Source organism: Dermacentor andersoni, chromosome 1 (genome assembly GCF_023375885.2).
Source record: "Dermacentor andersoni chromosome 1, qqDerAnde1_hic_scaffold, whole genome shotgun sequence".
Taxonomy (NCBI): Eukaryota; Metazoa; Arthropoda; class Arachnida; order Ixodida; family Ixodidae; genus Dermacentor; species Dermacentor andersoni.
This window is the reverse complement of record NC_092814.1, coordinates 121,578,839-121,723,017: the sequence shown is the minus strand read 5'-3', so window position 1 is coordinate 121,723,017 and position 144,179 is coordinate 121,578,839. Positions and strand designations below refer to the sequence as shown.

The following is a 144,179-nucleotide window of genomic DNA, read 5'->3' as shown; positions in this document are numbered from 1 at the left end:
TGGAGGTCTCTCGGCTCAACCGTTCGCGCCGTCGTGTGGGGGGGTTGGCGATGCGTCACTGCACTCGGTTCAGCAGGTCTCTCGGCTCAACCATTCGCGCCGTCGTGGGCTCATGCTCCGCCGTCCCGTGACCTTCATCCCGTGACCTTCATCCCGTGACCTTCCCTTTTGGACCGCGACGCCGAGAGTATAAGAGCAGCTGCCCCCGGACGCCAGGAGAGAGGCTCCGATTTGTACTGTTGAGTTACGTGCTCTCCCGTCTCTCCACTTCGGTCGACCTGACCGGCCGCTCTTTTGCTATGTTAGAATAAACAAGTTGTTCTGTTACCAGTCTTCTCTTGCTTTGCCGGGACCTCCAGATGCTTCCAGTGCCCCAGGCCGCCAGGCCAACGCTACCCTTGGGGCTTGCGACCCATTGGCAATAACGGGCGTCAGCACCGAGACCCCAACAACTCGTGCCAGCGGTGCGATTACAACATCTGGTTGCCAGCGGTGAGATCGCGACAACGGAGGCCAGCAGCGAAGAGATGCGGTTGACTGTATGCTGAGCAGCTCAACGACCATCCGGGAGCAGTGCAACGAGCCCTGTGTGACGACTGGTTGCCTGCAGCGGAACGACTGCGCTGAAGTATTGGCTGCGAGGTTTGGTGAGTGCGGGACTTTCTTCTTCTGAGTTTTGCCAGGCTTTTGTTAGTGTTAGAAACAGAGCTGGTAATTGTGGTTGTCGTTGCTACCGGGTTAGTTTGCGGCAAGACAATAGTAGGCAGTAGAGAAAGCAGCATTCAGAGCAGCCATGGATTTGAAGTCGTTGCGCAAACCGAAATTGCTGGAGCTTGCGAGAGAGTTGGGTCTGGATGTCTCAGACAAACTCAGAAAACCAGAACTGCTAAGGGCTATTCTTGAGTTAGAAGCTGAGGATGACGAGCTGTCGGAATGCCTTGAGACCATTGAGGAGAGGGAGACGGCAAAAAGACAGGAGCGTGAACTTAAAGAACAGAAAGAGAAAGATGAGCGTGAACGAAAAGAACAGAAAGAGAAAGATGAGCGTGAACGAATAGAACAGAAAGAAAAAGAAGAGCGTGAACACGCTTTGGAAATGAAGCGTCTCGAGTTAGAGATGGAACGCGCTCGTAATGGAAGTCAGGCACACGGTGCAGGAGAACGAGTATTGTTCAAAATGACTGACCTGATGCGGCCGTTTAAGCTTGGAGAGGACATTGGTTTGTTCCTGGTTAACTTTGAGCGAACGTGCGAGAAGCAGGGGTTCTCTCGGGAAACGTGGCCACAGCGCTTGCTCACTTTGCTACCCGGCGAGGCGGCCGACGTAGTCGCTCGCTTGGAGAGAGAGGAGGCAGAGGATTTCGACAAAGTGAAATCGAGTCTGTTAAAAAAGTACCGGCTGTCAGCGGAGGCGTTCTGTCGGAAGTTTCGGGAAAATGAGAAAGGCAGAAGTGAGTCATATACAGAGTTTGCGTACAGGCTTATGTCAAACATGCAGGAGTGGCTCAAAGAAGAGAAAGCGTTTGGTGACCACGAGAAAGTTCTGCAGTGTTTCGGGCTAGAACAGTTTTATAGTCGGTTACCTGAGAACGTGCGGTACTGGGTCTTGGATAGGCCAGACGTTAGTACGGTGGCTAGAGCCGCTGAGTTAGCCGAGGAGTTTGTGACGCGTCGGGCTCGTGGAGCTAAGGACGGTCAAAAGGGTGAATTTGGCTCCAAGTTTGAGAGGCCAAAGTTCACGCCCATGAGAGCAAAGGGGGACACACGTAGTTCGGATGCGAGTGAAAGCAGTCCGACCGAACGTAAGGAGACGGCGGCAACCGAAGCCGAACGCAGAAAGCGGTTCGAGACGAGGCAAGCGCGCGTTTGTTATACGTGCCAGAAGCCGGGTCACTTTTCGGCACAGTGTCCAGAAACAAAAACACAAGTCGTGTTTTTGTCTATATGCAGCACTGACGAGAACATGAAGCTTCTCGAGCCTTACATGCGAGAACTCCTCGTGAACGGGAAAGAGTGCCGAGTGCTTCGCGATTCCGCAGCTACAATGGATGTAGTTCACCCCTCTTACGTAGAACCCGATATGTTCACGGGCGAGTGCGCATGGATCAAGCAAGCAGTGGAAGCTCATAGCGTGTGTCTGCCGGTAGCAAAAGTGCTTATTGAAGGACCTTTCGGAGCACTTGAGACGGAGGCCGCAGTGTCATCTATGCTGCCCCCCCAGTACCCGTACCTATTTTCGAACAGGTCCGATCACCTCCTGCGCGAGAAGGGGCTTTTGTTTGGTGAGGCTAGCGTTCAGGCCTTAACCAGATCGAAGGTTCGGGAGCTCGCTGCAAAGGCGGTAGTTGCGGGGCCGACGTTGTTGAACGATGAGAAAGGGTCAGAGGCGCAGCAAGCTGGTATTCAGAGCATGCCCGAACGGGATAAAATTGAGCCTGTAGCGTTAAAGGCACCAGATACTGGAGAGGAAATTCCCGATGCGGGAAAGTTAGAAGAGCTTCCGGTCGAGCTTCCGGGACTAGGCTCAGTGACGAACAGGAAAGACACCGATCAAGTCATTAGTGACTTAATAAGTAAATCATCGCTGTCGCCTGAGCAGAAAACCGAACTACACCAGCTCTTACAAGAGTTTCAAGGTCTGTTCTCTGAGAGGCCTGGTAGGACTTCTGTCCTTACTCATGACATAGAACTTACCTCCCCAGAGCCAGTACGATCCAAGGCGTACCGGGTGTCACCCCGCCAGAGCGATATTATGGAGGCTGAGGTAAAGAAAATGCTACAGCTCGGTGTTATTGAAGCGGGTGAGAGTGATTATACCTCCCCTTTGATTTTAGTTGAGGTACCGGGCAAGGAACCTCGTCCTTGCGTCGACTACCGGAGGCTTAATTCCATCACTAAGGATCAAATTTATCCGATCCCTAACATCGAGGAGCGCCTTGAGAGAGTGAGTAGCGCTCAGTTTATTTCCACCCTAGATCTTGTCAGGGGTTATTGGCAGGTTCCACTTACAGAAGAGGCTAGTAGGTATGCGGCGTTCATTTCACCAATGGGGACATTCCGTCCTAAAGTTTTGAGTTTTGGTTTGAAGAACGCGCCATACTGCTTTTCAAGCCTCATGGATAAAGTGTTGCGGGGACAGCAAGAATTCGCTTTACCGTATCTAGACGACGTAGCGATATTCTCCGCATCCTGGCCTGAGCATATGGCGCACTTGCGGGCAGTGCTAACCCGCCTGCGCGATGCGGGCTTGACAGTCAAGGCTCCCAAGTGCCAGTTAGCACAGGCCGAGGTTGTCTACCTCGGACACGTGATTGGTCGGGGTCGTCGCCGCCCCTCTGAAATAAAGGTGGCCGCTGTGCGAGACTTCCCGCAACCGCGCACGAAGACCGATATTCGGTCGTTCTTAGGTGTCGCCGGCTACTATCAGAGGTACATCCCCAGGTACTCTGATATCGCGGCTCCCTTGACGGATGCTCTGAGAAAGACAGAGCCGCAAACAGTCGTCTGGGATGAGACGAAGGAAAGAGCTTTTAGCGCCCTAAAGAGCGCCCTAACAAGCCAGCCTGTGCTACGATCGCCCGACTACACAAAAGGGTTCGTTGTTCAGTGTGATGCTAGTGAGCGAGGCATGGGCGTTGTACTGTGCCAACGGGAAAATGGAGAAGTAGAACACCCCGTCCTGTATGCTAGTCGTAAGCTGACGAGTCGTGAGCAGGCGTATAGCGCCACCGAGAAAGAGTGTGCGTGTATCGTGTGGGCCGTTCAGAAATTGTCATGTTACCTAGCTGGCTCGAGGTTTATCATTGAAACGGATCACTGCCCTCTCCAATGGCTGCAGACCATCTCTCCCAAAAATGGCCGCCTCCTGCGCTGGAGCCTCGCTTTGCAACAATTTTCCTTTGAGGTACGTTACAAAAAGGGGAGTCTCAACGGTAACACCGATGGCTTAAGTCGAAGCCCCTAACGTGGGAATCAGCCTCAAAATTGCTTGTTACTGATGTTTTTCTTCCTGAGGCAGGATTTTTAACCTATTGCTTTCGTGTAGTGTTTCAAAGTGATGATGTGCTTTCTAGTGCAATTTTTCCGATTTGTGGACGCGTTCTGAGTGCTGCTAAACTACTGTAAGGAACTAGGCAGCAGTATAAAAGGGGGAAGAGCCTGGCAGGGCTTAGTGAGGGTTGTGCCGTGCTTGCTGACTGAGCGGTTGACTTTCGGCGTAGTTCTAACGCTTGCCGGAAACGAGAACAAAAATGTCAACTCTCCCGAAGTCACTTTGCAGTGTCCTGTGTGCACCTGAACGTGAGAACGAGGCCTTCTCTGTGCGCTGCGCTCAAGAAACGCCAAAGGACGCCCGACTTCGGTTATGAGCATCATCGAGCGACATCCCTCCGGACAGCGGATGCAGTCCCCTGACCATCGGGATCTCCTTCCCCCGGCGGGGCGGTCTGTTACGTTTCGCCTACAACGCGCGGTAATGCCGGCGCGGATGCAACGGACGCCGGGGCTTTGTTCAAAGCGGCGGACATTTTGGCCCGTCCGACGCCGCCGCAACGCCTACCCGCCAAGCATGTCCAGGCGTGTTTCAGTGCCACGTGTCTTCGTGTGTGCGTGTGTGTGTGTGTGCCCTCGCTTGTCAAAGCGCGGCAGCCGGGGAGCGGAGTTTCCCGAATGAGGAGCCTGGAGGTCTCTCGGCTCAACCGTTCGCGCCGTCGTGTGGGGGGGTTGGCGATGCGTCACTGCACTCGGTTCAGCAGGTCTCTCGGCTCAACCGTTCGCGCCGTCGTGGGCTCATGCTCCGCCGTCCCGTGACCTTCATCCCGTGACCTTCATCCCGTGACCTTCCCTTTTGGACCGCGACGCCGAGAGTATAAGAGCAGCTGCCCCCGGACGCCAGGAGAGAGGCTCCGATTTGTACTGTTGAGTTACGTGCTCTCCCGTCTCTCCACTTCGGTCGACCTGACCGGCCGCTCTTTTGCTATGTTAGAATAAACAAGTTGTTCTGTTACCAGTCTTCTCTTGCTTTGCCGGGACCTCCAGATGCTTCCAGTGCCCCAGGCCGCCAGGCCAACGCTACCCTTGGGGCTTGCGACCCATTGGCAATAACGGGCGTCAGCACCGAGACCCCAACAACTCGTGCCAGCGGTGCGATTACAACACTACCCTGTGCACGGGTGAGATGGTAAAGGGAATCAAAGTGATAGAAAGAAGCATGAAATAAAGTAAAATAAAAAGAAAAGAAATAACTGCACAGGAGCATGATGTAGCGCACAACTGTCAAGGTTTGCCAGGAACAGGGCATTCGGTGCAGAGTTCAAGCATCATTCGCACAGATGCGGCACACGACTTTCCCTCAAGAAATCTTAAAACGTGAGTTGTGGTAGCTTTTTTCGAATAGAAGATGCGAGGGCTCCACTTACCTACGTTGGGCTCCAGGACAGGTGACGATCTATTATTACTTCCAGAAAGTTGTGGGTCTTCTAATAACTAATTATGTATCTGTGTGCTTGGTGGCCATGTAGACCAAAATAACTGCCGTCAAATTGTTCGCTCAATTCACTCATTAAGTACGCGGATTGCTAATCGCGGTCGGCGGCCCGCTGTGATGTAAATTGGGTGGCGTGTAAAATGAATATTCGCCATACTGTGCGATAAAACGACCGGCGCCTCGCCCTTGCTGCAGAATGTATTAGAGAGTTCTATGCAACCAAAGCTACGGGATGCAAACCGCCGAGTTTACAAAAGAACCACCCCCTCACACTTCTCAAAGCGAGACACCTTTGCCCATACGTGGGCTGCATGTCCCTGTGGATTTAGATAGGCGTTCGGCCCTTGCTTCATAGAAAACGAATCACACTTCGTTACTCGTACACCGTGGACGTGGGAAGCACAACCGCCCTCTTCAACAACTGACAGCAGCGCCGCGGAGCTACCGGCATATATGGCCGGGCCGGTCCAAGAAAGGTCCACCGCTGGGAATGGATATGTTGACTTCGCATTAACAGCCGTAATTTGGCTTTTAAAAAGCTAGGGGCAAAGGCTTTCTTATTTGCCCTCGTAAACGACCATTTTACTGGATTCGCCGAACGTTGATGAATTCGTAGCCAGATAGCGTAACGTAACTCGATAAGTTCGTTCGGAAAACGGTTTTTGAAACGTACTACTGACGTAGGAACGACATACGAGACCTGACGCCTCTAGTATTGGCACTTCGATGAACTTTTGAATGCTGTTCGAAATGCGCACATACGCAATTACCCAAGAAAGTGGGCGGCAAGATGGCCCCGCGGTAGCTTAGGTAATGTACGCGTAATGCGTAATAAAGCTACGTTTTCGTCCTCTCATTTCTCTTTACCTCATTATTTCTATATTTCAATGAGACTAAACAAATAATTTCCCCTATGCTTTCACTGGCTTCGTTGAGTGTTTCTTTGTATGGTTGTGGCTAACGAAAAATCTAGCCCCTCGGATCCCATTATCCTTCTGCGTTCAACGGCAGGGTGACGATTGTCGCCCGTCCGATACAAAAGCCTCGCTCGACCCATTCGCCCAGTTAGAAAGCCAGCGCGTGCGACATGGAAGCCACAGGCTTGAACAGTTCCTCACATTCTCCTTTTTTTCACAGTTCCTCACATCACCTCTCGAGTTTCGCGCAGCCGGTTGCGTCTGTAGTTGCGTCAGTTGCGTCGGCAAACAGCGCTGCGGCAAAGTTCCCTTGAAGGGATGTGAGCCGTGTCGTTCTGTACGAAGTCATTACATTGCGATGTGCCGTTAACTCTTTCGTTACCGCGGGAAAATGATCGGTCGTCAGAATTCTGGGGTTTTATGAGAGACGCCGGGTGGGGAGGCGGGGGGGGGGGGGAGGAGATGAGGTTATAATAACACACATAAATACTCAAGAGCGTGGACGCTGGAACAACCGCCGCCACAGCACAATTGCATCGCATGCGTAATGCGAAGGTTGTACCGGGTTCGGCTGGCACCGGCGGCAAGACGTCTTTCGGTCCACTTTCATTACCCTTTAATTAAAAATTTCCAAACTTCGTTAAAAACGACAGATAACTTCACCTATGGTTTCCTTAGCTTCATTACCTATTGTGTTCATATGGTTGCGTGTATATACCGGGGGTTTCGGCGAACACTATCAAAATGTTTTAAAGGTTGCCTGTGGCAGATAGCACAATTCTCATTCATGAACTGGTCTCCTCGAAGCGGCGGACACTACTTGCAGAAAAAAATTGAAATGCATAACCGACTAATTAACAGAAAACAACTAATTAATTTTAACTATGAATGAATAAATGTTTTATGTTTAATGTTTAATGGCGCAAGGGCCAGGTATGGCCAAAGAGCGCCATGCTAGTATTAATGAGTTCGCAGTGGACTGATAGGGGCTGTGAAGTTAATGTGACGTGGCTGTAAAGGGGCCCAGAAGTGTTGGTGTAAATTGCATAATATCTACGCATAATAAAATTATGGCAATGATTATTGACGTGTACTATGAACACTAAAACGCATTGGGAAACAGTAATGCAATATACAAAATATGTGAAATGCTAAAATTGCCTAGAGCACTGCTGCCTCGCCAGAGCCCTTGAAACACAAAGGCCTAGAGGCATGTGCTACACGAAACAACTATCACAGCGGCATCCTCTGAACAGAGAAGGCGCTACGAATGTATGGGGCTAATAACATGTAACACAACATCCTTCAGGAAACCTAGGACTGCGTTGGTGTCAAAGAGCGGTTCTGGGCCGAGTAACACTACAGGATGAAGCGGGATGTGCTGCCGGTATGCTAAGGGAAAATGTTTCTTTCTCTCAGATTCGGCTTCCCGACACTCCAGGAGGACGTGGAGGACGGTCATCCTCTCCCCACATCTACCATAGGTTGGAGGCACGTTTCCAGGGAGTAAAACGTTATGGGTGCCAAATATGTGTCCTATTCTTATACGACAGAATATGACATCTGTTCGGCGTGATTTTGTTGCAGAAGGCCAAGAACCTAATTGTGGTTTTATTACGTGCAGCTTATTGTTTCCAAGTCCCACAAGCGTTGCCAGTAGTTTCGCAGTTTCCTTCGTAAGAAGGGCTTCAGATCTGTGACAGGGACTGGAGCGGTAGGATTAACAGCATGCGATGCAATTGATGTGGCCATCTGGCCCGCTAGAACGTTACCCTCGATGCCCCTATGGCCAGGCACCCATCATATAATCACATGCTGGTTAGATATATACGCCTTACAAAGGGCAGAATAGAGTTAATTAATTACTGGATTTTCGTGCTTACAAAATGACGTCAAGGCCTTCACAACACTTAGGGAGTCCGTATTATAAATGATTTTTGGATTTTCGATTTCCTTATATGCTTCACAGCCGACAATAGTGTGTAAGCCTCAGCCGTTAAGATGCTTGTTTCAGGGTGCAGTACACCGGATTCTGAGAAGGATGGACCAATGGCTGCGTAAGACACCCCGGCATGCGACTTAGAAGCGTCTGTGTAGAACTCTGGCCACGAGTACTTGTACTGGAGCTCTAAGAAATGCATTTCAATATGTGTCTCTGGCGCTTGTTTAGCGATCCCTGCAAAGGACGTGTCACACTCCATCAGCTGCCACTGCCATGGCGGTAACAGTTCCGCTAGAGCTATAAGACAGTGTTCAAGCACCGTACACCCATTCCCTCACTAAGGTTCCTTACACGCAAAGAGAAACGGCCTTCTCGCTGCAGGTCGGTTATTGAAGAGTATGGCAGCGGTCATATCGTTTATGCATGAATAAGAGGGATGTTCGCGGTTTGAATTTAGTTTGAGGAAATATGTAAAACTGCTATATGATCTCTGAAAATGGAGTGACCATACATTTGCTTCTGCATAAAGGCTTTGTACGGGGCTTGTCCTGAAGGCCCCGGTCGCGAGGCGGATTCCTAAATGATGGACAGGATCCAACATCTGTAAAGCACTTGGTGTAGCGGACTGATATACAATAGCGCCGTAGTCAAGACGTGAGCCGACAAGACACCTATACAAGTTCAAAAGACATTTCCTGTCACTGCCCCATGTTGTGCTTGATAGAAGTTTCAATAAGTTCATTGTTTTAAGGCACTTCGCCTTCAAGAATTTAATATGCGGGATGAATGTCAGTTTCGAGTCCAATATGATGCCGAGAAACTTGTGCTCAGCACTTACAGGTAATCTGATACCAGAGAGCTCAATAGCAGGACATGGTACTATTCCTGTCTTATTCGTGAAAAGAACGCATGTTCTTTTCTATGAGCTCAACCTGAAGCCGTTTTCTTCAGCCCATTTTGCCACTTTATATAAGGCATGCTGGACATGTCGCTCGCAGATAGTTAAGTTGCATGATTTAAAAACAAGCTGCACATCATCTACATATACAGAGTGTAGCATCGTTCGTGGGATAGCCATGCCCTAAGAATTCATTTTCACAATAAAGAGTGTGCAGCTTAGCACACCACCTTGTGGAATACCAGTTTCCTGGGTGAAAGACCTTGACAAGGCATGGCCCACCCTTACACGAAATGTGTGGTTAGAAAGGTAACTTTCGACGATACTCAACATACAGCCGCGGATACCCATAGTGGAAAGGTCTCGGATAATACCAAATCGCCATGTGGTGTCATGTGCTTTCTCCAAATCAAGAAATACGGAGAGAGAAAACTGTTTGTGTGTGAAGGCATCCCTTATATTTGCCTCAATACGGACAAGGTGGTCTGCGGTCGACCTGCCTTCTCTGAAACCACACTGGTAAGGATCTAGTAGTCCGTTGCTCTCAAGGAGATGGTTTAGGCGCCGGTTTATCATCTTTTCAAAGAGCTTGCAGAGACAGCTTGTCAAAGCGATGGGTCTGTAACTACCCGTCCTTACCTTGTTTGAGTATGGGTATTATTATAGCTTCTTTCCAAGAAGATGGAACATACCCAGCGGCCCAGATGACATTAAAAAGGGAGTGGAGTGTCGTCTGTGTTTCAGTGTGGAGGTACTTGATCATTTCATATATGATACGGTCACCACCTGGTGCTGAGCTGTTGCAACAAGCAAGAGAACTTTTAAGCTCAGCTAAAGTGAACGGGCGGTTGTAATCTTCATTTCGGGCACATTTCCGATCAAGGGGCTGTCGCTCTGCGCGTTGTTTGAACCTCAGAAATGATTGTGTGTAATGAGATGCACTGGAAATATATTCAGTGTTCACCTAGACAGTCTGCCTGACCTTCCAGGCCACCTGCTTGGTTACTACTAAGGACACGGGGTTAGTCTCTCGGCCTTTTAGTTTATTCACCATATTCCACAACTTCGCCTCGTCTTTGTAAGAATTTATGCCAGATATGAACCGCTCCCAGCTCTCTCTCTCTTTGCACGTCGACGTGTTCTCCTGCCATGTGATTTGACCTGTTTGAAATTAATAAGGTTTTCAATTGCGAAACAATCCCCAAGCCTTGTTTTGGTTTTTGCGCGCTTTCCGACATTCATAATTCCACCATGGGATTAATTTTAACTAGTTGCCTTATGGCCCATATTGCAATTTACAAATTTTAGCCGTGGAGTTCACAAGGCAGATCCACTTGGAACGAATTCTCAGGAGGACACCAGTTTCGAGACATTCATTCCTGAACTTTGAGGATAGGTGCATTGTCGTTCCAGTTATTTTGGTGCTTGAAATAGTTCGGGAATTAATATCTCGAAACTGGTGTCATCCAGAGAATTTGTTCCAAGCGGATCCGCCTTCCGAGCTCCACGGCTAGAATTCCTAAATTGCAATATGGGCCATAATGTAATTAGTTAAAACTTAATTAGTGAATTATTGTTAATTAGTCGACTACGCACTTCAATTTTTTGTGTAAGTAATGTCCGCCTCTTCGAGTACACCAGCTAATGAACGAGAATTATGCTATCTGCCAGACGCAACCTTTCAGAATTTTTGAAGGTGTTCGCTGAAACACCCGTATATTGTACCGAAGATCATTATGCATCATCCCGCGCTAAGAAGGAATCACTTAACTTATCGAACACCAGTTGAACCTTGGCCCAATGTTTTTCTTTCCACCACCGATGAATCCCACGAATTTATGCTAGCATTACCGACTCGCCGAGAGAAATATTTTTGAACGCTAAACTGAGTATTTACATTTATCAGTGATAGGAGCATCGCCACTTACATACAGAGGTCTTAAACATATTTACAGAATGACACCAGTTCGGAGATCTGCCACCAAACTCGCCGTAAAAATGCACTGTTATTTCACAGACTTACTAAACAAAACGCTCTTTATCCAATGACGCACAAAAGTACATGGTATGCCCATATACGTATTTTGTCCCACACTTTGGAAAATAATATCTCGAAACTTTTGTCATCTTGAAGATTCATTTCAACTGCATACGTCTTGCAAAGTCATTGGCTACAATTCATAAATTGCAATATGTGCCGTAAAGTAACTAATTAACAAAGTGCTTAGTGAATTTTCTTTAATTAGTAGAATATGTGTTTCGATTTCCCGTTGTTGGAACCTCGGCGCTGACGCCCGTTGTTGCAAATGGGTCGCAAGCCCCAAGGGTAGCGTTGGCCTGGCGGCCTGGGGCACAACTGGAAGCATCCGAAGGTTCCGGCAAAGCATGAGTCGACTGGTAACAGAACAACTTGTTTATTCTAGCATCGCAAAAGAGCGGGCGGTCAGGTCGACCGAAGTGGAGACGGGAGAGCACGTAACTCAACGGAAGAAATCGGAGCCTCTCTCTTGGGGTCCGGGGGCAGCTGCTCTTATAGTCTCGGAGTCGAGGGGAAGAAGGAACGCCTCGTCAGAGGCGCACGTGATGCGCGGCACGGACAGGCTGAGAGACACGTTGGGACGAGTGTAGTGACGCATCCGCCGGGCCGGCGCCGGTCAGACCTCCTCGCTTCACACTTGGGGAGCTCCTCTCCCCGGCTGCCGCGCTTTGACAAGCGTGGGCACCAACATGCACACACACACACACGCACACTTGAAGACACGTGGCATTGAAACATGCCTGGACGCGCTTGGCGGGGAGGCGTATCGGCGGCGCTGAACGGGCCAAAATGTCCGCCGCTTTGAACGAAGCCCCGGCGTCCGTTGCATCCGCGCCGGCTATACCGCGCGTCGTAGGCGAAACGTAACATCGTGCTAGTAATGTCCGCCTCTCCGAATAATCCAGCTCAAGGACAAGAATTATGCTATCTGCCACAGGCGATTTCCAAAAATTCCGCACAACTTAAAAACGATCACCCTCGCATATATGTAACTGCAAAGTGTACAGTCAGTATATGCGGTGCAGTGCATACGCGCTCCGCAAGACGTTGCCGGTTCAGCAGCTCAACACTGTGCGAGATAATCTTGTAGCTGCAATACGGGTGGATGACGTGTTTAGACGTTACATCTTCATAATTTTATATTTTGCGATAAGAATTTGGATGTCGTATATCGGGGTTGGAATTAGCATTTCGGCGAATGCTGCCACAGCAAAGCGGATTGACGCAGTGCGACACGAAGCTCACACATATGGCTGTCCCAGTCGTAACAATTTGCATCCACGTCACCGTGGACGCATTTGTCTCGCAAACCATACTTATTTCAAGGGAATTTTCCACGTCTCAATAATTTCTCTCGTCGTATTCGAGTGCTGATTGCCGTGTTATCGTTTGTTAACGAAGCTTTCCCTCAAGTCTAAATATTTTAAGGCAGTTTGTCGTGTGCGTATCATGGCCACGCACGCTTATATCGCCTTCCGTTTCTCTACCACGGGTGCGCTTTAAAACCACGGCGCTGCAATGTTGCTTCAGAGACTTTCCTTTCCTTCCTTGAGCGCATATTCCCCCTCATATTCTGAAAGGCTCATCTTTTAAAAGAAAGTATGCCTTCCAACCACTATCGCGGACAACATCAGTCCCTTTCCACGCAAGTATGATGCTCGCAGCAGGAGCTATATGGCGCTTGAAAGTAACCTGGGGCCTGACGAACCAACCGACTGAGCTATTTTTCCGGGCAACATCCAAGGGTCACGAGTTCAAATCAACTGTTCTCTTTCTTTTTTTCCCCCTTTTGTTTTTTTTATGTCTTTTCGCTTATTTTATCACTGTACGGGAACCCTCCTAAAAAAAAATTATACATATCCTCAATTATGTATGGCCACACATGTGCAGGTCATAAATACCAGGTGCCATCCGTGCGGTATAACCGAGCTCAGATTGGTCCACCTCGACTGATCAAATAAGGCACCACTGTAGGTTAAATGAGGCGTACAACTCCTGCGGGACCCGCCGTGGTTACTCAGTGGCTATGGTGTTAGACTGCTGAGCACGAGGTCGCGGGATCGTATCCCGGCCACGGCGGCCGCATTTCGATGGGGGCGAAATGCGAAAACACCCGTGTACTTAGATTTAGGTGCACGTTAAAGAACCCCAGGTGGTCGAAATTTCCGGAGTCCTCCACTACGGCGTGCCTCATAATCAGAAAGTGGTTTTGTCACGTAAAATCCCACAATTTATTTTTAAATTTAACTCCTGCGGGGACGGTACAGTATCCGCCTCCCGTGCAAGAGGACCGTGATTCAAATCCCGGGCCGCACAATTCTCCACCGGAAAATACCAGAAAAAAAAAACAACCGTGTGTTGAGAAAATTGCACAAACAGGCCTGGAGTGCGGCCTGATCCCGGTGACCAGAAACGGTAACGCACTCTCTCACCAGAGCAGGATTGGCCACCCTGGTGCAGTACTTGGCCACAACCTCCTATATGAACACAACAATCAAACCCCGGCCCTCAGTCCCCAGCAGCTGCGAAGCAACTGACCACGGCGGCGGTCAGATCTGTGACGCAGCAGAGGGTGCTAAGAATACCTGGCTCCGGACAGGTCGCCATTGGAATCTGAACCTGGCAACGTTTAACGTTAGAACGTTATCTACTGAGGCGAGTCTAGCAGTGTTATTGGAGGAATTAGAGGGTAGTAAATGGGATATAATAGGGCTCAGTGAGGTTAGGAGGACAAAACAAGCATATACAGTGCTAAAAAGCGGGCACGTACTGTGCTACCGGGGCTTAGCGGAGAGACGAGAACCAGGAGTCGGATTCCTGATTAATAAGGAAATAGCTGGTAACATACAGGAATTCTATAGCTTTAACGAGAGGGTGGCAGGTCTTGTTGTGAAACTTAATAAGAGGTACGAATTGAAGGTAGTACAAGTCTACGCCCCTACATCCAATCATGATGACCAGGAAGTCGAAAGCTTTTATGAAGACGTGGAATCGGCGGTGGGTAAAGTCAAAACAAAATACACTATACTGATGGGCGACTTCAATGCCAGGGTAGGCAAGAAGCAGGCTGGAGACAAGTCAGTGGAGGGATATGGCATAGGCTCTAGGAACAGCAGAGGAGAGTTATTAGTAGAGTTTGCAGAACAGAATAATATGCGGATAATGAATACCTTTTTCCGCAAGCGGGTTAGCCGAAAGTGGACGTGGAGGAGCCCGAATGGTGAGACTAGAAATGAAACCGACTTCATACTCTGCGCGAACCCTGGCATCATACAAGATGTAGACGTGCTCGGCAAGGTGCGCTGCAGTGACCATAGGATGGTAAGAACTCGAATTAGCCTTGACTTGAGGAGGGAACGGAAGAAACTGGTACATAAGAAGCCAATCAATGAGTTAGCGGTAAGAGGGAAACTAGAGGAATTCCGGATCAAGCTACAGAACAGGTATTCGGCTCTAACCCAGGAAGAGGACCATAGTGTTGAAGCAATGAACGACAATCTTATGGGCATCATTAAGGAGTGCGCAATAGAAGTCGGTGGTAACGCCGTTAGACAGGAAACCAGTAAGCTATCGCAGGAGACGAAAGATCTGATCAAGAAACGCCAATGTATGAAAGCCTCTAACCCTACAGCTAGAATAGAACTGGCAGAACTTTCTAAGTTAATCAACAAGCGTAAGACAGCGGACATAAGGAACTATAATATGGATAGAATTGAACAGGCTCTCAGGAACGGAGGAAGCCTAAAAGCAGTGAAGAAGAAACTAGGAATAGGCAAGAATCAGATGTGTGCGTTGAGAGACAAAGCCGGCAATATCGTTACTAATATGGATGAGATAGTTCAAGTGGCTGAAGAGTTTTATAGAGATTTATACAGTACCAGTAACACCCACGACGATAAGGTGAGACAGAATAGCCTAGAGGAACTTGAAATCCCACAAGTAACGCCGGAAGAGCTAAAGAACGCCTTGGGAGCTATGCAAAGGGGGAAGGCAGCTGGGGAGGATCAGGTAACAGCAGATTTGTTGAAGGATGGTGGGCAGATTGTTCTAGAAAAACTGGCCACCCTGTATACGCAATGCCTCATGACTTCGAGCGTACCGGAATCTTGGAAGAACGCTAACATTATCCTAATCCATAAGAAAGGGGACGAAAGACTTGAAAAATTATAGACCGATCAGCTTACTGTCCGTTGCCTACAAAGTATTTAGTAAGGTAATCACAAATAGAATCAGGAATACCTTAAACTTCTGTCAACCAAAGGACCAGGCAGGATTCCGTAAAGGCTACTCAACAATAGAGCATATTCACACTATCAATAAGGTGATAGAGAAATGTGCGGAATATAACCAACCCTTATATATAGCCTTCATTGATTACGAAAAAGCGTTTGATTCAGTCGAAACCTCAGCAGTCATGAATGCATTACGGAATCAGGGTGTAAATGAGTCATATGTAAAGATACTGGAAGATATCTATAGAGGCTCCACAGCTACCGTAGTCCTCCACAAAGAAAGCAACAAAATCCCGATAAAGAAAGGCGTCAGACAGGGAGATACGATCTCTCCAATGCTATTCACAGCATGTTTACAGGAGGTATTCAGAGACCTGGAGTGGGAAGAATTGGGGATAAAAGTTGATGGAGAATACCTTAGCAACTTGCGATTCGCTGATGATATTGCCTTGCTTAGTAACTCATGAGACCAATTGCAATGAATGCTCACTGACCTGGAGAGGCAAAGCAGAAGGGTGGGTCTGAAAATTAATCTACAGAAAACTAAAATAATGTTTAACAGTCTCGGAAGAGAACAGCAGTTTACGATAGGTAGCGAGGCACTGGAGGTGGTAAGGGAATACATCTACTTAGGGCAGGTAGTGACCACGGATCCGGATCATGAGACTGAAATAACCAGAAGAATAAGAATAGGCTGAGGTGCGTTTGGCAGGCATTCTCAAATCATGAACAGCAGGTTGCCACTATCCCTCAAGAGGAAAGTGTATAACAGCCGTGTCTTACCAGTACTCACGTACGGGGCAGAAACCTGGAGGCTTACGAAAAGGGTTCTACTTAAATTGAGGACGACGCAACGAGCTATCGAAAGAAAAACGATAGGTGTAACGTTAAGGGATAAGAAAAGAGCAGATTGGGTGAAGGAACAAACACGAGTTAATGACATCTTAGTTGAAATCAAGAAAAAAAAATGGGCATGGGCTGGACATGTAATGAGGAGGGAAGATAACCGATGGTCATTAAGGGTTACGGACTGGATTCCAAGGGAAGGGAAGCGTAGTAGGGGGCGGCAGAAAGTTAGGTGGGCGGATGACATTCAGACGTTTGCAGGGACAACATGGCCACAATTAGTACATGACCGGGGTAGTTGGAAAAGTATGGGAGAGGCCTTTGCACTGCAGTGGGCGTAACTAGGCTGATGATGATGATGATGATGAACCGTGACAGCGTGCAATCAAACAGTGTACGCGCCAAATGCAGTGTTGCAGTAGCCGCTATATCTGTGTGCCATAAAGGTTTACAGCGCGAATGGCGTAATTTTAGCCTCATAAGCAGTGGCGCAGCAAGGGGATGGAGCTGTCGAAACTGAAGCCTCATCACTGAGGGAGACAAATGTGGTCATGCCCTATGTAAACGGCACAATTGTTCCCTTCACTTTACACCTCACAGTCCAAGACAACGATGGCGCGACAGGTTCCATTTCTGGGCAGTGACCTCATTTGCGACGAAAAACACACGCACTTAAACGATAAAACAAATTATTCCATAGAATAACCCAGATTTATGCATCACTGCATCCTTCTTCTATAAACAGTTGATTTAGCCCATATAATGTCACTAATGGCAACTACAGAAATTAAACTAATGGTAACAAAACACTTCATTCACCAAGTATGTACTTCCGCAGAACTTCGGTGGCTTACCAATACAGCCACATCTTATGGTTTAACGAAAATCACATGGTTGACAGTCACACCGGAGTTTTACATTGCACTGAAAGGTATATGAACCCGTGCACCTAACACGGAAGTTTCAGCTCTGCGTACTTTAAGCATAGATCAGCAAAATAATCGGAACTCACTCAGACTCACTCACAAAATATATATATTTTTCTGAGGGCTCACTCGGACACAGTCTCGCCAAATTCAATTCAGTTAGGCACACTCAGACTCAGACTCACCAGAATTCTACTCAGCCGAGCTCACTCAGACTCATCAAAATTCCACTCATCGGGCTCAGGCGGCGCACACCGCCTATAGACCGTTTACAGCACGTAATCTCGGCGCCATTGAGCCATAAGTTTGAGCGCCTTCTGGCTTCCCCTTCCCGATAGCGGACGACGCGCTGAGTAAATGCAGAAAAGTGCTGTTCTCGCTGTCTGGATGAATTATTGTTCGCCTGTATGCAACGCTTTCATTTGAAAGCGTTGCATACGACAAAGGACAAAGGCATGCAAACGACAAAGGATGCAGGCCCAAAATGGCCACGTCGCAAACCGTTGCACCCAGCGGGAGTCCACGGTGATTTGGAAAATGCGCATTACTTTTTAGCACACTGTCGAGTATCCAGAAGGCGCGATAACAGGCAGTCAGAGCTGTGCTCTGGAAAATGGTGCCTGGTAATATGCCAGGGAACGTGAAACAAACAAACAAACAAACAAACAAACAAACAAAGCAAAACAAAAAGGCTGACGACTGCAGTGATTCTTTTGGCTCTGAACTCGTTTACAGCGACAGCAGGATTCTCCTTGAAGACTATACCATATTAATTTTGCTTGCCTTCTTTTTCCTCAAATAATTGCGCTCGCTCACTACGGGGGACAGGGTGAAAATTTTGTACTTGCTTTACTCGAATTATTAATAGGCAGCAGGACCCTGAGATAAGAGGCCACAAAGCGTGTTTGTTCTTGTGGGAAGTAGTAGTACATAGCATTATTTGGTACGTCGTTATGACTTCAAAACTATACTGTTGTTTTTTGTTGTTGTTAGACACGAATTTGCAAGTAGTAAACAATTATAGAGAAAGCGTTTCATTCACTGGAATCGGAGGAACGAAACGGATCAGTTCATGCCACTCCAGGAATGGGAATGGTTCAATTCTGACCATTACGAGGACTTAACAGGAGTGGAATTTCGGGGATCTCCACTCTCTCCAATGCCGTACGAATGGAACGGAGGGCTCCACTCCGCAACTCTGACGGGGACACTTCTGGCTAATTTCCGTCGACAGCGCCGTATAGAGTCTTCTCCAAGTCCCAGCAACAATGAAACACGTTGCGCTTTATCGAGGATCCAGATGCTGAGTAACCACAATCTTGTGCACAAGATGCCCATACGTTACAACACCGCCCTAACACCCGGCGCGCACATCGAGTGAACTGGTTACCTACATGTCTTTACAGTTCTTTTTCATCCTCGAACCAGTTTTTAGTGTCGCTTCTGATGTCTTCACACCAAAAACGAGGGACGATGACATAAGCGTGTCTACCGGAGGAGGGGGGGGGCAAAGTATGTCATTTGCTCCCCCCCCCACACACACTTTTAAAGAGGGCACTGGCACTTTCGGCTGCAAGCTGGAAAGTCCATTAAAAAACAGCTGAAGCTAAATTTTCTTTCTTACTAGAGTGACAACATAAGTAATGCTTTTCTTTACTACGTATATCCTTGCTTGAACAACGACGGTTTTGTGCCTCCTCGGGACGCCCTGTAGCGGACGACACGCGGGATTCTCCATACACGCTCGCGCTGCGGATAGCGTGTGGCGCTGCGCAGTTGCCGCCCTAATACATTGTCAGCTTGCGCAACTTGCATCATGTCCAGTTTTTTTTGGGGGGGGACCGCTATATCCGTATTTTAAAGCACAATCAGCTTGTTAGATTTAATCTCCAGGTGAGCGGGAGGTCCGGATAAAGTATTATAATCAGCCGCGCCCAACGACTGGTGTGCCTTACGGCATGAATTCGTTGGATTATCAACTGCTAGAACAATTTGATATCTGTCCGTTGCAGCGTTGCGGTCTCAGTATGTTATCACAATCAGAAATCTAATCAAACTTCTTACAGGTATACCTGCCGAATTTCATTGTGTAATCACGACTTATCATAGATATGCTCGTGAAAATGACCTTGGTCGAACTCGCAGAGCTATTTGAATAATAATAGAACACTGACTTTTTCTAAAGACGTGTCACTTCTGACGGACGATCTCATTTTCAGGCTGTTTCTAATTAGGAGCTACACTATTACTTGTTTCCTGGCAGGACACAGCAGATATTGCGAAATTTGAAAAAAATGAGGGCCATTTTTTGGTGATGTTGGAGGTTGAGGACGATCCCACCGCTGACATCCAGTTGTTGGATCGGAAGGACAATCCCAATTGCTGTCCCCCAGATTTTTGGATCTTGCCGTTGGGTGTGGGAGTTGGCCGAGGTAGAGGAGGACTTAGAGATGAAAACTGGAGGTTTATTTACATTATTTACAGTGAGAGTACAAAGAAATTAACAGTCATAAAGTCATTACGGGCCGGCAGCAACTCGTACGCTGCGGCCCGTGGCAAGAAGCTCGAAAGAGATGAATGAAGGAATGCGCTCTTGCTGCTCCCGGTCTCTGGCTTTTAACCCCTTCGGTGTCTCGAAGTCACGTCCCGTTCGGCCAATCAGCGAGCCCGCTCAGGTGGCGTCATTTTCGGCCAATCGGCGAGCCCGCTCAGGTGGCGTCATTTTCGGCCAATGGTAGGCGCCCGCGCGATTGTGTCACACCCGGCGCACAGGGTCGCTCCTTGGGCCCCAATTGTCCGAGAGCTTACTTCTCTCTGCGGTATTGCCTTCCCGGTTTGCAACTGCCTTCACAAAGGCGGATGGGGGGATTGCTGCCAGGGCTTCACGGTGCATTACAGCCGTCTTGCCTCGGGACCCACGTTACCTGGAACAGTGCCAGGCTCTCGCTACACTTTCGGGAAGAGTCAAGCAGTGAATAGCTCCACCTGCGGCGCACGAGGTGGGGGACGCCAACTCGTTTGCACGTGCCGCGCCTCGGGAACGGGGTAGATCTGCTTCTGCGTTCCTTACTTAGGTGTGGCGCGATTCGATGTGGTCTGGTGAACTCGAAGGAGGCTCAGGAAAAGGTCCCGTATCTAACAGCTCCTCCTCGCCCCGGAAGTTCGGAATGGCCGGTGAAATCAATTCGCTGGCCATGAGGAACGCTGAAAGAACATGTAGGGTACTGGTGTCGAGCCTCGTGTGACCAAATTCGGGATCCTGGGCCCTGGAGAACGTACGTCAAACAAACAAAACAACATAACGCTGCACCACGTGTAAGCGCAGGCTCTTCACCCCTGACTCGCCAGGCTATTACTAGGTCAAAATGAACCCTGATCTTTTATTTCCCCAATTTTGATAAAGCAGTTCCAACCACCTTTCTAAACTGCTATCCATTTCTCCCTGAATGCCGACAAGGCCAGAGTGACATTGTTGTCGCAAAACAAAGGGCCGTTGTCGTTGCAAACAAAAAATGAAAACAGCCGAACATAACCTAAGTGGCCTAACTACACGAACAGCATGTTTCCAAACTATCGCAGTGGCGCACTTATCGCACGTATTGGGGCCACTGAACAGTCCGATCAACTTTACAAGTACATAATCACAAGCGCGCTAGCTTTGTGGTCCCTATTCCGAACACGTACTTGCGTCGTACGCAAACGTTTCATTATGCTTACTCACGTTTCTTCCTTTAGTCCCTACAGGACACGTAACTTAAACGAACAATTAAACTTGCGGGACTTACGCACTCCGCAAAACCCTTAAAAAATGCGTCTTTTAATAACTTGTTCCATGCACGCTAACCAGATAAGTCAGAACCGGCTGCCTTAAACACACACGAGCAACCAATTCATAAATCTGCTTCCTTCCGTCCACGCAGGACACGCTCTAATGGAACTAAGAACGCTTCTCAGTGCAAATGATGCACTAACTGAAAATCTACGCGCTTAACCTTAGAAAATTCAAGAACACTTATAAAAAAAAGAAGGTCAACTAATACTCACGCGCGTTACCATAGGCCTCACACCGATAACCTTGACCTTCAGGTTACGCACACACACAGAAAATGAACGCCTATCTACTCATTAATGGACACCTCGCGAAACTACAGGTTTACATAAAACGCGTCTTTCAACTCTCGGAGCTTCTCAAACAAAACATAAAGAAAGCTCATACCTTACTTATTCAAAGAAATTATAGTCCCTAATCGCGAGAAGTTTCAAAATGATCAAAAATAAAACAAAATAACACGTTTTACCTCTACGGAAGCTCTCTTGGCCTCTCGTTCCAAACATTTACAACTGACTCATACTTTGAGCCGTACTCGGGGTGGTCGCGGTTCGAAAGCTATTGTGGCTACCCAGGTACAACAAAAGGGCTGACGCACTATCAGCTCCTTCAAGACGTTACAGTCTCCTGCCAATCTGCGTCCTGGCGCCAGGCTTTCATCACGAACTCGACTTACCGCGTCGCGACCCCCTATCACCTCGTCTCGTCCTGCCACCTTTTGCTCCTTCGCACTACACGCTGCACTTCGAAAAGAACGACGGAACGACGAGGAACATAACTGCCCCGTGCCCTTTTTCCGCGTCCGTGCAGAACATGCTTCTCGGTCACTTTTTGACCGGTGGCCCAAACGTGCTTGATGCGCACATGTCCACGACGATCGCACCTTTCTTTTCTTCGCGCCCTGCCTTTTTGCGCCTGTCGCCGTCTTGGGTTTCGCTACATTAGCCACCGCATTCCGATCTTTACGGCGCTTCTTCCTGCGGCGCTTTCTCTTGGAATTCCCTTTCATGCCGTCCTCTAGCGCCTCGTGCTGGCCGTTACACATTTCGTCGGCCCGGATCGGTCTCCTACCCGCACAGTCTGAATGATTAATAACTAAATCATCGCTCTCTTGGCAACCTAGACTGGCGGAGAGCTGCACCGATCCCTGAACCATGCAGTTTTCTTCCCTTGAGCTACGCAGCTCGCAATCCTGCGTACTGCCCTCAACTGCATCGTCCAGCTGGCACTGCGCTTCGGCACGCAGATATGACCTGACATGGGTGCTCGCGTCTGTCGGGTCAACACTACTCTGTGCTTCGTTAACTACCTCGCTAATGTTACATGCGACGCACACGCGTGGTGACTGTGCCAATTCATTCACAGCTGGCCTAGCTGTCTCTACAGTGCTCTGTTGGCACAGCACCTCGTCGCTCTCACTGCGGCCTTTAACGGCCTCTGTTGCCACTACGGCATCGTAAGCAGCTAGCCCTTTCCGTTCGCCCATGAATGGGCCGCTAATCTCACAGGCACTACTTTTCTTGTCGGCTTTTGGTGAAAATCCGCTACATACTTCCTCATTCTTTTGTTCTGTACTACCTACAGAATTTTCAGACAGCCGTTGTCTCTGTGCCTTTAACTGCTCAAAATATTGTAGCTGTTTGATCAATGCTGCCTTCTCTCTCTCGTACTTTTGCTCACGCTCACGCTTACATTCTTGATACTCACGTTCACGTTCATTCTCACGTTCTTGACGCCCACGCTGACGTTCTTGACGCTCACACCTAAGAGTAAGTTCTTGAAGCTCACGCTTCCGTTCATTCTCGCGTTCTTGACACGCTCACTCTTACGTTCACGACGCTCACGCTCACGTTCACAACGCTCACACTCCCGTGGTTCTTGTATCACCTCCCAAGCAATCTCAATGCTTTCATCATCATTGCCACTATCTTGAATCGCCTTTATGATAGCTGGCTTTTTCATCTGTTCGTCCGCCTCAACTCCCAAATCGTCGCACACCAACAAGTCTAACCTCGTCAACCTTCCAAGATCCATGGCAGCTGCCCCGACTGGTGGTTAGAACTGTTTTCCTTAATTAATTTGTGCAAACACACAATATGCAACAAATTCCCGATTCCTAGAACTATCAAAATAAACTCATTTGAAGTCTGGCGAATCAAAAGGGAAAAAAACCACACGCTCACTTACGGTTGCAGCACCCTGCCATCTGGTTCATCAGTCCGCTCTTCCCGGTTCCTCAGGACTCTCTGGGTCGAAGGCTCGCTCTTCTTCGCTGTTCCCAGTTCCTCAGGACTACATTGGACGAAGGCTCTTTTTCGCTGTTCCGGGTTCCTCAGGACTCTCTGGGTCGAAGGCTCTTTCTTCTTCGTTGTTCCCAGTTCCTTAGGACTTCTCTGGACGAAGGTTCATCCGTAGCGCTACCACCAGTTGTTGGATCTCTTTGGACGAAGGTTCATCCCTAGCGCTGCCACCAGTTGTTGCATTTGGAGACGATCCCACTGCTGACATCTAGTTGTTGGATCTGAAGGACAATCCCAATTGCTGTCCTCCACATTTTTGGATCTTGCCGTTGGGTGCGGGAGTTGGCCGAGGTTGAGGAGGACTTAGAGATGAAAACTGGAGGTTTATTTACATTATTTACAGTGAGAGTACAAAGAAATTAACAGTCATAAAGTCATTACGAGCCGGCAGCAACTCGGACGCTGCGGCCCGTGGCAAGAAGCTCGAAAGAGATGAATGAAGGAATGCTCCCTTGCTGCTCCCGGTCTCTGGCTTTTAACCCCTTCGGTGTCTCGGAGTCACGTCCCGTTCGGCCAATCGGCGAGCCCGCTCAGGTGGCGTCATTTTCGGCCAATGGTAGGCGCCCGTGCGATTGTGTCACACCCGGCGCACAGGGTCGCTCCTTGGGCCCCAATTGTCCGAGGGCTTACTTTGCGGTATTGCCTTCCCGGTCTGCAACTGCCTTCACAAAGGCGGATGGGGGGATTGCTGCCAGGGCTTCACGGTGCATTACAACCGCCTTGCCTCGGGACCCATGTTACCTAGAACAGTGCCAGGCTCTCGCTACACTTTCGGGAAGAGTCAAGCAGTGAATAGCTCCACCTGCGGCGCACGAGGTGGGGGACGCCAACTCGTTTGCACGTGCCGCCCCTCGGGAACGGGGTAGATCTGCTTCTGCGTTCCTTACTTAGGTGTGGCGCGATTCGATGTGGTCTGGTGAACTCGAAGGAGGCTCAGGAAAAGGTCCCGTATCTAACAGTGATGTGTACCGGAATTTTGCACTGAGTAGTTTTCTTAGGTACTCTGAAAACAGTAACTGAGTGGTCAGTTTAACCCAATTTTTATGCGTTATACACGGCATTTGGTTCTTTTCCCCGCTATCAGCGGTAAAATATGCGGGGCACGGTGTTTACATTTATTCGACGTACGAAACAATGTTCCGAGTGATTAGCGATATATGCTTACTCTGTGTAGGTTCATTACAGCCCTTGTAGAAAGTTAGTAATTGAAGCGTTCCAAGGTGTCATACTACCGCTAATCTGTATGTTTCCTAGACTCCTAAAACAACACACGAGATACGGACGTGAAGTTTCGTGAAAATAGGAAAATGTCAAGCGTTCCGAAACTTTCACTTTTCTGCTTTATATGCAAGTGTCGCCGATAATCACTAAACCCTCGTTTTTTTCATGTATTTTCGTGAAATACCTTCAGTAACGAATTACGATCGACTGTCGATAAATGTGTGAAATTGACATAATTTTATCCCAAGGTGCAGGAGACTCCATATAGAAAGCAAGTCAAGGTGGGAGAATGACTCTGTGCATTTTATAGTGACCCATCATAATTACATAGTAATGAAACATTTATTTACTGCGCAGTCCGTCATGCTACGTTTCTTCATTAACTATATTGAATCATCCGCTTGAATTACATGCGCAGGCTAATTATTGGGAACAAGCATTACAAGGGAAGGAATAATCTTTCGCGATCACTACCGAAACGTCCCCCTTTAAACGTCCCGTCAAAGACGGTACTGCCTTCATGAAAGCGGTCGTGTGAAGCGACACAATTCACTCAGAAATGAAATGGGCGTACTTTAAGAATGCAGAATGTTCAATTCACTAAAATCTTAATGTTCATTGTCTATTCCTTGCAACCACTGCACAGTAACAGCAAAAATAAGTCACGTTCACAAACGTGTACGCCGTGACTGAAAGGGATATTACGAGATTCGTAGTTTGTTTCTCCGGTGTCCTCTGTGAGCTAAACAAGGCATCTTGTTTATAACTAAGGAAAGTTAGGGGCATGGTATGGATAAGGTGTAGGCAATGTTCTAAATGGGTGGGTGAAATGCGCATTTTCCAGTAGAATACGTATGCAAGTGGTAGCGTTATTAGTCTGTTTTACGAGCGGTGTAAGACTTAGACGGCTGCGCTGGCATAATTACAACTAGTGAGGTCAAATTTTGCGAAAATAAGGGGAACAATACACAAAGTTTATGTGCGATGGTAAATACGCGTAGATCAAATACAGCCTTTAAAAAATTGTAAGCAAGTGTTCGAAAGTATCACGATACTGCTATGAGCTAGGTTTCCCAGTGTCCCAAGAGAACTCTGCGTTTCAGATATTTTATACCCTTTTTTTATTTATTCAATACTGCCGGCCACCTTTTGGTAGCCAAGGCAGGAGTGGGTACATGACGTTTTACATATTAATGATCCATCAAGAAAACAACAACAGTAACAACTACAACAGAGAACCACATAGGCACACAGTAAGGTTACTGCGAAGCACATCAGGAACAAACAAAACAAGACGCAAACGCGTTACACTCAAATCCGAAAAAAAGCATAAAAAAACCGAGCACACAAAGCTTATTGGCTAGAATTGACTGCTGAAAAAAATGCATCGGGTGATGATAAGGTAGCCACATCGTAGGGTAACTTGTTCCAATCTGCTATCATTCTTGGAAAGAAGGACAGCTTGTATGTGTTGGTTCTGCACTGAGGCATCATAATTGTTTTGTCGTGTTTGTGCCGAGTCTGTCGGGTACTGTTGTACTGCATGTAAGTATGGAATTCTATTTTGGTAGGATTATTAAAGATTGCAAAGAACATATTCAGACGGTGCATTTTTCGACGAGATTCCAAGGTGGGAAGACCGGAGCGGCTAAGAAGATCAGATATCGATACCTGTCTTCCGTAGGCGTGGTGTATAAATCGCAGTGCTTTTCTCTGAACCCGCTCAATACTTTTTACATTCGTTTTAGGTTGCGGATCCCAGATCACGTCAGCATATTCCAGTAGGGGACGCACGAGCGAAGTATAAGCTACAAGTTTTGTTTTAGTGGTTGCATGTTTTAACCGGTGTCTTATTAGCCATAGTCTTTTGGATGCTACTGAAACTACGTTTTTAATGTGGGGGCTCCAACTGAGGTTCGAGATTATCGTTGCGCCAAGATACTTAAATTGCTCCACTGGTTCGAGAGAAGCACTATTAATTTTGTAAGAATACTTCAGTGGATCTTTCTTTCGGGTTAAGGTCATTTGTTTGCATTTCGTGACATTTAATGTCATTGACCAGTTTTGGCACCAATTACTAACAGCACAGAAGTAGTTATTTAGAATTAGCTGGTCACCTTCGGTAAGAATTGTATGATAAATTACGCAGTCATCTGCAAAAAAAAAAAACGGGCCCGCACAGGAGAGTCAAGCTTTAGGTCATTTAAATATATAAGAAAAAGAAGTGGCCCAAGGACTGAGCCCTGTGGCGCTCCTGAAAATACTGGAACGATGGGTGAACTTGAACTGGATATCTGGACGTATAGTTGCCGGTGAGACAAGTATGAATCAAGCCACTGTAAAATTTGTTGATTCTGCAAGATGTGTCTCAGGTTTAGCAAAAGTTTACTATGCAGTACGCGGTCGAAGGTTTTTTTTCAAACTCCAGAAAAATGGCATCTATTTGTCCTGCTTTGTCAAGGGCTTTGCAGAAATCATTGGTAGTGTGAATTATGTGTGTCACAGTAGATAACCCGCGACGAAATCCATGCTGAGCTTCGGAGAAAAAATCATGGTCTTCCAAGGATGAGGCGATGTGTTTAAAAGCAAAGTGTTCCATCACTTTACCTGCAGTGCGCAACAAGCTAATTGGCCTGTAATTAGCAACATGGAACTTGGTACCAGATTTGTGCACAGGAATAACCTGAGCCAGTTTCCAATCACTGGAGACGTCACGTTCTCGTAGACTAGTACGGAAAATAATAAAGAGGAATTTCGCACACCATTCCACGTATCTGGAAAGAAACGTGTTCGGAATATCATCTGGTCCAGATGATTTCTTTGTATTCAGGTGTAAAAGGGCGGAAAAAATGCCTTCTTCGCTTATGCTAAGATCAGGTACCTGGAAGCTTCTTGATCTGAAATCGGTAGCCGGACCACCACCACGCAGGAACACAGAAGAAAAGTAGTCGTTGAATGTTGCCGCTATTTGTTGTCTGTCACTAATGCCCACGTCGTGTATTGTCAACTTATTTATTGGGTCCTTTTTTTTTTAGTTAGATGAGTCCAGAATTTTCGCGGGTCATTAATGAGGAAGTTGTACAGTTTTACATTAATGAATTGGAATTTTGATTGCTTTATTTTATTTCTTAGCTCTCTACGAAGTGACACCACAGTACTGCGAGCAACCCTCGAAATGTTACGGGAAAGTTTGCTTACGCGGCGTTTTAGGTGAATTATTTCTCGTGTAATCCATGGACTGTGGCTATCAATTTTCTTTTTCCTGAGCGGGACGTACTGATGAATACACTTATGTACCGTACTTTTAAAATCCAACCGCAATTCATTCGGACTTGTGTGGCCTTCACTGTACCTTGCAAAAAAATGGTCGTATTCTTGAAGGAAAGGCAGCATATTCAAGGAATAGAATTGAAGGCAGCACTTTGAAGGAATAAGCAGCATATTAAGTACAATGTGTCGCGTAGTTTTAACCTTTCTGGCTTATTTACAGGCGTAACGAATAATTATTGAACCCTCATCTTTTTTTCTGCTTACTTTTTCATGCGTGCTATATTAGTTTCGTCTGGTGTCCTCACTAAACTAAAGGAGGCAGCTTCCTTATGTCTGGTGACTGTAAGGACAAGTTAATGGGCGATGTGCAGGCGAAATTCAAAATAGATGGGTAACTGGGGCTTTCGCAATAAATTACTTATGCAAGCACTCTAGAGTGTTATGAGCGTGTCTAACAAGCGGAAAAGAATTGAGCCCGCTGTCCTGGCAGAACTATAAAAGCCGCCAAGACCAAATTTAGCAAAAATAGGTGGTACACTGTGGAAACTCTGTGCGAAGTTAAATGCGGTTCAATCAAACAGCCTTTGTAAACAATTTCTTATTCAAGTGCAAGAGCGTGTGATATGCGTGGCCGCTATCAGCTATGCTTCCTAGTGTCCCGACATAGCTGTAGTTTACAACAGGTTTATATGTTCTAGGAAGGGAAGGGGGAAATGATAACTGCAATGTGCGATAAAATTTTTATATTCCTGGTCCGGTTAGAAGCGTTGCAAATAATTAATGCGCCGTAGTTTTTCTTTCCTTATTTTCAGGCGTCATAACACGTTCCGTCTTAATTTCCGCGATGTTCTCGGTGAACTAAAAATTTCGTCTCTATTTGGCGAAAATAAAGGGCGCATTATGAGCAATATGTAGGTAAACTTCGAAAACAGGGCAGTAATTATGACATTTGTAGTAAATTACGCATGTAAGCTATCCGGAGCTTTATGAACGTGATTTGCGAACAAAGAATTTGTTCCATTACCCTGGAAGAACTGCGAACTCAACAGATATCATATCTAGCGGCAATAGAGTGGCGGGGGGGGGGGGGGGGAGGCATTATAAAGCAATAAAGCATTGCATACCCGCCTCATCAGTTGTAGTGGTGGTTCTCAACAGACTCGCAGGGCCGGGATGGCGAGTCGCAGGGCCGGGGTGGCCAGTCAATTTTTTTGTGTGAATATAGCAAGTTCTTTAAGTTGATTGTACGTCGTTGCGTATAACCTTGACAATACCATTACCTTAACTAGCGATGCATTTATGCTGTAGACTTAAACAGCAACGTCAATTCAAATTCCTTGCAGCAAATGTGCATTTCTTAGCGTGCGCTGTACTGCTGCTAGTGGGCAGGATCCGGGACCACTGTTGGACACTCATTGCCTTTTGTCCCTGTATCATCTTGAGATTGTATATAGTTGCAAGAGATAACTGCAAATTCAGATCACTTTTCAGGGCGACCATGGATAGGTCCCTGTCTGTTAAATATGAATATAACTGACAGAAGCATTTCCAGACCATTTCACTTATTGTAATAGTAATTGGCAATATATATATATATATATATATATATATATATATATATATATATATATATATATATATATATATATATATATATATATATATATACATATATACAGAGAGAGAGAACGAGAGATCAGAACGTCTGCTGTTTGCCCCCCTCCCCCCCCCCCCCCCCCCCCCCAGTTTAGAAATAGTTGGTACGCCACTGGACGATGACTGACGAGATTTTTTTAAAGGCAATTGTTAGTGCACATAAGTAATGTATGAAGGGCTGCAGAGGACGCACTGGAAGTTCCAGGCCAGCTCGTTCTCTTTACCGTATCTATACAATGTTAATAAAAGTTCAGAGGAAAATAGCGTAGGAGTAATCGATAACTTTTTTGGGTAATTCTTCAATTATTTTCGTGGGGCTGTAATCGGTTACTGTAATCAATTACATTCCTCAATGAAGTAATTTTAATTGTATTCTGTTACTTTTTTTCTGTAACGTGTACAAGTCTGGTGCAAGAGACGTACTCGGCGGTGGAACTGGCAGAGCTGTGTCAGATGTTACCACGGCATTTCTTGCATGTTCTATGTACATTTATCGGGACCGCATAAAGATGTTGCTGGGTCAAATTGTATAGCCGCTGTGCACGTGCCCTGCTTCGTGTATCACATTATGTCCGCAAATTAACACACCTCGTTCTACCTTTATATAAAAGCCAGAATTGACGCAACGATCTCGGAACCAAAGTGATTCCTCAGCATTTTCCTGTTCTCTGCTAGCACCAACCATGCAATCACTTAGGACAGGTGAATTGAGTCACGTGCGTATAGTAGACTTCATCCGAGCAGCCTATAGCATGCCACACTGCGTATGCAATGGCCTGCACGATGCATGCAAATAGCGAGGTTTGCCCACAGTGTGTTCCACCACTCGCACTAAGCGCAGAGCGAGTTATACATACTGAATACCACGGCTGTTTTCATTAAACGTTGCCAATTATCTTAGGGCGAAAGCATGCTATGCTATATCGACAAATGTGTGTGCTCGTGATTCACGTTGAAAGCAAAAATTATTTTATATTTACGTAAAACCGGAGCAACGTAGGCGACTGTGCGAAGAAAAGGGTGAACCTTACTATTAGCTAGCTGCACATCAATTTAGTTCAAGTGCATTAACAACAAGGAAAAACAAACACGAAATCATGTAAGTTCTCTCACGTTGCCAAATTCGTCATCTGGCTGAAAATTCCGTGAGCACAGAATCATCGCCGCCGTTACGAGCTTGCTCATCTGCAGTTTCTGGGCGCTAAGCTGCTTCCTCTCACCTTGCTGGCACTTGGGAAACAATAGAATGATAACTCACGGCTCGTCCATCTTGTGGACAGCAAGCAATAAAATGCTATCGAAATGCTGCTCGCACGACTTCAAAAGAGAGCTTGACAAGCGACTTATCTACGCAGCAGTATAGCTGTGGTTGCGGAATTCGCTCGTGCGGTTCCCGGATAAAGTGTACTTCGCGGCACACTTTCTTTCTCAATGGCGGTGCGGCGTCCGTTTCGTGAAAATCCGAGCATCGCGAAAGTCAGTCAGTTTCCTGAATGCCAAGATATTTACTGAGCGAGACGCGCATGTTGAGCCCACCTTCCGGAAGCCCACGGATTCAAACATGGTAGCATTAACTGGTCAGCAGTAGAGGCAAGTAACAGACGTTTAGAGTATTCGTGGAAGAAAGCAGGAAAGAGACTGATAGAACCGGAGTCATAGCAAGCGTAGGTAACGATACAATATAGCGACATAGGTTTTAAATTATGGGGTTTTACGTGCCAAAACCACTTTCTGATTATGAGGCACGCCGTAGTGGAGGACTCCGGAAACTTCGACCACCCGGGGTCCTTTAACGTGCACCTAAATCTAAGTACACGGGTGTTTTCGCATTTCGCCCCCATCGAAATGCGGCCGCCGTGGCCGGGATTCGATCCCGCGACGTCGTGCTCAGCAGCCTAACACCATAGCCACTGAGCAACCACGGCGGGTAAACGGCAGAGGTTTTAAATACGAAAGATGGAGATCAGATAGACAAAAGACTAGATGGCGATATGTGAAGTAAAATCTGATTAAACCAAGCAGGCTTCATGACTGTCGCCACCCCGTTTCAAAAGGGATGCACATAAGCATAATCATCTGTCCAAGTGCGATAAAATCCTATCGCGCACCAAAACCGCCGTACGCTGTAGGTGGGAGGTGAGGATGGTGTAAGGTCCCTCTTTGAGGGACTTTAGGATGGTGGCTTGTTGCGCGCCGTTTTCCCGCTCGCCCGTGCAGTGCTGCGCGCGAGATGATGTGGCGGGAGTGAGCGCGCGCGGTACCGTAATCAAGCGCGCGCCAAGAGGGGTATTGCGAAAGGGCAGGTGTGCGTGCGTCTCTTCGAGCCCGACAGCTGCTGCGAATGCGCGGCTTAGCGCGACTCCAAGCGCCCTATTTTAGAGGTGATCTGCGGCGGGTGCCAATGCTGGGCGAGCCGAGATGTCTGGTGGCTTCATGTGCGCTGTGTTCTCGTGCGCCCAGTGTTGGTGGTCCACAGCACGCAGCGTTTGCTCCTCGCTGCCGGCGTTCTCCATCACGCCAGCGTTGCGGCAGCGATCGAGTGTCCGCGGTATTCGTGTGAGATCTGTTCATGTTTGCCTGTGCGTGCGTGACGCGGCGCTTGTTAATTTATTAGTGAGCGAATACTTACTGCAATTTACACGGCCGATAAAAGTACGACCTTTATACTGCATGTAGTTCTATAATACTTTGCTATCGCTATCAATGCTTCGCCTTTCGCGCTAAACTGCTACTTTTTTAGATAATGCTGGCTTAACACGTTAACTTGAGCGAAGCGCTGTTTGCGTTTCACACCAAGCCAACGACCGGTAGTGTTGTGAATATGCATCTATAGGCAAACAAACGCTATCAGTAGTTGCAGCAAAAGACGCAATTAGCGAGTCACCGCTTAGGACGTTGTCAGCGCGGATGCGCGAGGGTTTCCAAATTATCAAAAATTTCACGAGTACATAAAGAGTATCTTAAACATATCGAGACCATGAAATCCGCTCGTTTTTCAGTGTTGTCATTTGATGTAGTACAAAGAAAACGGTGATATGCAGAATTGGGTTATGAAAAGATGGTGTCATATGGCCCCTTCAAAATTTTATTCCAACCTATAGCTGCTTCCGTAAAAACTATGCGTTTTCTAGGTATAGCAAGTTTGCATTTCAGCCTTCTTTTAGTGAAGCCTACCCACGTTGCACACATATTAAGCAGTAAGTTTAATAAGGTACAGATGCACGTTAATGCACAAATAAAAACAAAGAAAACAGTAGCAGTTAGCGTCCGAAAGGCGAAGCATTGACAGCGAGAGAATTACCGAAAATTCGCAGTTTTATTCCGCATATTTCAAAGATTCTACTCCCTCGAGGGCCGAGCAGGCGGCCATAGCTCTCGCCCTCCTGGACGATAGCAGATCACAAATCTACACAGACTCTAGATCGGCTGCTAGGGCCTTTGCTTCTGGCTCCATTTCCGTCGAAGCCTCTAAAACTCTCGGCAATAACATTATATCCCCGCACACCATTACTTGGTTTCCGGCACATCTCGATTCTCAGCTGGGTTCCCTCACCAACCTCAATGATACAGCTGGGAGGACGCAGGTCTGCAGGATGGGTACGGGGAACTTAAAAGACATTTTATTCACCTTTAACGACGTCACCAAGCACTATCAAATGGGCAGGCGGGCTGCCCCCCCCCCACCACGGTAAGCTCTCCAGGTCTCAGGCAATCACACTTAGAATGTTGCAGACTAGGTCATATCCCAGTTTAGCTTTCCTCAGCATTATTACTCCTGACGCCTTCGAGTCTACCTGCCCGGACTGCGGGTCGGTTAGCAGCTTAGATCACATGCTTGGGCGGTGCCCCTCGTTACGGGGGCCCAGTAAAGTCACCGAGGAGGAGTTGAGCCCTGCCACCAAGAGTTCCGAGCTTCTCCCACAACTCCGGGCTGTCCAGAGAGCCCATGATGCGGCGGTGAGGCTAGGACTCCCCGTCCCGACACGGGAGCGGCCCGCGGTGCTGCTCTAAGGGCGGCGCTTCTCAGGACCTCATTAAAGTTCTCTCTCTCTCTGTCTGTCTGTGTATGCCTGTCTGTCACTTCACCATTTTATCTGTGCCACATCTCTAAACCCCAGAATTACACGACCTCTAACGCTTGGCGCGCGGGAAGACGGTGGACATCAGAGTTATAGGCTCCCTAGCCTAACTCTAGCGCACATCAAGCCGCCATCGTACTCGGCCCCGCAGCATACGGCGCACGGGCTAATAATTTTCCTCGCACTTGGACTTTGTTTGCAATATCTTGGAGACTGCACAAATTCGCCTGTAGTGTCCGCATTATTGCAATCGCAATAAAAACGAAAAATCAAGAGATACAAGATATAGAGGATGTCAGAAAAATGCATTAGCTGTGCTGTCAGCTCAGCAACTTTTGGACACTCACACTGGGAAACGTCCGATTCATGCCACCAAACATGCTCAGGAACAATAAGTCAGCAAAGTATGATAGTTTTCCAGCTTTGCTAGCTTTCCGCCCCCCCCCCCCCCCCCACATCAGCACAGCCCTAACCTAAAGAATGGCTATGGGAGTCATTTAGCTGGACACTGTAACAAGTGTCAATGCACCCCCATATTTGAAAAGACAAAATTCACAGGGAAAGGAAAGGGTAAGAAGGAAAGGGAAATAGTAGAGGCCTTTCATATAAGAAAGGAAGGAGATAAATGTATAAGCACTCCCTCTCTTACCTTGTCGGAAAAAGAAATCACATTTTTGGAAGAAAGATTAAAATGTTGATTTGCAGATGTTTTTACGACTGATGTGCGCATGCCTACGCTGAAAAATGTATAAATGTCCGGTGAATTTCAAATAAACTTCCAATTGGCAGTCAGCGCTTGTCTGTGGTATTTGTTTCCTTGTGTCCTCGTCTTTTTCGCGCTGTTTCACCTCAGTTCTATGGGGAAGGAGGGTGCCTCTCTGGGAGGCGCACCGATGCCTCGCGGGATCGGGACCGAGACTTGGAGCGGGTCCGGAACTTGCGACGGGATCTCGAACGGTTCTCCGACCGGTCTTGTCTTGTCTTCGTTGGGGCGCGCGACGTTCGGGTCTCCGCTTATCTGTGGTAGTGGTCGGGTCGCTGGGGGGTTGGAGTTCACGCTGCTCTTTCTCGAAAGCTTTCCGCACCCAAGCTTTGTTCAGTGTCTGCCTAGCACGCCGCGGGCAGTTTGGATCCGCTGTAGGGTGGAGGGGCTTTACGTCACAGGATCTGCAGTGTGGGGTGTACGGATGTGACGGGGTCGGGTTGTCAGTCCCGCACGTCACGCAAATGACCACGTGCGACGTAGGACAGTAATCAGCCCAATGGCCGAGCTTGTGACATATCTTGCAGACCAGTTGGCGGGGTCGATGGGGGTAGCAGCGGAGTTCTGCACCATAGAAACGCACGTAGCGGGGCACTTTAAGTCCTTCAAATGTTACCAACACAACGTTGGTTTGACTCATCATTCGTGCTTGAAGTATTTGAAGTATTTGAGTTCCAGGAGCCAAAAGCTCATCCACTAGCTTGGAAGACGGTGTACCGGGCAAAAGACAAATATGTTGCGATGGGATAGACCCGCTGACCAAGGTTCAGCTCCCTCACCTTGTACAATGCGTGGGCTACGTGTGACTGGGGTGTGCTGATGATTGCCAAGTTCTGCTGAGGTCGCAGTCGGAATATGATGTCCTGACGATCGTCGGTGGTCAAGCCGGCTGCACTCCATAGAGCACTGGCGAGTTCTGGGCGCGTCCACTTATCGAGGCAAAGTCCTCCGTGAGGCCGCAGAATTATCTTTTCGTCGTGCAAAGGAAGTTGAGGCAGGTTCTGATTCCGACTGCGCTTGCGTACGGTAGGCTGGGAGGCGTCCGGAATGCCCAAGATGTTCTCGGAGGGTTGCGTCTTAGCGTGCGTTTGACGGATGCGTCGCTTATGTATGACTGTCTTCCGACAGCCACCAGTGTCGTCGTAAATGTTCGGAGTAGCATCTTCCTCCATCCTTTCCCCGGTCGGAGTGTCTACCTCTCGTTGTTGGGAGAGAAAATTGGCGACGATGGGATCGGCGGCCACTCCCGCGGTATCCACCTCGGGCGTCTTTGTTGTTGTCGAGGAACGCGCGGCGGCGTTCTCCGTCGCCGATTGCGTCTTCTGCTCGTTGGAAAATGACGTTGCGGTAGATAAATGCACCATCGAAACAGAGCGGTGAATTGACCGAAGGCCCTTTGCACGTCCGTTTAGAACATGGGCCTCGGAAGAGCTGGTCGCTTGGCGCTCTTGGTTCATGGTGTAGAAAACACGCCAAGGCACCAATGGCCCCGGCAGGGGCAGCCGCGTTGGAACTGCTTCAGAGCTGCAGAGGCGCGGGGAGCGGCAAAAAAGTCCCGGGAAGAAAAGGCGGTCGGTGGGAAACGGCGAGAAAGCCGCTTCCCGTACGACTCCCGGCGAAAGCGGCCCGGGCAAGGGCGGTCGGTGAAGGTCGCGTAGTCTCGGTGGTTGCGGAGCGCGCCGACGACACGTCCGTTCACTTCGGCCGACTGATTGGAACTCCGCTTCGTGCGAATGAACCGTGCGCGTGGACCGTGGCGAAGCGAGCAGCCGCGGCTCTAGTCATCGGCTTCACAGTGCGTCAGCATCTTTGGCGGTACAACACGGAAAGGAAGCGCCGTCGTCCCTAAGCGATAGGCCCGACCAGAGTCCTTCACAAAGCATTGAAGGACTATGGCTCAACGCACGGTTGGGAGCGCAGTCATGTGGTTTTATTTCATATTTCGCGGGCTTTCTTTAAACGTCGGGAAAAAAAGAAAAAAGAAACGCCACGCAGCATGTACGCGGTCACAAGAAATTGAATCGGTCGCTTCTGAACCCCCTCTACAACGCAACGAAATGCACTTGGCCCTAAAGTTATACTTTGACATAATTCATCTTAGTTAACTAAGCGGAATATAAAAAAACACTCCAAGGAACGCCACATGACGGCAAACCATATGCCGTTGGTTTCATTCAGCTGTGGCTAGCCACTTTTCTTAAATCCTTGGTTCAAGTTACATGAAACACCCCGTATATTTATGACCTCTGCATGCAAGTGGCAACGTTTCCATACCTAATACATGTTGTAAATTATTGTGCATTTTTTTTCGTGAGTCATTAGCATTGCCAACTGGAAAGTTAAGCAATACTGAGACACGTATCATTCACGTGCCATTGATAAAAGACTGTGTTCAAGGGGTCACTGAAGGCAGGAGGTGTTTTTTCCGGGTCGGGAAAGCACGCAAAGCATTTTGAAGCGAGGCACACATACAGCAGCATATTCATTCTCTAGGTATAGGCTATCCATACCATTAGAAATCATTGTTAGTTGGCTACTTCCTTCTCTTTAAAATCTTTAAAGATATAGGTTTCGTCCTCTGTATACATTTAATTAAAATGTGTCTGTACATGGAGTTTACAGTGGAAATCAAAAAAGATGTGGAAGTGAAACAATATGGATGAGGCAGCCGCTGCTGGTGCTTGTAATGTGCTTGTCCTCCTATTGCCGGCATTTGCAGAAATAAACAGAAAATATAAATTAAATGCCGTGTACGTCCGCGCCAACAATGATGCAGTATGCATTTAGCCACACTAAGAATTTTTATGAGCGCTTTGCGGGGCAAAGCGGGGCAAAGACTCGCTCAAACGTACTAGGTGGGTTACAAGAGTCTGGGAAGCCTGAAGTCCCAGACGGTTATTCAGCTCCGTAGAACACTTTTCTTCGATGCTGGCTGGGGGCCTCCCAGGCACAGTCGAAGACATTTTCTGTGCGTCACTTCTAAGCGCTCGTACCAACTATATGAGAACGGCATCAGATCAGATAGGTGTAGGCATAACAGAAGCGCCAAAAATCACACACACACAAAAGAAAGGAACACCGACAGACACAGACAGTGTTCCTTTCTTTTGTGTGTTTTTTTGCGCTGCTGTTATGCCTGCAATAAGTGACCAACTCACATAAGAAGTCGTTTTACTGACAGATAGGTGTAGGTCACAGGCCGCGCTCACATTTTTATGCAGCACTGAACATGCTACGAGTCTTAGGATTAAGCTGCTTGAGACAACAGGAAAAGGTGGACCCGCCCTGTAAACTCTAAGATATCACACGCAACTTAAAGGTACCACGACTGCCAAGAGCTGCATTCCATCTGCAGAAGCCGTCACTAGCTCTGGAACATTTGAACACAACTTACCCGAATCACCTCCGAGTATACACAGATGGCTCTTTAAAAGTAGACGAAAGACCGCTGCGCAGCTGCACTATTTATTCCCTCTCCGAGATACGTGTGGTCTGGCCACCTGGACTGTATAGCCTCATCAACAGTTGTGGAAGGTGTGGCTATAGCTACTGCTTTGCGCAAGCTAAAGTCTTTGCCTCCACAAAATGTGGTTCTCCTTATGGATTAAAAGGCTGCGTTGCAACAACTCTAACGTGGCCTACCGTCCATCAAGTGCCTGCGCAAATCACTAGCCCTCGTAAAAGAACTCAACAACAAAGGCTTCACAGTAAAGTTTCAGTGGATTCACTCCCACATTCGTATTACTGGCAACAAAATAGTTTATGCTCTTGCATACGCTATCATCCTACCAAAGGCCCCAAACAGTAATAAAGTTAAAAAATCTGACGTATGAAATCGCTTTGGCTCACTTTGGGTTCCACCACATATGCCCTGCGTAACCAAGAGATTTCGTCGAGAGGAAGCCTCATTTCTATATCAAATAAGGACAGGATTAGGGGTGTATCAATCCTCCGAACTGTATGGCATGTGAGGAGACAGGAGACAATGAACACTTTCTGTGGTCGTGCCTGAAATTCCATGATGAAAAGGGCGCTCTCCTGGAATATATACAAGAATAGGACCGTCCGCATGCGTGTCTGCAGCACCTTGTGTTTCCTGAAGGAACAGTTATAGCCCACAAAGAAATCTCACATCTCCTTATCACATTTTTTAGAGACTGCTTTGACGGACATGTTGTGAAACACCGCAGTGATATTCTAAGTGGCACTCAGGCGGAGAAATTGCCGGCCTTGATCGTCAGGCTAAACCCGATCACTGCTACAACTCGTCACCACTACCGCAATAAAAGTTTAGGTGAAAAGGTAGAGACAACTCAAAAGAAACCCCAAATTATGTGGGTAACAGAACTCTGGTAATGATACTTTTGGGGGGTTGGGGGTGGAATGTTGGCTACGGCATCACCGGGGAGGGCTCTGCCCCCCCCCCCCTCCTGTAGTCAGCGCCTATGTTTATACAGACACTCAGGAGCATTTTCGCCGTGTTGGAGGCCACATAATTTGCTGCGGTTGCACAGGAAAGAATGCGAGGGTGAGCCGAGGCGGCTGGTGGCTTGATGCGCGCCCAATGTTTGTCATGTGATCGAGTGTGTTGGAGGTTGCGTAATCTTCAAGTTTCTGAGCCTGCGTGCTGCAGGTCACCTGAACTGCTGCAGGTGCCAAGGTAGGCAAGCCAAGATGGTAGCAGCTTCATGCGCACTGTTTTCCTGCATGCCCAGTGTTGCAGGTGACGTGATCGGGCCCACACTGCCCGGGGGGCCAGGCGAATACGCAGCCTGATCTGCTGAAGGCGCCTGGGCGACGGGCAAGCGTGAACCAAGAAGGTTGGTGGCTTCATGCGCGCTGTCTTCCTGCATGCCCAATGTTGGAGGCAACGTGATCGAGCCATGTTCGTACACTGCCCACATAGTCGGGCGAATAAGCAGCCCTTGCGCCATGTCTGGAGGTCGCGTGATCTCCTGAGGGTGCCACAGCGACAGGCGAGCATCAATTGCGAGCCCAGAAGGCTAGTGGCTTCGTGCGTGCCGTCTTCTCATAAGCTCAGTGTTAGAGGTCAGGTGACTTGCTGAGTCTTGGAGATGCGGAACCAGTGATGCCAAGTCTAGGAATTTATCCATAGATCCAGGCATTTTGAAATCAAATGGGGCATTTGGAGTCTTTATGGCTATATCTGGGTATCTTTAAAAAGATGCACAGAGCAGCTTTGATCTACTTCCTAACGATGGACTCGTACACCTGGGGCCTTATTTTGTAATAATTCAGTTCACTTCCCACTATTCTTACCCTTTGTTGTTGGCTGGGATGCCATCATTATTGTTTGAATCAGCCACTTGGCGTGACAGATATCAGACTGTTACAAAATAAGGCTGCTGCAATCGGGTAGATGTTAATACCAGCTGCATTAGGAAGTGAAAACAGCTAGCGACTGGTTTCCATTTTGCTTCTGTATCTCGCTGAACACTCGTTCATGGTAATCTACAAAGTATATTTTGCCCTGTTGGAAAGGAACTGCTCTTTAGAAGTTCAGCAGCATGCCAAACAAAGAACGGTATCAGTGAATACACATCATAACCTATGGCCTCTCAAAAAGCTTAAAGGATTTTCGTGTTGAATGGTGCCAGAAAAAGTACTTTGTTAAGCTGAAATCAATGCAAAGTAATGGGCTGTTGAGAAATTCTCCGCAGCAGTCAATTCACTGTTCAGGAAGAAAACTCACAAATCTTGTACATGCATTTCATAACTAAGGATGCTGCATCATAACTGGGGAAACCTGAATACATGTCAGTCCTTCTTAAGAGCCTTGATTTAAAATGGAAATTACAATATGCACCCTCTTGGCAAAATTGAAGATAACAATAATTAGTGGCCACCATTTGAAGTATGTGAGCAATGAAATGTAGTCAGAAAGTTGGAATTAATTTGTAATGGCTTTTGCAGCATTATGAGAAAATATAAGGTCTATATAAGGTATATAAATATTAGTGCATGCCGTGTTTTAGAGCACTTGTCCTCGCTTTCTGCGTTAGTAAAGCCATTAGGATGCAAGTAATAGATTGCATTGTCATCTCATGAAAAATATCTAAAGCTAGGGATTTTCTAGCAAACTAGGAATTCTTGAGCGGTTATTTGAGGGATATCTTGGCACATGGGGTTGGCTTCACTGTGCAGCACAGCTGAAATAGCAAAGGAAGTGTCAGCATGGAATGTTTGTTTTGGGACAAGCATGTGCACTCCCCACTGCAGGTACACATCATGGCAGTGTTGTGACGACAAGTTCTTGTTTAAGTCCTCGGCGACTGGTGTACTAGTCTTAATACTCTGCTGTCCCTATAAACACTTTGCTTTTTAAGAGAAAGTGACTTTCTTGCACACCATTTTCAGACACTGGTGTTGGTACAGTGAAGTTTTCACAAAAGCTATTCAATAATGTCCCTACGAAAACCGTCCTTCCTGCAGTGCCAGTGAATTCAGCTGTATACTGTTAGTGCCATGTATGAGCTCCATTAGGTAGGGCACTTTTTTTTTTCAGGATAGACATTACATGTGAACTGTCCTTATCTTGGTAGCCCAGTGGCTATGGTCACTGGGCTACCAAGATAAGGACAGTAGAATGACTTCAAAGGGTAATTTATGCGCATGTCACTAGTTATCAAAAATGATCAAATAAGAGAATGTTAAAAAATAAAAGCTTTTTTGTCTATATATTAAGACAAGGATTTGTCAGTTACATGTTAAAGTTGTCGGGGAAAAAATGCTCATAATGTAGAAACTTCCACTTGGGCCCATGTTCAGTTGATTAAATGTGACCTGGTTCGAACAAAATATAGGAAATGGGTGCATTGTCATTAATTTAACACCAACTGTTTCACATGATTTCTGTGCTAACCCAGTGTACGTAATACACTTGTGGTTCTTGTAATGGGTGATGAAATTTGATTGATGAATTGTTAATTTTACACTGCTGTACACTAAGGAACATAGAGACACTGACTTTTCGTATGCACCTAAATGGTGACATAGTGAAAACAAAATTTTTAATTACATCTGAATTTAAGCTACCATGCAAACTGTATAATACTTGTACTTTATCCATTTCAATTTGTTAGCTTGAATACTTCAAAGAACAAAACAAAGATAACATATGGGTGCTTTCATTGTTTATGTACACATATTTACAACAGGCATAACAAGGAGAACCACACAAATGCTTGGCTGTTCATGAAATGGGGCACTGATAAATTACACTGTGCTAGCTATGAGCACAATTAACAATAAAATTAAGGCCAACAACGCTGAGCAGAAAGGGCATGCTGAATAAACATCACATGACTGGCCACTTATCCTTAGGAACACCAAATGAATGCCAAACTATTCAAGTGCTATTTAAACAGCTAATGTCATTTGGTGTTCCTGAGGATACATGCTATTTGGTTTGAATATTCCAACACCCAAGTCTGCTCAAGCAGGACGAGTGGAGCCATGAGGTGGACTGCCAGACTCCTGGAACTTGCAGCTTAGCAGTTGCAAGCAACCTTCCGTGGCCCACCTCATTCCTCCCTGGGACCAAGGTTGATGAAGCAGTTGTCGAATCTCAGTTCATTCAACACTGTCAGGGCTCCAAATCCTCTTCAGTTTCATTTTGTTCAATATCTGCAGCACTAAGTACTTCTGTACTGGCAAGAATGTGGATCTGTGGGTCTCGTTCCATTTGTGCAAGCTGTTCAGCAGTAGCCTGCACAACCTGGATGTCCCCATGCTCGGTGCGGATGATCTGTGTGGGAGATTAGTAGCAAGCAATGCTGTTTGCAATGCAGGTACAGCTGAAATGTTCCCACGCTAACATGTAATATTTCACTGGTTTTGGCATTTCTGCCATAATTCATCAATTATGTCCCATTGAGATTAAAGAAAGGAAACCTACTAAACACATAAGAACAAATTAATGAGTGCTCCCATTTGTAAAACAACTTATGGGCAACAAATCATTAACTGAACAGACCCAAAATTATTTACACGGAGTTCATTGCTGTTGGTTTTCTTATTTTCCTGAAATTTGGCCTACCTTTCCAGATTTTTATTTCTACTTGAAAAAGACTTTATTTTGTGAATATATTTTTCTAGATGACCTTTCACTGTCTTTTTTCAGTTGGTAATATTTTACATTGAGCTTAGTCTTTATTTTTATCTTGCTCACTAATTTTGTTGACATTGAAACACACTGCATGACTGCACACCATGCTCCTCAACGCTGTAGTTGAATCCGACACACAGAATAACAAAGCTTTAGAGAAACAGTCTATATAGCAAGGACACAGTGCCATATAGCAATGTGCCCTTGCTAGAGTGCTGTACAGTGCAGGAATTAAGTCAATGAATGCATTTTATTGTCAAAAACAAATAGAATTACACTTTATTAATAACATTATGAAGGTAAAAAGAACCTACAAATAATACAAAAGAAAAAGAAATGGTAGGTATGACCCCATGTTACCACCACTAAACTTGCCAAGTTCACCTGCTGCAGCGACTGCAGTGCAAAGACTGCCAGAACCTGGGCCAAGGCTCCCCTGAACCTCTATTCAGCCCCTCTCCACTCTCCGTTTTCGGTGTCGCAGCAGCAGGCAAAATGGGGGCAAATAAGAAAAAAAAAGTGAGGACTGGTTGGGTGGCAGGCTGAAGTGTGACCTTGACCTTGTAGCTGTGTGGCAATCCGTGTTTTAGCTGCTTGGTAAATTGGCTTTCACTAGCTTTTTTCTATTAAAACCGAATTCCTGGAAAATAACATACCCTTTTTTTGTTTGCCGGCTTAAACAAATAAACAAAGAATACTAAACCGTATTTACACAAAGTGTAATGAGCTTTTGTGGAGTCTGTAAGTTATGCTTAAAAGCAACAGCTCTTGGCGAGTGTAGCTACAGGCGTGCTTTGGAATTTCGGCTTCACCGTGCAGTTCTCAAGAGACAACATTCTACTGCGTACACTGGGGAAGCGGGAGCAAGTTGGCATGGTCCTTCAGCCCTTTCTCCCTGTCTTCATCATGCAAATTCGAAATGAAGGTGTTAAATTCATGATGTCTATGCTGCGCAGCCCTGCGAATACAAGTGGCACAAAATGCTAACGATCCTCACCTGTGGCTGTAAGCTGGCGATATCACGCAGAGCATCTTCAGAGAGAAGTGCTAGCTGCTCAGCAGGGTCCTCCGCTGACTGTGAAGAATTTGAACCTGTGGTGGGGTATACTCCCCTGTAATACAAAACGAAAGTGCAATTTGACAGTGAAACACAACATTCTGGTTCAGCTCTTGTATTATGCTCAACAACAATGAGCCAGAGGCCACACACAAAAATGAGAACAATGGAAACACATACTTGCAAAGCAAATGAAGGAAAGTAGTTTTGGCTTTCCACTTATACCAAGAATTAACTTATACTGACAACAATAGTTAAAAAGGGCTGCATAGTATAATGAACATTTCTGCTCCAAACAAACCTCATTAAAAATAGGTCAGAATGTACCAAATGTTGCATAAATAAGGGAGCCCAAGCATTTGATGGCTCTTTCAGCTAAACTGCTCATTTATTCACACTCCAATTTCACACAAAGGAGGAAAGGGTCGTATTTTGTGCTCTATTATTTTGCTTACAACCATGCATGGTCACAGTATTTGTCTGCTTCAATCAACGTAGATCAGAAATGCCGGTTATCTGCAGCCTTACCAGATGGAAAATGCAGACTTTCACAACAGAAGGAATGATGACATCATCTCTCACCAGCAGGGCGAATCTGCTATTCGCATTGTTTCATCTCTGCAGCAGGCACTTTGTACTCCTACACAGATGTTGCTACCATTCCTCTCAGTGAAGAAATTACTTTTTTGGTCCAGCACAGCAATAGACAGCTTGCACAAGTGATTTGTACCAAACATGAGACAAGTACTGCAGCTAAGCAAGGTATTAGTAAACAAAATGCACTGTGAAATGCCACTTCAGTTAGAAATTTTATCAGGAACAAGCAAGCAGTACAGTCAAAATATCCATTTTAATTGGGCTCTCTCACCGACACAGCATTTGGTATTAGCAGCAGTGGCATCACGAGTAGACGTTCCATTAGGAACCTGCCACAGTATGCCAGTGGCTATTGAGTTATGCTGCTGAGCTCGAGGTTGTGGGTTTGATCTCGTCTGCAGCAGCCACATTTCGATAGGGGTGAAATGCAAAAATGCTTGTGGCACTTAGATTTAGGTGCATTTTAAAGAAACCCAGGTGGTCAAAATTAATGTGGAATCCACAAATACAGCATGCTTCACATTCAGATAAGTGGTTTTGGCGCATAAAACTCCAGAATTTAATTATTTTTTCCTTCTTTTTTACTCTGTTAGGATTGGAGGGCTGGTAACTGTAGTTCCCTTGTCCAATTACCCACTAAGCTCTTCTCACATCCTTGACAAACAATTTTATGCCACCCTTATACCAGAAAGGAACCAGTAAATCAACAGCATTGAAATGGAAAACATGTGCATAACGTGATCTTTAAATGAGTTTCATGCAAATACGGAAACTCTTAAGCTCCACGTAAATCTATCAGACTACAGTGGTTCATAAGATCAAAAGACAGGGCTGAATTTCACTGAAACTTTCTTCCCCAGATGTGCAGCACTCACAGAATGAAAGGCGACAGGGAGCGTTTAGTAGAACCCTGCATATGTGTAAAGTACTCGGGATGACCATGTCATGTTGCTAGGAATCTGGTTACCAAAGGTTACACAGACTCCGATCTAAGTGTACGCACCAAAATTACGTTGATGTGACACGAACTGCAGCCAGTGGAAACGAAAGCATGCACATAACTTACCCCTAAATTTTCGCATTTAATTCTGTCAGCACTGTACAACTTGCACGAGATGTGCAGCACCCTTTAAAAAACAGTGTATAGAGCCAAAGTTCTCAAATGCAGAAGTTAGTAGAGCCTCACTGCCAGTCTTCAAACTGTCTTTAAAAAATTATAACTACTCCATACTCTAATGTGGGTCTCCTCCAGCAGAACAATGCTACTGGTGAGACTCTTTATAAAGATTGTGTAGGCTATACGCTACACAATTTTTACATCCCTTGTTTTCAGACAAGTAGGCTTGTGAATGCAAGTGATGCAGTGCTGTAAGGAAAACCAGGTATACCATATTTACTGCAACGAGTCATAAGTTTTCCTGCTATGAAGAAGTTCATCACAGAAGCACTAGCATGCATTCTTCTCATTTATTCAAGGTTGAAGGCTTCATATCCAATACAATGACAATACCACTACATAAAGTGGCTTTAATAGAATGAAATGTCAATGTTAATTTAACCACCACCTTTTTCTTCCTTATCCCAGACCCTGAGCATTGAAGACAATGCCCAGAATTAATGCATGTTTAGAAATTTCTTCATGGGGAATCATCAGAAGACCAGCGGGTGCCTATAATTGGTTATAATGATCTCCATTAATTCATAAATGCAAAATTTTTACATACAATCTGTTTGTACTCATATTGCTAGGTTGATAATTTGCTATGGAAAAGGATTTAAAGGAATGCAAGAGACGACATCACACTTTGATTATTAGTGTTTAAAAATTTGGAACTAGACTACCTATGCATTATTTAGCAGGTTTTGCACTCAATAGACGATATGCAAAAGCCCGTAAGCAGGCTTTTGTGTTCCTGCTAGTAGTGCGTTTCAAGCTGAGACGCATGTTTTGAAACCTTGAATGGATGGGGCCAGGAATAATGTCACTGACCTGCATGTTGATACTTCAATTAGGATTCTAGCCCAAGGTCTGCCAAATTGGTTGCATCACAGAAGGTGCGTGAAGAAGCGCACTTGCAGGCTATTATCTATAAGTGCATGTTTCTTAAAAAATGCAGCTTGGAAAGAAAAAATCCTGTTTGTACCTCCCCATATTTTGGATAATGTAACAATACAAGGCAATTGTGAATGAAGTGCAGATGTCATTTATTATGATATGTGCCACTACAGTCTACTTGATGCCATCAGCTTGGCTCGGCACCATAACATTGGCTTAGCTACATAAGGTAACCCAGGACGAAGGTAGACGAGAAAACACCTGCAAGCAAAGCACTTCGACTCATGGCTCTTTCTTTGAGAAAAGCCTCTCCAGAGCAAACAGGAGGCCACTGTTGATGATGAAGTGTTTCTGCATGTCCAGGAAGACAGCAGGTCAAAAACTAGTTTGGTTTAATGCGTACGAATGCAATTTCCATGTGCATCTCTCCACAGTAGGGCTCATTACACAGTTTCAAATTTACTTGCGGGCTTGGGATTGATGCGTCATTCAGTGTATGGATCATGCACCATGGGAGACTGTACTGAGAGGAGCCCAGGCAGAGCTTTGCATGAAGGCTTTGTTCAGCTTGCTATTTGACAGGACTGGTGTCGCAATCTACTTATTCCTTCTTCCTTATACAAAGACTCACAGATACAAATATGACATATTTGTACCACAAACATCGAATGGTGTCTGATTGTGGTGAATTTCAGCACAATCAACATAAGTATGAGGGTATTAACAAACCACACACATGTTAACACTGTCTTATGGCTCACAGCAGTTCATGCCGGTGCCGGTGAAGTTGCTAGCTACCTCATCTCTTTCTGTATTTTAACACAAACAACAACTCTGGACCCCAGCAGAATTGTGCATTAGTGACCTATATAGCATGGTCCAAGATATACATTTAAAATTAATATTCGCTTCAGTGTCCCTTTAAGCATTTCAAGATAATGTTTTATGGCACTGAATTATGTGAAAAAATAAAAATCGCAGTTTCGCCCGAAAGGCAAAGCATCGATTGTGATAGCAAATTAGTAGACAGCTATAGGAAGCAAGGAGCTTTATCGGTCATATAAACTTGGAAACATGCGCTTACTAACTAAATTAAGAAGCGTAGTGTCAGCGCAGAAGCAAACATGAGCCCACCACACTCGATGGGCACGGACACGCACTGTCAGAATGCTGGTGTGAGCAAGTGCGGCTGCAGCAGCGAAAGAAGTGGCCTTCGTGCTGTCTACTGCTTCAACGCAAGAGCAGCGAGAATACACGCGCACAAAGATACAAGCTGCCTTCAGATCCCTCTCAAGATACGGCATGCGCGACCGTGTAAAGTATGCACTTGTTGGTAGAGTTGAAGCCAACAACCATTCCCCTCACTCTCGGCTGCCTCCCTGCTTTCCTCCCTATCGTGCACGAGATTGTCAGTTCCCTTTGCGCCTGGTCGTAAAATAAGCAGTTGCTGCCGGAGCACGTGCCAAAACTACAATATGATTACGAAGCATGCTGTAGTGGGGGACTCCAGATTAATTTTGACTACCTGGAGTTCTTTAGCGTGCACCCAATGCATGGTACAAGGGTGTTCTTGCATTTCACCCTCATCAAAATGCGGGGATTGTGGCAAGATTTGATCCAATAACCTCGGGCTTAGCAGCACCACACCAAAGCCACTACACCACCGTGGCAGGTACGGGTAGATAATTGTATTTAGCAGTGCATGCAGTCACCAAACTATGCTATTCGCGAAAGGCAAAAGTGATCTCCACACAGGTTTGTCAAGTGAATGAAGCATGCATAGTTTAGGGTAAAGTAGACAAACCATCTTACTCAGTCATTAATGTGAATGTATTGAACCATAAAGGCTTAGGAGTTCATGGCATTTGTATACAGTGGCAGCAAAATATACATAAATGACCATGCTCTGAGCCATGTCAACAAAGTAAACTTGTGATAAGCAAGATTTCCATCAGGACATTTCCATAAATGAAGAGGTACTACCTGTCACGAAATGCCTTGACTGAAAGCGACATTCCTCTATTTTTGCGCCTGAAAGCTGTGCGGCATTTGGAGTCCATATTTTGTTTGATACGATGCCAGTCATGGTCACTGATGGAGAAGTGGTGTACTAGATGACCTGCAAGAGCCATTAGGCAATTCTTTCACTATAACGGCATTTAAATCAAGAAAAAGAAGGTCTTCACCCAGAAGTAAAGACAGGGCTGGTATAATGTAGCGGTTCTATTCACTTAATTCTTTGCCACTCTTATCATCCACCGTTCAGGGCAGTCTGATCCTTGTTATAATGCAGATTGAGCACCGCTCTGACCACAGACGAAGTGCAACAAAGAATGGCATTGGAATATCATAGTTACAATATTCCAGCCCAGAGTATCTCTTCACAATGCCATAAGACAAACTGCAACAGTTGAAAGTTCAACGACAACATATTGCCCTTTAACCGACCTACAGATACTGGCAAGCTAGGACTGTATTAGCAAATGCATCTAGAAGAGAAAATGTATAAGAAAGGCGTGCAAAGTACTTCATTTTATTAGCCCCTTCCTTCCTTTTCCTTGCAGTAAATCAGACCACTTATGAGTCATGTCAGTATTCTACAGCTTTGCACCAATAAAAGAAAGCTTCACCACAAAGCCAATTCCGATTTCCCTATTCAAATACATGCGCAATGCAGAAATGCTCCCAGTAAACAACTGCTGAACTTATTTGAATAAAACTTGTTGCATTTAAGAGAGAAAGCTGAATTTAGAACTTCAATTTTTAAAAACAAAAATTGCTGAACATCGGTCAAGTTAAAAAAAATTGAAGCACGAAGTTTACAAATCTGCAACTCTGCATTAAAGACAGATATCGGAAGTTTTGCAAACTGCATCTGTTGGAGCATCTGAAGCAGACAAATGTGATATGTAAACGAATTCACAGCTAATGTGTAATTGTTTCTATATTTACGAGTTTTGTAAAAGTCCTATTCACAAATTAGTGGTACATTTCAGAGCAACGTATAACACATCACTTTTGTCCACTTTAGAAGTCCCTCTCTCTCTCAAGAGAGAGAGAGAGATATGCAGTGTACAGAATTGTGATATCGTGTTATATTGCCGGGTTAGAGTTGTAGACTTCATACTTCAGCTTTGTTAAATATTGCTGTATAACTTTTTTTTTATTTTTTTAATTTGGTGGCCTAAATAAAATGTTTACTCTCCAAGTAAGCAGACTAACTTTTTGTTTAAGAGCAACAAACCTCTTCAAATATGGTGCACTCGGAGCTAAGGAAAACAATTTCTCTGTTTCCATGTATTTAGATGCATTCAGAAGCTCCTGAGGTAAAGCTTCCTCTTCATGTTTAGATTTTGACAAACCTGACATGAACAAACTAACAAGGTCACTGTATGTAAACATCAACACACAAACTAAGCACTTATGTCTACAAAATCGACTTTCACTTCAGTACATCATTTTAATATATAATTCTGAGCTCATCCACTCTTAAGATTGCTTGAAAGTAGCTGCCACTAGTCATAGGTGGGCACAGAATGCACATAAAGCTCTATCAAGGAAGAATCCAGACAGCAAACACCTACATTTTATTGCGAAGATGCGAAGTGGGTCCAGTTGTCGTTTTCCATGACGCCCAGTGCCAGAAATGTTTGAGCTAGCCTGCACCTCCCGGTCAAAAAGAAAGTCAAGTAGTGTTAAGGCCATCTTTTCTGGGGTGGTGCAGGTGCGGTTGAGCATCTCCAAATCCCTGCACACAAAAAAATTTGCACTGGAAATGCTGCAATGTGAGTATGGTTAGGTGAGACCACAATGCACAAACACACTCACTGAAAAAAGAGGCGCACACAATGTGTGCTGAAAAGAATGCAAGCAACATAATTTTTAATGTTACTGACATTAATACCAGAATGTGCCTTGCCTACACCAAAATATCAGGCACACTCTGTCTAGTTTTATGACTAACCAACCTAGTTAGAGGAAACCAAACACTGAAACTTCAGCACAAGTGCCTCTTTTTCAGAGCAATGTTATTACCACCGAATTATCTCATGCATTGGAAATTATGGAGAACAAAAATGGATTTTGAGTTCACTGCACAAATATATACTATAGTGTTTTAACAATGCAAGGTGATCAGTAACAGTGATAGTTAACTATATGTAACTACTTGAATCAGAGGATAGCTACCAAATGAGCAAGTGAATATGAGCAGAAACTTATTCTGTGGTCCTCAGGAAACAAGGTACATGCTACTATTACATTTTGCCTTGTTGACCACCCACCAAATGATACAAGCCAGGTTTTCTGAAGCACAAAGACAAACTAGAAGGGGAAGTGGCACAAAGCATGCAGGCACTGTAAGCACGCTAATAAGAACGAGCATATACTGATATATATCACCTGTTACTCTGATAATGTTCGTAACGTAGATTAGAAATAGCATAAGTGCAACAGTTTTGACAGAAGCACTTCCCCAAGAAAAAAACAGATAATTGCAAGGCCTTTGATACTGCTAAGCACTTTTATGTTGAGAAACATGCCACACACTATAACAAACAGGGTGAACATGTACATCTGAGGGCAAAAGTAAGCAGACCAAAAGAGCAGTGGGAGAGGGAAATATTCCAGCTGAATCTGTCTCACAATGACTGTCGACATTGATGTGATTTGCATTCAAGCGATGTAGCAACACACTATATTGCTGAAGACACCTTTACTTAGAATCTGTAGTGGCCATTTTGAGATTCCCATTGGTTCAGCTACATGCAACATACACTGTGTCTGAGATTGGCCCACTTTGCTATGGCACTCATTTGTCAAGGTCGGCCATGACCATGGCCGACCTTGACATCATACGACAACTGTATGATGACGATGAAATGGCGAAAAAGTAATAACGTCAATAGAAGGACGAAGGTGGTGTGACGATAATGGCATGACAACAACGAAATGACGATTCTGAAATGACAATGGTATAACAATGACAGCGTGACGATGACAGCATGAGGACAATGGGATGACGACAGGGTGATTTCACGAGAGATCAACACAGGTCCGAAAATTCACATATTATATTCCCCTGAATATTGTATATTTTAAGCGCATATCACTCGGTAGCACGAAAGTGAACTTGGCTTCTTTGCCAAACGGATACTTGAGGAGGAAAAAAATAACGGGATTCTTCACCAAACGGATACATTAGGAAGAAAAAAATACCGGGATTCTTCAGTGTGGAGGCACATGCAACAATGTGCAACAATGTTTGCAAATTTGCAACAATGTGAAATAGAAAATATTATGGCTACAAAGAAGACATTTTTTGTGCAAAATGTATATGTAAAGAAAAGCCATCCAGCATTGTTTGATGTTCCTGTGCAAAACAGAAGCATTATAGAAAAATTCCTTAATTTGATACACTTTTCAAAAGTTGCGATCTTTACAAATGTTTATCTACTAAACCAATGCATGTGGACTTTTGAAATTTGGTGGGCTGTGAGACCTTAACCTGTTCAATAATTTTCTTAAATATCGTTGCTGCATCACAAATTATCATTTCTACAATTCACCTCAAATGTGAAGCTTTCACGAAAATGAACACTATTTGAAAATGAAAATAAAAAACATCCATTGCTAATTTTTCTCAAAATCTCGTAAACAGCTGTTCAGACTCTGGAAAAAGAACATTAAAAAACATGTTGCATTATTTTGTTTGTAACGATAATATAGGTGGTAGGGAACCAAGCCAGCCCTTTTCCATTACGTCAAAGAAATAGTATTCATCATCATCAATTAACCCTTAGAAGGCCTCTTTCAGGGTATTACATAATCGCAAATTAGCACTCTTTTCTTTAAATTTAATCTCGCCATCTTTCATACAAATCCGTCACTAATATTCTAACTACTTATGTCCCATATTTAACATGACTATAATGCCTGTAACATTTATGCCAAGAACGAAGAATGTCGTTCTTGGCACAGTGCTAAGCACGCTATTCACTTTGTGAAAACGCTGCCGCCAGTCGACGCTTCCGGTGCTAGTCGCGCGATATCGCGAAAATAAATACGGCCCAAGTTTGTCAACGCGTGTTGCTGCGCACACATACACTGCCCTTGGCCTAGACATTCCATGGCCATTAAAATTAAATTAAATTATGGACTTTTACATGCCAAAACCACAATATGATTATGAGGCACGCTGTAGTGGGGTGCTCCGGAAATTTCGACCACTTTAACGTGCACCTAAATCTAAGTACGCGAATGCTTTTGCATTTCACCCCCATCGAAATGCGGCCGCTGTGGCCAGGTTTCGATCCCACGACCTAGTGCTTAGCAGCCCAACACCATAGCCACTAAGCAACCATGCCGGGTATTCGATGGCCATGATTTTCTAGCGTGCCTTTTCACACATTTTGCGTTTTGTCAGTGGTCAGAGCAATGCTCCGTACGCGTTATTAATGGGATCCACCGGCCATGGACAGTGGATATTAAAGGGACACTAAAGGTTAATATTAAGTCAACGTGGACTGTTGAAATACCATCTCAGAAACCTCGAAACGCTTGATTCATGCGAAGAAAATACTTATTTTAAGAGAAAATGCGTTCTGAAGCGTCCGCGTACTTTTAGCACAGTTCAAATCGCCCGCCCTCCGATCGAGGAGTGGTGACATCATGGTCTCATAGTGACGTTGCGCCGTCAGTGAGTAAAACGGCGCCCGCAGACGGCGCTACGGCTTTTCTGCGCAAAACGCAAACGCGCGGCCAGAAACAGCCAAGACGGAGCCGACAGCAGCTCGAAAGTGGAAGGGAAAACGCGCGACGATAAGCTGGTTCTTTATTTTATGACGCCAACTTTGAAGCTCGTTGCAATGGACGACCCTGACAACACATTGGCTCGTGATGCTGGGCTCGACTTCAGCGATTTAAGCACTGATGAACGTGACCTGCTGCTGAGGGCTCGCGGTGCCGGCGTCGTTGCGTACAACTACGACGGCAACTGTATGTCATGGCCGTACATATTCGCACATTTGTAGCTTTTCCTTCGTGACAACGAAATGCTGCACTCACCGCCCTGTCTTTGACCTGCAGTTGTTCTTGCGCTTCGGAGAATGCAGGCAAGACCGACGGAACAGCGCTACGGGAAAGCATTGCTTTGAAAGGCACTCCACACGACTTCAGTAAGTCAGCATTGAACTCGTAATCATCTGGACGAAAGTGCAACGAGCACACTATGCGATTTTTCGGCTCTTTGCCAACGCGCTGTGGCAGAGGTACAGCACTTAACCACTTCGAACGGAGAGGTTCACTCGTTGGCACACAGTGATAAGTAACGTTGGATTCGCCGCTGCAACTGCCCTTGGCCAAGTTCCGCGGACCGTTCCCGCATCCCACGACATCACATGGACGTGGCATTCTCGCTGCTTGTTCGAAATGCAAGTTTCTCGAGCCAGCAGAACCAGTGCAGCATGACGCGATAACAAAACAACTGAAACTCCAAAGCGCGCGTGGTGCAGAGTCGAGCGAAAATGAAACCTTTCGACTACCCATACTACTGAAGGGTAACATCAAAATGTTATTTTTTTTCTTAGAATCGAACAGAAGTAGACAAATAGCATTTTCTTCCATCTTATAACTTAATGAAATGATCTTTTTAATACGACGAGTAGTTGAGTACTAGTGACATAAATTATGATGAGGAGTGCCTTCGTTATCGGGCTAGTACCGGAATGTCGCTGGGGGGTCTCAAATCGTGTCATGCATTTACCTCAATTTTTCGGTTACTAAAGCTCTGTTTGCGATTACAGTAGAACCTCGTTAATTCGAAGTCTGTCGGACCGCAAAAAATCATCGAATTAACCGGGTTTTCGAATTATCAAAAATGGACAAAAAACGACAAATAAATGTACGAAATGTGGCTGTATCAACACTGCTCCTCTATTTCGCCTGAAAAACGGTCACTTGAAGTACCGTATTTACATTATTGTAAGGTGACTCTAATGTAAGTCGACCCCCCGATATCGCGTGACAGAAAAAAAAAAAAAAAAAAGACCATACTTGAGGGCCCATTCGATAACGAAAATTTATTAGTAGCTGACATGGTCACTGGACTACTCATCTTCACTAGTGCTGCCATCGTCATCGTTGCTACAGTCCCACAGCGCGTCGTCGTCCCACGAAATTCCACATTTGGCAAACGACCGCACCACGACATCTTGTGGAACAGCAGCCCACGCCGAATGTACCCAACGACACGCAGTCATCAGGGAGGCTCTTTTGACAGGTCCGGTTGGCGTAATTTCGCGGTCTTCTGCTGCCAGCCACTCGTACTCACAGTGGAGCAGCTCCTTAAAAGGCGAAGATCCCCCCCCCCTCCCCACTTCAGATTTTCAAATTAAAAAAAAGTGGTCAACTTACAATCGCGTAAATATGGTACTCATCGATGCGTGACTGCTTGGCACTGTAGTTAGCCGCACCATAGGCTGCATCCTCCAGTCTGCTTACAGTGAGCAGCAATTCACTGTTACCACCGCTACACTCCACAAAACTGCGCACGTTAACCGGAAACAGAAAGTTGATTTAAAGTGCCGCCTGGCTGCCACTCTGGCAACTATACTGGCCTCAGAGATTGGCACATTTTTTTTTTGCGGATTACAGAGGCCATGGTCTAAACTGCCGTATTATCTGGGTATGGGCACGCTGGCTGTTCAAATTATCCAGCAAAATTTGCATGCAAACTGTTGGGACCACCGAAAACCTTCGAATTACGCGGGATTTCGAATAAACCGAGTTCGAATTAACGAGGTTTTACTGAGTATTGACGCCTTAGACGTTCTAGAGCATTGCTTTATCACTTTAACTTGACTTCTTAGTAACCTTTAGTGTCCCTTTAAGAGTGGCATAGAATCGAGCAGAAGGCATCACTGCAAAGTAGCGGCCTATATCTCGACCATCGTCAGGCTGTTGCTACAGATAGACAAAAGCAGAGTCAATGTGTGCACATGATTCTTGTTGGTGACTACAAGATTGACTAGGCTTTGATAGTTGCAGTTTCACGGAGCGCCGGCAACATGACCGACAACCATGGCGGCGACGTCTGAAAACGAAAATATTGCTACTTCTGTTTGACTCATGGCCATATTATATATGCGCACGGTCATGCAGTTGGAGACTGAATTATCGCACGACACACTGTAAGGTGTCCAAAATTTCCATTTCGTTAAGTCTATGGGGCTAGTGGTAGTTCCATGGAGCTGTCCGAATAAACAAGCATGTCCGAATTACCGGTGTCCTAATAATCAGTCGTTGATTGTGTTTGGTTCTTAAAATATTTTTGTGTAAGTGTCCTCATTTCTAGTTTATAACAGGTAGAAAATGATCACTTATGCCCATGTCTTTTTAAAATTTTCTCTTTCAATTCCCATTTTCTACACTTGAACGCCTCTGTTCTTGTTTGCGTTTACAATGTTGTGTTTGCTGTTGTATTTTTTAATTTATCAAACGCGTTTATGTATTCCTCCTTTTGTATTCTCTTTATATGTAACATCAATGCGAAACAGAGAGAGAAGGAGAGTAAAACCTCACTATATGCACCTATTTAAAACATACTAACGGTTAAAATGCAGTCATGGCGAAACCCCGACCCTACGAGTAATGTACATTGGTCGAACACTTCAGCCATAGTGGGTTGTAATATGTCTGCCGTTTAGTACATACACTGAACTCTCTGTAAACAGAACCTCAAGAGACCAGGGAAATTGGTTCCGTTTATCAGGAGTTCCATTTACTATGAGATATTGCAGAGAGCATTGCATGTGTGGAATCACCAAGCACAGTTAACAACAGCAAAGGGATTTTATTTGTACGACCCTTCCATTGATCCACTTCATCATTTCTAACTCCTGGGTATGGCTCTTAAGCCATACCCATCTATTCGCTCATGTCTAAAATCAGCAATGCGCCAGAAGAAGAAAAGTTTGCCACAGATGCCCCCCCCCCTTGAACAAGTGACCGTGGGTCATACGGAGGTGTTGAGAGTGGGAGCTGGTTTGATCCTTGCGACAGGATTCAAATAGGACTGTGTCTTCAAGCCCATTGCGCAGGATCGTGAAAGGGTGTTCAGAACCTTTGATGACGGGAAAAGGATCGTCATAGTGCAGCTGAAGAGAACGACGAGGCGTGTCGACACAAACAAAAACGTATGAGGATATTTGCAGGCTTGCGGGGAGAGAAATGTGCGTGTATTCATGTGAGCAGAGATTGGCGATGGATGCAAGATATGCATTAAAATGCGTAGACGCTGGACGAAAGAAGATGGATCCGAAATATTCAGCATAGATACGGGGTTGACGATGCCACCGGGCAAACGGAGGGTGCAACCATAAGCCATCTCAGCTACAGAGCAGGCGAGTTCTGGTCGGAGTGTTGACTGAAGGGCGAGCAGCACGATTGGAAAATACGATACCCAATCCTCCGCATGAGACTGAGAGACGAGTGCAGCTTTCAAGTGTCGATGTAGCCTCTCGACGATGCTGTTGGATTCAGGATGGTAAGCAATTGTGCGAATGCATGCACAACCCAGAAGGGATGCTACAGATGTGAAAAGTGCTGACTCAAACTGTCTGTCGTCAACGTTGATGGCACACCAAAACGGTTAATCGACATAGACAGAAATGTATGAGCAAATGTCTCCGCCGTTATGTCAGGCATTGGAGCTGCTTCAGGTTACCGTGTGTACTTATCAATACACGTAAGCAAATACGTATAACCATGGCATGGTGGCAAAGTTTGTGGGGATTGCGTAGCCCATTTCGTTGCAGCGCCATAGCGCAGCACGTTTTGGGCATAGGAGCCGCAGCGCGGCGAGGTCGCTTTCGAACTTCGCGCGCGCGGTCCATCGCTTTCCCTCTCTCTTGTTCCTCCGAGGGCACCGAACGGCAGCGGGACCGTAAAACACTTGCTGCTGTCCGCCCCCGAACGGTCCAGGGGTTCACCCGATTGGTCTGTTTGGGTGGGAACCCGCGTTCCCTCTCCCCTGGCGACTCAAGTCGACCGAGGAGCGGCAACGCGGGGAGAAGCTCTCGGACAGCGAAACGGTGCGTACTGACTTCCCATTCTCCCGGTCATCCCTTTGGTTGGCCGGTCTCGCCGAAGGTCCTCGACCCGAGGCGGTTGCGTACCTATTCGCTGCTCCTGTTCTGAAGGCTACGCCGAAGAGACGCGGCTCACTTGACGTGCGCGGTCGTACTGCGCCGAGTCGCCCTCGGAGGCTACCCCGAGCTGAAAGAACGTTGCCCTGGTAGCACGGTCGTTGGGAGCCATCCTCCCGTATAGCGGCGTGCTACCGCGTTTTGAGATAACTGAGTGTCACCCCTTGACTTGCGGGAGCTTCGGCTCGCGAGCCCCGCGCCGATACGGGTGTAGCAGATATCCCGAACGCCAAGGTGGTCGTATATTAAACGCCTTCCTTGTACTCTGGGCCTTCTCCTTGCGGCGCTCTGTTTCGCTCCCAGAGGAGACCGAACGAGCGCCCGCTTAGGGAAACGCTACACACGCGGCTGAGCTGATCGTCCCCCTCTGAGGGGCTCGGATCCTCGGACCCGCGCGGTGGTCTAGGTGACTCCCGGCGGAGCACCGCTATATATGCTGGAGACCACAAAGTGGCGCCCAACGTGGGGCCAAGGGCTCATTAAGCCTTTGGCCGCTTGATAGCCGAGCCAGAACGCTTTAACGATTAGGCTCGCCGCGTCAGGTCTGGTAGTAAGAGTGGCCCTTTTGCTGCTTTCCACTATCGGACGACCCTCTGCTAAGTACCGAACTAGCGTCCACTTCGGGCACACGAAACACACGCAGCTGAGCGTATCGTTCCTGCGGGATCAGATCCTCGGCGTGCGTGGTGGTCTATAGGTGGACCCTTAAGGAACACCACGTGAGAGAGACCACGAAGTGTCGCCTGCAACACACGCGGCTGAGCGTATCGGTCCCTTTGGGCTCGGATCCTCGGCATGCGTGGTGGTCTAGGTGGTTCCCATAGGAACACCACGTGAGAGAGATCACAAAGTGGCGCATAAGTTCGTTTGCTGGCAGAATCATTCTCGCGCACGCTCGCTGCAGCCCCCATTGGTGTGGAAAAGACAGCGTGGTGCTACGCTATCGCTTCCACTGGAGCGGACGTAGCACGTTTGTGAACGGAGCTTTGCTTCCCCCAAATTGTGCATGTTGGTACAACTGCCCTAACGGCACCCTGCGGAGCTAACAGCAGTTCGTCGCCACCTTGTAGCATTGGCTACAGCATATTGCTGAGTTAGTCGCCTTTGCGATTTGACTCGTAGTGTCAGTTCCGCTAGCCACTGCGGCCCCTTGCCGCCTTTTCGCTATCGGACGACTCTCTGCAAAGTACCGAATGGGCGTCCACTTCGGGCACACGAAACACACGCAGCTGAGCGTATCGTTCCTGCGGGATCGGATCCTCGGCGTGCATGGTGGTCTATAGGTGGACCCCTAAGGAACACCACGAGAGAGAGACCACGAAGTGTCGCCTGCAACACATGCGGCTGAGCGTATCGGTCCCTTTGGACTCGGATCCTCGGCATGCGTGGTGGTCTAGGTGGTTCCCATAGGAACACCACGTGAGAGAGATCACAAAGTGGCGCATAAGTTCGTTTGCTGGCAGAATAATTCTCGCGCACGCTCGCTGCAGCCCACATTTGGGTGGAAAAGACAGCGTGGTGCTACGCTATCGCTCCCATTGGAGCGGACGTAGCACGTTTGTGAACGGAGCCTTGCTCTTCACGAATTGTGCGTAGCTGCACATTTCTGGCAACTCATTCGGAAAGCCTTAACGCCTGAGCGATCTGGCTGACCGCACCATGTCTGCTAATCAGAGCGGCCGTTGTCCCCTCATTACGTTAGCAGACGTTGCTTTGCGCGAGACCGGGGCCTTGTCCCCCCTCGAGCCGAGCATACACTCACGCTCGCGTGGTGCCGCCCCCAGTGGGGTGAACACGACAGCGAGGCGCTATGATACCGCTCCCACTGGAGTGGACGTAGCTCAATACGGGAACGGAGCCTTGGCGCTCCCCGAACCGTGCGTGTCGGCACCGCTGCCTACAGCTGTTCCCAGTGGATCTAGCGGCAGTCTGTTGCCACTCCGCCCCTCATCGGCTCCCTGTGGAGCTTACGGTGGGCAGATCGGTACGGTGGCCTCAGCCATTTCCGAGTTCTGCCCGTTGGCTGCGAACACGTTGAGCAGTGAGAAGGCACCGTGGACAGCTGCGACCCCCTGTGGGGCACCCAGCCGTTCCACAGACAATTCTGCCTCTCGGGCTCCCTTTGGAGTGCATGGTGCAGCGCCCAGTGGCGCAGCATCGGAGCAACGACCCATTTTGTCAACGCTGGCCGAACGTGGCTTAAGCGACTCCGCCGCTCTCGGTAGCGACGGAAGACAACGGGACGGTCCCCCTAGGAACCACATTTGTTCCGGGGCTGGGGCGAACGGAACCCCCTTGGATTCCGCGCCGCTTATCGAGTTGGGAGCCACAGCTCCTTCGCTCGAGAGCACCTGCAACGCCGCAACAGTTTCCTGCGAAGCTGGAGCAGACACGTTGCTGCGCAACGCTGCCGGCATGATCCAAACCCTCTCTGAGGCGGTGAAAGCCCTTGTTGCTACGCCGAGGCTCACTCGCCCTGCGGTAAAGTTGGCCATTCCGATATACCGTGGATATGGCGACCTGGTGAGTGCCCGAGAATTCATAGAAAATCTGGCGCATTATCAGAGAGCCATGGGATTGGATGAACACGAGGTGCTGGGACGCGTCGTTCCCGCAGCACTGACTGATGCGGCTGCCAGGTGGTACGACTTGTCGGCCACCGAGCAGCAAACCTCAGGGAGTTTCGTGTGGCCTTCCTACGCGAATTCCTACCCGCAGACTACCATGGTAGGATGCGGCGAGAGCTGGAGCGACGCACGCAGGCTCCGGATGAGTCATTGCAGGAATATGTGCGAGCGATGGAAGAGTTGTTCTCTATCGCTGAGCCCCAAGCCTCAAACGAGGCACGCGTCGACCGGGTCATACGGCAGGCACATCCGACTTTTTCGGCCTACCTGCGTGGCAGTCGGTTCCGTGATTTAGAGGAACTGGCCGCCGAGGCGAAGCGCATACAGGGGGACATTCTCTCCACTCGCGCGTACCGCCCGCCGCCGCCAGTCAGCGAGGCCCTTGAGCCGCGCTGTGCGTGGGGAGGGGCCATGCCCTTTCCGCCCCGCTGAGGCTGCCTGTGCAGCAACAAGCGGGACGAACAACTGGGAGCTGAGCGAACGAGCTCTGGACCCGTTCTCCTATGAGAGGCGCGTGGCTTTGACTACGCCGTCGCTCGAAACGCGCGTAAAGGGACGTCATCCGTCTTATCGCGTTGGGGAGTATCAAAACAGAGAGCCCCGCGGCACTCCGTCGAACCAACCCGGGAGGAGAGCAGCTGATCCAGCCCGTGATCGAGATCGGGCTGGAATGCGCTGTTTCCGCTGTTCGCAGCGGGGTCACATGGCAAGGGATTGCACCGTTGACAGGCCTCCGGCGAGGCAGGGAAACGGAAACCGCGGTCGCTCGTGAGCGCACGATCGGCCGAACCCTTGTCAGCTCCCTGTGCGTACCGGGCAAGCTGTAATGCTGGTGCGCACGCGCCGTTTATTCCGATCACCCTTGCTGGTCGTGAATTTGCGGCGCTACTGGACACGGGCGCTAGCGCCTCGTTGTTCGGCGATGAGGCTTTCTCCCATTTGAGCAAGCACGCAGTGCGCTTGAGAGACAGCCGAACGACTTTCAACCTTGCGAAAGGCGTGGCCCATTCGGCAGGCGCCGCAAGGCTGACCGTCAGATGGGGGGAACGACTGAGACGCACGCGTTTCATTCACCTCCCAGGGCTCAGTGTTCCTGTGATTCTCGGACGGGACTTTCTCCTGAAAACCGGGATCGTAGTGGACATTGCTAATGGTGGCTATCGCGACGGACCTTTTTCCTCGCTTAAGCCGTTCATCAGCCCGCCGGCGCCCACTCTTGCCCGTGCAGAAGAGGCGTTCGGACCGTGTCGCGCGCAAAGTTCGGGGGCAAGCCCCTGCGCTGTGCGCTCGCCTGCTCCTAGCCCCCATTGGCATAAAGCGGCACGGCACGTTATGGCACTACACCCGTTGGCCGCCAGTGCGGTTCACTTGGGTGATGCACAGAAGGCTCGGTTGTCGTCACTATTACGCCAATACGATGAGCTGTTCACCGATCTACCTGGCTGTACCGATCTAGTGAGCCACAAGATCGAAACCGGTGATGCGCTTCCACTGAAGTGCAACCCTAGGCCTGTCAGTCTGGCCAAGAGGCAGGTGATTGACGGTTTGCTGGATGAGATGCTAGCGACGGACATTATCCGACGCTCTTTCAGTGCCTGGGCATCTCCAATTGTGTTGGTGCCTAAGAAAGATGGCAGTCAGCGCCTTTGCGTAGACTACCGCCGTCTGAACGGAGTGACTCGGAAGGATGCCTACCCGCTCCCGACGATTAGCTCCATTGTAGGAAACCTAGGCAGTGCGAGGTACTTTACTACGCTAGATGCCTCCAAAGGTTACCTACAGGTCCGGATGGATGATCGTGACCGGTGCAAGACCGCGTTCACGTGCCACAGAGGGTTGTTCGAGTTTACTCGTATGCCCTTTGGCCTCTGTAATGGTCCGGCGACCTTTCAAAGGCTGATGGACCGCGTTCTCGGGGAAGCCAAGTGGTCACACTGCTTATGCTACCTCGACGACATCGTGATCTATTCACGAACCTTCGAAGAGCACTTGACCCATGTTGCCGATGTGCTCGAGAGGGTGTGGGCTGCCGGGATGACTTTGAATCCGGCGAAAGCCCAAATCGCGCAAACTCGAGTTCAATTACTCGGGTTTACGCTGGGCAGCGGCTCCATTGAGCCGGACGAGGAGAAACTTCGAGCCATACTCGATTTCCCCGTGCCAAAGGACGTACGCGGCCTGCGCCGCTTTTTGGGAATGGCCAACTACTACAGGTCGTTCATTCCGTCCTGTGCCCGAGTGCAGGCACCCTTGACCAAGCTCTTGGGAAAGTCTGTCGAGTGGCATTGGGGACCTGAGCAGCAAGAGGCGTTTCGCCGTCTGTCTAGCGCCATTGCGGAGACAGCGCAGCTCCGGCTCCCCGACCTGACCAGAGAGTTCGTTGTCCAGACTGACGCGAGCGATTTGGGATTAGGAGCCGTCCTCCTACAGGTATTTGATGGCGTGTTGCAACCGCTGGCCTTTGCCAGCCGCTCCTTAACACCCTCGGAGAGGAATTATTCCGTGACCGAGAAGGAATGCCTCGCCATCGTGTTTGCACTACGTAAGTTCGATGTATACCTTGACGGGACGAAATTTGTCGTGCAAACAGACCACAGTGCGCTAAGCTGGCTGATGCGGCTCCGCGAGCCTGCGGGCCGGCTCGCGCGCTGGGCCCTCCTGATACAGCATTATGACTTGTCAGTGCAATATCGAAAGGGGAGCACCAACGTGGTAGCTGACGCGCTATCTCGTGCTCCATTGTCCACCGGGAGCCTTCCTCTAGGTGCGACAGCCGATGGCGGCGCCTTTGCGCCAGCAAGTATCAGGGGCGAAACGGTGGCCGAGCCGCCGAGTGGTGAGAAGGGTGAGCCTGCAAACGGGCAAACCCGTGCCGCTATCCAGGCAAGCAGCGTGCCGCAAAGCAGGCGAAAGGGGGAGCTTCTTGAAAGCGAACCCACGACGCCGACGCGGGCGGTAGGGATAGCTGCAGTCCTGAGTGGGGACGAGACCAGGCCCGCCTGCGTGGGTACTGGAATCGCATTCAGCCGGAAAGAGCTACTGACGGCCCAGCAAAATGACCCGTTTTGTCGCGCTTTGAGCGACGGTCTCTGGGAGACAGAGCGCCGAGACGCTGCTTGTACTGCAGCGGGCGCGGTGGAGGCAAAGCCAGCGTGTGTCGCTGAGGCCTCTGGGGATTCATATTTGCTGGATCATGATGGGCTCGTGCTGAAGTACATAGCCACCGATGATGAGTCCGTAGACGCCTTTAAGGTGGTTATCCCCAAGAGTCTGAGAGGCGCACTGTTGCGATTCTCTCACGACGAACCCTTGGCCGGTCATATGGGTGGCTCCAAAGTTTTTGCAAAACTGAGCCAAACTGTGACCTGGCCGGGCATGAGGCGGGATATACTCCGCTATTGCCGCTCCTGCCATGTCTGTCAAATGGTGAAATCACGAGGAGGCAAGCCACCTGGATTGATGAAACCAATTGACAGTGTGCGTCCGTGGCAGATAGCCACCTGCGATCTAATGGGGCCTTTCCCCAGGAGTAAGCAGGGGTATAGCTACTTGTTGGTAGTTGCTGATCATTTTTCGAAATGGGTTGAACTGTTTCCTCTTCGGAAGGTGACAGCACGGGCGGTGCTAGGAAAGATCCTAGAAGTGTTCAATCGGTTCGGCTACCCGGAGAGGCTGATCACGGACAATGCGTCCTATTTCACCGCTCGGGTGTTTGGTGCGACGTGCCGTTCCTTTGGAATTGATCACCGCACTACTTCGCCCTACCATCCCCAGTCCAATCTGACAGAGCGAATGAACAGAACGCTCAAACCCATGCTCTGTGCCTTTGCCGAGCGCCAGAAAGATTGGGCTGACCACTTGAACGAGCTCGCGTTCGCCATCCGAACCTCTGAAAATCGTTCAACTGGTTTCTCTCCTGCCTTCCTCAATTTTGGAAGGGAGCTGGCGAATCCTATGACCAAGGTAATTCGCCACCAGCACGAGGATGAGATGGCGCAGGCAGACCGCTCTGCTTACGCATCGAAGCTTCGGGACCGTCTTTGTCAGGCTCTCAGCAGAGCAAGGCAAAGCTTGACGAAGGCCAGAGCCCAGCAAAAGGCTCAGTACGATCGCAAGCACCGCCACCTTTCATTTAAGGTGGGTGATCTGGTCCTGAAGCGGAACCACGCGCTTAGCGATGCTAGTAAGGGGTTCTCAGCCTCGCTGGCACCTAAGTGGCTTGGTCCGTACCGAGTGCAGAGAGTTTGCTCTCCGCTCGTGTACTTGTTGAAGGGTCCCCCTTCGGGGAAACTAAGTCGTGCCCATGTCGCAGACCTGAAAGCATATGTCGCTCGGGCTGGCGATTTCACGCCCGAGCCCGTTCGCACAAGGCGCCAGCGACAGGGCATACCCGTTGTGGCCAACCACAAACGGTACAATCTGAGGAAGCGATCACCTGTGTGATATCGCGCCGGACGGCGGACCCTCTCCGCCACCGAAGGCCCTCAGGCAACGCCCAGCCTCAATAGGCAAACTTCTTTCTCGATGGGCGTTCCCCGAAAAGAGGTCTTGCCGCAGCCCATGCTAAGTAATTTTGCTCTAAGTGCATGTTCATTTCATTGTGTATATGATATTGCGTGTTACTCCTGCGTAAATACTTTTTATTGTTGTGCATGTAAGTGCTCTGACTTTCCACTAAGCATGTGTTCGTCCTTGTTTTGTTTTGCTGTAAATAGCGACGAGCCGCAGTTTTCCGTGTAGTTAACTGGCCGTCAGTGCGGTGTCGCGGGTTTTCTTCGCTGGCCCATTCGGGGCGGTGGCTGTTGTGGGAACGCGGCGGGGAGTCGCGGTTTTTGTTTTGTATGTGTTTTTTTTTGTTTGGGAGGCCAGTTTGCACGTCGGCTACAGCTTCCCCTCGAGGGGGAAGCTGCGGTCGCCTGGCTGTTGCTTCCGGATGTGCGCATGCGGGAGGACCATCGTAACGGTGTTGCGGGGTGGTGGTGTGCTGGCGCGGCTGGTTGAGGGCGGCAGCGGGAGTGACTGCCGAAAAGGCGTGCAAGACGCTTGTTGTGTTGTTCTTTTGTCGGGCTCTTCGACGCGGCCGCAGCCGCTTTGTGTGCACGCGTCTGGCGGCATTCCTGTGAACGTGTTGCGTGGGGGTGGTGTGTGCGTGTGTGAGTGCGCCCGTGCCCGGGGCGAGTGTGCGTGCGCGCTTCGTTGGACGCCCTAGATCGCCGGTGGCATCCCCGACCTTGTGCCCCTGCTCGCACCTCTCCGGGGGAAGGCGAGCGAAACCCACTGCGGCCCGCGACGCGAGACCCACCTCGCTTCCCCGGCTGGCGGGGGGGGATGTTTTACGGCATCGGTCCTGTCTCACAGTAACGGGATAGGGTTGCGCCGGCGGTCCTGGCCCAATTTCCTGAGCGCAACTTTGAACCGCCGTTTACGTGTGTGTGTACTGCCGTGTGTGCATTGGTGGCCGCCTCGGTGGGGGTCGAGACGGACGGGCGAATAGGGAGGCTTCCCGCGTTTTTTTCCGGGCGCCTCCGTAACTCTTGCGCGTTGTGCGCGGGCACTTGTCTCCCTGACTTCGAGGCGCAAGGTGTACCATCGATGGCTCTGCAGTTCTCCGCAAGCGGCGACCGTCGCGGCGACTCCGCTCTGCGGCATCCAGGGCCCGGGGCAAAAGAAACCCTTGGCTCGCAACGGGACCTGGTTGAGGCCGGCCCGGCCCCTCGGAGGAGCCGGACATCCAAGAGGAACCGCCGACAGCGTCAGACGAGTGCTCGGCGGCTGGACCGGGCCGCGAGGAGTGTGGCCACGTGGACGTGCCAGCAAGATGGGGCGCCACCCCTGACCTTCTGCAGCGGCGCCCCATGGAGGGCGCAGAGGCGGGTTCGCCGAGATCGCGAGGTGAGCCTGGCGCCCTATCCATTCCGCGGCCACACGGTGGCTGAAACGAGCGGCTCGGCGGCGGCACAGTTCCCTCTTCCCGACGGCGTCCGCTGTTGCCGGCTATGTGCCACGCCGGTCTATTCAGAGAGCCATTTCCGAGGTTCTCTGCACCGGGCTCGGGAGAGGGCCCTTTCCGAGGCTGGTGCTGGCGACCGCAATCTGGCACCAAGCGGCCCTAAGATTGCGGACTCGGATTTGGCGGCCCTGTGCCGGCAACGCTTACGGGAGAACCCCGGGTTCGCGGCCATGGTCGGCGCTGTGACCCCGACGGCGGCCATCGAGGAGAATACGGCACCGGGCGTCAAGGCCAAGGTGACGGGCTGCGGAGCTTCCCCCACACCCCCGCGTCATACTGACGATTTGATGCACGAACTGGGGAGGCTTTCGTGGCCGTGACCGGGCGTTGTGCAGGGGAGCGTGCGCAAGAACATAGCGCTATGGGACTTCCGTGAGTGTCATGTCCCTTGTTCGGGCCACCATTATTATTATCATCTTGTTGTGTTGTGTTATCATTCTGTCTTTTGTGTTTAACTTTACTATAATATACTCGTTTCTTTGTGTAACTGTAAATAATCTTCATTGGGGTGAAATATTATGACCGTTTCCCCTGCTCTTGTGTTGCTGTTCTTTTGTTTATTTGCGTGTGTGTGTGGCCTTTCGTATATGCCGTGAATAATAATAATATTACACTGATGTAACTTTATAATAGGGTTTCTGTTCGTGTTTTCTTTGTATCTATCAGTAATTATTTTTTTTCCATGGTTATTTTAACATAGACATGCATGCCACTATTAGGAGCAATTGTAGAAATTTGGGCTGAGCTGAGGTTTGCGCGCGCCCCGCTAGTCTGACCACGTCAGGCCGGTGGGAGGGCGATTTAGGAGGGGAGAGTGTGGGGATTGCGTAGCCCATTTCGTTGCAGCGCCATAGCGCAGCACGTTTTGGGCATAGGAGCCGCAGCGCGGCGAGGTCGCTTTCGAACTTCGCGCGCGCAGTCCATCGCTTTCCCTCTCTCTTGTTCCTCCGAGGGCACCGAACGGCAGCGGGACCGTAAAACACTTGCTGCTGTCCGCCCCCGAACGGTCCAGGGGTTCACCCGATTGGTCTGTTTGGGTGGGAACCCGCGTTCCCTCTCCCCTGGCGACTCAAGTCGACCGAGGAGCGGCAACGCGGGGAGAAGCTCTCGGACAGCGAAACGGTGCGTACTGACTTCCCATTCTCCCGGTCATCCCTTTGGTTGGCCGGTCTCGCCGAAGGTCCTCGACCCGAGGCGGTTGCGTACCTATTCGCTGCTCCTGTTCTGAAGGCTACGCCGAAGAGACGCGGCTCACTTGACGTGCGCGGTCGTACTGCGCCGAGTCGCCCTCGGAGGCTACCCCGAGCTGAAAGAACGTTGCCCTGGTAGCACGGTCGTTGGGAGCCATCCTCCCGTATAGCGGCGTGCTACCGCGTTTTGAGATAACTGAGTGTCACCCCTTGACTTGCGGGATCTTCGGCTCGCGAGCCCCGCGCCGATACGGGTGTAGCAGATATCCCGAACGCCAAGGTGGTCGTATATTAAACGCCTTCCTTGTACTCTGGGCCTTCTCCTTGCGGCGCTCTGTTTCGCTCCCAGAGGAGACCGAACGAGCGCCCGCTTAGGGAAACGCTACACACGCGGCTGAGCTGATCGTCCCCCTCTGAGGGGCTCGGATCCTCGGACCCGCGCGGTGGTCTAGGTGACTCCCGGCGGAGCACCGCTATATATGCTGGAGACCACAAGTTCCAACGATGTCCAAATGAAACGTGCATTGGGGAGAGGGAATTTGCCCAATGGAGGCTTCGTGTGTCGTTGCACCTTGATACGTTGACACGCGGTACAAGTGCGAACCCAGTCTCGTATATCAGCCCGTATGTGTGACCAAACGTAACATTCGGTGATAAGTTGTTGCGTGGCACGTACGCCTGGATGGCAGATTGAGTGCAGTGTATCAAAAGCAGCACAACGAAGAAAAGCAGGAACATAAACATGGGTACTGTTAGGTGAAACGTCGCACCAGAGTGACATCGTGGTTAGGAAAGTTGACTTGCTCCAAGCGGAGGGATGTAGAAGATCGGAGTCATTGAAGTTTATTGTCAGATGCTTGAGGCACCACGAGTGAAAACAAGGAAAGGTGGACAGAACTTGTTGTGGTGTTGATGGTAATACGACTGAGAGCGTCCGCTGCCCTGTTAAGGCTACCTTTGACATAGCGTATGCCTGTCATGGATTCGAAAATAAAAGCAAGATGTCGGAACTCTCTAGGAGTATGGCTGGCACTGCAGGAATGTTAAGTCGAAACAAGTGGTTTGTGGTGAGTAGGAATTAAAAATTGTCGCCCTTCAACCAAGTAATTGAAATGCTTCACTGCGAGGTAGGCTGCGAGGAGCTCCCATCCGAAAGTACTGTATCGGCGTTCAGTGTTGCGTAAATTGTGGGAAAAGAAGGAGACGGGGGCCCATGCACCATTAATCTACTGATGAAGAGCGACTCCCATGGCTCCCGAAGGAGTGTCCACCATAAGGCAAGTGGGAGCGGTCTGTGAAAGGTGATGCAGGAGGGCGGCTTGTGCAAGTTCAGTCTTAACGGGGACGAAAGCTTGATTAACAACTGTGTCCCAAGGAAGTGCGGTAGACTCAGTTTTCAAAATAGAAAGGAGTGCTTCAGGAGGCTGCACCAATTTAGAGCAAGCAGGGATGAAATGGCGATAAAAATTGAGTTTGAGAAAACGTCACAAGCTACGTGTGGACTTTGGTGGCAGGTAGTCGATGATAGCCTGAACCTGGTGACACACATCGAGAAGCCGAGATGTGAACACATCGGTGGTAGTAGGGCAGGCCCTGTGATGAAAGACTGCGCTCAGGTTGTTGAAACGGCCATTGCATACAAGGTGGTGTGAGAGGCTGATGAGTTGGATAGGGTTGGTCATTGAAGTTGTGAGTTTTGCACAATTCCTGATACAAGCAGGCGACTTGAGATGTGAGCTCTTTTACTGTTTCCAAAGGGAATCCACTTCGGGAAGTGGAGAGCTACGGACAGCATTTATGACTGCCGGAGCAACGTCCATCATATCATCAGCCAGTTTGGTGAGTTCCAACAAGGGCTTATGCTTAGCTACGACGAGAGCCATGCGTACATTGGCTGGAAGACGTAGAAACAATTCACGTAATACGGCCGTGTAGAAGGAGTCTAGTTGGTCGCCAGTGAGGTGCTGCACGTGACGTAGGAACTGAGTTGGACGTCAGTCATCGAGCTCTTCGTTGTTCGGGAGCTGCTGAATATGCCGATGCTCAGACGGTACGAGACAGCAAAGAAGAGCCTCTTTGATTCTCCTATATGGCATTTCCTGATGTGGCTGGACGAGGACGTTGTGCATTTCGGCCATGGTCTCTACAGGTCATGGCCAAGATGACCATGGCCTCTACAGGGCGAGATGGTCTGTAGCGGCAAAGCTTCAAGCAGGAGTTCATATTTGCAGAACTCCCGACGTGACACGATGACTGCGGAACTTGTTCTCAGCTTGTATAAACCCTAACAGAGTCAGAGCTGTGGTAGCATAACGGTAGCTGTAGCTCCTATAACACCCGTAGTAGGTACCTGACCGGTTGCAGAGGTAGTAGGAGCGGAATTGAGGTCGTATGGAGTCTGGGTTCGATCCATGGAAGGTCGCATTTGTAGTCCGGGTTACCAGTAACTGTGGAACCACCAAGCACAGTTAAGAGCACAGGGGTTTTACTTGTACGTTCCTTCACTTGATCTACTCTATCGTTTCTAACTCCTCTTCCTTATCTTTTAAGCCATACCTCACTGCTCACTCATGTTTAAAACCAGCGACGCTCCACAAGAAGAAGAAAAGTTTGCCACACACGAACACAAAACGAACCAACCATGAGTACGGTGCTCCGTTTAATCGATTTTAGTTTGAGATTCGACTGTACTATGATCTATTTTTCTTGCACATAGGCTAACCGTGCCACCTCAAGAAGCAATGTGGGTGATGCTGCATCATGCTGCAAGAGATCTTCCTCGTTTCTGGAAAGTGTAGAGACACCAGTTTAACAATGATTTCAGCTTCAGCGCAGGTGCGGTGATGCCTATATGAAAATGCTGCTTGGTATAATCTGTGCTCTACTGCACGGCTTCCTCGTAATTATTTGTCACTTCTTCAGAAAAACATTATTAAAAAATAGACTCTTTTATGTATGTATTCTGCAGCATCACATTTCTTTCTTTTTTCTGGCAGCAGCAAATACAAACAGTCACAGGTTAGTATTTGCCACTTAGTTTGCACTACCGTTTAGTGCGTGGTTATGTCATGTTCCTGCCAGGTACGTATTAGCGAGGTTCCACTTATATATATAAAAGGACAACTGCAAAACACTGCAACAAGAGAATTCCAGAAGCAAGTTGGCAAAAACAACAAGCACAACTCTGTTTATAATCAGTGTAACTGGCCACCCTGGTGTAAACAAGGATACAAATTAATGTACTCCTACAATTACATACACTTCGATCCCCATGTGCTCTTCCTAGTTTCAATGATTGATATCGTGTAAACTGGAGATATTTTCCTGAAAAAGCAGGCTTACGTCGCCTCTCGTCTTTGTAGCGGTCTTTTCAGAATGTGAGGTTGTTGTCTGGGAACCTACAGCATGCATGGTGGCTAAAGCCTAGTCAAAGCTGTATCCACATCCAAATGTGATTGCTGGCATTTCTTTTCTTATCCTTGTGTCTTCTTGTGTGCACTCTTCTGATCGACTGCCTTTGTGATTTGGAATATGGACACTCAGCGCCAGTTTGGCATTTCTGAAAAAAAAAAGCGTGTGATATTGGCGGGCACAAAAAGGAAAACTATTGGCGTGTGACCCACGTAAAATGTCACTTTGTGGGCGTCGTGCAATGCATCCACGGATTGAGGACGCACTTGCAGACTTTGTGCAGGAGCTTGCCTCATTGTGAAAATAAATGTGTTATGGCAAATTTTTTAAGGTAAGGGGTCATACAATATTCCCAATTGACCTATATTTCGGCTTATACAGTAGTTTATTCACTGAGCATTTCATTTCTCCCAGTCTTCTTACATGTAATGTACAGTCAATGTCGAAAGTTTAGGGAGCACAAATTGTGTGAAAAAGCTCCATTTCCGCTTAGTTAGTGCATCCAGCCTCTAACGCAACCCTATGTTGGTCTTACATACTAGTGCACAGGCTACAACCCCCAATTCCAGGCAACATGCTTATGCTTTGTGGAAATTCAGCCTCTTCGCAGATATCCTGCGCCTTGTAAATGTTTTACGCCAATAGAACCTGCACCCACCATGGTAACCTTAGGGTCAGGGGTAGTGCCACGATTTATCGTCTGTGGGGGGGGGGGGGGGGTTGGGCCCAATAAGCGAGGTCCGTCAGGTGGGCAGGGGTGCTCCTTAAGAACCTATATGTAGGGTCAGCTGTTTGGCGCTCCAGGGAGGCAACAGGGGGGTAGGTTAAAATTTCAAATGGGGGGTAGGGGGGGGAGGCTGTCCCCCATGGCACCACCCTTGCTCAGAGTTCTGAAACACAAATGTGTAACAAATGGTTAAACTATGAAATAGAGAAGACGTCAATTGGCCCTTACTGAGCTAAGACAGGAATGAGAAAAAAACTTACTGCGGTGAGACTGGTACACGAACTCGCATATCTGGGTCTCCTGGATTCCCAAGCCAGGAACCATTTGGGTAGTCTTCCACTAAAAGATTTTAAGAAAAACGAAAAAGTTTACCATGAGCCTGTAGCACGCAATGCAGCACTGAATGACATGCCTTCCTAACATGCACCTGCCACTTTGTGGGTGGCTAACACTGTACTCTACCTCTACCTCAAGGATGCTAGTGGAGCAGTGCACATGTCCACACAGCAGATGCGTGCAAGAATGGAAGACATTTAACCAAGCCAGGCATGGTTGGAGACGTGGCAACACACTTATTCAAACTGGCCAGAAGTAGAAGAAAATTGCGTTACTGGACAACCTAGTGCCCATGGCAAGAATAGCTATAACTGCATTGAATAGGAGTTAAAGGAGAAGGCTTGCAAGGAAGGTACTTTTTAACCCTTTCAGGGTCACTGACGTAAATATACAGCACCGTGAACAAGTTCAAGATGATCGATGCCGTATATTTATGGCGCCATCTGTCCATTTAAAAAGCGTGCCAATTTCCTAACTTTTTCTTTTCTGTTATGTGCTGCCATTATGTGGGAATACAGGAAATTTTTTTTCCGCGCCTCCCGCTCGTGCTTTTGCTCGCACCCGTGTACTTAGATTTCGGTGCACGTTAAAGAACCCAAGGTGGTCCAAAATTCTGGAGTCCCCCACTACAGCGTGCCTCATAATCAGATCACAGTTTTGACATGTAACTCCCCTCCCCCCTCCGAAAAAAAAGAAAAAGAGAGGGAGGAGAGGGAGAGAAAACAGAAGCAACTCGTTTGTGCTATCTATGGAGAAGTCATCTAAACACACAAAACTTGAGAGTTAAATTTCTGACAGCAGGTGGAGCAAATGTCTCAGTACCCTGTCAAAGAATGTCTGCACAAATGGACCGGCCAGATGAAGGAATTTATGAGCTGTTGATCAATTCTCAATTGGAATAAAGCAATGACAAAGAAACAGTTTATGAGTAGCATGAAATGTCCACTGAAGCAACACACGGGGAAAAAAAAGAAGCAAATTCTGAGGATCCACAGGGGCGCCACAGCTATGCCCAGTGTGGCAGGTTCGTCCATCCAGAATATGACAGATCAAGAAATATATGCACTGTTTATCGAATGCAATGGCAAAGAACCAGCTTTTATGTAGCATGAAATCTCCACTGAACCAACACGTAAGAAGAGCCTGGCAGGGACAGAGGAACATCTGGACAAAAAAAAAAAAAAAACTGCAGTCAAAGAGAACACCCCAATGTCACTCCAGCTGCAAGTGCCAGCTAAAGCAATGTCAATGCACCACACAGGAATGTAGAAAGATGCCAGTGCTACCAACCACTAGTCACCTGCTGGAAAACCGGGCGGCTATATACTTGCCAGAGAAAAAATTCACACATGCTCTAATTCATGTGTTCTTTTTTAAATTATTTTACGAAGCCTATCTACAGATTGAAGTCATTAAGAGTGTGCAAATATTTTCCAGCAGTGGGAATTCAACATTCTTTCTATAATTACATCAAGCAAAAAGCTTGCCTTCAATAGTAAAAAAGAATGTTCAACTTGTTCAAGGAGTACTAACACAAAAATTTTGCATCTCACTTTTTACACTTAAATATATGGCTGCAGACTCTGTAACAATGGTATAGCTCCAGAATTCCTTGAACACATAACAAATCATTTATAATAAAGTTGAATCTCATTAATTCGAACACTCTTAATTCGAACTTCCGGTTTATTTGAACTGACGCTGTGGTCCCATCAAAGTTATGTGTATTCCAATGGGGGAAAACATCCGGTAATTCGAACGCGCAAGCATTTTTGGTGGTTAATTCGAACATACCGTGCTCTGACAATGCTCTCAGCAGCGTGCCAAATCACGCGTCGGCGCCCCTGACGAGCATTGATCTGACCCCACCATAAAGGAAAAGCTTAGGAGAGACTCCTCAACGCCGTGTGTGAAGTTCCATAAAATGTGCAAGGGCTAAAACACCGTTGCCGTGCTCCCTATACTGCATGTACAAGTAAAAGCGTGCGAAGGGAGCCAACAATCACAGCTCAATCTCGCCCGCTTTAAGGAGCTGGAGCTGGGAGGAAGCACGTCGTCTTCCGTCATGCGCGAGGCACCAAGGAGGGGGGGTGGCATCCTACTCTGGCTGCAACTGTGCATGTGGCGGCTGCACATAGCTGTATCTTGAAAGCAATCTGCATTGGAGGCTGTGTGTCATTGGAGTCTAGCTGTGTCAGCGGCTCATAGCTTTGAGCATTCTATGTCTTCTTGGCGCTCACTTTTTATTGAAGCGATAGAGAGCCACGAATGTCACTTCGCTCGCTGCTGCTGCTGCCGCGTTTCCTCACGCCAGCATTTTGACAGCGAGTTTCCGCAGTTATCGAGCAAGATGTGTTTATGTTTGCTTGTGCGTGCGTGAGACCATGCTTCGTACAGGTGTCCACTAATTTGCTATCGCAATCGATGCTTCGCCTTTCAAGTGAAACTGCGACTTTATTTTACAATGACGAGTCTAAACCAAGACATCCCTATGGAAAGGTTGTCAGAGACAGTGTGCCACATCTGATTCTGTACAAGGCAGACTCTGAATACAAGGACGCAAAGGTGACACTCAGTGCAGTCAAATCTCGATATAACGAATCACACGGGACCACCGAAAATCTTTGTTATTTTGAAATATCATTGTAATGAAAAACTTGCGGTTATAAGCCAGTGGACAAACCGAGGAATGAAAATGACGTACCCTGGCAGTAGACGCGTGTGCAGACAAAATACTCACAAATAAAAATGTTTCACTCACTTCAAAGCTGCTTTATTTGAAGAAATCAGTTATTTTCTTCTGGCACATGCAGCACACAGGATCGATTAGGAATGCGTCTACATCTTCCACTTTGCGCAATACCTCATTGGGTACGTCATTGCACCGAGCGATGAAAGTGCGGACTTTGTTCACGTGCACCAAAACATCAATGTTCAACACAATCTCATCTTCTGCGTTCGGTGACCCACAGTCGCTTTACTTCGGATTGTCACTGGAGACGTCGCGAATGCAAGTTAAAATCTCTTCGGTTGTCATTTCCGCCGCCGTTTAGTGCTGCGCTGTTGCTCTCCACGTAGTCGTCGAAGAAAGAGACAGCGGGCAGCAGTTCCGCAACCTCGGTCCACAGGTCTCCTGGGTTGTTGTCAGTCACCTCCGGGTCATCTTCAAGCTGCACAGGCGCTAGGACAAGCCCTGCTTTTCGCCAGCAGTTGCTAATGGTGGATGCTTCAAGTTCCACCAAGCTCCTGTGAGCATTTCCGCTGCCTTACGAATACTGAAAAAGCACGCGAGCATGCAGAGTGAAGCAGCAGCACAGGCCCAGCCCGGCCTTGGCAACTCCGCCGTGGCAGTCTTAGGGGGCAGAGGTAATTAGCGCCATCCATCAAGCTGGCAGGAAGGCAAATCAGTTTCCCTCCTGCCCCTCCTTGCAACTGCAATACCCCTCGCCCTGCCTCTCAACTCCCTCGTAACCCCTTCTCACGCTTTCACTCGCACATACAGCGTAGGGCGCGCGGTGACATTGTTTTAGCCCTTGGATGTTTTACGGAACTTCCCTCACTTTTGAAGGTCTCTGCGCTGGCCCACCTCTGCGCCAGCCCGGCACCAGCTTAGCCCGCTCCCTGAAGTTTCATTTTCTGCCGTTATCGGGAAGCGAGCATTGGCCGGCACGGGCAGTTTCGTGGTCCTCACTCGCTGTGTGCTTGCGCACCATGATATTTCCTGACTCACACCGTTTGTGCATCATGCTATGGTGCACAAGTACTTCTAGAACAAGTCCTCCTTTTAATTCGAACTGCTTTTAATTCGAACAAATTTTCGGGCCTCTTCGAGTTCGAATTATCAAGATTTGACTGTATCATCTTTTAATGTGACCAGTTCAAAATGCACCCAAAACCAGCACAGCTTCATCGCATAGAGTATGTTGACACGGGCCTTTCATTGTATCAGGAAAATTAGTGGCCACGTAGTATCGCAAACCACTGGCGCACATCTCAGTCAGCCTGGTGCAGTGGCAATTCCTCCTGCAGTGGTCACAAGCCACACAATGGCCATGCTGTCAAAAGCTGGGCTCGAACAGCATTGGCCATTCTTTCCTCTTTCACTCTGCACTTCACATTCAATACGGAATAAGCTTGGTCCTCTGCTATTGCTTCTCTTAGAATTTGCTTCACCTATCTCATCTCTATTATCCCATCTTTCAACAATACGATCACAGTGTGTTGGAAATGACTGCACGAAATCATACATCAGCAATATCATCATCATAATCATCCTATATTTATGTCAACTGCAGGACGAATGCCTCTCCAGCGATCTCCAATTACCCCTGCCTTGCACAAGCTGATTCCAACTTGAGCCTGCAATTTCCTAATTTCATCGCCCCACTCAATTTTCTGCCATCCTGAACTGCGCTTCCCTTCCCTTAGCACCCATTCTGTAACTCTAACGGTCCTCCAGTTATCTGCCCTACACATTACATGGCCTGCCCAGCTCCATTTTTTTTTTTTCTCTTAATGTCAACTAGAATATCGGCATCACCATCTGTTCTCTGATCCACACCATTCTTTTCCCGTCTTTTAACGTTACACCTAACATTTTTCGTTCCATTGCTCATTGAGCGGTTGTTAACTTGTTCTTGAGCTTCAATGTTAACCTCCAATTCTATTGAAAATTATTTTGTGAAAATATATTCGCCAAGACAATTTCCGATAGAATCAGGGCAGCACTTGATTCATGAAGAGATATTCTGCAATGGATCACATCCTTGTCATTAATCAGGTAATTGAGAAATCTGCAGAGTACAATCAGCCTCTCCATATGGCTTTTAAAGATTACAAAAAAAGCATTTGATTCAGTAGAGATACCAACAGTCATGCAGGCATTGTGTAATAAAGGAGTACAGGAGGCATACGTGAATACCTTCGGGAATATCTGCGAAGATTCCAGAGATACCTTGGTTCTCCACAAGAAAAGTACAAAATTACCTTTCAAGAAAGGGGTGAGGCAGAGACACAATCTCTCCAATGCTATTCACTGCATGCATGCTTAGAAGAAGTATTCAAGCTATTAAACTGGGAAGGCTAAGGAGTGAGGATCAACGAAGAATATCTCAACAATCTTTGGTTTACAGATGACATTGTCAGCAATATTACATGACCACAACCACAGATTTTCGTGACATGCTGAGGACCTCTACACAACAACTTGCTGCTGTGCTACATTTGGCACGTTTTGAATTTGTTGCATTAGAAAATTGTATAATTCATAACTTGTGTATTAGAGCCTCATATAACCACTACAGAATCAGCAGCTATCTAATAAAGCAAACAAATTCAACTAATATTTTTGTCAGCATTCCTTTATTGCAATACAAAGTAGGCATTTTTAGAAACAAAGCAAAGCTCACCAGTTCCACCAGCTGGCGATGGTACACAAACTGGCCCACTGGACCTAAAATGGGAAAAAAATTTGTTTTTACACAAGTGCTGGCATTTCTCCAATGGTGCAAATAACTTCGCACATACTCTAATTATTCATTATCAGCACACACTGTGGACTGGCATCACTACACCGGCACTCACTTGAGCTTCATTATCTACTTCCCAATTGTACAAGAGAAAAGTAAATTCAATCCTGAGAATGCATTTTTCTACCTTTAGAGATGTGATGCACAAAATAAATTTGCATGTTACTCTTTCAACAATGATGGCACTGCAATATTGCTTTATTTTTTAGTTCAAGTTTCTGACAATTATGAGAATATGAGTGTCACATATAACAGTGTGGTAAAATGATGTGTGCAAATTGATAGTCAAGCATATTCAATGAAAGGATCTACAAATAAAACTTGTTGGGCTAGTTGGTCCATAATGCTTAGTTGAAAAAGATACTCCACAGAAAAAACAAGCATGTGAGGGTAGCAACACGGACAAGCACAAACTTTCAACTAAATTTTTATGTCAGTCATAGTCGTCAATATAAGGATATTACCACACATGTGCAATGAGGCAGCACATATACTTAGGTACTTAAAACAAACACCTGCAAAATATGTGCAAAATTATTATGTTACCACAACGAGCCACACATGAACCTCTCCTATTTAGTTGAAAGTTTGCAATTGTTCGTGTGGAGACCATCTTGCACTTGTGTTTTTTTGTGCTGTTCCTTTTTCCTAAGATCTACAAATGTCTGAAGATTATGCTGTCGTGCCTCTTTTGGCTAAAAAATAAACTGGGAAAAGATGGGTCACATACACTCGACCGACTGCGGCGTGCCACCGATTAATCTACTGTGCCTAGTTCCCGACATTTCTTCTGCAGTACAAATGCTGAAAGTATAATCCAAATTTACCCTTCCCTAACCAGAAACAAAAAAATTTTTAAAGCTGCTAACCAGTTTTTACGCATGTGAAGATATCCACAGGCACGATTAAAAAGCAAAGAATATTAGAAACATTTCAGTGCCTGAGCTTGTCTAATATGGCGGTGTCAATGAGGTATGATACAAAGTGTACAAATGGCATGAAATTGCCAGAATATTCAGATGTATTAGCAAAATGCTGCTTAATTTGAGAAACTGACATGCTCAAGGGGTTCAAGTACATTTTCTACTTCTTCAAGCAGTTTATGTACGGGTACTCCAGAAGCACTCCCAGCTTCTATCCTCAAGATTACACAACTTACATGCATTATGGCATTAATAAGAATATCTCAAGATGCACTCTCTTCTGGTTTTCCTTGACATAAAACAGTGCAAACTAGAAAGGACAGCAATGTAGTGAGTGTTCCCGGCCAAAGCTTGCTACATTTAGAAATGATAATTTAACCCCTTAAGCGCTTTGGATGGGCCCAGTTCGTCATAACAGTGATAAACTTTGCATTGGATGAGCTCTGCTCGTCTGTTCAATACTCTCGTTTTCAAAGTGACCTGGATGAACGGAACGCGTCCACATAGTTTTTTTTCTAGTACTTAGATGGCAGCACTTTGTCAGCACTCAAAGATCGCATTTTTAAAACTGTGCTCTTTAAACACCTTTTAGCAGGATGCTGTGAAAGGAAACCAGGACCTGGTGCGAGCCCTATAGCAAAGCTCCGTGTGCCGTTCCGTGGTTTATGCACTTCACACACTTCGTGACCTGCCTTAGCAATGGAAGAATGGGTGAAAAACTTTCTTTGGTGCCGAACTTTGCTTCGCAGAATAGTTTATTTTTAAGTGCTGTAAAATAAAGCATCTTCTGCGTTTCCGACCGCACAGTTTGTGGCAATGACAAATACATATATATGACTTAGTGAAGAGGGAAATTATGTTTGCATGCGTAAAGTATGAAGTAAATTGGTTGAAAATGCTTTAGAAGTTTTGAGGGAAAGGAGAAGTTTGAAACATATGCCATAAAAAAAAAAAATCAGATAAGGTCACTTTTAATGAGAATAATAAAGCACTTATGGGGCTAAGTGACATAAGTATGCAAACAACAAAATGTAAGCCAGGCACCAGGCATTTGCAGCTAGTAAATGCTGGAGCTTTGTTACTGTACCCATAAACTTCTTAAAGAGGGCCTGAAACACCTTTTTAACATAGTAAGAAAATGTTGCCGATCTGTACAACAGGCCCCTGTGAACACGAGCCAAATATTATTGCACTGTATGCAGCAGGGAATTCACAATTTTCTGTTGAAACCACGAAAAATTACTTGCTCGCTTCCACAACTCGCTCAATTTATGCAGCATCATAGTAAGCAGCTGGACTCACCAACAGCTATTGGCTGATTTTATGATTACGAGAACATTCACAGTGATACATAAATGCCAATTTTCAGCTAAGTACATGAAACACACACACACACACACACACACACACACACACACACACACACACACACACACACACACATATATATATATATATATATATATATATATATATATATATATATATATATATATATATATATATATATATATGCGTCAGCAATCTAAAAAAGACAGAAAAATCATTCCATCTTTGCACTGCCAGTCTATACACAACCTTTGCGCATAGCTGCATCTGCTGCACGTGACCTCTGAGATGGCAGCGGCATGGTGTCCTGTAGTAGTGACGGTGAAAAACACAGCAGCAAAACTGTGAATAAATTAACTTTTTATTGGGTGAACCTGTGTCCACAAAAGCAAGTTATACTCAAAGCACAATGACAGTGGCAAATACAGTCAGCGATCATCGAAACCTGATCTGCCAGTCAAACATGTCAGCTTTTATACATGAGTGATCGAAGGTTCCAGAGTAATCGCTGGTGTCCGCGTGTCTTCCAGAAAGCGCTACACAATTTGCATTGCATGTGCAATCAGATTACACAAGATTCGGTGTCAAGAGACAACAGATAAAACCATCAACAACATTCCAGCAAGTTTCAATTATATGCGGGTGTGTCTTGCGCTGAGCGATAACTTTCATTTCATTTCGTGATATACTGGCTGGCGTGGACAATCTGTCTCATGTGGCACATTCCAAAAGGAGCGAAGTGTGGTACGACTGCCTAGCTAATCGGGAGATCACAACAGTCAGCATGTGGCTGACGCATGGCTGCGATTCATAGCAGCCGCCGCAGACAGACCTTCGCTCATGCAGCACTTTGGTGAACAGACAATGCGTAGAGTGCCTCGATGTGCGCACCGCTATGAACGGAGCGGAGGTGAGTGAGTGCATCAAGGCACCCTAACGACACGCACTACTCTGGCGCCATCTCGTAGCCATTGGCCATCTTGTGCGGCACTACGCTTTTCTTCTCACGCTCTTGCGATACCCTCCTCCTCCGCTTTCTGCCTCATTGCACCCTCCTCCTCCGCTTTTCTCCTCATGCTATCTTTGCTCTCGTCTTTCACTGTGCCCGTTCACTCGGTTACGAGGTACAACGCCAACGCTCGCCACAGGAATGGACGGCTAAGAGCTGCACTCTGAAAACTGGAAGGTTGTTCAGAAGTGAAAATAGCACTTACATAGTTCACCTTGCATCTGTTGCAAGCAAACTTAATATCTGAGTAGTACAAGAAGCCACAGTCATAGGGTGACAGGACACTACAGCACAGTATTTGAAATTCATGCAAAACATGCGAGGTTCCTAATTCATTAAAATACCAGCATGTGGCCATTCTTGTACTCAACACCATGAACACATGGCAATCTGCAGGAACCAGCCAATTTTCAGTACCTTGGAAGTTATTTCTTCTGATGATCCCACCACTATTGTGCTCGGCAGAAAATAGCGATAATAAGTGATTGGGTCCTGATGGGGTTTCACACCTGGGATATTAAGATTGCAGTGGTGGAAGGCTGGTGGAACGAAGAATGCTAGGCATAACTTTAAGAGACAGAAAGAGAGCGGTTTGGATCAGAGAGCAAACGAGTAAAGACGATATTCTAATAGACATCAAGAGAAACAAATGGCGCTGGGCAGGTCATGTAATGCGCAGACTAGATAACCGTTGGACCATTAGGGTGACAGAATGGGTACCAAAGAAGGGAAGTGCAATAGAGGATGGCAGAAAACTAGATGGGGCGACGAAATTAGGAAATTCGCGGGTGCTAGTTGGAGTCGGTTGGCACAGGACAGGGGTAATTGGAGATTGCAGGGAGAGGCCTTCGTCCTGCAGTGGACAGCAATAGGCTGATGATGATGCTGGTGGAAGGCTCGTGAAATTTCAACACCCTGAGGTCCTTTTATGTGCAACTGTGAAACCTTAGCATACAATAATTTTGTATTCTATCTCCATCAGATGTGGCAGCCTCAGTGGGATATAGAGCTGTCCAAAGCTTATATACAGGGTCTGTTGCACTGGTGAACAAGGCTACTGTCACTCAACCACAGGACAGCAAATAGCTGCTGTCTCACCTCGTGTCACTTGAGGGTGTGCTGGCGGAGCTTGCAGCAGGTGTTGGTGTGCTTAACATTGCTGTCAGATTGTGGATCTTGTCACCAAGAGTGGTGTAGCGGGTCTCTACTGCACTCAGCTTGCTGGAAATCCCCTCTAGCCTCTGCAGAACCTCAGCCTGCAGCTCTGCCAGTTGTCTCTGTGGAGCACATGGTAGGAAGAACAGTTTTGCTGCGGACCACATTCATCCATAAAACTGTGCGCACTTGAGTGTTCTAGAAATTTTAAAACATTAGGCAGTTGAAATAGTACCAGAATTTTTAAAAATTATGGAGTTGATTGCCATATCTTGCAAATGAAGTGTTAGAAGCAATAACCATGCATGACTTTGCATGTGCTCTCTATCATCAGTGCCTTCGCACCTTCTGTGCAACACCAAAATGGCGCCAAATGGAGTAACAAACATTGATGCCAGCCCATTTTTTCCAAAAGACCCTATGCAGTGGTAAAAAAAACCCTGCATGACCTTCTGCAGCCTTTTGCCTTAGATCTACGTTTGACCTTACGCACAAACTCTGGCGGGAGTCCTTGTTCAGTACCTGTTCTTTCAATAGAGTTGAATATGCCGTTTCTTTGTCCCCCTCGACACTTATTTAACACACTCTCAGTCAGCTGCAGTAAAAGCTGATTCACAAGAACTGCATTGTTCAGATTTCCAGCTTGCCTATCTTACTTCTTTTTTTGTTTCGACATCACCCATGCTGGAGAAGGTTCTTTCGGTCACTCCATTAGAGCATGTTGTGGAGATATTTACCAACTCTTGTGTGTTTATTATATGTCATTACCTCTCTGAGTTTTGCCAAGAACGATGTGGTCGATTTTGTGTTCAGAATTACTTTGTTATCGCTAGTAAAGTAAGAAGGTTACAGTCTCGACTCTAGTTCAATTATGCAAAAAGGATTAGGATTAGGCAAAAAGCAAACATGATGCTTAAGAAGTGTGAACAGCTTTAGTCTGACCTCCAAACTAAAAGGAGCAGTTGCTGGTGCTATGAATTTCGCGCAATAAAAAACGTCCGAAGGATGACAGTTTTTAAAGCTTAACACCGGCAGTCTCATAAAGCAACTAGCAGAGAATATGGAGGTTCTGCACTCCAGCTTGCTTCGTAGCTTCAATGCATGTGGCTACACATCGCTTGCAGTCTTTGCCTAGAGATAACCTTCCTTCAATGACTGCAAAACTTGCATGTCCATAGGGATCTGCATCCCTCCTATCTACGGTGCTGGCTTGGACAAAGTTGCACACAAAGACCATCTGCCCCTATTATGCTCCAAATTCCTGAATACGTAAACCAAAAACAAGTATTAGTTTTAGGCATGTCACATGATAAGTAGGCACAGCCTGCCAAATTTCCTGCTTCTTGATTTTTTTAGAGGTTTGCCAGGGTTTACTTTCGAGGTCTCTAAAAAAATGCCAGGCTAGAAAAAAAGAACTACATCTATCTAAAAATTGTAGGACAGTTCTACCAAGCAAAGAAAATGCAGAAAAACCCTGACAGGTAGGATAATAATCTTACAGTTGGCAATACTGCTGACAAATAATAAGTGGCATTGACCATTCTTCAAACCAATGTGCCAGTGTCCACGCACATAGTTTATTAGTGCTTTTTTTTTTTTTCATGCGAAAGCATCGAAGTGCCCATTGAGCAGAAAAGCTGGCATCTGTAGCCAAAAAACGGCACCTAAATTCCTAATGACTGCGATACCCCGTCACATGCGCGCCTCGAAGGAGCAGAGCAGGCGAAGGGGGACACCTGTTGCCACGCTGGCATGCCAGGTTTTACGTGAGGGGAGAGGGCATCGCCGTGACACCACGTCACCCTCACTGTCAGAAGCTTGTGTTATCCATGCGTTCCTTGCCCGCGCAAGCTTGCACCTGCGTTCTAACTTTGCCTCGGTAATCGCCATAAAGAAACTAATGTATAAAAAAAACTGAATAACTTCAAAAGGAAATAAGTTGGCCGTGAGTTTTGAACCTACAACCCCACGCTCAGAAGCCGTGTGTCTTACCCACTGGGCTAAAGGAGCGCCTCCTAGGTAGCAGGCCTGTGCGCTCTACTTTATGGCATCATGCTACTTGGACCGAAATTTTCATTGCCAAGACCAGCGTGACAAAAGCTATGATGCCTAAATTACCGTGGCTTACTCAGAAGCGTCCCCATTAGATTCTATGGCAGTCGGGCAAGATAGCATGACATCACGGATCGAAGTGCACCGGTCTTTGCTATCAAGGAGGCGTTGGCCAAGCGTCTCAATGCGCTTGCTTGCCTGCAAGAAGTTCATAACTCGAAAGACCGATCAGCGGCATTCAATTGGACATTAATGCTTTTGCATTCACAACTCATAAGAAGTGCTTAGGTGTCCTCACATTTTTTTCTTTGTACCTTCTCGACTGCTTAGGTCTTCTGCTGTTATTGCATAGAATAGCCTTCCCAAATGACATTGTGAAATGCAATGTTTATTTTTAGCAGATTCTCGGATGCATCAAACTCTACGACTGACAAGTTACTGTTACTAGCTTCATTAGATCACATGAAAAGACCAGATTTTGTTGAACCAGTTACATAAGATTGCAATGGCATCGGTCAACACATTGATGTTCTAACTAGCAGGACTTTATGATTTATTTATTTTTAGAACATTCTCTCATCTGCTTTAGGCTAAATGAAGACCACTGCTTCTTTGTTATATAATTTCAAATTTGGCTTAACTAAAGTGCACTGAACCTATAAGAAACTAAACATTCTCAATTCAGCTTAAAGGAGTATTGACAATTTTCTTTAACTTTTTTTCCTAGGGTATTGATGTCCAAAACCCCAATTTAAAGAAGAAAAAAAGTTGAAAATGCTCTGTCAGTACTCCTTTAACAGAGCTGGTCTCGTGCTTTTTTCAAAACCAGTCTGGATTCCGGAGCAGTACCATATGAACTGCACCTCTCAGCATAAACTGCCCAAAAGGCTTTCGTTGTGCTATTGAAGCAGTCAAAAAGACCTACTGCCAAGTCATCTTGCGCAGTGGTGCCGCCAGCCAGGCTGTTCTCCTCATCAGGGGGCAGGCCAGCCATTTTGGCCAGCAGGAACTGGCCACCTCCAACAGGCACCAACCGCAGTGGTGGGCTACCAGCCTGTTCCGTCATCTGGTCCACCAGTACCAGCCCTGGCAGGCTGTCCCCTGCTATCAAAGCAGTCCCAACATGAAAATTTAAACCCAAAGTGCCCTCATGAATAACTGTTCACTCATAGATTGCTGCCTTGTGTGATGATTCAGTGTTTGTCGATGTCTCAACAAGTGCGCTGCCTTTAGAATAATAATAGCCAACCCATAAGCCCACCAATACATCCTGATGCCTTCAGTCATTTCTTAACATTGACTACTGCCCTGGGCATACATAATTTGACTTTAAAGACAGTGCAGCCAGCCAACTTTCAATGTTTCCATATTCACATAACAGTAGCACACAATAAAATGTGATATTATACAGGCCTTTGACATCCACCATGGACACAGGTAACAAAGTCAAGTGCTGTGGTTTATGCAAATACACAATGCCCAGATGGCAGCACCCGCAAGGCTGCTGCATGAGATAGCATGTTTAGACTCCATTCTTCTGAATAATCAATGCCAGAACTGACAGCAACAAATAATGTCCCAATTATTTATTATGCTGCGTTACACCAGTATGCTGCACATTTTGTCCATACGATGCGCAAGAAAACCAGCATATAAGAAGAATCGGCTTTGTTTTCAACACAAAGGTTGGGTGCCCCAAAGGCAAAAAGCTGCCACAGAAAGGTTGACAGGACCTAGGGACATATGGACAGTTGCCCACAGTGGATCTTACAGAAAACTCAAAATTTTGCAGGACAACACAGAGACGTTACCATGAGGAACCAAAACCCGAAAAACAGAGCGCACTCTTAAGGCTAGCTTAAAACAAATACAGCCACTATGACACATGCCGTAAGAATTGCTTGTCTTCAAACTGTGCAATAAACAATATTTACGCAAAAGTTTAAACCTTTGAGTCAAACTATGCAGGTAGTCCATAGAGTTCCGTGAGGCAAGTTGAGCTTAGAAGCAGGTGCCCATGAACATGAGCACCTGCTTCTAAGCAGACTGTGTTCACTAGGTTGCAGGCTCACTGAATCGTAAACATGATGAATGGATGGTTAGGCTAGTTGGTATGTCATCACTGAAAAACCAGAACGCTGTGACAAGGAACCATAGTGTCTTCTTTATTCATGTTTTGTTGTCGTGGCCCTCATTTCCCTAAACACATTAAATAAGCAGCAAAGGTCCGAGAACAAGGACAATAAGACTGTGTCCAAAACCAATTATGACAGCTTACTGGTATCTGCATGCTTGGTATATAGGTACCAATCTATCGGCTGTCAATTATATGTTGTTTTTCACTTGTCAATGCAATTACACTTTCTAATAATATGGCTCTGAGACAATATACACAGGCCTGTTCTTTTAATCTTTTCTGAACATTTTTATTTTTTTAGATATCTGAAAAAACAAAAAGTGACAGAGCAGTAATGTTTCCAAATTCCTGTTACATTTATTTTCTCTGAAGTAACAATCGACATTGGCCTCTTATTTCACATCAAGAAACATTTCACCTAAGTTTCAACCTAAGTGACTGTCTCCTATAACAGTTCATTTCGATACAGTCTCAGTCTTATTATCGGCCTATTTACGCCTACTGCAAGACAAAGGTCTTTCCCTGTGATCCTCAATTACCCCCGTCTTGCACTAGCTAGCCCCATATTATGCCTGCAAATTTCCCGATTTCAACACCCCCCCTAGTTCTCTGCTGTCCTATAGACTGTGCTTCCTTTCTCTAGGCGCCTATTTTGTAACTCTAATAGACCATTGGTCATTGGCTCTACATATTACATGGCCGGCACAAACTCAATTTCTTCCTCTTAATGTAAACTAAAATACCGGCTACTCTTAACTCTCTAATGCACACTGCTGTCTTATCTTTTTTTAGTTTTATTCAAAATACCTTACCAGGCCCAATAGTGAATGTTTTCCTGTCTCTTAAAACCTAATATTTTTCTTTCCAATGCCATCTCAAGCTTCTTTGTTAACCTCCAAGTTTCTGCCCCATATGTACCAGTGGAATGCAATTATTGTACACTTTTCTTTCCAAGGATAGCAATAAGCTGCCCATCATGACTAGGTAAATGACTGCTATATGCACTTCACCCATTTTTACTATTACAATTCTTTCTCGTGATCAAGGTTGCCTGTGATTAACTGGCATTGGTAAACATACTCTTGTACTGATTGTAGAGGCCGACTGTCAATCTCAAATTCTCATTCTTTTGAAAGGCTGTTGAACCACTAAATTTTCAGTCACTTATCAATAAGCACATCTTCAAACCTCATTGAAAGCACTGCTAACACTAGACTGCATGAATAATGAACAAGAAATGCATGTGCTAACAAAAAACTTTTCTTCGTCTTCCTCAGTCACATTAATGACTGCTCAACGAGTATATTTTCAATGCACAGTAAATTCAAGTATTTCATTATTGCACACTGTAGTAAGTATTGACTGCAGTTATCTTTAACTCTGAATCCAAAACTAAATACAAGAGCTAATATAGAGGTTTAACAATCTGCATATAAGACACTGTTTGGTTAAACACCAGCACTGCACTCAACAGAGTCACGTCATTTTAGATTATCTGCTTAAGATTATTCTTATACATTCTGAAAAAAAGAAAATTACAGTGCTTACGGCTTTGCAAGGCAGCAAGAACTTTAAATTGTTTTACTCAAATTGGTGTTTAAAAAAATGCGTGTCAGTCATGCACGCCTCAAACACACTAGAAAAGGCAAGATAAGTAATGATCACCATTCACTGTCAGTTGAAATGATGATGGAATGTCGTCCGCCATCCTCCTAGAAAGAAAAAACATCGTTCCTCGTGAATGTTTACCGAAAATTTTTTTAATGAATTCGTTGTACAAATAATTTATTACATTTACCACATCTGCTTACACTTCCAGGCATCTCGTACTTAAAACGCGCACTGTGACGCTACGTAAGAATTCCTATAATGTTACGCTGCTAAGTGCTAATCCCCACTATGGGTACGCGCCACTACCACTCAAGTCAACAACCATCATCACACATGCTTTGACGAACGCTGACACATTGTGCACAAATGTTTTGTCTGCTCACGTTTGACAGTTGCAGAAATTTATAGACAAGCATTATGGAGTGAAGTGCGAGAAACGTGTATAGAGTAAGAAATACAGATTATAATTTCAAACCGCACTGCATTACATTTGGCGAGAATGAGGTACAATACACGATGAAAAGTACATCGGAAATGACAGTAAGAATTGGACGGAGATTGAATGCACCCAGCTTTATTTTGTCTGCCACACTGTTCATTAAAAGATAAAGAAACTGCCTGAACGGTAAGGAGCAGAGCCATGCAATGGTCTATCAGGGACAATTCTCTCGCCCACGAAAACTTGCATGACGATGGGCCGCGAGCATGGTTTGATAAGCTCAACGGCAACGTTGACCAGCAGGTGCTTTGTATTTAAATAGTAACATGTTCGCAGCTCTTTTCTACAAAACAAGCACTGCGTTCATGATGATGCCTACATTGAGAGCCAGTTCTGTCCACAATGAAGACGAGGACAACGGGCGCCAACACATACGAAGAGCAGCAACAGCAGACGAGCCGCCACTCATAAGTAGCGCTAGCCGCAGGGGCGCCCAGGTGTGCGTGTTAACGTAAGGCCGAGGCCTAAAATGAATTGCCATGATCTTGTTGACACAACTGAAAAGTGCACGTAATTCGAACGTCCTTTGAAGCAGCAAACACTTCCAACGAGAGCGGCACAAACAGAACCTAACAGTCAGCGCCCCGCAAAATCTCAAACGAAATCACGTACCTTCTCGATATCGCGATAATGGCGTCTCTTCTCGGCAAATTCGAGACGAGTGAATATGACGTCATAAAGTCCAATTTTACTTATTCAAGAAATGCACTCAAACAGAATGAAATATCAAACCTTAACATTTCTTAATTAGAGCTACGGGTAGCTTTTTCGTATGTTTAATTATATCTTCTTAAACTCTAAAGCTCTGAACACACCTCGAAACCGAAACTGCACGACGTTTGCAGTGACAAAAAGGATCCAGGAGCCGTTTGCACCATATTGCCCGAATCATTTTGCCTGTGGATAAACTTTTCCAGGCCTTTAAAAACTCCGTGCAAGTGTCGCACAGTAAGCGAAGGCACAAAGTTTTGCGAAATTGTCATTGGTGATACATGCGCGAAGCAATTTGCTTATGGAGCTCGTTCCTTTCACACCTCAACCCGCTTCTACCGCGTAACGCAAAGTGTCAATCGATGCAGCCAGATCGAGCACCACAAACAGAAATTACGCGATACTGCATTTTGCAATTGCGTCTCGTTGAATGCTCAAATAAATGAACAAACTATGCTGTGCAGTGCTCGCTGGAAGCAGTTGGGAACGTTGTGGCACGTGCAAAGTGGCCCTCCATTTTTGGGTAGTTCCCGCTTAGAATTGCGTACAATTAACATGGGTCGGCAAATGTTTGAGCAGAGGCCCTTAAGTTAAGCCTAGTCATCCAGCATTTAATTAAATGGTTGCTAATGTTCTTCGAAAGGTGGAAAGGTAGAGAGTTATTCTGTTCCTGGACCATCCGGTTGCATACTTGTTCATACAGATTTCATTCCTAAGAGCCAGTTTTTTCCTTTTTGTAAGCCAGAACTCGTATGGTATGTGGGAGATTAGAAAGAGGAAACTAAAATAGAAGAAGAAACAAGCAGATCATAAAAAAGGACTTGCGCAAAGAGGTGTACAATCACATCTACAAGGTGTTGCATCTGGGTCGCAAGCCCCAAGGGTAGCGTTGGCCTGGCGCACAACTGGAAGCATCCGAAGGTCCTGGCAAAGGATGAGTCGACTGCTAACCGAACAACTTGTTTATTATAGCATCGCAAAAGAGCGGCCGGTCAGGTCGACCGAAGTGGAGAGACGGGAGACCACGTTACTCGACGGAAGAAATCGGAGCCTCTCTCGGCGTCCGTGGGCTGCTGCTTTTATACTCTCGGAGTCGAGGGCAAGGAGGAACGGCTCGGGATGAGGCGCACGTGACGGCGCCGCCGGGCACGTTGAGACTAGAAGGTGACGCATCCGCCGGGCCGGCGCCGGTCAGACCTCCTCGCTTCACAGTTGGGGAGCTCCTCTCCCCGGCTGCCGCGCTTTGACAAGCGTGGGCACCAACATGCACACACACGCACACACGAAGACACGTGGCATTGAAACATGCCTGGACGCGCATGGCAGGAGGCGTTGAGGCAGCGCTGAACGGGCCAAAATGTTCGCCGCTTTGAACGAAGCCCCGGCGTCCGTCGCATCCGCGCCGGCTACACCGCGCGTCGTAGGCGAAACGTAACAGACCGCCCCGCCGGGAGAAGGAGATCCCGATGGTCAGGGGACTGCATCCGCTGTCCGGAGGGATGTCGCTCGATGATGCTCGTAACCGAAGTCGGTCGTCCCTCGGCGTTTCTTGGGCGCAGCGCACAGAGAAGGCCTCGTTCTCACGTTCAGGTTCACACAGGACACTGCAAAGTGACTTCGGGAGAGTTGCCAGTTTTGTTCTCGTTCCCAGCAAGCGTTAGAACTACGCAGAAACTCAACCGCTCAGTCAGCAAGCACGACACAACCCTCACTAAGCCATGCCAGGCTCCTTCCCCTTTTATACTACTGCCTAGTTCCTTACAGTAGTCTAGCAGCACTCAGAACGCGTCCACAAATTAGAAAATTGCACTAGAAAGCACGTCATGACTTTGAAACACTAAACAAAAGCAATATGTTAAAAATCCTGCCTCAGGAAGAAAAACATCAGTAACAAATAACTTTGAGGCTGATTCCTACGTTAGGGGCCTCGACTTAAGCCATCGGCGTTACCGTTGAGACTCCCCTTTTTGTAACGCACCTCAAAGGAATATTGTTGCAAAGCGAGGCTCCAGCGCAGGAGGCGGCCATTTTTGGAAGAGATGGTCTGCAACCATTGGAGAGGGCAGTGATCCGTATCGAAGCATGCGAAGCGGAGACCGCAGCGAGCGACCGTACACCTGCAGCTCAGCTGGCGAAAACCCCGTAGCCGCATGCGGCGCGGTCCTTAATGCAAACATCACCCCCGGCAGACACAACTCCCAGTCAGTTTGTTGTTCAAAACACAATGCTCTCAACACGCGCTTCATGACGGAGTGGAGCTTCTCAACGGAATTCGCCTGTGGGTGGTACACTGAGCTGTGTAACAGCTTTACCCCGCACCTTTCGAGAAAGGCTGTCGTCAAAGCGCTAGTAAACACTGTGCCCTGATCTGACTGGATTTCCGCAGGAAAACCAACTCGCGCAAATATGGACAGTAGTACATTGACTATCGCAACTGAGCTGAGTTCTTTAAGCGGACTGCTTCAGGGAACTTTGTCGCTGGGCAGATCACAGTCAAAATATGTCTGTACCCCGTGGCTGTTACCGGCAGAGGTCCCACTGTATCAATAACGAGCCGTCTAAAAGGCTCCGTAATGATAGGTACCAACTTCAACGGCGCCCTCGATTTGTCCCCTGGTTTGCCCACCCGCTGACAGGTGTCACATGTCCTCACAAAGTGTTCTGCGTCACGAAAACACCCTGGCCAATAGTACTCTTGCAAGAGACGGTCCTTAGTCTTCTTAACTCCTAGGTGTCCGGACCACGAACCTCCATGCGACAAGCGCAACAGATCCTGACGGTAGCACTGAGGCACGATCAGCTGATCGAACTCCACTCCCCTGCGGTCTAGATACTTCCGGTACAGGACCCCACCTCTTTCCACAAAACGAGCATTTTTCTTGGCGATACCTTCCTTGACATTGCAGCGCATGTTTTCTAGGCTGGCATCCTTTTTTTGCTCGGCTATCAAAGCCGACCGGCTGACTTTTAGCAACCTATTGAGTCCATCTGACGTAGGCGCGATGAGCAAATCTGCAGATAGCTCTTCTAACTTTCCCGTGTCGGGCATTTCCTCTCCAGTATCTGGTGCCTTCAACGCTACAGGCTCAAGTTTATTCAGTTCGGACGTGCTCTTAATATCAGCTTGCTGCGCCTCTGACCCTTTCTCATTGTTCGACAACGTCGGCCCCGCAACTACCGCCTTTGCAGCGAGCTCCCGAACTTTCGATCTGGTTAAGGCCTGAACGCTAGCTTCACCATACAAAAGCCCCTTCTCGCGCAGGAGGTGATCGGACCTGTTCGAAAATAGGTACGGGTACTGGGGGGGCAGCATAGATGACACTGCGGCCTCCGTCTCAAGCGCTCCGAAAGGTCCTTCAATAAGCACTTTTGCTACGGGCAGACACACGCTATGAGCTTCCACGGCTTGCTTGATCCATGCGCACTCGCCCGTGAACATATCGGTTTCTACGTAAGAGGGGTGAACTACATTCATTGTAGCTGCGGAATCGCGAAGCACTCGGCACTCTTTCCCGTTCACGAGGCGGTCTCGCATGTAAGGCTCGAGAAGCTTCATGTTCTCGTCAGTGCTGCATAATGACAAAAACACGACTTTTGTTTTTGTTTCCGGACACTGCGCCGAAAAGTGACCCGGCTTCTGGCACGTATAACACACGCGCACTTGCCTCGTCTCGAACCGCTTTCTGCGTTCGGCTGCCGCCGTCTCCTTACGTTCGGTCGGACTGCTTTCACTCGCATCCGCACTACGTGTGTCCCCCCTTGCTCTCATGGGCGTGAACTTCGGCCTCTCAAACTTGAAGCCAAATTCACCCTTTTGACCGTCCTTAGCTCCGCGAGCCCGACGCGTCACAAACTCCTCGGCTAGCTCGGCGGCTTTAGCCACCGTACTAACGTCTGGCCTATCCAAGACCCAGTACCGCACGTTCTCAGGTAACAGACTATAAAACTGTTCCAGCCCGAAACACTGCAGAACTTTCTCGTGGTCACCAAACGCTTTCTCTTCTTTGAGCCACTCCTGCATGTTTGACATAAGCCTGTAGGCAAACTCTGTATATGGCTCACTTCTGCCTTTCTCACTTTCCCGAAACTTCCGACGGAACGCCTCCGCTGACAGCCTGTACTTTTTTAGCAGACTCGATTTCACTTTGTCGAAATCCTCTGCCTCCTCTCTCTTCAAGCGAGCGACTACGTCGGCCGCCTCGCCGGGTAACAAAGTTAGCAAGCGCTGTGGCCACGTTTCCCGAGAGAACCCCTGCTTCTCGCACGTTCGCTCAAAGTTAACCAGGAACAAACCAATGTCCTCTCCAAGCTTAAACGGCCGCATCAGGTCAGTCATTTTGAACAATACTCGTTCTCCTGCACCGTGTGCCTGGCTTCCATTACGAGCGCGTTCCAGCTCTATCTCGAGACGCTTCATTTCCAAAGCGTGTTGACGGTCGCGCTCCTCTTTTTCTCGCTTTTTGTTCTGTACGTTCGCGCTCATCTTTCTTTGTCTGTTCTTTACGTTCGCGCTCATCTTTCTCTTTCTGTTCTTTACGTTCGCGCTCATCTTTCTCTTTCTGTTCTTTAAGTTCACGCTCCTGTCTCTCTTTCTGTTCTTTAATGGTCTCAAGGCATTCCGACAGCTCGTCATCCTCCGCTTCTAACTCAAGAATAGCCCTTAGCAGTTCTGGTTTTCCGAGTTTGTCTGAGACATCCAGACCCAACTCTCTTGCAAGCTCCAGCAATTTCGGTTTGCGCAACGACTTCCAATCCATGGCTGCTCTGAATGCTGCTTTCTCTACTGCCTACTATTGTCTTGCCGCAAACTAACCCGGCAGCAACGACAACCACAATTACCAGCTCTGTTTCTGACACTAACAAAAGCCTGGCAAAACTCAGAAGAAGAAAGTCCCGCACTCACCAAACCTCGCAGCCAAGAATTCAGCGCAGTCGTCCCGCCGCAGGCAACCAGTCATCACACAGGGCTCGTTGCACTGCTCCCGGATGGTCGTTGTGCTGCTCAGCATACTTCACTGCTGGCCTCCGTTGTCGCGATCTCACCGCTGGCAGCCAGTTGTTGCATCTGGGTCGCAAGCCCCAAGGGTAGCGTTGGCCTGGCGGCCTGGGGCACAACTGGAAGCATCCGAAGGTCCTGGCAAAGGATGAGTCGACTGCTAACAGAACAACTTGTTTATTATAGCATCGCAAAAGAGCGGCCGGTCAGGTCGATCGAAGTGGAGAGATGGGAGACCACATTACTCGACGGAAGAAATCGGAGCCTCTCTCGGCGTTCGTGGGCTGCTGCTTTTATACTCTCGGAGTCGAGGGCAAGGAGGAACGGCTCGGGATGAGGCGCACGTGACGGCGCCGCCGGGCACGTTGAGACTAGAAGGTGACGCATCCGCCGGGCCGGCGCCGGTCAGACCTCCTCGCTTCACAGTTGGGGAGCTCCTCTCCCCGGCTGCCGCGCTTTGACAAGCGTGGGCACCAACATGCACACACACGCACACACGAAGACACGTAGCATTGAAACATGCCTGGACGCGCATGGCAGGAGGCGTTGCGGCAGCGCTGAACGGGCCAAAATGTTCGCCGCTTTGAACGAAGCCCCGGCGTCCGTCGCATCCGCGCCGGCTATACCGCGCGTCGTAGGCGAAACGTAACAAAGGTTTTCACATTGCTATTGACCTCCACGACAACAAGTTCGTTAGCAGCTCGTTCCTTAATTTTGAAGCTGAAAAATAGCTTTCAAAATTTCAAGTACTTAACAGGCAGAAAGAACTTCAGTAACTCTTCCCACAATAGACAAAATCACATCAAATGGTTTTGTGTGCGTTTTGATAACATAGTTTCTTGTGGTTCCGGTAGAAGTGTATAAGAATTCTTCCACGTATCGTAGTCGACAGGGTGAAAGATTGATGCAAGTTGCAACTGTTCTGAATGATTCGATCTGCTGCAGCGGAGTCGGAACTCCTGCGCTGAGGCACTGCAGTCACCGAGCAAACGCATGGAGTAGCTAACTTCACCCAATTTCCAATCATAATTAATGAGGTTAGCGTGCCTTTAGGCAGCTTACAAATTTGCTTTCTTGATTTAAGCAAAATAGTTCATTATTTGGGCAAACTCGTCCAAATCTCGTAATGTTTGCATCCCTTGAAGCAATGTGCGGTGCTATAGCACGACACCTATTAGCTCCTTTAACAACCCCTACACTCTATGTGCATCTGGTGAAGGTGCCGTTTCACTGTCTCATTACTGCCAATACGATGGTGCAGCAGGCACGATCACCTTTCAGTTGTTTCTAATTTTTCTTATTTGACTGAATGTGCAATTCTGAATGTCATTACATGAATCAAATAATGTACATTTGATTCATCTATCGACATTCAAAACTGCAGCAAGCTTTTTTTCTAATGACACTCCACACAACCTATACATTTAACTTTTTCTTTTAGAAACGAAAGAAGTGCTTGGTATTCTATTCGATATTCAAAGTTTAGTTTTTCGAATATTCTATTCAATAGGAAAACTTTGCTTTTCAAACATCCCTAGGTCCAGGCATAGGGGCATGTTTTTACATCTTTTTAACTGCATACTTGATCACGTGATGAAGCTTTACTAGAAAAAAGGAAAAATAAACATCACAGGCTGTTGTTCTGCTGAAACAAGCTAGCCATACAATATGGCACTATTGTATACATGAGGACTGTCTCATTGCTTTGCTTACCTGCATATACTAAGCCCAAAATTGTGCGCACAGAAATATTTTGAAGACACTGGGCCTTACGCCATTCAAGCAGCAGTACTAGACACCAGAGGTTCTTAAAAAGAATTTAAATAGTGGGAAATGAGGTGCTAGTGTCTATGGGATCTGCAAGTACGGAGAGCCAGCATGAGAATAATAGGCAATACATGGATTTGCTAAACTTCGTCCTTCTGGCTTCAAACAAATTCGTGACATTGCGAATTGGCAATTATTTACAACAAAACAAAATTATAAATTCAACAATTTACAATAATTCATGTGTATGGACACTTATTGTCTTCATGTATTTAAATGGTTATTGCTTGGAAACTGTCAAAGATAAAACATTAAATGAAGGCACAAGAACGTCTGCAGCCACAAGTATGAAGATTAAACAAATCCGTGTACTACCACCACTACCACCACCATGTACTACCATTATCCAGGATAACTGAATGACCATAGCACGATTTCCCTCCAGTAATTTTAGTATAAAATTCTGCTCTTAAATTCCAGGCTGATTACAAAGAGGGATTTCTCAATATAAATTGGTCTTTTCAGAGCATCTAATATGTCCCTCACATTTTTGTCTGTATTCTAATCAGGATCACTTTTGCCAATACAAACACCAATAAAACCTTTTATTCAGCTTTCGTACAGCACACATATCCCCTTCCAAGAGAACAAAAATTCTAGATGCAACAGAAATTGCAAGTGCATTTTTAAAAATGACAATTTCAAATAACACTTGTCAATGACTACAACACACGAAGTAATGACTGTCTGCTGAAGGCTGACAAAAAAGATAAAATTGCAATGGCATATGTAAATATTAGCAAGTCTGATGCTTTGAAATCGGTTCAAACATACTTCTGTACTCAATGCAGAGAACTATCAGTCAAGCACATTTTCTGTCAGAACATAGTAGCACTAACACAGTCATTCCTGCATTTTTATAGGAAAGGTCAACACTGATTTTACAAAAAATATGACACCAGCAGGCCATTAAGTATGACAAAGAAGGTGTGGTGTCATGTGCGTGGCACTTTTACTTCATATTGGTGGTCAAGAGCTTATGACCAAATACCAAGGTTCACTTTTACAGGCCAGAAGCCAAAGTTCACCAATGTCATCATGGCGTTTGATCGGCACTTCCAGAGGTATTTGAATGCAATGCATGGCTCGTTCATTTCCTGTAACACTCGACAAGCGCCTGGCCAAATGTTTGAAGAATTTATGGACACGATGACAAGACAACCCAATCAGTATGCACATGATGATGCAACTACCTATAGGAGACCATTTGAAGTCCAGACTGATCACCGGCCTCTTGTGGGTCTTGTTTAGAAGCCATTTGATGCAGTAACAACCAGATTACAGTGCCTACTGCTTTGCCTGCAGCCGTACGACATTCAGCTGGTGCATGTCCTAGGAAAAGAGCTTGTTGCAGCAGACACTCTCTCCAGAACCCCCTTGTAGTTAGACTCTGTGGACAAACTATATGTGGATACCATGTCTCACTTTGTCTGCTTGCTCAGGCATCCAGTGAAATGCTAAACCATACCAGTATGCAGAGAGCAGCTGATTCAACACTTCAGCTTGTGATGAAGCACATCCAAGCTGGTAGAGCAGTAGAAAGTGCTCCGGTCAGCGCAGACTCTGGAATTGCAGAGAACTTCATGAGGCTGAAGGACTGCTTTGTCAAGGTCTCTGCTTGGTCATTCAATTTGCTGCTTGCCCATCAGTACTTGCAAAGCTTCATCTTGGGCATCGTCATATGCCAGTATGCAAAGCCTGAGCTTGAGAGGCTGTTTACAGGCCTGGAATGACTAGAGATGTGGAAAGCATGGCAAAACATTGATTGCACTACACGTCATCATTACATGCCTGCAAACAATCATAAATAACTGTTTGACGTCCCACTGCCATCCTTACCATGATAAAAGCTGGGAATGGACACCTTCCACCTTAACCGATTTCGTTGTCTGCTCATAATTGACTATTCAATGTATGTAGACGCTGAAAGACTAACATCATCTGGTTGCTCTGTTTTTGGTGCCTTCAACAAGATGTATGCAGTTTGGCATCCCACATGAAGCCATCTCAAACAACAGGCCTCAGTTTGATAGCAGGGAACTTGCAGACTTCAATATGCTCCATGGGACTTTAGGCATTGCACTTCATCCCCTCAATATCCCAGATTCAGACAACGAAGCATACTATGTCCAAGGCTCAGGAAGCAAGGAGAGATTAAACACGGCCCTCCTCAATTACAGCGCAACACAAACATCCGCACTGCCCTCTCTGGCAGAAACGTTGACGGGGTGAAAGGTCCGCACCCTTGTGCCAGTGCATCCAATGCTACTCAAGCCAAGTTATCCTACTAAAGCCCATCACCATGGTTTGCAAGTTTGTCAGACTGAATAACACCAAGCCTAACAACATACATTCATCAATGCTAAAACCACTGGGACCTAGATAGCATGTAATGATGTTTGGTTCAGGTTCAATAGTCAGTGGAAGCTGTGTGTTATCATAGATGTTGGCACAAAACCTCACTAATTCATCATAAAGGGAACTGAAGGAAGAACATATAGAAGAAACCATTTACACATGAGAGCGGCCAACCCGTTGCTTGAAGATCTCAATACTATAACAGCTCAAGCCCAAAGAACTACACAATCTCTATCCTACCTTCAACATGGACGCAAATGATAAACACTAGGGACTGTGCTGCATGTTCCTGCATCTGTGCCACAGCATCAGAACTAACCTTGCAGCTCATCACCACTAGTTTAGGACACACCGTCCAACTTCCTACCTGCATGAGGGAAAAAAAAAAATATATATATATATAAGCCAACAAACAATGAAACCAAGAACGGCATAGGGGAAATTATCTGCAATTCTTAATTGAATTTAAGAAGGAATAAATCAATTAATATGAAAGTGGATAAAAAAGACAACTGGCGGCAGGCGGATACAAACTCACGTCTTTGCATTACGCGTACGATGCACTTACCGCTTGAGCTACTGCTGCACTGTTTTCCCGTGTATATATATATATATATATATATAAAAGGAGGGGTGCATTATATAGAGAGCTTGTGTTGCTGTGAGCCAGAGTTGTGTTGCTGCCATTTGCCAAGTGACATCACATGCTCAAAACAAGTTGACTTTTCAGAGGTGACGCCAAGTCTTCACATGATCTGCCTGATCAAGCACTGTTGACATTGTCACTCACTGCGTTTCTTTCCTCTATGGTTATCTCTTCAGCTTCTGCCTCCTTATCAGTGGTCGCAAATGTTTTCCCTTGTGGGATCGGTTGTCACGAAGTCACTCTAGTGCAATGCCCCGACAGCTCTGGCAGTACGATAGGGTGCAGTGCACTGAACTGTCATAACCGCAATTAAAGCGGTGAATAATTTTACGTGATGCCATGCAGAAAATCTCATACACGCCGCCAAGTGTAAAAATATATAGTCACTTTGTCTTTTGATCCAAGCACATCCCTGCATATGTTGCTGAATTCAAAGTGCCCATGAAAACTTTGTGCAATTAATCCTTTTTTCGTGCAGTGAATCCTTAAGGCATGCAGCTTCAGTCTCTGTGTGTATCTTCTCAGTGCATGAAGCTCGTAACGTGGATAAACTCTAGATGTGACGTGACGTATATTATGCACATATGGGGGAGTCATTAGTATCAACATAGTGGGGTAGGGCAATGGATGAGCGCACACACTTCCTCACAGCATATGCACGAATCAGATTCAGCGTTTATACTAAAACGCTAGATCTAAGAAGTGTAAAAAAAACAGCACTACATTTCTCCAGAACTTTCTGTTGGGCTAGTTGGTGCATGTTACTGAAGTACTATAGCACCAAACAGACAACACAAGAAGAGACACGGACGAGCGCTTACTAACAACCGATGCTTTATTGACGGAAACACACAATATATATATGCAAATTTGGCGGCGCAACTCGCGCATTGTCAAAAATCACATGGTAACCAGGCAAAAGGCGATAGAACGATTGTGAAGGTGACGTTCGTGAGGATGACATGTGGTGTACGGGGCCAAATGACTATAAATGATAATGGTTATGTGATACACATACATCGCCGTAAGGGAGTACCCCATAAAAACTAAACGATTAAGAATTTTCACCAAGCGCAGGTGGCGCAGCAACATGCTCAGTTCTAACTAAGGGCTTCTAAAAAGGGCAATGGGATCCAAAAAGGGATCCACTTGTCAGTTGCAAGGAAGGGGCAGTTTATCAAATTCCGCTCTCATGCAAAAAGGTTTACATTGGACAAACAGGGTGGTGTTTAAATGAAAGGCTAAAAGAACACGAACGGTCACAAGAAAAAGGAACTGGTTCCAATATGGCCATCCATTGCAAAGAGTGCGGGTGCAAGCCTCGCCTAAGAGATACCATCGTTCTGGACAGAAGTCGAGACAGCGTTGCCCGTGAGCTGAAGGAAGCCTTTCACATTAAAAGGAAGGGCCTTGAATGCGTGAGCGAACCATCAAAAATTCTGTATAAAAGTGAGATGTCCTTTTTAGAAGCCCTAGTTAGAACTGAGCATGTTGCTGCGCCGCCTGCGCTTGGTGAAAATTCTTAATCGTTTAGTTTTTATGGGGTACTCCCTTACAGCGGTGTTTGTGTATCGCATAACCATTATCATTTATAGTCATTTGGCCCTGTACACCACGTGTCATCTTCACGAACGTCACCTTCACAATCGTTCTAGCGCCTTTTGCCTGGTTACCATGTGATTTCTTACAATGCGCGAGGTGCGCCGCCAAATTTGCGTATATATATATATATATATATCGTGTGTTTCCGTCAATAAAGCATCAGTTGTTAGTAAGCGCTCGTCCGTGTCTCTTCTTGTGTCGTCTGTTTGGTGCTATAGTACTTCAGTAACTACATTTCATGCTTTAAATTCAGGCATTCATGCCATTGAGCTGTCACAAGCCATGATCACAACATACATGCCTAACAAATTACGCAATGTTAGGACGCAACCAAGGATGGAAAAAAGTTAATTCCTGTCCTGAACTTTTTCCCACCCTCAGTTGCACTTCAACATTGCGTAATAAGATGAACCAACTAGCCCAGCAACAAGTATGGATGCATAATGAAACAGCCATTATCTGGAAGCTTGGTATTGTACTCAACGTTTAAACCAAAAAGGCTCGCAGACGTTTTTAACTTGCGCCGGCATATGTGCTCAGTGTGCATTCCATTTTCAGTAATTATATTTAAACATAGGCATAAAAACCTGGCACATTAATGTAATGTGAAAAATACAGTGCTCCTCACAACACCCCCAAAAGACCCCCCCACCCCACCCCCAAGAATAAAAGTAACTGCGCCGTGGACAGCGCCACCAGAGCGAGTGCAGTTCCTGCACGTGAGAGGAGTGAACTTGGACAACCTGTGCGAGTCAGTGACTGGCCTTGGTGTATGTACCCAAATGTGAAATTAATGTGGCAGTGTGTGCACATGCAAATGCATTCCTGTTACAGTCTGATCCAGCAGAGACAGACAAGTATATGACATAAAGCAAGAGTAGAGAGAAACAAAATGGAAAACTATAATCTGCGAAGAAACTTATAGTTAACACTAAGCTTATAGCAAGTGGTCAGCAGGCAAACATTCACATACACAATCTTTGCCTGCTGCACAATATTTATAATATAAAGCCACTAAATTGTCGTCATTTCATAATGTCGCCACAGCCCTTCAAACAAATTACATGGTGTATGCTACTCAACTTTTTTATGCCCTAGTGTTTGACATGGTCCATGCAACAGTGGACAATTTATGCACAGTCACTCAGAGGATGACATAAAGGACATTGCTGACACGCCAAAAAAATGCCCACCGATCACCTTATGGCATGTTTGCTATTAAATCCACCACATGCTGCCAAAAGGCACGCATTCAACCAGAAAGAACAGTCATCATCATGATTCTTCAACGTGTTCAGTAGTAGATGCACCGAACACGGTGAAAAGGTACATTCTCAACTTCATTTGCATGTTGCCTGCGGTAGTCCCAGAGACAGTAGTCAACCAGTATTGAGTTGATTTCCTCAGATGGCTGCATTTTTTTCAACTGTTCTCGGACAAGCTGCAAAAGGCAGTGGAAACAAAACTTTGTTGACTGTGCAAGTACTGTAAAGACTCGCGAAATAGCCACAGCTGCGTAACAGGTGCGCCCCATATATTGAATGAAACAATGAAAAATTACATATTTTGAAATTTTATCACTGTAAAGGCCACAATTCCAACTTTACAAGGCAAAAAGAACAAGAAATTAGACTAAGTTGCATGTTGATGTGTTTTATAGTCACTGATGTCATCCATCTCAGCGTATGCAAGTCTGTACAGTAGTTCATTTGCAAAAAAAAAAAAGTGAACTTCTGTAGATAAGTTCCTCAGCCCAGAAAGGTAAATTGTGCTTTTATGCAACGGCCACACTCCAGCTTTTCCTGCAAAACCTTGGTGAAAAAGGTGGGACTATTACATGAAACTATACATACTGCATTCCCACCTTCAAATAAATAAATGATAAGAAAAAAAAAATCATAAGCCATTCCACTCTGTGAAGGTGGATGACCTGCGAAGCTGTGTAGCACACGACAAAGAGGTGACACAGAATTTCGAACAAAGATACGAGCACATTTATTGTCTTGATCGGTGGTCATCGTGACGAAAGATACACACACACATTTATTTTTATGCATTCGCATTAATTCTTGTTATACATCTGTTATACCCACTCGTTATATGCATCCGTGTTTCCATTTCACGATATATTGAGGCAAAGAATTTGAGACCAAAATCATCGCACCGACTGGCAGTGGGTCAATGCCGTCAGCGCCTTCATAGAGGGAGGGGCAGTATGGGAACGCTGGCATGATGAGCGCCATCGGAGCCAGCTGTGGAAGACGATGACGACGAAGGCACGAGCAGTGGCACGAGTGCGAAGGGCAGTATGAATGCTGGCATTACGAGCGGCAACGGAGCCAGGTGAGGAAGACGACGCCAAATGCGCAAACAGTAGCAAGAGTCATTGCTGATGATGATAGTTTTTTGCTCGCACATGAAAATTTCACGGAACCCTAGCCATAAACAGCTTTGCTGTAAAAAAATTACAGCAGAGCTCATCTCATGATGAACGTCTAATTAGCATTTGAGCAATATAGCAACACGCAGTATTTCTGAAGTCACATTTTTTTAACATCTCTAGCAGTCATTTCGAGACTTCCGCTGCTTCGGCTATATGCGGCATACTCCGGTATAGTCCAACCTTGCTATGACACTCGCTTGCTAAGGTTGCCCATGAACATGGCAGAATGACGACGGCTGTATGATACCTATGCAGTGACAACGATATAGCGACGAAGAAGGAATTGCGTTGACGGATCGACAAAGACAATATGATGACGGCACGATGACAGTGGAATGGTGACCATATAACCATGGCGGCAGGACGACGGCATGATGACGGATGCGTGATAGGGACTCAGTCTGATGACGATGGCATGGCAACAGTGGAATAATCATGACTGAATGACATCATCATTACAATAGGATGACAAAAAAGGAATGACAATGGATCAATGAAGCCGGTATGATGACAACATGATGAGAGTATTGTGACAACTGTGTGACAACGATGTCATAACAATGGTTGAATGATGAAGTTAGAATGACAGCCGTGGAATGACCGCGACATCATCACGACGACAGTACAACGAATGCATAACGACGACAGAATGAAGATGATTATATGACAACAGTATGAGGACAATGGCACGACAAGGACTGTATCACAAAGCCTATATGACAATGATGGCATAATGATGACAGTCTATAGAGAGTCAGATGATGAAGCTACAGTGACGACAGCAGTACGATGCAGTGACGTAATCATGTAAACAGTAACCATGTTTCAATGACAATAACATGATTACAATAGAATGACGAAGGCAGTATGACGACGATGGAATATCAGCAATGGGATTATGTTACTGAAGTGATAACGATGGTAGTAAAAAAAAATAGCATGGCAACAATGGTATGACAACTGTAATAGTACGATGATGATGGCATGAGCAGAGTCGGGTGAATGACAAAGCTAAAATCATTACAATGGAATTACCACGATGGAATCACTATGATGGTATGACAACAAATGCATGACGACTGTATGACACCAACACAATGATGTGATTATGACTGTATCACGAAGCCTGTATGACGACAACAGCACGACGGGATTCCGATGACAAAGCTGGAGTGACGATGGCACAACTACAACAGCATCATGACGGCGGTGTGACAAGAAATGCATGATGACTGTGTGACCACAAAGGTGTCACGACGATGGCATGATGAGAGTTCAATGACAAAGCTGAAGTCACAACAATGGCACCGCGACTACGAGAACTTACCTAGTGGCCCAAGCTATTAGATAACTAGGGCCACTGGACTGCCAGAGAAGGCATGACGACGACGGTATGACGAGTCAGATCACAAAGCTGGGAGGACAACGATGAAACAACCACAAAGGCATCACGACCGTGAGCACACACCTAGTGGTCCAAGCTGGTAGACAACTTAGGCCAGTGGGTCGGTGTAAGAGGATGGATGGATGGATCGATGGATGCGATGAAACAACCATGATGGCATCACGACCATGAGCACACACCTAGTGGTCCAAAGTGGTATACAACTTGGGCCAGTGGGTTGGTGTAAGACGACAGATGGACAGATAGATAGGCTCAAAATGCCTGAAGTGGGAAAAGAATGCTAATCGCATTAAAATTAAGTCCAGCACATTCATGCAGCTAGTGCAGGCATAAATTACACCAGAGAATTGTCTTATATCTATGTTTGCCACTACTGCATAAAGGTAATCTGCCAGACATGCACGTGTGATAGTTATGAAGAAGCGAAACAGAAGACGCAACACTGAATTATTCCATAACACCACATATTCTAATCCAGCTGCACGTCCCAGGTGATGCAAGAAGTTGAAGACAATATGGCAATTGCACAATAAGAAATAGGCTAACAAGTTTTTTTCTGGAAACTAAGCACTACAGAACTAGTTTTTTACTAACTCTATAGAATGCAGAAGTACATAAGCACAGGTATAGAAACATAACAGGGAAGGTGGTGACACTATAATATTTCAAAGCAGTAACCAGAATCAAACACTCAGATGTCCAATATGAAAAGGCATGGGAAACACAGGATGCCACAAGTTATATATGGTAAATAAAAACATGAAATGCAAGATGTTATGCAAGTAAACAGCTGTCAGCAAGCTAATAAACTGAGTTTTCATGTTTGGAGGCATTTAATATTTCCAATATAATCTTTCTGGCAATCCTTGTCAGGTCTTGAACGACCACTTAAGGTTATTTCTCTATTTCTATATAGTACATTACAAGCTCCTGCTTACCTCACATGCATGAATTGTTGCCCCACGAATCTCCATTTCTTCTCTGCTTCCACTTTCCAAGATGCACCCTGGGAGAAGTCACATTTTACCTAATTATGTATACTTAACAATCCAGTTTCAATCACAATCTACGTGATTTCAAACCATTTGAACACTTTTAATGAACAATAAAACTAGGCATTTTCTGGCTGTGTTCTCATTTTTTTTATAAATGCCCTGAAGAAAGGCATAAAGAAACCTACATTCTCTCAAAGCTTCAAATAATTCACCATTGAAGGCCACTTTGTGGCTATGGCTTCAATTCTCCCAAAGCTCAACTTCTATGCTACCTCAGAAGCCCAGTTTGTTATTCAAAGTTGTATGCACAGAAGCCAAGACAACATGTGAGGTGATCATGTGCTTAATGAAGGTTGGTATAAGCCATGAGCACAGTAATGGCTAAGCAGCAGTGGAGATGAGCTCCTGCTCCAGACAGGGTTCTTAGTGCTAGTATGTTCTTGGGTTTTTAGTGCTAGTATGTTAGGTGAAGCTACAATGCCCCATCTTTCACTGTAAACAGTAGTTGTGAGCTAGAAAATGGGCTGATCATGCTCAAGTGTTTTATTTTTTCTCATGCTCTGGTTCAGGCACAGCAAGACAACATAAAAAAAGATGCCCGAGAAGGGATACCTGGGACCATAGTAGTAATCACATGGTATCAAGCTCAGTGGTCTAGCCACAATGCCACAGCTGCATTGCACAATGCAAGTGCAAACAGATAACTTTTGCATTGTCAAATCATCCTCCCCACATTGCATTGAAAAATGTCCAGAATCAGCAAAATTATTGGTACTGTGAAATTCATTTTGTGTATTACTTGTGCGAAGTGAATAGCATGTATGAGATGAAGCGAACACTGCTCAGATATATAGTCAGAGCTACATCAAATATAATGTAAGTTTGACAATCTACTTAGCATATGATAAGACAAGCACATAGAAAAATTTGCTTGTTGATGATATATAAGGTTTTATGGCGCAAGGGCCAGGTATGGCCAAAGAGCGCCAAAAAATGTGCTTGAAAGATTAGCAGGTATACTTCCGTGGTTTTCAGGAGCTTCATCTCCAGGTGGCCACTGAAGTTCTCCCAAAGTTTCGCAGGCGTACAGAGGTGGTGTTCTTAAGATTCATGTGGGAGTCTCTACAACAGTGGCTTGTAACTGCTGTTCGCAGTAACCGAGTCAAAGGAATCAAAGAGTCACTAGCATCTGGGGCTTGTTTCTTCCTGCTCTTTTATTATTATTATTTGCCAGGTCATTAATTCAACCATTGGGCAATGCGTAGGGATTATGTGCATGTACCTCATTACCGGTTACCTTAAATTGAATGCAAGTGCAATTTTTTACCATCCCTCGGATAAACTGGTGTAACTCTTTTTGTGCTAAAGTGGGATGATAAAAAAAAGGCCCCTTGTGTTACATGTTGCTAAGAAATTGTATTGCACACAAAAAGATTTAGATTGATATTCCATCCACAGAATTTGTGACATGTATGACACAAGCTCATCTCACTATACTATAGAGTTGAACATCATTATAACAAAAGTCATATCTGACATGAAGATACCTTCATTATAGTTGACATTGGCTATCAGCATATATTCATTACATGATGATTTACTTTGTTATTATACAATAAATCATTATATCCATGTTATATTCATCATGGGGCACATATCCTGGAACAGTGCACTATGTACCTTTGAAAACCCTCACTTAGTTTTCCTATAAGAAAAAAAAAAAAGAGAGAACTTCATGCAGATTTTGCCAACATTCAGTAGGTATACATCAAGAAAAACAGCTGCTGCCACGATGCCCACCTGCTAGACCAAAATTAAGTGCAATAGTTGTTGGTAAATAACAGCCTTTAATATTTCACCAGGCATTTTTTAAGTGGTTCATTAATATCTAAACTGGGTCTACTCACTACCCTCAATGTTTCATCTCAATATGTATACTTTCCTGGCGTTGAATACTCTTAGGAAAATGCCTAAGTTCTCTGGCAGCCGTTACATCCACTCATGCCTCCAAGGCTCTTTGCAACCTTGTTTATAAGCTTTAGGATTTTACCAGATATTACTTAAAAGGCTCACCGACATCTACAAAGTTTCAACTCACTACCTCTATTTGCCTGTCTTTGCAGACTACTTGAAATTGACACCAACATGGATCGAAGACTGGAGAGAGGATAGCTGTGGCAAAGCACAAACAAGTTTTTAACAGCTAACACTACAAAATTTCTTTGCCATTACAGGGAAGTCACAGTAGCAAAAGAATTGAGGAAAAATTAGGTGCAGCAGCGCTGATCTTTTCTAGTACAGGGCAGATGCACAACACACCTGCCAAGCAGTGATGTGCCACATCCACTCTTCAATCTTTAAACTTCCACCGTAAGCACGTTGGAAAGGCAGCAAACTTTAATTGCATAGGTGTCTGCAGTGACTCACATTTTCACTGCACTTAATTTATTCCATAAGAACAAATCACACTCCCTTGATGAAGGAGTTTTCATCATGGTAAGTCTTGTGGTATACAAAGAGATTGCCTTGGAGGTCTGCAATGGGTTCATAGTAGCAACAAGCAGCAGCTAACAATGTCTGGTGCCCCTAGCACTGCCCATATGAATACTTTCTATAACGGGATTTTCTCTTAGCAAGTAAATTCAATTTCAAGCATTAATTAATGTGCACAAGGTTTTGTGTACAAGATTTCTCAACTCTTGAGAAATAATTTTGTAGGCATATGGAGCGATACTTAGTAAACAGGAGGGCACAGATGGACTGAAGTATCAACAATATGACAAAAAGCACAAACACGGGAAGAAGACTGTCTCATATCAGTATAAGATAAGGTTACCACATGCATCAATGGACTGCCAGTATGGTCTATTTCTAGTCTTTGTCCTATGTCAGGGCTGTTTGCCGTATTATGTCATCCTACCAACAAGTCCTGCCAACCATTTTGCACCACATAACAGTATTCATGAAAGGGACAGTTGGCAACCACACAAAACTAGCACAAAGCTACAAAGAAAATGTAGAGGCTCCTCAGAAAGAAAGCCTTGCAGCTAAAAAAAAGATTGCCCTCGTTTGGTTATAGAACATGGCATCACCACCTTTTCAGGAAAGTTGCTCCACTGCCTGGGCTAATCAGAGGCTAGCAGTTGGGACCGAATGCACTGAAAGTTAGTAATACGAGGTCCAATCTCTGAATCAAGACAAATCTTACATCAACAGCAGTTAGGAGCTTGAAGAAGGGTTTACTTTCTACATCTGTCCATTCCATTACAGTGCAGTGTGCCATGATCCATGCATTATTTAATGACTATAAGATACGGATACCATATGTCATGCTTTACTTTAGAAGCTTGAAATTGGGTTTGTGTTGTCTATCTGTTCCCTTATACAGCAGTGTGTTGCATTGTGCCGTGATCCACACATTGCTTGATAAGTTATAGGATATAAATTCCAACAAAACATTTTACTGTGACAGCAGCTAACAGCTCTGGTAACATAACACAAGCTCTGTCATGAGATAGACTGATGTGGCTCAAACTACAGCAACAACATCCCCTCACTGTATATATTTCTAAAAATTTTGTCAACAAGAACAACTTCCAGCATGAATGGCTTGTGGCACAGAGAAGTTGACAACAAGAACTAAGTGGACACATAACAGATGAATACGATCAGAAAACACTTTTCACTCACATTAGTGACCAAGTGATGATCTTGAAACTGTCACATAAGCAAGAAAGCCGCTAGTGTTTTTTGAAATGACTGAACAGTATGTAACACTCGCACATCAACAGCAAAAACAAAAAAGTGGAGTGCATGAGTCAAATTTATACACACTTTAAAAGCATGGCTCCGGAAAGAAGAAAAATGTATACAAGCACTCAGTGGCGTAGCAACAGGGGGGGCCGGGGGGCCGTGGGCCCCGGGTGCAAGGGGCCAGTGAGGGGGGGGGGGTGTCATCTGAAAACACCCCTCTTTCCGCCGGCTACACCCGGGGAGGGGGGTGACAGAAGACCTATGGGCCCCGGGTGCCAGACGACCTAGCTACGCCACTGCAAGCACTCACCTTTCTCGAGCAAACTGGAGAGGCGCGGGGAGTAACGTAATGCTCCAAAATAGGCGAGCACTTGGGGCACACGGTAGTCAGCAAATGCTGTCAGCATGGCAATATCCTCAAAGAGGCCCAGGCCTTGGCCTTGAAAGCAGCTCCAGAGGTCAGCAACAAGTATTTGAGCCCGCTTGTAGAATGACACTACAATAGTTACAATGAAAATGTCAAAGTTAAACTGCACAAAAGGTTACCAGAGAGAGGACATGAGCTAGTTGGTTCACGATTGGCAAAACCATGAGCTGAAGCAAGGGTCACAACAAGGAACAGGACAGTAAAGAAATGCAACAGAGCACTGTTTTCATTCCCCTTCTAGAGTCTTCTACTTCAGCATATGGTTACATCTTTCCCAGCTAATTACAAGGTCAGCAGAATGTTGAATATCCTTCAGCGGATAGACAGCTGGCATGTTTTTGTGGTGTGAGAGCATGACTAAGAAAGACTGACACAAAGAAAGGAGTCAACACAAGTGCTACTATAAACAAAATTGAAGAACTAATGAGATTGGCAACAACGCAAATGAAAGTATCAGCATTTCACTGGCTCCAGTTGTATTTTAGTCAATGTTATGAACAGTTATATGATAAGTATGATGGTATAATTAGGCCCGCCAGAATGCATAGCTTTATTATTGGTACTTCCATAATGCTAAACATACATTTCATGCTCCGTATTTTGCCACAGTGTATTGAAAGAGGCTTCAGAGCATGTAGGTTTTACACAGCAGCCTGAGTGAACATGTTCACAATTTAATACAGGTAATACAAGACAACTTGGTTAAAAATCCATTTTCACGAGAAAGGGCTTTCATCCTTTCTTATTGCTGGAAAAAAAAATCACAGAAATGACTGCTTTTACGCTTAGCTTTGTCATCCAAAGTTCCATTTTAAAGTATACAGAATTCCATGTAAAGCACAGATTGCTTTCACTCCTTAATCATTCAGTGGTTAATATAGATTCAAGTGACTAAACACAGCATATAAAATAACCTGCTTCACCTCTGCACTGCAGGTCATGGAACCTTTGTGTAGTCAAATAGTGTACAACCCTGACCTTATCGGTTAGCCTGACAGTAACCTTTCAACTGTGCACTGTTCGGGATTATTAGATCTGGAGGACAATCCCACCGCTGTCCACCAGTTATCGGATCTTGCCATTGAGTGCGGGAGTTGGCCGACGTTGAGGAGGATTTTGAGATGAAAACTGGAGGAAGATCTTGAGATGAAAATTGGAGGTTTATTTACATTATTTACAGTAAAAACATGAAGTCATTGACAGTCATAAAGTCATTGATGGCCGGCAGCAAACCGGACGCTACGGCCCGTGGCAAGAAGCCCGAAAGAGATGAATGAAGGAATGCTTCTCTCTGCTCCCTGTCTCTGGCTTTTAACCCCTTCGTGTCTCGGGGTCACGTAATTTTCGGCCAATGGTAGTCGCCCGTGCAAGTGCAGTCACATTCGGCTCAGGGGTTCGCTCCATGGGCTTCACTGTCCGAGGGATGACTTGCCACCGGTATTGCCTCTGGGTCTGCAACTGCCATCACAATCAGCAAATGGTGCGGCTCCGAGGGCTTCACGGTGACTTACAGCCGGCGTTCCCTCCGGGTTTGCAAGTGCTCAGCGGGGGGAGACGGGTTGTTTTCGAGCGACCTTTCCGAGCTGCAAAGCAGCTTTGCTCGGGACCCAGGTTACCTGGAACCGTGCCGGGCTCCCGTTGCACTTTCGGGAAGAGTCGAGCAGTGGGACAATAGCTCCACGTGCAGCTCACGAGGTGGGTGGGGGTTGCCAACTTGTCTGGACGTGCTGCGCCTCGGGAATGTGGTAGATGCGCTGCTGCGCACCTTAATTAGGTGCGATGGCGATTCGGTGTGCTCTGGTGAACTCGAAGGATGCCAGGAAAAGGTCCCATATCTAACAGGATACTGTAGGGCAAAAATTCATCCATGCTATTGTTTCCTTCTATAAGGGACGTTCGACAATAAGCTAACCTATTCTTGAATGAGGTTGAGCTTTTCATTTATAGTGTCTGCGTCATGACATTTTACATGGTATTTGAAGCAACGTGGCTTGATTCATCTATATTTTTCTTCAATAGAGAGCGCACACATAAGGGCCTAAGCAAGCGTACGGATTCTATGCACGTGAGCTCACAGGATGCTTTGTCAACTGGACTGAAGTGCCACCCACATCGACTTCCTCGGATGCAGTGGCTATAAGAGGGTCATCACTCGAGTGTTCTTTCAGTGGGCACGTCAGCTGGCCACTATTGAACAGGATGTCAAACCCATTCTATTTCACATAGGTGAGCAATAAGCATTCAACAATTAAATCTAGCGACTGATGTCTAATCCAGCTGATGTGCCCAAATAGCTTGTGTGCTTTGTTTGGTTATGCAAAAGACGTTGTGCTGTCTCTTTTAATACTCTGTGGTGACATGGAATCTAATCCAGGGCACGAAACATAAAAGATGTTGTGCAAACTTCTTGACGGCCAAAAAGAAATACATTTTTAATTATGGGGTTTTACGTGCCAGAACCACTTTCTGATTATGAGGCACGCCGTAGTGGAGGGCTCCGGGAATTTCGACCACCTGAGGTTCTTTAACGTGCACCTAAATCTAAGTACACGGGTGTTTTCGCATTTTGCCCCCATCGAAATGCGGCCGCCATGGCCGGAAATAGAAATACATAAAAGACTAGAGAAAATAAACTTAACAATGCCAAAGAATCAATGGTAATTGTTACACAACTTGGAGGCAAAATTGTAAATTTGGAACAAACTGTGGAGCAGTTGGATAAGAAATTGAATGAGTTTGAGGATAGCAGCAGGCAGGACAATCTTCTTGTCCTGCCTGCTTGTGTTTGGCATTTTGGAGCTTACTGGAGAAACGCCAGAATCACTTGCACAGACAGTGGTTGATGGCTTATTTCGAGATATGCTAGGTTTCAAGTCTCTTCGGTAGAACATATTCATAGAATTGGCCAGCGGCATACTAACAAACCATGCCCTAGCCCTATAATCTTAAAGCTTTTTTGAGCATCGTGAAAAAGTTGCCATCTTGGGAATATGCTACAAATTAAAGGGAAAGCACCTCTCGGTCTCTGAAGATTTCTTGGCCACCACTAGAAAAATTTTAAAGTGTCTTTTGGATAGCACGATTGATGTCAGGAAAGAAGGAATAAAAGTGAAACTGGTCTATAAAGAAATGAAGATCGGCACAGAACTATATGATAGGGAAAGAATTGAAAAAATGTGGATACCTAACAATCAGCGCCACAGAACCAAACAGTAAGTGAACCACCAGCATTGCACAGATACGAGGGGGACACAATGAATCAAAGAAGGCCGCAAAAACACTTTCTGATGTCTTAACCTAAAGGCCCGAAGTATAGTAAACAGCTGACTTGGAAAGTATTGTTTTGGCACACAGCTCCGCATGCAACAGTGATTACTGAAACCTGGCTGCATTACGGCATAAGTGACTCGGAAGTTGCACCACATGGCTATTGTATTTACCACAAGGAGAGAAGCACCTGCGGTGGTGGCATTGCTATTTGATACTAAGAGTCGTTATGCATTACAAGACTACCGGATATTATAGACGTAGAGTGCGTTTGGGTGAAACTTCATTTTGATTAATTACATTTCGTAAATGCTGAGCTTTACCCCCCCCCCCCCCTTGCAGTGATAACTTATTTTTCGAAGCACTTCACGAATTCATGTGCAGCAACCGCACTTCTAAACTCATGCTAAAACTGGCGACACCACTGGGACAAGCAAGTAAGCAAGCACAAATGCACACACATACGAACTGTACATAGAAGTCGATGTGCCATTCACCTGCAATAGCTCCCTCACAGATAGGTCTACAAGATTACATACAAAACTCGCAGGGAGTTGAGAAACATTAAGCAACCAATTTTTACAGTTGTGCCTTCTGAAAATTGTGTTAACGTCGAACTTATTTAGTTCAACATGAGGTGGCATTCCTCGCAAATACTGTCGATTCTTAGTGCCGAAAAATTACCAAAAGAAAAAATTGCAGCACTTGCAGCTAAACTGCCCCACAGAAATTGCAGCAAGTGTAAAAATGGCAATGCACTTTCCAAATAAAATAAAAAAAATTTCACAGACCTCTAACACCATCAAATGTTCCTTCATCTTGAAATGATGTGAAGCTTTTCACAACCTTCTCCAGCAGTGTCTGGCAGCTGTTTTTACATTCTCGAATGCAGTTGGCAAATGATCCACCATACTCCTGTATTCAAGATTGTAGGAAAAGAAAATAAGCAGACCAGGTTCCACAACACAGTTGAGGTCATTAATAGTGACTAGACAAGTATATTGTACTGCAAGTTAATAACTAACCACTGTTTATACAAAACAGCATGCTATTGTTACCCTCTAAAAAATATTTTCCTTAATTACTGCCAGTCAGACAAGGTTTCTAAATAAGAATACCAATTTGGTTCTTACTTCAATTGTGCCTGCAGCAGGCATTCAGGATAAAAAAAAAAGAAAACGAAACATTTTTTTCCCTTTTAATTTACAATACAGTCGAACCCACTTGTACTGATACCGGTTTTAACTAATATTGGTTATAACAATGAGAAGCTGCTGCACCGTCAACTTTTGTATGTTTTCCATGGTGAGATAACCTGCTTAATACAATGCCCCGATGTGGCACTATCTGTTATCACGATGAAGTCTGGCTGCTGGGTGTCCGTGCCGAAAGGTAGTGAAATGCGAAATCCTTGAAAAGAAAAAAAGAAAAAGAGAAATTCGAGCCACTGCACGATGGGCTGCTGCTCCAATAGCCGCCGCGCGCTCATTTTCCAGCCATCTCTGCACGCCTCTCTGCCGTTATCGTTCCACCCCTCCGAACACGAATGGGCTGTGCCAATCATGCTGTTGCAGATAGCTCGCATGTTGCTCTCTTTCTTCTCATTCAGCACAGTTCTGCTAACAGCTTAATCGCTCGTGTTCGTCTTTGTTGGTTGCATTGAAATCGTTCCTGGCCACACGGTTTCCCAGGCTTGTTTGGCCAACAGTTGGTTCGACTCACCGTCGAAATGGAAGATGGCTTATGTGCCCGCTAATCATAGGCAGTGCACGACGTTGCCGGTGAAAAAAAAGTGCACGGCTATAGATTTAAAAACTAAGTGCTTCTAACTGATGAGGTGATCGTTGTGAATGTGCTTGCATTGGATAGTGCTGGTAACTATGGCAGCAATGACGTGGAAGGGCAGGCTGCCTCAACGTTGTCCTCACAGGAGGCCCAGCACGATTCAGTTTCTCCGGGGCTTTGTTTTCGCAAGGAACCTTCCGCAGCACTACATGGAGCACCTGGATGCCTTGGAGAAGAATGTTGGCAAGCTTCGTGTAAAACATGCAAGGCTGAAGGACAGGCTTTTCTCGTGCAAGCCAGTGAGAGTTACGTGGCGAGATGCTTGCGGCAATCTCGCCTCATCGTTTCTCCTGGATTTCTCAAGCTGACAAGTTGCCGTAGTAGCCTTCTTGCAATCTTCAAAAAGCCCCTTTTGGGGCCACCAAAGAGATGCCATACCCCTATTTTGATTTTTTTCATGCAACACGGTTATAACAATTATCGGTTATAACAATGGAATTTTTCATGGCACTTGAATATTGTTATAAGTGGGTTCGACTGTATCCCCTTTCATCAATGTTTCTGAAGAATTTATTTCACTGTCTTATCAGTCGCCTATTCGTTCCTTAGATTCTTGGTGTTAAAATATTTCTAGACACTACCTTCCCACCTTTTCTTATGTTCACTTTGCTTCCTCTTGCCATTGTAGTACACTGCCAATGTACTCTTGCCAATCCAAAATTTGTCAATACAGTACTTATTACACAACCAAGCCATCTGTCTTGCCTCCTTGACACCTGCCGCACTCTACAGCCTCGACAGTTCCTTGGAGGTGCACATTTTATACTGCCTTTCCTTATTACTCCACACATTCAGCTCAGCATCCTCATTTAAGCCACGCACACCTCCTTTATGTCAGACAGACGCTGCTACTAAAGCAGTTGCTGCTGGAGTCACCATAGGGGTCAGGCGTGTGCATGTTAACAGGTCAGGTTCGAATTATCTGGCAAAGGCCAATTTTAGGATCGAAGTAACGAAAGTCTGGGCCTATAGAAATGCATGTGCACCAGCCAGCACCTTTGGTCAGGATCGAATTGACTGAAAAATTGAATTAATGGATGTGTATTGTGTAATGAAGCGGACGCGCCCCTGTGTATGTGTCATCTGAAGAGGAAGACGAAGGGCCGTGCCGTGATCGCGAGCGAGCCCCATGCTACGAACAGCCCTTGCAGTGCCTTGATTTACCTAGCGTTCCACAACGTTATGAACGACAATAAACCTCGTCGCATTTGGTGGAGGTTGCCGAGATCCTTCGCCTCGTCCTGGAGCTCCGCAATCGAACCCTGCCAACAAGATCGCCCTGCACTATGCCTGATCCCGCCACCTCGTTGCCTGCACCACTGGCTGCCACTATGATCTGCGCCGGCGTCCCTCGTCAACGCAACCCACCCATTTTCAGTGGGACCGCCGAACACGACGTGGAAGACTGGCTGTCATCGTACGAATGTGTAAGTGCACACAACAAATGGGATGACCAGTCTAAGCTGACCCACGTGCCTTTCTACCAAGCCGACGTAGCCAAACTTTGGTTCTTCAACCACGAATCAGACTTTACAAGCTGGCCCGCGTTTAAGACTCTGTTTGCGGAAGTGATCGATCGCCCAGCTGTGCGTAAGCTACACGCTGAACAGCGTCTACGCCAGCGCGCACAGCAGCCTGGAGAGACATTCCCCAGCTACATCGAGGATTTTCTCGATTTGTGCAAGCGGGTAAATCCCGGCATGTCAGAGGATGGCAAGATCAAACACATCCTCAAGGGCATCGAGGACAGCGCATTCCAGATGTTGCTGGCCAAAAGCCCAGCTAGCAGGTCAGTCCTCATTAACCTCTGCCAGAGCTTTGACGAGCTGCGCCGCCAACGTTCCATCGCCCGCCAGAACATTCAGCACGCTGATTCCGTCTCGAGCATCGCGGTTTCTACCGACATAACCAACTCGACCCACTCGCAGCATATTAAAGATTTTATTATGTGAAGAGGTTTATTGTCGTTCACAACGTTGTGGAACGCTAGGTAAATCAAGGCACTGCAAGGGCTGTCCGTAGCACGGGGCTCACTCACGATCACGGCACGGCCCTTTGTCTTCCTCTTCAGACGGCACATACACAGGGGCGCGTCTGCTTCATTACAATTGCTCATATTTGTCTTGCTAAAAAATTTGGTGCATGTTAGATCTCTACTTTGGACACACAGAAAGTGGGAACCCATTTGATTCGGAGGCATATTAGAATCTGGCAAATAGTGGCCAATGAATCAGGGGTATGTTTTAGCCTTTTGTACAATTTGACCCACCTGACAATTCAATCAATTTCGTCGAGCTTGTCAAGGTCAAATTAATGAAAGTTGACTGTACTAGAAAGTAAGTGGACAGGACCCAATCCTTGGCCCGGTCACCCTTCTCTGTAGTTGAGATCAACAGCCCAAACTACCACCAGCTTTATGAAGTTTTACAGATGTGCACACTATTTTCTGTGAAGGTAACTTATACTGGTACAGGTGGAAAAATTCATACTAATTGCCAACAGCTGTACTTCCATTACAGATAGAAAACAAAACACCATTTGTAGGTAATAACCATCAAGTCCCTAAAAATCAAGTTTCTCAGCTCCTCATATTCATTTGTAGGTAATGTAATAAAAAAAATTATGAAACTGATAAGACACCAAAATATGTTGTGTTATCAGCACTAGATGAAATGAAGTAAATTTAAGCTGTGGATCATTGGCATTGGACCTACATTGGACAAGACATGGCCCCATTCTTGCAAAACTTTGTGTCTTTCCTTGAGCAGGGGGATCTCCACATTTGTATCAGACCGAAATATATGCTGCACTTGCTGCAAAGAAATGCTGCAGCAGAATTGGGCACTGAGAAGGGGAACACCTTCCTGGAAGATTAGGCAGAAAGAGAAGCATTTTGTGTAAGCATAGAAGAGTGTGTACACATGATCTCAAACAAACAACCATTAATCACTTGCTATCTTGTTTGCATTGCACACTAGCATACTTTGGTAATAAGAATAATCACGTTATAGTAACTGCATAAGAGAAACTTGTCATTGTTAACACTACTCTGCAATCACCTTCACTACTCACATGAACGAAGCATAAATCTACCTTGGGAACTTTAATAGAGTCCTAGAACAGCATACACAAGAGCACTCAAGGTACACAAAAAAATTGCACTGGTGGAAGCACATATATGCACAACCCAAACTCAGTTTGGGTTCTTTAGTACGCATGGTGGAAAGTGTCAATTATTTTTAAAACTCTCTTAATGTTGCAGAAGGGCACAACTTGATACCTGCAATATGTGTGCAGAAATACTGGTGTCTGGCTGCAATGCATTTTAAATTAGTGGGCACCCACTTTACATTGCAGCTTGATTGTACATGTCCCAATACAAGTGACAGTGCTTACATGCTATATTTTTTTTTTAAACATAATGAAATGAAGCTGTAACATCCTTGAACTACTTACAGTGAATTGACTTTTCTTTAGCAAGTGAATTCAGTCCAAAAATTTTGTGGATCAGTTCCTCTTTATTTGAAGTTTGACAATCTGTTTTACTAATTTTCAGCTTCAGCGCTACATCAATTCAGGGTAGAAGAAATCAAAGTGTGTGGTGTGATGAAAAATTGCCTCACCTCCAAAGCACGAGCCACAACAGCACATAATGAATAGTAGCCAGTATGCAAAGTGCCATTCCATTGCACTGCAAACCGTTGTGTACTGTCTTCCGACCAGAAGTTGAAGTTCAGGGCGTCGACAAGAGAAACCCATTGGGCTGCAGAATCATCCGCAACCTTTGGATGCAATGGGTGATCTCTCCACGCATGTGTCCCAACCAGGCCTCTGTTGTAGCAGTCCAGCACCTGCGTTGACAACACTTTAGCAACTGCTACATTCTTTTGGACTGATTGTTGAATTAATAATCATCTGGACACCCACACACATACACAAAAAATGTGTTAATGATTGAGAAATACATTGATAGAGCCGGTGACCAGGACTGACTGCGACCTGCCTGCTTGCATATCTCTATGAAAAGAGTAAATATGTACAGGACTTTACATGTCACTTATGATTACCAACTCGGCTATTGTGGCTTGCTTCAATTTTGCATGCAGCCAATCAAAATCCAGAGAAAACTAAGGTTTGGCAACAAAGCTAGCACTATTTTGTCACATGCAGGTCTTCACTGACAAAGAACACAAATGTTATCTGCAAAAAAACAAAATTTTTTATTCATTCACTGGCGTAGATATGCTGGTTACATCTAGCATGTGAGCGGGCACAGCAAGCAGGACTTAAATCTCTTATCCATCCTCATTATCACAAACTCCCACCATTTTTCAATGTCTGATAAACCTTATAAGCAATGCCTGTAAATTGAGATTAGGCACAAACAAATAGACACAACCTATACAAACAGTACAAGCACCCTTGTTTGTTATCATCTACTGTACCCATTAACTTTTGTGCCAAATCTCCAAAGCAAACAAGCACCAACAAGGCCAAAAAGAAGTCCCACGAAATGTCTGTTAGTTTCACATGACCTATGTCCACAAAGCATCGTTTATTCGTGAGCAGCAGCTTAATTTCCTTTAACTCAAATATAAGAACACCTCCTCTTCAGTACTCTAATTACTACAAATATCTCAGTGGTAGAGCAGTAATACATGCAAACAAAACTGACTTTCTTGATAACTGTTGCATATTGCATGTTGGCAAGTGATCTACTTAGCGTACATCAAGGTATTAATAATACATCACATTGCTATTTATATCGGCAAGGCATAAACTTCGCCACTTAATCCCTCAGTCGCAGAACTAAGTACAGGTGCGAGCAATGCCTGGAGACCAGAGATGCCACGAAAAAACTTTTTCTTTGCAGCCCAGGCATGCAGGCTGAAATCAAGTACAGGGTATGTGCTCGTGTATGGTACAGACTATGTGCTCGTGTTCGACCAATGTAATGCACCGAGACAATTCCATGTTGCACACTTGCATTAGAAGATATTCAAATTTTTTCCCTGATGCCACGAACTTGTATACAGGCGGGGGGCCTGTACGTGCATATGGCTGAGCTTCACAAATCTTGACACTAGAACTAAATGTAAAACCTAATTCAAGGCGTTGTTATGTAAGTAGCACAATAGATGCAGCACAGAGTTAACGAGAACACAGCAATCAGAAAAGAAACCAGTGGTGTACTACGCTGTACAAAAGAAAACATTTTCTACATTTATGGCTTGTAACATTCAGCACGCAGTGAACGTAATCTCCCATCTGCATCGTCTACTACTACGAGGAATGGCTCGACACGTACGTTTTTATCAATGTCAAGACATTGTAATCAGCCTGCAGAAAGGCCTTAGCGTGCTCTTGACGACAGTACAAGGAGCGCTGGCATCAACACGAAAAACGCAGTCATAGCGATAGAACGTTTAATCAGAAAATTGCAAGACTACGTTTGCACCGATGTGTGCCTACCGAACGCCAAGCACAAACAACCGATGAGTCCGGTAATTGAAAATACGTGAGATCGAACCCTCGCTACATCATCCACCACAACTTGGCTCGTGTGGTGCAGCTGCACGTGTTGCCGATATAATTATGCATGTAATGCTACTATATGCACACAAAATATCTTGTAAATGCACTCACAACATCTGCAACCTTGCAAATGCCGCCACGGTCAATGGTTACGTCTCTAGCGTTTTTGACGATGTAATCTGCCGAGTGCCTCGGACTTAGCACGCCCATTCCTAGGAAACAAGACGAAGTAGAAATGTAGCGCGCGCATGGTCATTAACAAAATTAAGTGACGAGAAGAAACTGCGTAAGTGTCACTTGCTTAACGTCCAAGCACGCTTAAAGCGTCTCAACAAGCACGTTGTCACGCTGCAGCTCACACTGCCTTGTCTGTCCCAACTTCAACATCAAGAAAAACCACAAGTGAATTGGTCACCCCTTCGACTTCACTTTAAGCGACTTAAAAAGGGTTTCTCGCTTTTTTTTAGCTGCGCACGTGGTACAGAAGAACACAAGAGACGGCCTCGCCAACCGACAGCTGACACGAGATCGTTGACTGCATTGGTTGCGTGAGGCACGTGACTGCGACTCCACGTGACTGCTGCGATCCAGCCGCCGCCAAGTTGACAGGCTGATTTAAAAATGGCGGCGCGCAACCGGCGAGGCGGCGAGGGGAGCCACAACAATCCTTGCGCAACCACCGGTGCACGGCGGCAAAGGGCAAGCGTCACGTGACGGCTACGTACAATAACCCGTGAGGGGGTGAATGTCCGGCGGTCACCTGTAAACAGTTGCCCCGCGGTCCGCCGGGCGGCCCACGATACCGCGGCGGCGGCTGCTGCGACCCGAGCCCGGAGCGAGCAGCCAGGTCAGTGGCCGTGATGCTGTCGCGCAGGTGTTCCTACGTGGCGCGGTGGCTTGCCCCGCTGCCGCCGCGATGACCCCGTTCGCTGCTGGTTAGCCATGGCGCTCAACTTCTCGGGCGACGACTACGGCAGCTTTAAGGGCCGTCTGGGCCGTGGCTGCTCGTGGACGCGCGAAGAGACCCTACTCCTACTCGACCTCTACGAGAAGGAGCGGCTCAACGACGAGCGCGCCGACTACCCGCCGCACAATACGCCCAAGTACCAGAAAGTGCACCAGGCCATCTCGGGCTTCCTGGGCGCACACGGCTACAGCAGGACGCCCATGCAAGTGCGCGAGCGACTCAAGCGGCTCAAGCGCGACTTCCGAGAGAACCGCCACGGTGAGTTCACCGACCGCGTCGGCACGATCCTGGCCAAACGCGCCGCGCTCGGGGCGCCGGCGTCGCCTCCTAACGGGTCCGTAGTTGTCGCCGCTGTTGCCGGCGCGCACAGTTCGCCCGAGCACTCGCTAGAGGCGTGCTGCCCCGCCGTGCTGGTCAAGACGGAGCTGGGTGCGCCCGAGCAGCAGTCATCGCTAGGTAGCACGCCGCGCAATTCCCGGGCAGATTGGCAGCCGCTGCCTGCATTGCGAGTGCCCGAGCCCAGGGTGGACAAGCAACGTCTACCAGCGGAGGAACCCACCGACCGACCGGCTGCCACAGCGTCCAGCAACGGCGGCCCTCGCGCCCGCAGAACCCTGCAGCAGCGGGTGGTGCGCCTCCTGGGACAGTTACTGGCAGAGAGCCGGCGTCAGACACAGGCCGCTGAGGCCTTCCAGCAGCAGCTACTCTACCAGATGCACCTCATCTCCTGCTCCCTCCAGGTCCTGGCTGCAGGCAGCCCCCAGGGTCCGCTGAAGCGCGACGATGCCAGCTGACCCTGCTGTCCGTCCCTCGACCAGCACGACTAACTGCGTACAGGGTTCTCAGCTGCTGCCCTCGAAAATAAGTGTAGTGGTCCTTGCTTGACTGCTGACTTGACAGACCTATAATATTGGACTTGTTTGTAAGGCAGTGCACTGCAAGGCAAGATGTGAGCAAAGAGGATAGTGTGCTGCGTGCAACATGTGGTCTGTCCTCCATGCTTGCATCCCTTGTAGTGCACCATGCAGTCACCCCTCCGCAAAAATCCTTCTGTGGTGATTTGCAAGTGTGCATGGTTCTGCTTAGAATGCAGTTGTCATTGCATCTCACTCTTACTGTGAGGGAAAGATAGATCATGAGCCATTACAAGACGTCGAGGTTGTTGCTGTTCTGTGGTATATTATGGATATCTATTTTTCTTACGGTTAAATGCTTGGAAGTGTATGGAGGCAGAAATCACTTCTTTCCAACTTTTGGGAGATATACAGTCCACTGTGTATAACAGCACCTTGAAGAGAAATGTTATTTATGGTCAAATGGTTGGCAAGACTAATATTATATATGTCTACTATGTATACATTATATTTATTGAGGGGCAATACTAAGAAATGCAGTGCATATTGACAAATCTGTGGTGTATTTTTAATGCAATTTCTTGAGCAACCAAAGGAATAATTGCAGTGCAATTGGAGAAATAAAGCAAGTCTTTACACATCTGGGTTATGTTGCTAGAACTTTTTTTTTTAAACGCCACATCACTGCTGGCACTGACTATATAGCTATAGAGATTTGCTGAAGCTAGTGCTGGCTGCTACAAGTCACTATTTAATTGTATTTATGCCTTCACAGTATATGGCCAAAGTGGATTTGCGTAAATAACATTAATATTTGAAAATAATGCATGTTGATGATTAGTCCGAAGTATATATTAGCTTGCAACAGTACGTGTGACAATTCCATTCAATGCTTCTGCGTGAAGTCACTGAGCTTTTTAAAGATGTGACCGGATCTAAACAGAAAACACTAAGCATGAAAGCTGAACTTGCTGTTTCATAACATATATGTACAGTGCTGTTAGATGAAACATTCAAGTTGTTTAATTTAGTATTGGGGGCTAGCTCCACTACTGGAAAAGCTGGCGTCGGCGTGACGTGGTATGAGGGATCACGCGGACACAGCGGCCGCTTCGGAAGCGCCGAAGCGAGCTCAAAGTTGGTTCTTTATTCTATGGCAAGCTGAAAACGAAAGGTTGAAGTCCCACTTGCGCTGCGTTTTTAAATCAGTGGGGAGGTTCTCCTGCTTCGGATGTGCGCTTAACACTTGAAATCCTTATAATAGGGAGTGGCTACCTTTGAAGGCGTCCAACATGGTAGGCTACTGCTCAGTGCCGCAGTGCCTGACGGAGCCCGGTGTCAGTCTTCACACGTACCCGTAGGACAAGAAGCTGCGTGAAGCTTGGATTGCGAAACTTAGAACCGACAAGCAGCCATCGGCTACAACTCTGGGTATGCAGCTCGCACTTTCGTGAGGAACATTTCTGATACGACGTTGAGGATGCGATGTACGGTGGGTAGCAGAAATGAAGCGCGTACTGAGACGCTCGCTTGCGCGCGCTGCCCAGCTAATGTTATGAAGCTTTCGCCTATGAACTTGCCGATGCTAGATACTGGCAAGTTCACTGGAATGGATAGAGAACGACAAAACGCACATTAAGAAGAGGCATGACATGTGCTCACGCTTGTGCGCCAAACAATGAAATGTACTGGATTAAGAAAAAGCCGCGGGTAATTGCTCGCTGAGAAGACCGATAAACATGCAATGTGACGCAGCTTGAGAAAAGATAGTGAAATGTCCAAGACTTTAGAAGAAAAGAAAAAAAAATTGTCGCGATGGCACATCACAAGTCGATCGTCATATAGGCGCCGAAGTCCCTAGTTATAACGAAATTCTTTTTGAACGGCCCTGATAGTGTCCACGCAACAATGGTTGCCTGTGTACTATCAAATGTTCATATGCTGCGGCCTAAAGCTCACGGCACCGTGCGAATACGCGCTCGTAGCGATACATTGTGCGCGGACATGCATGCATATATACACGCAGTCGGTCAACACGAACCCGTGCGATCGCTGCATTGAGGATTCATTCTGTTATGTTCCATTTGGTTATACAGACAGCCCACTATGATAAGATATTTCACATAGTTCGCTCTCAGCGATTGCCAACCTTTCACGCAAGAAGGCAGTTCGGGTGACTCCATCGCGGCGACTGCGTGCAGTGGGCATTCTGTGTGTGTGTGTGTGTGTGTGTGTGTGTGTAAGATCTAGATGATGATTTGTGCAGGAGTGCCCAGAAACGTGGTTACACTGTTGTTAATCATGTCTGTCATTTTAAGGCTTCCAAGTGTTGTGGTCATGGATCAAAATTACGCTGCATATTTCTAACGGGACACACTCGAAGAAAACACTCTTGCTCACACAAAATGGTGCACAAATTAACTATGCAGTGCAACTTTGCATCCATGATCAAGAAGCAACTAGCCTACAAACAAATGTTATAAACACAGCTGTGCATACGAGAGCTTTAAAGGTGCAAGTTTCTTGAGTTCAATGGAGACATAGTTCATGGGAGAAAAAAAATTATTTTCTTGCAAGGTTTTTGCACTGCTTATGTAAATGGGCGTCCTTACCTAGAAGAAACTTTTTTCTTTACGATTGCGAACAGAGGAGGCCTGTTGTGCCAGCAGTAAACTCCTTGCGTTTTTTGCCGTCTCGTATGGTTTGCAGTACATTAACTATCGAATTCAGCTAAATATGCATGCATTAATTTTATTCCTTTTTGCAGACAAGCTTTCTCCAATATTTGATGCAAAAATATCCCATGAAAAGTTCACAGAAGTTGTAGAAAGGACGGATGACAGATAAGCTAAAATCGAAGCAGACTGTTGATGTAGCTTCTAGGCCATCATAAATGTTTCATATCAGTTGAGCTACTGCAGTACCTATACAGCAGGGCCACAACACCTGCATTCCAGACCCGTTAAGTTTGCATGTATACAAGATTGTCTTGCAATGCTCAGTTAACAGCAGCTGTGCATGCTTTATGCAACTAGCTAAAGTGCTTTTGCTGCCATCATTTCTTGCCTGTGATATTTCATTATAGGTAGCACAAGTAATCCGAGTTGACCTTTAACACACCTGTGGTGGTGTGCGACGGTGTTACCAAATGAGTTAAAAAATTGATGACAGACAGCCTGTGTTTCGTACTAAGTTCTTTTGTGGTGTTTAATTTTAACATAGTTTGCTGTGCAACATTCGCAGTAGCTTTCTCATCACTCTCTTAGAATCTCGCCAAACCAGAGTCAAAGACATACCGTGACGCTCCATTTTGAGCACCAGAGATTATTGTTGCACTTTATTAGACTTTTCATTTACTAGTCATTGGTGGCATGTATGGCATTGTTCCTGTTATGGGCTGTGCTAAAGGTTCATTATTTTGAAGCACGGTGTGCCTACTTCCTTGTCCCTTCAGTAACACACATGGACTAAGATTCAGTGCATTGTAAAGCAAAGGCTGTGCCTTCTGTGTCAAAGCTTCAATTGACCTAGGCACAACTATGTGCCGACTGCAACGACATTGGGCTTGAATGGACTCCAAATAGAAGTGTCCCATGCAGTCAGATTCTGCACTTGTAATTTATTCGGACAGTTTTACCCATTTGCTATTCAGCATCATACCATTATGTTCTTGTTGCAGTGTGCCATTATGTTTATGTCACACCAACTAGCCCAACAACTTTTGGAACCAGGGGGGTGCATATCCAGGCATGTGGACCCCGAAAAAAAATTCCTGGCTGGTTAAAATAATCATTACCTGCTGGGCGGCACTGATGTCTAAGTGGTTGCGGCATTCTGCTGAGCACTATCATAGCCTCCTATATACCTTATATAGGAGTACGTACCTAGTATATAGGAGGCTATGGAACAGAGTCGCTCATTCGACACTCGGCCGTGGTGACTGCATTGCGACAGAGCCCTAATGCAAAATTAACCACTGCAGCGACCCTCATACCTCACCCACTCTGCTGCTTTGGAATGCACGTGAAACCTTTAAACTGAATTAGTGTCTCAGTTAAAGAACAGACAAACGAACTAGCTGTATTATCCTAGGAATTTAACAAATTTAATTAAACCACTATACCTGGTCAGTCATTTTCACCTGGCAACACAAGGAAATGAGGACTTGCACGCAACGGCGCTATATTCCCAAAGTTCGCTGTAGTAACATGCAACTTTCAAGAGGAGCGTGTAGAAGGGCAGTTTGTGGACAACCTACTAATTTAATCGCATCGTGGCTTAGCATCACTATGCTGCTGCTCTTTAATGGCAAGTTGTGTGTGCCCTTGGGGAAAATGGTGAAAAAAATGTTGCTTAGGGAAGTTGGGTGTCTACACTGATTATTGAAGGTTAGTTGTTTACACCAGGCGTGCCTACACTTGTCAAAAGTGGTAAACTCGCTAGCTATGCTGGAAAAGAGAAACACGATACGGATGCACGAAAACCTATAGATAGTACACCATGACTGGTGCAGCAACAGTGGATTTTAAACACTTGGTCACTTCTACATTCTATAATATTAATTACTCAGCTTAACACTTTTTTATCTTTCTGTAGACAAAGAAGAGACTACCATACGTCAATTGTAAGCTATCGTAGGATAATGAAGTAGGATGAGGATGAACAACCTTTACGAGGCATTTTTGACAATGGCGAAGCGAAATACATAGATCCAGGAGCAAATTGAAGACTAGACGGACAGGGCAAGCACTATTACTCGTGGACAACTTTCTGTGGCTATGAAGGGAAAGCTACGGGCGTGTGGCTGCTGCACGTGTTACTATGTCAAGTAGTTGAGCAGCATTTAACAGTGCTTTTGGTTGCTCGGAACAGACACTGAATCGATGCAGCTTCCATGTGTGATGGTTTTGCATTTGCCTAGACACAGAAGGGAAAAGTCGCAAAATAAGTAAACTTTTACACTCAGTGGTGTGTTCTCTTATTTAACTGCTGCTAGTAAGGTGCTTATGTTTTTTCTTCCCCAGCCTAACCTAATGTGGATTAAAACACGGGACCCTTTTCAGAGGCACTCTCACTTGTGTGCACTTTGCTTCTGTAGCTTTCCTTTCCTAGCCACAGAAAGTTGTCTGCGAGTATAACTACTTCTTTAACAAGGCTTGGGAGCCGGCTAGTTGGCACTTCAACTCTACCCGCTTGTTGTTGTTGTTGTTCCTTAGTGAAATGGCGCAACCCACTCTGGGGTATCGGCCCTGAATCGGGTCATTGCTTCTTGTTGTGTTTTGCACATACAACTGCGTATTTTTGTTTCTTTGCCTCTGAGAGTGACTCATACCCACTATGAGGGATTGGCCAAGACAGGGGTGATTTAAGAAAAAATATTCTACAAGTCTAAAAAGAATATCCATCAGACGTCCTATGGATATCCATTTCCAATATAATGGACATCCGATGGATGTCCGCAAATCTCTAACAGATGTCCATCGGACATCTGAAATGGGATCCTGTGGTGGACTTATTTCGGACGGCATGTGTGTGTGTGTGCATATACATACGAATCTTGAAGTAGCGATAGTGGAATGTATTCAAGCCACCTAACCAATGTTATATAACAACCGGTCGGGTGCTTCAATTCATTTCACTGTCACCACTCTGCTCCAAATAAATAAACTAACAAACCAAAAAATGAGCCCACACCAGCCTCAAAATACAATAAATATTTTACTACTACCTTATGTTATAAAGTACACAAAGCACACATGAGTACTGTTCATAGCAACAAATATACATGCTGATAAAAAGAAAACTTGTAGATCTAGATATCATGACTAAGTTAGAACAGCGTGAAAACAAATAGAAATCCCTTTCAGCATGTTAAACAGCCTAACAAATATGGAAAAGACTGTACAACCAAGTGAGGTCTCACGTGATTATCACACGTATTTTACTTTTTAGTACTGCTAAACCTTATGAGGATTCATTATCGGTACATGCCTTAGAATAAAGAAAAAAAGCTCACAAGCAAGGCTAAACGTGTGACGGAAACCACAGAAAGACAGCACAATGTGTAATGGAAGCAGAAGCATCAAGGCTTGCCTAATACAGTAAGGTATGACAACAGGCTAGACAAAGGACAGCAAAAAAGGTGGGACGAGGACAAACGCTGTCTTCATCCCACCTTCCTTGCTGTCCTGTCTCGTTTTGCACTGATTAAACAAAATTACTTAATACAGCCATAAACAACAGTCTACACAGAATAATGTAAGACAGCCCTGAATTACATTTATGTACAACCTGTCAGAAATAGATTGCATCTTCAAAGATATGAAAAACAAAATGTGACGCACCTGCAAACTCATAGTGATGGAAAAATTTAACACAGAAAGGACTGCCAGCTTGAGAAAATTATGTATTGTCGAATAAAAAAAAAAATTATTATGCATACAAGGAGCATTTTTTCACTCGGAAGCTTAGTAAGAAAAAAATTAAGTGCATGACACTTGAACCTGCGAACCTTTAGCGCTTTGTCTACAAGGTCGACACATTAAGACAGCCATAACATATATTCATTATAATATGTGGAAATTTCCACCACAAATGTGTTTTTGTAACAGTACAGCCAGTGCTTGCACTTAGCGACTGCGGAATAGTAAACGATGTTTACCTCTTTAAACATAAATACATTCAATTTAATGCTATAAGGATCTGTAATACCCACTGTGCTAGTGGTGGCTACAGCATATTGCTGCCGAGCCCGAGGTCGGGGTGCACGTTGTGCTACAATCATCGGCATTAACTTCTGATGTTTCCTCTGTACAGCGGCAAACACCACAAGGCGCACAAACATTCGCACAGATAGGCACACTGCACCATTCTGGATTTGTGATTTTTCTGGCCATTGACTGCTAGCTGCCAGCACGAGGTCTGCCTCAAATATGGCCTTTGCTTGTATTGATGCCTTCTTTCGCGTGTATGGCTTTCCCCTCACTTTAGGTCTTGTTGGCACCGGTGAACAAAACACGTTCCAATACTCAAATGGCTCAAATAGACATAGATGTAGCTGTCATGCCTCAATAGCTGCTGAGCAGGTGACTTTGGGCAGGCTGTGACGATGGCAAACGACTCAACACTGCACCGTCGCTTCGCCGCCATTAGAACGATGGCTATATCTTGGATTGGATCGCTGCAGGACGCTGTCGTCAAACAGCATGCGTTACCAAGGCTTTCCGACACATCAACGCAAATATAGTTTTGTTGAAACATTTTTATTATATATGAAATTGGGCAGTGCAATACCTACTTGTTTTGGGAATAAGTGAATTGCTTCGGCTAAATTCAAATAGGAAAATTATAGAAAAAGCATAACCTTAGGGACTGTTTACCAATACGCATGTATTTTTCTTGCTTCTCTAATAGTTCAAGCAGCCAGTGAAAGCATCGTCTTTGAGATCTACTACGCTCTATGCTATATACAGTGGGGTTGCCCGAATATTTCTGCCCAAGCAACCACGGATATCCGTTGGACGTCCTATGAATATCCATTTCCGACATAATGGACATCCAATGGACGTCCAGAAATCTCCAACAGACGTCCATTGGCCTTCCGATGGACATCTAAAAACATTTGTACATCCATCGGACATCCGAAATGGGATCCTGCCGTGGTTGTATTTTGAATGGTATGTGTGTCGTGTATATGTGTGTGTGTGTGTGCACACGCACACACATCTTCAAGCAGTGATAGTGGAATGCATTCAAGCACACAACCAATGTCATATACCCACTGGTCGGGTGCTTCAATGCATTTCACTGTCGCCACTCTGCTGCAAATAAACATGGGTCCACACCACATTCAATATACAGTAAATTTTTTATTGTCACTTTATGTTATAAAGTCCACAAAGCACACATGAATACTGTTCATAGCAACAAATATACATGCTGATAAAAAGAAAACTTCCAGATCTCGATATTATGACTGAAGGTAGGGCAGCATGAAGACATAAAGAACAAAAATAGAAACTCCTTTCAGCATGTTAAACAGAGTCTAATAAATGTGGGAAAGACAATACAACTAAATGAGGTCTCATGTGATCATACTTATTTTACTTTTTCGTACTGTCAAACCTTACAAGGATTCATTATAGGCACATGCTTTAGAATAACGAACTCACAAGCAGGAATGAATGTGTGGCCAGTGGCGTACCAACTATTTCTCAAGTGGGGGGGGGGGGACTGCAAATGATCTGATCTCTCTCTAATATATATATATATATATATATTACTATCACTATAAGTGAAAGAGCCTAGAAATGCATCTGTCAGTTATACTTATTTTTAACAGACAGACCTATTTATCAATCGCACGTGGTGAATCATGGGGGCCAAAAAATTATTTAATTTTGCATTTATTTCTTGCCACTATGTAATTTCAATATGATACATGGACAAAAGTCAATGAGTGCCTCACAGAGGTCCCAGATCCTGCCCAGTAGCAGCAGTGCAGCGCACATAAAAAATGCGCATTCGCTACAATTTTAATAATTACAGAATTGTATTTGATGTTTAAGTCTACAACATAAATGTATCGCTAGTTTACATAACAGTGTTGTCGAGGTTATAGGCAATGAAGTACTATCAACATAACTTACTTGCAATATTCACAACAACAAACGGCAGCAGATGTGTGCGACCTTTGGAGAATTACAACCCAATTTCCAGCGAAGCTGCTTCTTTCAAACAGTTGCAATAAAAGTTTCAATTTCTTTTGACTATATTGCATACTTTAAATAGTTGCCTGTATACATATGACTGTTCTGTTTGAAACCTTGCCCACAAGTAATGCTTTGAGCACTTCTTCCTGGGAATTTTTAAAATGCCAGTAATTCATCGGCACACAGGTTACTTCGTCATAACATCCACCATGGTGTCCTACCTTCCTCCTTGCCCCCCGCCACCCCATTTCAATTTCCGCTAGATTTGATATCAGTTGAATTCACAGTTCTTCCAGGGCAGCGGGATGATTTCTCTGTTCGCAAGACACATTCATAAAACTCTGGACCACTTGCATGCGTAATTTACTGCAAATGCCATAATTAGTCCCCTGTCTTTGAAGTTTACCTACATATTGCCTTAATTTTCGCCAATTATAAACAAAATGTCTTGTTTAATTCATCGAGGAAATCGCTTTAACCCAGTTGGAACATGTTATGACGCCTGAAAATAAGGAAACAAATTTCCTATTTTTTCCGATCAGTAATTATTTGCAACGCTTCTAACTAGACCAAGAACGCAAAAATTTTGTCACACATTGCAGTTACCATGGCCCCATGCGCTTTCCACAAAATATAAACCCGTTGTAAGGTATAGCTATGTCGGGACACTGGGAAACATAGCTGATAGCAGCCATATCACACACTAACACTTGAATAAGAATTTTTTTTTTTTTTTACAAAGGCTGTGTTTGATCCAGCCATACTTCGCACAGTTTCCAGTGCATACCACCATTCCTTGCTCAATTTGGTCTTGGCGGCTTTTATAGTTCTGCCAGGGCAGCGGGCTCAATTCTCTCCAGCTCGTCAGGCACGCTCATAACACTCTAGAGTACTTGCATACGTAATTTATTGCGAAAGCCCATGTATTAACCTGTACCCATTAACTTATCTTTGCAGTCACCAAACAAAACGAACCTGTCTCTTTTATTTCAGTGAGGGTACCAGGTGAAACTAATTTATTACGCATGAAAATGTAAAAAAAAAAAAAGAGAGAGGCATCAATAATTATTCTTAACGCTTCTAAATAAGCCAGAAACGTTAACACTCATAATGCTGCCTATTCCTTCAAAGTATAATATATGTGAAACGCAGAGTTCTCTAAGGACATGGGGAAACCTAGCTAATAGCAGCAGCATGATACTTTCAAACACTTGCTTATAATTTTTTAATGCTGTATTTGATCAACACATATTTACCATCGCACATGAACTTGGCGGATTGTTCCCTTTATGTTCACATAATTTGACCTCAGTTGTAGTTGTAAATATGTCAGCGCAGCTGTCTAAGTTTTACAAAGCTCGTAAAACAGACTAATAAACGCTATGGAGCATTTGTATGTGTATTATACTGGAAAATGCACATTTAACCCACCCACTTAGAACATTGGCCATACCATGCCCATAATTTCCCCTCGATGTAAACAAGACGCCTTGTTTAGCTCACCATGGACACCAGAGAAACAAACTACGAATCTCGTATGATGAACGAAAACACATGGGAAAATGGGGATTTAGTAATCATCTGCAACACTTCCATTTAAAGCAGGAAAGTGAAAGGTCCACAACACATTACGTTAAAATTCCCTCTTTTTTCATGGAATGTCAACCGTCTTGTGCTGTTGTTTTAGAAGACTGGGAAACATTTATATTAGCGGCAGTATGACACTCTGGAACGCTTCAATGAGCAACTTCCTACAAAGGCTGTAATGAACCTACACAGAATAAACATATATCGCTCGTCACTCAGAACAATGCTTCGTACTTCGAATAAATATAAACACCGTGCCCTGCATATTTTACTGAGGATACCGGGGGAAAACAACTAAATGCCGTGTATAATGTATAAGAATTGGGAGAAGGCGACTGTCATTAACTGTTTTCAGAACACATAAGCAACCTAGACAGTGCGAATTTTCAGTACACGTCACAAAAATGTGGCCCTTATTTTTTGAAAGACGGAATATCTGCTGTTCTTATCTCCTGCCGGGAAACAAGTAATAGTGTAGCCCTTATTTAAATATAGCCTAAAAATCAAATCGTCAAAGTCAGAAGTGACACATTCCTTTAGAAAAATTTCAAGTGAGTGTTCTATTGGTATTGAAATGGCTCTGCATGTTTGACCACAGTCATTTTCACTAGCATATCTACGACAAATCGTGATTACATGATGAATATAGACAGTTATACCTGTAAGAGGTTTGATTAGATTGTTGATGTACAGCCAGCACCCAGCGTATTCACCCCATAGCAGTGTGCACCGCTCGTGTTGTCATTGCAGACTTTCTATACGCCGTCATGGACGAGACATTGTCAACGTCGACCACCTCAAGACCTACTATGACCCACTCATAGTGACAAGCTGTTAGGTCGCTGAGTGGCTCCCTTTTCAATCCCGGGGGTAATTGCAGAGAAGGATTGAAACGGTATAGTGGGTCGTCCTCTTCAGCGCTTTTGCTCGTAAATGCCACTTGCGCTCGGCGTTTGTGCTCTGCCTCGACTGTCGCCGCTGCGCTGCTTCTAGTGCAATCAAACACCTTAACAATGTTAAGATACCAAGACTGCAATGCTACGTAGGCTATCTCTAGACAGAGATTAAATAGCTCCAGCATTTGATACACCAACGATTCATGCCGCAAGGCACACCAGTCGTTGGAAGGCACACCAGTTGTAATGCTTTATCCGGACCTCCCTCTCGCCCACAGGTTAAATGTACCTAGCTGATTGCGTTTTCGAATACGGAAATAGCGGTCCCAAAAACCTGGCCATGATTCAAGTTGTGCAAGCTGACATTTGAGCGCCAGGCGTTCTCCGCAACGCGAGTGTGTGGGGCCAACCCCGCGCGTCGTCCGCTATAGGGTGTCCCAAGAAGGCACAAAAGTCAATCCTCGCTGTCCACGCAGGGGATACGCAGTAAAGAAAAGCATTACTTATGTGGTCACTCTATTAATAAAGAAAATTAAGCTTCTGCTGTAGTTTTGCTCAACTTTCCAGCGTGCAGCCGAAAGTGCCAGCTTTCGATAGTGAGGGGGCAAGTGCCCCCCTTGGCTCCCCCCCCTCGTAGATATGCTTATGCGTGTGGCGAAAACCACAAAAAGACAGCACAATGTATAGTGAAAGTGTAAGCACCAAGGCTAACCTAATACAGTACAGTATGAGACCAGGCTAGACAAAAGACTGCAAAAACGAGACAAAGACAAACAATGCCTTCACCTCACGTTCTTTGCCGTCCTTTGTCTTGTTTTGCGTTGATTAATGATTACAACGAAGGCGCCAAATAAAACAACGGACGATGGAAGGCGACACGGAACCACCACGTAGCGCCTATGTGGGTGTCCCGTGTCGCCTTCCTTAGTCCGTTGTTTTATTTGGCGCCTTCGTTGTAATCATGTATAACCAACTCGCCCACCAGCACGTGCTCAGCGTTGATTAAACAAGATTAGTTAATACAGACATAACAGTCTACACAGAATAATGTAAGATAACATTAAAACACAATAATGCACACGTCAGATATAGAATGCATCTTGAAAGACATGAAAAACAAAATGTGACGCACCTGGCAAACTCATCGTGATGGAAAGATTTAACACAGAAAGCACTGCCATTTTTGTCAGTTCGAGGAATTTATGTATTGTTGAACAATAATTAAAATGTATCATGCATACAATGAGCATTTTTTTAAACTCAGAAGCTTAGTAAGGAAATAATTAAGTGCATGACACTTGAACCTGCGAAAATCTAGAGCTTTGGCTACAAGAACCATATAGCGTGACAGCCATTACACATATTCATAATTCGATGCGGAAATGTTCACCACAAATGTATTTTAATAACAGTATAGCCAGTACTTGCACTTAGCGACCATAGAATGGCGAATTATCTTTACCTCTCTAAACATAAATCCATTCAATTTCATGCTATAAAGATCTTTCATACCCCCTGCGCTAGAGAGTGGTTACATCATTTTGACTCTGAGCCCGAGTCGCGTTGTGTAAGGTAGCCTCTGTAAATCGGCAAACGACGCAAGGCACATAAACGTTCACGCGGAGAGGACAATACATGTTAACGCATGTGTGCGGCGTACATGCACCACTGCACCGTTCTGGACTTGCGATGTCTCGTGCCACTGACTGCTGGCTGCAGACTCGAGATCCTTAGTCCTCAAATATGGCCTTCGTTTGCAGTGACGCTTTCTTTCGCCCTTCACTTAAGGGCTTGATGGCACCTGTGAACAAAACATGTTCCGATACTCTAATAGCTCAAATAGAGATAGATGTAGCTGTCATACCTCAATAACTAAGCAGGTGACCTCGGGTAGGCTGTAAAGACTGCAAAAGAAACCAACCGTTGAAAGAACCCAACCGCGCTCCGCCGCCATTAAAACGACGTAACGAAGGCTATAGCTTGGATTGGATGGGATTGCAGCAGGCCACTGTCGTCGAACAGCATGTGTTGCCGAGGCTTTCTGACACATCAACGCGCACGTAAAAAGTTATTATATGTAAAATTAGGCAGTAAAGTAACTACTTGTTTTGGTAATAAGCGGTATTCGAAAACTAAACGTCTATGCTGTATTTACGGCTACTGAAATGGCTTCTGCTGAAGTTAAACAACAGCATAGCCTTAGAGATTGCCTACCACTACATGGCGTCTATGATGTGTTTTTTGCTTCCGTAATCGTTCATACCACCGTTTATAGAAGCTTTATACTAAACGGTGGTTCATGCAGCCAAAAAGAAAAAAAAGAAAGGCCTAGCTTTTGAGATTTGTTACGTTTTAACTGTCGTCTTAAGTTGCAAGGATGCGTCAGCTACTTGTTTTGCAATGCAAAAATAACTCGGATTATCTGTTCAATAGAATGCGGAAGCATGAAAATTTAAAATGAATTACGAACCTTTAGAATTCCCAACTATACTTTTCGTATTAGGACATTGATCAATGCCCTAACTTGTGTAGGCATGCCCATTTACGTACAGCCAGAGGAAGTTCAAAAGAGAATGTCCCCCCACACATCAGAACAGGCTATGGACATTTCTTGTACGTCCTATGGATGTCCGCGAGGGATATTTCGGTGGATGGACATTCAGACTTATGGCGGACGCCCCCATAATACAGTGAGCTAGAAGATTCTAGTACACTGTACCCAAACGTCGCACGAATATTCATGGTTGCTTGGGTGCATATCTGTCGTCTTGAGTTGCAAGAACGTGTCGGCTACTAGTTCTGCCTTGAAAAATAACCCATATTATGTGTTCAATAGAGTGCAGAAACATGAAGATGTAAAATGAATTACGAAGCTTTATAATTTCCAACTATATATATATATATATATATATATTAGAACATTGATCTATGTCCTAACTTATGTCCTAGGCATGACCATTTATGTACAGTGATGGGACGTTCAAAACATGATGTCCCCTAGACATCCGAACGGGATATGGACATTCGGACTTGTGACGGAAGTCCAAAGGATATCCGCGGTTACTTTGACCAATCCACGATGGCTTTGACCCGCCACGATGGCTTAGCGGCTATGGTGTTGCGCTGCTAAGCGCGAGGTGCGGGATCGAATCCCGGCCGCGGCGGCCGCATTTCGATGGAGGCCAAATGCAAGAACGCCTGTGTCCCGTGCATTCCTGGTGGTCAAAATTAATCTGGAGTTCCCAACTACGGCGTCCCTAACGGTGCGCCTCATAATCAAATCGTGGTTTTGGCACGTAGCCACAACAAAATTTTAAGTGAAAAGGTCGAGGCAATTGAGCCAAAAAAAACCTCAAATGATGTGGGTGGCAAAACTCTGGCATCGACACGTTAGGGGGAGAGAGGGGCTCAGCCCCCGACGGAAAACTCCATAGGGGGCTTGGGCCCCGGAGCTTATGGGGCTTCAGCCCCCCGCCCCTCCGAAATTTTTTCGTGCTGTCCATGCCCCGCCGACCAAAGCAACCCCCGGCGCCGGAAATCATTCTGGATTTTGTCTAGAATGTCCTTTTCACGCTCGAAAAGACATTTCACCGCAAACATTGCGAACTCGGGCTGGATTTCGCGGCAACGTCCATGCACCAGGAGTCACATAACACAGAGATTCCCATCCGAGCACAAAGTTTCAAGGGCGTTTTGATGGCGAGCGGGCTCGTCGGGGCATATCGCGGAGGCCGCGGAATCTACGGAGCGCATGGATGTCAATTCTGAAACTTCATGGGTATACAGTTCTCATAAACTTTTGATGTGAAAGGTGCATTGACATTTCCAAAGTTGGGCTTTAGATATTCAATTGCGGAACTTTGTGGGTTTAATGTTGTTATAAACATTTGACAGCAAAGTTTCATTGACTTTTCTAAAATCTTACATCGGAACATGCAACGAGACAAGGCAAATCAGCCCACTATCAGACAAGTTGACAAAGCACGCAGCGAGGTTCGATGAGACAAAACTTTGTGGTGGTTCATTTGTGCCGTCATGTCCCGTAATAAAATATATTTTTTCTTTCACCTACGCCAAAGCATCCACGTCAAGACACTAAAGCCAGCCAAGGTAACTACATTCTTAGTTATTTTTTCTACTTTGGCTTTTATTTGCGAGGACACATTGAGCTTCTTCATTTTTTTTTTTTTTTTTCTCGCAACCCTACCCGCGGGCTGCCAGAGCCAGCCAGAGCGCATGCGTTTTTCTGGTGTTGCCCCGACCACCGCGCGGCGCACTTGGGTGCGCGTTCGGTTTTCTCTGGCCGAGTGAATTTTCGCCTTCCAGAGTTTTGGACGCTTTCTGGCTAGCAGACTAGAAAAAGAAACAATGGTCGCTCGCCGCCATCACTGTGGGGACTCGACGGATTGTACTGCGTTCGCTTGAGCGCAACCTCTCCGGAAAGTCTTGTCTCGCCGGTGTAGGATACCGAGAAGTATGCATATGGGCTCTCGGTGGACCAAGCATTTCACGTTTTCTTCGATATTCCCAAGGTAGCCACATTAGGTGCACAAAGTAGGCATTCGATTGTGGCCAACATACTATGCGTTTGTTCATTTCGGTGGCCCCGCCCCTCAAAAGGAAGAAAAAAACACATTGTTGCGGCGCAGCGAATTGTCGCATGGTGAAAGTTCGATTTTGTTACTTCTTCTTTTGCGGAAAGTAATGGGCCACGGGACGCTTCAGTTGCCGGATACTCTTATATTATTGCGATAGCACTTATATGGACAATCCAGGCGCATTCCTGCCGTCGCCGTCGCCCTCATGTTTCGGATAAAGTCCAACGGTGATAACATCGTGACATCGCGCCACATGGTGTATCTGCGAGGGAAAGAGTGGGGGGGGGGGTGGAATGGGTGAGCCGACGATGTTGGCTCACTCTTATGTGCTCAAAAGAGAAAAGCGGGGAGCAAGCGCGCCGCCTTCCGTCGCGCGCTATACATCGGGGGAAGTGGAAGTAGGGTGGGCAGGCCTTAGGATTCTGTGATCTGTGAATCTGTGATTGCGCAACATGTTTATTTGCCTTGTTTGACACATTATAACAGCGGCTTTTTGCTTAGATACGTAGATTTATTGGATACTTATACGTATATTTAAATATCTTGTTGCGAGGCTTTGTGTATACGTGCAGTGAGATTTGTTTCCAGTGACACTTTTTTGCCCTTTATCAAGCTATATCTTCGCATTTGTATATTCCATTGTGTCTTCACATTTCTAATGTACGAGGGCGAGTCAAATGAAAGTGAGCCAACCCACCCTGCGCAATAATGATTCGGTGCATTATCTGCGAGGGATGCGCGTAGCACACAAGCATCTCTCATTTACAAAAGTGACATGCAGGTGTGCGGATAAATGTTCTTTAATGCTCTCATACACTTGGTTGAACATGGTTGTGTGACGTAATGGACGCTGCAGAAGTTGAGAAGAGTGGTGCTGTAAGGTTTTTGACAGCTGAAGGTGTTTCCTTAAAAGAAATTAGTTGCCGTAGGGCTGCCGTGTACGTTGAACATTGCATTTCATTGGCCACTGTGAAGCGTTGGAGCAAACGTTTCAACAAAGGACGTGAAAGTTGCAAAGACGATCCAAGACCGGGCCAAAGTCACCGTGCAATCACCCCCAACACAATCGCAAAGGTTGATGAGCTGATTAGACAAGAACGTATGATAAGCATCGGTAAACTGGCAGAGCGTACATCAGCCACGCTTCTGTTCACACCACAATTCATGAACATCTCGGTTATCGGCTCTTGTGTGCGCAATGGATGCCCAAGATTTTGAACCACCACCAGAAGAAGGTTCTGCGCTGCGTTGACTCATCTGATCCGGTATCACAATGAGGGTGACGACTTCTTGTCTGCAATTGGGATCGGGGATGAACCATAGTGTCACTACTACGAGCCCGAAACACGATGGCAAAGCTTACAGTGGAAATATTCGAAGCCACCACCTCCAAAGAAAGCAAAACCGTCATTTGCGCCGGAAAGGTGTTGTTGACTTTCTTTATTTTTCGATCGTCAGGGGCCATTACTGATAGAATTTGCTGAAGCCGGAGAGACTATCAATCGTTTCCGATATTGTGAAACGCTGGATCGTCTGCGTGTCGCAATCAAGAAGAAACGACGTTGAAAAGTGTCGAATGGGGTCATCTTGATGATAAGCACGACCCGCAGTGGTTGCTCAGTGGCTATGGTGTTGGGCTGTTGAGCACGAGGTCGCGGAATCGAATCCCGGCCACGGCGGCCGCATTACGATGGGGGCGAAAGGCGAAAACACCCGTGTACTTAGATTTAGGTACACGGTAAAGAACCCCATTTGGTCGAAATTTCCGGAGTCCTCCACTACGGCGTGCCTCATAATCAAAAAGTGGTTTTGGCACGTAAAGCCCCATAATTAATTTTTAATTGTTTCACGACAATGCCCGTCCCCACGTCGCTGATGTGGTTAATACAAAACTGGCAAAGTTCAAGTGGGAAACGCTGCAACATGCCCCATACAGCTGAGACCTGTCGCCTTGCGACTTCCACATTTTGGGACAAATGAAAAACAACTCAAGGGAAACAGATTCGTGTCAAACGATGACGTGAAAGAGTCAGTTGCAGATTTTTTGAAGCAGCAACCCAAGGAGTTTTATGAGACGGGAATCACCCGACTCGTTAGTGAATGGGACAAATGTCTCAATGCTCATGGAGACTATTTTTAAATAAGGTACCCCGTTTGTCATATATTCGCGTTGGCTTACTTTCATTTGACTCGCCCTCGTATATGTTGCAGAACGGCTTTATATACGCGCTCTTTGTTGGAACAATAATTTCGGTGCAATTACGATACATGACCGGTGGCAGCTGCTACTGCGTAATACATTGGAATAAATGACAGCGTCATAGATATTTTTCCCTGGCCGTTGCATATGTACAAAAATGTAAACAAGGTTCTTGAATCAAGGCTTGAAACAAGGTTCTTGAAAGTTTCATTAACATATTTGTCCTCAACTTGTTCATTTCATGACCTTTATATTTTTCATATCAGCGGCATGAACTGCTTTGCTGGTTTCGAACTGATATAGTTCTAAAGATTGGGTGATATTTTCTTTACTTATTAAATAGACAAAAACATGGAAGCATTGATATCAGTTATTTTGGGCACAATTTTTGGCACATACGAGTATAACTTTTTATGAAAAAATACATATATTACTTGCTTTGGCAGTGCGTAGCGTTCAAGAAATCGTTTGCAGCATCTTTGGCAATGGCAATGCAATTATTATTAATGTATTGGGTCCCTCGACAAATTGTTTAAGAGGAAGCTTTAGCTCGGGCCCAACTCCGACGCGGCCAATTGAAATACATGTAAAACGCAGAAACGCTTTTCTGAGATAACCCCTGGGTCGCTTTTAATGAAATTTGTTGCACTTGAGAGAGGAAGTTAAATTATAGTAGAGGAAGTTAAATTCTAGTATCTGTTGGAAGCGGAATATTGATTTAGGGCCAGAATTTTGTTTAAAATATTTAGAAAAATTGGAAAGTGCGAAAAAAATAGAAGCACGACGTTTACAAACTAATAGCTCTGCATCAAGAACAGATATTGTGGTTCTTCAAACGGCATCTATAATAAGAGTCAAAGCGGACAAATTTCGTATGTCAATTGGTATCTTACGTGAATTGGTTATGTGGTGTACAAGGGTTCTGCAAAAGCCGTATTTCAATAATACTAAATGTTTTGAGATTCATTGCTAACATATCAATTTTGTCCGCTGTAGATGTACTATTAGATGCGATTCACATAAGTGTAGTATAATTTTCCATTGTTGAGTAACATAGTTTTAAACATGGTAGTTTTGTTTTCTGAAATTTTGCGATTTTTGCCAATTTTTAATAACGAATTGACAACCTAAATGAAAAATTCGAAACCAGAAGTCAGTAGAATTTAAGTTTTTCTTTTAAATGCAACAAACCTCGTCAAATCTTGTGCAGTGGTTGCCGAGAAAAACGAATTCACCTTCTACACGTATTTGTATAGGAGCACCCGAGCTAAAGCTTCCTCTTAAGGAGGAGACCAAGCTGCATTGTGAGCCCCCCCCCCCCCCCCCCCCCCCCCCCCCCCGAACGAAATTTCTGGCTACGCCACTGCCGGTATCATACCCTGAATGGCGGTAACTTGGCGTGACTTGGCTTCGACGCTTTTGCAGCTATACACGGACTCCGCATTGTGTCCTTTTACCCCTAAACGCTGTTACGACTGGCGTGTAACACCCCGTTCAAAAAGGATGATCGAAAGACCCTGCCTAATCGAAACTGACGATTGGCCCTAATTTGCTATGGTTGTCTTGAGAGGTTGCCGGTCTGGCGGGCACCCCGCAGTGATTTTGGGCCCCTTTGTGTGTGTGCGACTCAAGGGGAGACCCTTTCCGCGAAGCAAACAGGACCCACGGGTTGCCGCCAGCGGAGGCAAGCACGTGCAACGTCGCCTAGGAGAGAGGGAGCAGCCGCCAAGCACCGACGGAACTCAGTACATGGTGACGTTGACGTGAGCAAAATCCTGCCTACGATTTTAGCGGGCCTATTTAAGGGGTCCCGCAATGTATTTTTATTCATTCATTCTCTTCTTTTTTATCCTTCACCAACCATGGAATAAACAGTGCAAGTTTCGCACTAGAAATTTTCTCGCCCCTGCCTGGTCGCCATGGTCTACCGGACGCCTGCAGCCTGCCGACAACGCCACGCTACCCCGTAGTAACGCCGGTCAAGGTTCGAGTAACCGGCGTCCCAACAACGCGCAGGCCGTACTTGCGCGTCGATAACGCGACAGCATGACGGCGGCAGCGCGAACGTGCCTCTGGTGTCCTAATCACTATGGCAATAAATATATATTGTAAACAGTTCTTACAGCGAGAAGAAAAATTCTAAAATTATATTAGGTACAAAAGCAGCTAAATGTTCAAACGTGCATATTCTAATTTGGACACAGAAATAATCAGGATGGGGAATGTACTGCCACTTCCAGAGCCCACGACGAAGCACTTCTCACGATGAACATCGCGAATGCGTTAAAGGTGGAATCCATATGTTTTACACTGCAGCAACCATAAACCAAACGCCAAAGTGATGTAATAAATTAAAAGCGGTAAAATAATGCAATTAAAATAAAATAATCGTATCGAGAGTGATAAAATAGTGCAACAGCAGAAGCGTTAACAGTCCGTTAGTATCAAGAGCTGTCTCCAGCAATTTAATTCTTTCTTTTTTGAGAACAATTTTTATTTTTTGTAGAAAAAGAAACGAATTGAAAAATTTTTTTAGAGAACAAGAACTAAACAAAAAGAACGTATAACTATTTTTTTTATTTGTTTGCTAAAGTCATTAACCGCCTGTTTTTCCAACTTCAGCTTTCTAAAGAATGCCTTTCATCTATGCAGTGCGCCCGCGTGTATTCGAAAGCCCGACCTTGGTGAACGGGCCCGTGGCGGCCCTCAAAACCGATACAGGCTTGCGACTTCAAGTCCGAGCCCGGCCCAGGCCCGAAGGCATTAGGCCCGGCCCGGGCTTTCGAGCTGGCCCGGGTCCGTGCAGTGTTGTACCTCGTGGTTCATCCTCGGGCCTAACTTTCCAATGATATATTTCCCCCGGTTGTACGGTTGTACTGTTTTTGTAAGGTAGGTGACGCGACGAAAGGTTGGTGGTGCTGTAGCACGAACCACCTTATATATGGTTGCCGTAGAAATTTGTTAGAAAGAAAGGCCAGTATGCATGCATACTTACCTTCTTTTGCTGCCTGTCTTTATTTTTGTTATTTTTCACTTTTAGAATTGAATTGTCAGTATATATAGAAAGCGGTCGTCTAGTGTCGTGCCCCTTCATGCGTGCCTTCCACGCGATGACACGTGTAACAAGTGTCAGAAAGGTAGATATGCTGGGGCACATACTCTTGCGAGGGGCCATAATTTCCTTGCGCACGGATTATGGAAGTACTTCACGCCTTAACATGGGCACTTAGCCTCGTTGCATGTTACCCGCACCCTTTCTCGGCCTATAATTTGAAGTGATTTCCTCCATTGTGTATGTGCCATGTTTCATCATCGTATCTCACGTTCACTAGATGTAGTTGGGGTCTTTCATTAGGTGGACGGCGCTACGTCAGTCTCCCCTCTCAGACAGGGCCATCGGATATATTTGTGATTGGAAGGTGTGGCTGGTGTGAGGCGAACGTGGGAGTGCGACTGCACACCCTGAAGGCCCACGCCTCCACCGCACTCAACCGAACTGCAAAGACCGTGGCCTTGACTTTTCCTCGTTTGCATACCGTACCCGCATCATGGTGATCCCACGTTTTAGTGCAAAAAGCTCTCGGAATGAAACTAATGTTACATTCACATAAGTGCATTAAGACTGCAATTTGGGCTAGTTGTATTGGATTCGTGGTAACAAACAAAACTCAGCGCTAGGACTTATAAGGCTGAATTCCTTTTTTACTCAATTTATAACTAATAAACGGGCATTAATGCTCCAGATTATATTCAACCAGTGCACTATCAGTCCTCCCATTTGGACCACGAATTTAAAGGTCGGCCATACGTGCCCCAGGACAGATATTTCTCATCATTCTTTCTTTCCCAAGAACGATTACTGCATGCAATTTGATATCAACATATTTGGTTGGCCACAAGAGCGCGGATTTATTTTATGAAGCTTCGTGCCCCTCGCAATAATGCCGACAATGGCGCTGCGGGCAATGCTTTCAAGAAAAAGAAAAAAGAAACGGCGCTCATATCGTGTGCGCTGCTTTCTTTGTCTTTAGTCTTAGCGCTGAGTTTTGTTTGTTCACGTAAGTACGATTTCCACGGCGCTGTTAAGTATTCCTCTTGTTATTCAGTTAACCGTGTCCAATATTTATTATATGAAATATTGCTTTTCGTGAGGGTCTTTATTCACAGCGACAATATATAGTTGTGGGCTTTTCAACGTGAAAAACGGTGTTGTGTCCATCGTATTTCTTTTTTCTTTTCTCTCTCTCTCTCTCTCGGTGAGAGAGAGAGCCCTAAATTAATGGTATGTACTTTGTTGAGCCAGGGCTTTCGTGTTAGAATCTGTGACTTGCAGAGATGTCTTTACGTGCACCACTGGCTCCATGCGTTACTACCGTTGAAACGGCCCATGGTTCCCTGCCGATGGTTCCTCAGACGCCACGCAAATTCAAAATTATACCCCTTCTTGTTTTCTGTTAAACTGTTTTATCATCTTCTATTACCGGTACCAATATTCTGATTGGCATAGCCTGGGCTCTTTGATAACTGAAAGTCCGACATAATTACAGCTCTTCAGCCAGGCTTGGAGT

General features: G+C 46.0%; 3 protein-coding genes and 1 long non-coding RNA gene across 10 annotated transcripts; 1 reads left to right on the top strand and 3 right to left on the bottom strand.

Annotated features, from left to right (window-relative positions):
* Nucleotides 1–41,539: 41,539 nt before the first annotated feature.
* LOC126544023 (protein BANP-like) lies at nucleotides 41,540–93,780 on the bottom strand. 6 transcript variants are annotated; one of them, XM_072286933.1, is made up of 10 exons: nucleotides 93,603–93,780; nucleotides 87,544–87,590; nucleotides 84,667–84,845; nucleotides 81,633–81,811; nucleotides 77,154–77,197; nucleotides 71,670–71,748; nucleotides 49,825–49,988; nucleotides 48,224–48,359; nucleotides 43,528–43,642; nucleotides 41,540–42,170 (listed from the first exon to the last, which is right to left on the bottom strand). In XM_072286933.1, the coding sequence occupies exons 2-10, from the start codon at nucleotides 87,584–87,586 to the stop codon at nucleotides 42,009–42,011; spliced, it is 1,101 nt and encodes a 366-aa protein (XP_072143034.1). In that variant the 5' UTR covers nucleotides 87,587–87,590; nucleotides 93,603–93,780; the 3' UTR covers nucleotides 41,540–42,008. The 6 variants fall into 6 exon arrangements, with proteins under 6 accessions (XP_072143034.1, XP_050047163.1, XP_050047164.1 ...); XM_050191206.3 differs by lacking the exon at nucleotides 93,603–93,780 and adding an exon at nucleotides 88,601–88,680; XM_050191207.3 differs by lacking the exon at nucleotides 93,603–93,780 and adding an exon at nucleotides 88,601–88,680 and having other exon boundaries at nucleotides 84,667–84,842.
* A 2,270-nt stretch (nucleotides 93,781–96,050) lies between these two features.
* LOC126544026 (queuosine 5'-phosphate N-glycosylase/hydrolase) lies at nucleotides 96,051–120,345 on the bottom strand. Of its 2 annotated transcripts, none has more exons than XM_055061977.2 (8): nucleotides 120,100–120,345; nucleotides 119,910–120,010; nucleotides 117,887–118,114; nucleotides 116,978–117,127; nucleotides 113,210–113,333; nucleotides 109,035–109,220; nucleotides 104,915–104,982; nucleotides 96,051–98,247 (listed from the first exon to the last, which is right to left on the bottom strand). In XM_055061977.2, exons 2-8 carry the CDS (start codon nucleotides 120,006–120,008, stop codon nucleotides 98,101–98,103), a joined length of 1,002 nt encoding a protein of 333 aa, XP_054917952.1. In that variant the 5' UTR covers nucleotides 120,009–120,010; nucleotides 120,100–120,345; the 3' UTR covers nucleotides 96,051–98,100. The 2 variants fall into 2 exon arrangements, with proteins under 2 accessions (XP_054917952.1, XP_050047169.1); XM_050191212.3 differs by lacking the exon at nucleotides 96,051–98,247 and adding an exon at nucleotides 101,007–101,569.
* Nucleotides 120,346–120,452: 107 nt separating this feature from the next.
* Nucleotides 120,453–122,264, top strand: LOC126544032 (uncharacterized). The gene has a single exon (XM_050191218.3). The coding sequence runs from the start codon at nucleotides 120,741–120,743 to the stop codon at nucleotides 121,557–121,559; it is 819 nt and encodes a 272-aa protein (XP_050047175.1). The 5' UTR covers nucleotides 120,453–120,740; the 3' UTR covers nucleotides 121,560–122,264.
* A 7,203-nt stretch (nucleotides 122,265–129,467) lies between these two features.
* Nucleotides 129,468–134,770, bottom strand: LOC140216573 (uncharacterized). Its single transcript, XR_011893197.1, has 2 exons — nucleotides 134,678–134,770; nucleotides 129,468–134,614 (listed from the first exon to the last, which is right to left on the bottom strand). It is a non-coding gene; the product is annotated as an uncharacterized lncRNA (long non-coding RNA).
* Between the last annotated feature and the right edge of the window lie 9,409 nt (nucleotides 134,771–144,179).

Excerpts from the sequence above, each read along its gene's own strand:
- LOC126544032 (XM_050191218.3), top strand. The coding sequence starts at position 120,741 with ATGGCGCTCAACTTCTCGGGCGACGACTACGGCAGCTTTAAGGGCCGT.
- LOC126544026 (XM_055061977.2), bottom strand. The coding sequence starts at position 120,008 with ATGGGCGTGCTAAGTCCGAGGCACTCGGCAGATTACATCGTCAAAAAC. Across the intron at positions 118,115-119,909 it reads TTTGCAAGGTTGCAGATGTT|GTGCTGGACTGCTACAACAG; the intron begins GTGAGTGCATTT and ends TTGTCAACGCAG. Across the intron at positions 117,128-117,886 it reads TTGTGGCTCGTGCTTTGGAG|GAAGGTGTTCCCCTTCTCAG; the intron begins GTGAGGCAATTT and ends CTAATCTTCCAG.
- LOC126544023 (XM_050191206.3), bottom strand. The coding sequence starts at position 88,665 with ATGACGTCATATTCACTCGTCTCGAATTTGCCGAGAAGAGACGCCATT. Across the intron at positions 71,749-77,153 it reads ATCGCCAGCTGGTGGAACTG|TGGAAGACTACCCAAATGGT; the intron begins GTGAGCTTTGCT and ends AAAATCTTTTAG. Across the intron at positions 49,989-71,669 it reads CGTGTACCAGTCTCACCGCA|GGATTTGGAGATGCTCAACC; the intron begins GTAAGTTTTTTT and ends TTTTGTGTGCAG.